General features: G+C 46.1%; 2 protein-coding genes across 2 annotated transcripts in view; both read right to left on the reverse strand.

Annotated features, from left to right (window-relative positions):
- The window catches only part of LOC141259026 (thiamine transporter 2-like), a 47849-nt gene extending 47781 nt beyond the window's left edge, over nucleotides 1-68 (reverse strand). Inside the window, exon 1 of the mRNA XM_073674428.1 lies at nucleotides 1-68. This exon is cut by the window's left edge and continues 166 nt beyond it. The gene's annotated coding sequence lies outside the window, so the exon portion shown is untranslated.
- Nucleotides 69-29139: 29071 nt separating this feature from the next.
- Nucleotides 29140-97117, reverse strand: LOC141258502 (thiamine transporter 2-like). Its single transcript, XM_073673493.1, has 5 exons — nucleotides 97103-97117; nucleotides 94520-95300; nucleotides 52209-52401; nucleotides 31264-31405; nucleotides 29140-29902 (listed from the first exon to the last, which is right to left on the reverse strand). Exons 1-5 carry the CDS (start codon nucleotides 97115-97117, stop codon nucleotides 29762-29764), a joined length of 1272 nt encoding a protein of 423 aa, XP_073529594.1. The 3' UTR covers nucleotides 29140-29761.
- Between the last annotated feature and the right edge of the window lie 47062 nt (nucleotides 97118-144179).

The raw sequence follows: 144179 nt of genomic DNA on the forward strand, positions 1-144179 counted from the left end.
ACAGTTGAGTTAAAGCTTCAGTTTCTCAGTAGTCAGTAATCTGCTCTCTGCTGGGGCTGAGGTTAAAGTACATTGTCATGCATCACGTGGGAGGAGTGAGGAAACACAATGGAGCGAGGATTAAGGATTTTCCCAGGAACGAAAGTTCATTTTAATCAATAGATCTTGGAATAAAAACAACTTCCACAATTGGATGTGTTTCAATAAAATGTTCCTGTGCTGAGATAATCTTATAAATGTGCCCCTGCTGTGTACTGTGTAATGGCTGTGTCTGACCGTACAGGAACATGGTCTGATCATACCACATCTCCTGTACAGGGGAGGATGGAAAAGAGTATACAGACATTACAGCACGAGAACACAGGTGATTCTTTTTGTGAGGTAAAATCTCTCTCTGCCTGTTTTTAAACAATGTTTTACTTAAAAGAAAGAATCATTTGTGACCCCCTGCTGTAATGTTCTCTTTTGCTCCCCCCCCCCCCTGCCCAGGAGATGTGATATGATCAGACCATGTTCCTGCACGGTCAGACACAGCCATTACACAGTACACAGCAGGGGCACATATATAAGATTATCTCAGCACAGAAACATTTTATTTAAATAAATTCAATTGAGGAATTTATTATTATTCCAAAATACTGTACTGTGCAAAAGTTCTAGGCAGGTGTGGAAAAAATGCTGCAAAGTAAGAATGCTTTCAAAAATAATAATGTTAATAGTTTATTTTTAATCCATTAACAAACTGCAAAGTGATTGAACAAAAGATAAATCTAAATAAAATTAATATTTGCTTTCAAAACAGCATCAATTCTTCAAGGTACACTTACACTTGCAGAAGTTTGTTGAAGAAAGTCAGCAGGGAGGTTGTTCCAAACATCTTGGAGTACTAACCACTGATCTGTGGATGTCGCTTGTACAAATCCTTCTGTCCCTTCATATAATCCCAGGCAGACTTGTTACTGTTAAAATCAGGGCTCTGTTGGGGCTATATAATTACTTCCAGGATTCCTTAATCTTCTTTGTGCTCCCGAATGGCTCCTGAAGGCCACGTTCACATGTTGAGTATTTGGTCAGTATTTTACCTCAGTATTTGTAAGCCAAAACCAGGAGTGGGTGAAAAATGCAGAACAGGCTCAGTCGTTAGCACTGTAGCCTTGCATCGCTGGGGTCCTGGGTTAAAATCCCACCAAAGACATCATCTACAAGGAGTTTGTATGTTCTCCCTGTGTTTATGTGGGTTTCCTCCCAAACACATTATAGAATGTTAGAGTTGGAAGGGACCTCCAGGGTCATCATGTCCAACCCACTGATTAATGCAGGATTCACTAAACCATCTCAGACAGATGTCTGTCCACCCTCTGTTTGAACACTTTCATTGAAGCAGAACTCACTAGTCACTACCTCTCGTGGCCGCCTGTTCCACTTATTGATCACCCAAGACATACTGATAGAGAATCTAGCTTACGGGCCCCAAAGGGGACAGTGATAATAATGTATGTACAGTGCTGTGGAATTAATGGCGCTATATGAGTAAGTAAAACAAACAAGTGTCTAATCTCCTCCTCCCACAATCGTATACAAGATTTCTCCCGTGCTTCCCCTCTACTCTGGAACTCTCTACCCCAACACATCAGACTCTCGTCGACCGTGGAAACCTTCAAAAAGAGCCTGAAGACCCACCTCGTCCGACAAGCCTACAACCTGCAGTAACCACCACTCCACAAATAATGCTGCACGACCAGCTCTACCCTCACCTATTGTATCCTCACCCACCCCTTGTAGACTGTGAGCTCTCGCGGGCAGGGTCCTCGCTCCTCCTGTACCAGTCGCCGTCACATTGTGTTCAAGATTATTGTAATTGTTCTTGTATGTATACCCCTTCTTCACATGTAAAGTGCCATGGAATAAATGGCGCTATAATAATAAATAATAATAATAATAAGTGGTGATGACGTGTTTCTATTATACTTTTCCTCTGATTGTTCCACTCCTGATTTTGACTTACAAATACTGATGTAAAATACTGACCAAATACTGAACATGTACATGTGGCCATGTACAAGTGTCATTATGTGCAAAGCTGTGGATAAAATTGAGACAGAGCTCCAAAGCGACTTCTGTCAATCAATGTGTGCCTGCTCAGGCACACAAATTAGAATGAACTGCACACGCCTGTGGGAAAACATTTCTCAGGACCTGGACACTGTTTGACAGATTTAAAAGTCTTAATACTGAAAGATCATTCTAAGGACAGAGAGTGGAAAATCTGGGAATTCAAAATGACTAGGATGTTCAACTATTTGACAATGGGACTCAATTTAACACCTGAATTTATGACCCACTACATGGACACAGTTCATAACTCCACCACACTGATTCTAGATCACAAAGCTATCACTACCAGCACCTCTCCATTTGTAACAAATAAACTTAATTTGATTTCCTTGGCTTATCTTTAGGAAGCATCACCCCATCCACCCTATGCCCAAATGTCCTATTGTAATATCTCTTAAATGTTGTGCTCTTGTCTCAGTAATTTATTTATAAACCTGCCTGAAGAAGGAGCCTCTGTGCTCTGAAATCTTGCACACATAATTATTCTGGTTAGCCAATATAGGTATCCCTCCTAGAACACTTTTGTCATTTTTGGGCATAAAATTATTTATATTGATTTTTCTGGCTAACACGGTACCATAACATTTTTTTATTGTTCATCAGAGATTTACATAGAAACCCCAATGTAAGTGCTCAGCACAGTGCGCAAGATAAGGCCTCCCTCCCACTTGCATATAAATACGCCAAGTGCGAAACAAGAAAAAAATCGTGTAGCACTCACACCAATGTTATTCAATGAGGCAGTGTTCATCTGTGAGTTTTTCCTCAACTGGAATCGGGCCGAGGAATAAATTGCAGCATGCTGCAAGTGGCCGCGTGTATTGGACAAGACTCACCAACGCAAGTCAGTGGGTGTGCGAGAAAAGAAAGGACAGCATACGAACCTTGAGTATGCCGTCCGTTTTTTTTCTAGCACACTTCTGAATCCAGCCCTGGCGACTTTGAGTAGCAGTAAGTAACGTTACTGTAATTCACAGGTGCTGGGTAGTGACGTTGCCGCTCAGAGTTGCTGGTGAACGCTGCTCTCCGCAAGACCAGTGGCTCTGAACACCGATGACGTCAGTAACTATACCGCTCATCAGAGTTGCAGAGTCAGGCAGTCCTACATGAGACCTGACGACTCTGTTAAGCGGTATAGTTACTGACGTCACCGCTATCCAAAGCCGCCGGGTTTCGTAGTGCGCAGCTGGTCCCAGAGTGGCTGCTGCTACAGCCTATGGAGTATCGATCTCTGAATGAGGGACCATAGCCTTTGGATGTCGGATTCAGGGATCGTCGTGGAAATGCCAAGAACTACGTCGGACCTGCGTGGGAACTTTTTGTTTTCTAATAAATTGGTGAACAAAGGACAGTGTCTTGTTTTTTCTCTCTTTTTTAGGTATCTATTTGTGGACTACGGCGTATTCGGTGGAGTACGTTGGATTTCCTGGACTACGTTAGACCTGCATGTTTTTTTTTAATACATTGTGGAACCAGGCAAAGAGGGAGTGGTTTTTCCAATAAAGTAATTTTCTCTAATCCCCTCCACAACAGCACTACCATTTTGGCGGGAAATTTGAATTTGAAATTGCAGAAAGCTGCCCATGTGACAGGACATGACGTCAGAAGATGTACAGTCGTACAGTCTGAATGGGGTGATAAAAGCAGAGAGTTTCTGTGCCTCAGGAGTCAGGGAAATCTGCCAATATCTCCGGCTCAGATCCATGATGGTCAGGTACTTGGGCCAACTGATCAAGCAGGTCATTGATGTGTGGCTGCTGCACTTCCAGGGAGACCCGATATGCTGAACGCCGGATTGGGGGGTGATCCCCGGTGTCCACATGATGGACAGCCAACTCTGTCCTTTCGGGCTTGTTGCTAAACAAATCCCGGAAGGGTTGCAGGGTTGCCCACAGCTGGGACCGTTGGTCTGACAACAGCTGGTGGCAAACCTCCACGTCCTCGATGGTCCCACCCGCCCTAGCCTGGGCAAGCATATGTGGAAGGGTCTCCGCCTCTCCCTACTCTGGCAGGTTGCACATAGGAAGGGCGCAGGCCTCCCGCTCATGATGTGCCTCCATCATGTTAACGTGGAAGGCCTTCCGCCTTCCCTGGGCATGTTCCTGGGTGACCAGTTACGTCACGGCATTGAGCTGCTGGTGCACGAAGTACGGTCCATCCCAGACCGCCTGAAGCTTGTCATGGAGTACGGGGACCAGTACCCACACCTTTTGACCCACCTGGTAGGTCCTCTCACAAGCATTCTGGTCGTACCATCTCTTCTGGTCGGCCTGGGCTTGCGTCATATTGTCGTGCAGCAGCTGCGTCAAGGCCTGCATTTTGTCACGAAAACGCACATTTTCGATGATCGACACTCCAGGGGTGGCTAAATCCCCTTCCCAGACCTCCTTCACCAGAGCCAGAGGGCCCCGAGCATGCTGGCCACTCAGGAGCTCAAAGGGGGAAAACCCTGTTGAGGCCCATGGAACCTCCCGGTAGGCAAATAACAGGTGTGGGAGGCACCGCTCCCAGTCGCGCTCGTGGAAGTCGACCAACATCTTAAGCATCTGCTTCAGGGTGACATTGAACCTTTCGCCCAGGCCGTTGGTCTGTGGGTGATACGGGCTGGTCACCAGATGTTGCACCTGACTCCATCAGCTGTGACATGACATGAACTGGGTCCCCCGGTCGGTGAGCATTTCCTGGGGAAAACCCACTCGGGAGAAAATCTCCAGTAAGGCGGTGGCCACCTTGTCGGCCCGAATGGACGACAAGGCTACCGCATCTGGGTACCGGGTGGCATAGTCTACTACTGTCAGTATGAAGCGCTTCCCGGAGCTGCTGGGAGTGGCCATCGGGCCAATCAAATCCACAGCCACCCTTATGAAAGGCTCTTCAATGATGGGCAGAGTTACCAGTGGGGCTATGAGGCGCCGCCCCGCCTTCCCTACCTTCTGACAGGTGTCACACGACCGGCAGTAGGCAGCCACCTCGGCTCCCATCCTTGGCCAGTAGAAATGCTGGGCTAACCTGGCCTTGGTCTTAGTGATCCCTAAATGTCCGGCCATCGGAATCTCGTGCGCCATCTGCAACAACTGCGCCCTGAATACATAGTGTACCTCCAACTGTCGGTCCCTGGGCCACACCTCCAGTGAATCTCGCTGGACCGTTACCTGGTACAGCCGTCCTTGGTCCCAGACCACTCGCTCGAGGACCGAGTCCAAAGGAGGCTGTGCTGACTGCTCCTTAAGAGCTTTCAGGCTGTCGTCAGTCTCTAACACCGCCTGAAACCCCTGACTGAACTTGGCCAGAATAGACAAAACTGCCATGTCTTCTGTCAGTTCTCCAGGACCTGGCCTCCGGCTGACCCGGCAGCCACTTGGTCGGTAGGGGAGAAGCCGTCGGACTCCCCTGGGGCCCAGGTGCCACCACTGCGCGTGACAGTGGCCACGGCCGCTGTGACCACGGTTAGCACCCGCTTCTCCTCCGCTTCTGACCAAGCCTCCGGTCTAAACAGACAACTCTGGCCCTCTGACATCCCGATTGTGGGGGAACTGTCAAGCCAGGTGTGGGAAAGACTAAGTGCAACACAGAGGGAAAAGGGAAAGGGAGCCCAGACACTAGGGAAAGGGGGAAGTGGAGACCTCCTGGTCTGATCTGGTGTCACCCTGTCTCAACTACCATCCCTATATTTCCTCTTCAGCAATCGCCGCAAGCGTACCTCGCCCTACTCTCCCTGACGTATGGCTATGGCTAGGGATGGGAGGAAATTAACACTAGTCAACCTCCACTAAACTCTATAGACAACAAGGGTAGACAAAACAGGGGGAAATGGCTTAGCTTTAGATGAACTCCAAATATGCACATGGCCTCAAGCTCCAGAGAGGACGATGTACTGCTCCTGCTAAGCTTCACAAGTAGAAATGATTATAGCCGGCGACTCCCTCTCAGACAAACCAGGTATATATACACCCAGGCCAGAAAGCTAATTAGCAAGAGAGAGGTAGCCGCTTGGTCCTAAAGACAGCCTCTTATCTAAGAAGCTGCCAAACGTAGAGATGTCGTGCAACCCACTGCAGGGCAACTGTCTGTCACTTCCAACACACCCGTGACAGTACCCCCCAACCTCTACGAGTGGCCTCCGGACACTCAGGACCGGGTTTCTCAGGAAAAGAGGTGTGGAATGAGCGAACCAATCTGGGAGCATTCACCTCTGCCGCTGAAACCCACATCCTCTCCTCTGGCCCATAGCCTTTCCAGTGCATCAAGTATTGTAGAGAACGACTTTGGAGACGAGAATCTACAATGCTCGAAATCTGGAACTCCAGATCAGGGCCGGCTCCAGGTTTTTGTGGGCCCTGGGCGAAAGAGTCTCAGTGGGCCCCTTTAACACATATCACGATTCATAATGCAGAGATATCGCAGAGAAATATACACCGCTCAAAAAAATAAAGGGAACACTTCTGTGAAATCAAACTGTCCACTTAGGAAGCAACACTGGTTGACAATCAATTTCACATGCTGTTGTGCAAATGGAATAGACAATAGATGGAAATTATTGGCAATTATCAAGACACCATCAATAAAGGAGTGGTTCTGCAGATGGGGACCACAGACCACATCTCAGTACCAATGCTTTCTGGCTGATGTTTTGGTAACTTTTGAATGTTGGTTGTGCTTTCACACTTGTGGTAGCATGATAAGGACTCTACAACCCACAGAAGTTGCTCAGGTAGTGCAGCTCATCCAGGATGGCACATCAATGCGAGCTGTGGGAAGAAGGTTTGCTGTGTCTGTCAGCGTAGTGTCCAGAGGCTGGAGGTGCTACCAAGAGATAGGCCAGTACACCAGGAGATGTGGAGGGGGCCGTAGGAGGGCAACAACCCAGCAGCAGGACTGCTACCTCCGCCTTTGTGCAAGGAGGAGCAGAGAGCACTGCCAGAGCCCTGCAAAATGACCTCCAGCAGGCCACAAATGTGCATGTGTCTGCACAAATGGTTAGAAACCGACTCCATGAGGGTGGTATGAGGGCCCGATGTCCACAGATGGGGGTTGTGCTCACAGCCCAACACCGAGCAGGACGCTTGGCATTTGCCACAGAACACCAGGATTGGCAAAGTCGCCACTGGCGCCCTGTGCTCTTCACAGATGAAAGCAGGTTCACACTGAGCACATGTGACAGACGTGACAGAGTCTGGAGACGCAGTGGAGAGCGATCTGCTGCCGGCAGCATCCTTCAGCATGACCGGTTTGGCAGTGGGTCAGTAATGGTGTGGGGTGACATTTCTTTGGAGCGTCGCACAACCCTCCATGTGCTCGCCAGAGGTAGCCTGACTGCCATTAGGTACCGAGATGAGATCCTCAGATCCCTTGTGAGACCATATGCTGGTGCGGTTGGCCCTGGATTCCTCCTAATGCAGGACAATGTCAGACCTCATGTGGCTGGAGTGTGTCAGCAGTTCCTGCAAGATGAAGGCATTGAAGCTATGGACTGGCTCGCCCGTTCCCCAGACCTGAATCTGATTGAGCACATCTGGGACATCATGTCTCGTTCCATCCACCAACTTCACGTTGCACCTCAGACTATCCAGGAGTTGGCGGATGCTTTAGTCCTGGTCTGGGAGGAGATCCCACAAGAGACCATCCGCAACCTCATCAGGAGCATGCCCAGGCATTGTAGGGAGGTCATACAGGCACGTGGAGGGCATACACAATACTGAGCCTCATTTTGACTTGTTTTAAGGACATTACATCAAAGTTGGATCAGCCTGCAGTGTGTTTTTCCACTTTAATTCTGGGGGTGACTCCAAATCCAGACCTCCATTGGTTAATAAATTTGATTTCCATTGATGATTTTTGTGTGATTTTGTTGTCAGCACATTCAACTTTGTACAGAACAACGTTTTCAATGAGAATATTTCATTCATTCTGATCTAGGATGTGTTATTTGAGTGTTCCCTTTATTTTTTTGAGCAGTGTATATATTGTACAATGCCAAAGATTTCACTTCTTACATTACATGAGCGATATCTATAGTAAATTCAACAATAGCTCAGAAACCGGCAAATCCTCGCAGCGCACAGTGCAGACCGGACAATATAGTCCTCCATACAGTATTATGGGCACCACATAGTCCTCCATACAGTATTATTGGTCCCATATAATGCTCCATACAGAATACTGGCCCTCATATAACGCTCCACACAGGATACTGGCCCCCATATAACGCTCCATACAGAATACTGGCCCCCATATAATGCCCCATGCAGGCTGTGCCCCCACGACATAATGCCCCATGCAGGCTGCCCCTCCCACACATAATGCTCCATGCAGGATGTCACTCCCCCCCATACATTGCCACATGCAGGATGTAACTCCCCCCATATAAAGCCCCATGCAGGATGTCACTTCCACCCCATATAATGACCCATGCAGGACGTCACTCCCTCCCCCATATAATGCCACATGCAGGATGTAATCCCCCCCATATAATGCCCCATGCAGGATGTCACCTTGCCCCCCCCATATAATGCCCCATGCAGGATGTCATCACCCCCCCATATAATGCCCCATGCAGGATGTCACTCACTCCCCCATATAATGCCCCATGCAGGATGTCACCCCCTCCCATATAATGCCCCATGCAGGATGTCACTTCCCCTCCATATAATGCCCCATGCAGGATGTCATCAACCCCCACCATAAAAAAAAAACAAATACTCACCTCACTTCTCACCTGCTGCCACTGCTCCGAACTCCTCACCCGTGCCAGCGTCTTCCCGCTCTGTGCTGCGCTGCCTGTGACGACTCAGGAGAGGGCGCGGTGGAAAGATGTCACCGCACCCTCTGACCTGAGACATCACAGTCAGAGGACGTGGAAGACACCGGAGCTGCTGCGGAGGCACAGGGAGGTGGGGGCAGGAGCTGGCACCAGCACCGCACCGCTCATGGGTCCCATAGCGCGGCGGGGTGCCCGTGAGCAGCAGGGCCCCGGTACTTGCCCGGGTGCGCCGGGTGCTGGCGCTGGCCTGCTCCAGATTGCCATCAACCATTACTGGGGGCGGTGGTAGAGGTGAGGACTCAAGAGGTTCCACATACCTTTTGAGTAAGGACATGTGGAACACATTGTGGACCTTAAGGGCCTGAGGAAGTTCAAGACGAAACGCTGCTGGGTTAATGACGGCAGTTATTTTATAGGGACCAATAAACCTAGGTCCCAGCTTCCAAGAAGGAACTTTCAATCTTATATTCCTGGTAGACAACCACACAAAGTCATTCACATTCAGGTCCAGACCTGGCAAGCGTTTATACCTGTCTCCCATACGTTTATACCAGTCTCCCATGGTCTTTAAATTACACAGAACACCCTGCCGAGGAGAGCGACGAAGCAAACCGTTCCTCCTCAGGAACGAACTCCTGAAGCTCCTCCCCCACTGAAGGTACCAAACTGTGGATGATAACTGTATGCAACAAAGAACAGTGACCTGCCAGTGGATTCATGACAATGATTATTGATGGCAAATTCTGCCAGCGGTAAGTAGGATGCCCAATCCTCCTGATTTTCGGAGACGAAACACCTGAGGTATGTCTCCAAGTTCTGATTGACACACTCGGTCTGATCACTCGACTGAGGGTGGAAGGCAGAGGAAAATGACAGCTGCTCCCCTAGTCGAGAACAGAATGCTTTCCAGAACTTAGAAACAAACTGAGTCCCCCGATCAGACACCACATCGGAGGGAACCCCGTGAAGCTTCACAATCTCATTTATGAACACCTGAGCAAGTGTCTTGGCATTGGGAAGTGCATGTAATGCGACAAAGTGAACCATTTTACTGAACCTATCTACTATGACCAAAACCACCGTTTTGCCTGCAGAATACCGGTAGATCAGTAATAAAACCCAAAGACAAGTGTGTCCATGGCCTACTAGGGATAGGTAGCGGAAGAAGAGTACCAGAAGGAAGGGTATGTGAAACCTTAGAATGCGCGCAAATACTACAACTAGCTATATGTTCAATTACATCCTGATGCAACTCCGGCCACCAAAAACACAACGGGACAAAGCATCAGCCTTGACATTTTTGACCCCTGGACGAAAAGTGACAACAAAATTGAACCTAGTAAAAAACGGACCATCTGGCTTGCCAAGGGTTGAGACATTTAGCTGACTGGAGATATGACATTTTCTTATGGTCAGTAATAACAGTAATAGGATGGACAGCCCCCTCCAACCAATGTCACCATTCCTTGAACTCCAATTGGATCGCCAAAAGTTCCCTATTATCCACTTCATAATTTCTCTGAGTCGAAGACAATTTTTTAGAAAAGAAGGCGCATGGACGCCATTTACCAGGGGACGAACCCTGAGACAACACAGCCCCAACCCCGACATCCGAAGCATCGACTTCCACAATAAAGGGTTGAGAAACATCGGGTTGACTGAGTGTAGGGGCAGTAGCAACATGATTCTTTAAGGAAGAAAAAGCCTGGAGGGAAGCATCCGACCATTTGGAGAAATCAGACCCCTTCTTAGTCATGTTAGTAAGGGGTTTCACTATAACAGAGTCATTTTGGATGAATTTCCTATAAAAATTAGTAAAGCCCAGAAAAAGTTGTAGAGCCTTCAGGTGCTTGGGACGTTCCCAGTCATGAACTGCACGGATCTTCTCCGTATCCATCCGAAAACCTGAAGATGACAAGTACCCAAAAACTGCACCTCCTGAACAGCGAAAACACATTTTTCTAGTTTGGCGTAAAGTTTATTATCCCTTAATATCTGGAGCACCTGCTTAACATGCCCCCGAAGAGTCTCAAAATCAGGTGAATAAACCAAAATATCGTCCAGATAGACCACCACCAACATCCCCACCAAATGATGGAAAACATTATTTCTGAAATGCTGGAATACCGCAGGTGCATTGGTCAAGCCAAAAGGCATAACCAGACTCTCGAAATGTCCTTCCGGGGTATTGAACACTGTTTTCCATTCGTCCCCTTCTCTGATTCTAACCAGAAATCAGGAATCAGAGGAAGAGGGTATGGATCACGGATGGTAATTTGATTTAATTCTCGGAAGTCTAAACTGGGACATAGACCGCCATCTTTTTTCTTCTCAAAGAAGAACCCTGCTGCCACAGGCGAAGATGAGGGTCTGATATGTTCCTTCTCCAGACTTTCCACAATGAAATCCTTCGTGGCTTATCTATCAGGGCCAGAGAGATTATACAGTCTGGACTTCGGTAGTTTAGCTCCGGGGGTCAGGTTAATAGGACAGTCATAAGCACGATGAGGAGGCAAATCCTGACACCATTTCTCAGAAAAAATGTCCTCAAAACCACACAGAAAAGCAGGTAATATTTCCATAGAGACAGTAGCAATGGAAATATCTAGACAGTTCTCATGACAGTAATCTCCCCGGCTTGCCAATTCACTAATGGATTATGTTTAACAAGCCAGGGTATACCCAAGACAATCGGAGTGGGAAGATTGTCCAGAACATAGCAAGGGATGATTTCACAATTAACTAACCCCACCCTTAGTTTTACATTATGTACAATCTGAGCAAATGCTTTCTGTGCAAGTGGCACCGAGTCAATGGCAAAGATGGGAATAGGTTCAGCTAAAGCACAGCAAGCAAGACCATGATTTTTCACAAACTCAGCATCAACCATGCTGACTCTGGCTCCACTGTCAAAAAAACCAGAATTTTTTTTTCGGTTTTGCTCTCTAGCGCTGTAAAGATGTGCGGTTGTGGATTTTAATAATCACCTAGGCAGGTTATCGATGCAATTAGTTTTATTCCTTCCGACCACGGTGAACAGCAATTCCAGGTAAATGTCCAACAGGCAATTCTCTTAGTCCTTGAGTTTCCAACCTGGGATCAGTAGTTCCACTGCCCCGTACCAGGTGAAACCCACTGTCCCCCAACTTTTGGTTGGCCCACAACTTTTTTGTATCTCCTGCCGGTATATTGGCAGTCACAGCATATGCTCCTTCAGATGATGGATATCACGACCGCAGCCCGTGATACCACCCAGCTCTCAGTCCGACTAGCAATGAATCTTCCCTTTCGCCTGCACAGGGTTCAGCCCCCTGAATCGGCAGAAGAGCTCACCCCTCCCTCCCCCAGCTAATTGTGCCTTAGTGGAGATATTTTCTCAGGTGGAACCCATCCCCTGGGTTTGCATGTGAGACTACCTGTGGTGACGGAGAGAACAATGGTTCAAGGTCTCGGAGATATGGTCACTGAATGGAATAGATACCTGAGGTTGAACTGATGAGCAAACAAATCACTAACAAAACACAGCAAGCAAATTTCTAACAAAACACAAAATTAAGATTGACGAAAAGGGGTGCTCAGTGCTGGAAAAGTATTTAGAAAGTGGCCAGGTCCTCACAAGCACCATCTCTGCTGTCAGGACAAAGAGGGAACTGCAGTTTTGCCGCAATTGCACCCCTTGTTTATCCAACTCCAGACTACCGAGTTAATCAAGTCTCCTTTTGTTTAGGAATTGAAGGACAGGTCTCAACAAAGTGTCCCTTTTTCCCACAAAAAAAACATATGCCTTTTTTCTTGCCAATCTCCGGGGAGATGTATGATGTAGAGACACCCCCTAACTGCATGGATTCCTCCACCTCCCCCAGTACTGGTTCACCCCCAGACCTCTCCCCTTGCAGAGGTACATGACCCGAACAAGAAGGCCGCAGAGAACGTGGTCGCACCCGTCTATCCCGAAGGTGTCTATCAAGACGTATGGTCAAAGACATGGCAGCCTCCAAGAACTGAGGGGTTTCATATACAGCCAAAGTGTCTTTTAACCTTTCAGTAAGCCCCTCACAAAATTGACTTCTAAGGGCTGAGTCATTCCATTTGGAATCCGTTGCCCATCTACGGAATTCCGAACTGTATGTTTCCACTGACCGAATCTCCTGCTAAAGGCGACGTAGCCTAGACTCAGCCAAGGCAACTCGGTCAGGGTCATCATAGATGAGGGCCAGAGCTCGTAAAAACCCCTCCACAGATTGGAGACAAACCGAGTCCTGCGGTAATGAAAATGCCCATGACTGAGGATCACCCTTTAATAGAGAGATCACAATACCAACCCGTTGCTCCTCATTCCCGGAGGAGTAGGGACGAAGTTTAAAATACAATTTGCATGCCTCCTTAAATACAAAAAACTTGTCCCTACCTCCTAAAAACCTGTCTGGGAGGGCAATCTTGGGAAAGGGGGAAGTGGAGACCTCCTAGTCTGATCTGGCGTCACCCTGTCTCAACTACCGTCCCTATATTGCCTCCTCAACAATCGCCACACGCGTGCCTCGCCCTACTCTTCCTGGCGTATGGCTACGGTTAGGGATGGGAGGAGATGAGCACTAGTCAACCTCCACTAAACTCTATAGACAACAAGGGTAGACAAAACAGGGGGAAATGGCTTAGCTTTAGATGAATAATAATAATAATAATAATTTTTATTTTTATAGCGCCAACATATTCCGCAGCACTTTACAATTTTAGGGGGGACTTATACAGACAATACAGAATAAGCATATCTCATATCGAAAGGAGTGAGGGCCCTGTTCGCAAGCTTACAGTCTATGAGGAAATGGGGGAGACACAAAAGGTAAAATGTACATATATTGTATAATGCAGCATTGATCAACTAAATTGGATAAATAATAATACATGGACTGGTCACCAGCCAGTATGTGTACAGTCCTGACTGAGGGTATTAAGTGCATGGATGGTATGAACCTGAAATTGAAGAAGATTTTAATATGGGCCAAAACTGGGACAGATAGTGTGTTGAGGCGATATACCAGTCTAAAGAAATTGGTTTTTAGGGTTTTCTTGAAACTGTGGGTATTGGGAATTAATCAAACTGTCCTGGGTAGTGCATACCAAAGAATTGGCGCAGCACGAGAGAATTCTTGGAGACGGGAGTGGGAAATTCGGATTATGGAGGATTTTAGTTTTAAGTCATTGGCAGAACGGAGGGCATGTGTAGGGTGGTAGACTGAGACAAGAGAGGAGATGTAAGGGGGTACTGAAGCATGGAGCGCTTTGTGGGTAAGCGTGATAAGTTTAAATTGAACTCTATATTGGATGGGCAACCAATGCAATGACTGGCACAGGGAAGAGGCATCGGTGTAGCGGTTGGCGAGGAATATGATCCTTGCTGCTGCGTTAAGGACGGATTGGAGAGGGGAGAGTTTAGTAAGAGGAAGACCGATTAGTAGAGCGTTGCAATAGTCAAGACGAGAATGAATAAGAGCGACAGTAAGAGTTTTTGCCGAGTCAAAGGTGAGAAAAGTCCTGATTCTTGAGATGTTTTTGAAGTGTAGATGACATGAACAAGCGAGTGATTTGATGTGAGGAATGAAAGAAAGATCTGAATCAAAAATGACCCCAAGACAGCGGGCTTGTTGCTGGGGAGTAATGGTTGAGCCACAAACAGAAATGGCAATATCGGGCACAGGTAGGTTAGTGGAGGGAGGAAATACGAGTAGTTCAGTTTTTGACAGATTCAGTTTTAGGCAGAGGGAGGACATAATGTTAGACACAGCAGAAAGACAATCACTGGTATTTTGTAATAATGCAGGGGTGATGTCTTGAGCAGAGGTGTATATGTATAATTGGGTGTCATCAGCATAGAGATGGTACTGAAAACCGAATCTGCTGATTGTTTGTCCAATAGGAGCGGTGTTTTACTACCTTTCTACAATATATACAACGTTTGGGAGGGAAAAAAAAAATCATTCTTGTGTCTACATATTCTAAAAAGCCATAAGTCTAATATTTTTCTGCCAACGTAGATTTGTGAGGGCTTATTTATGCTAAGTAGTTTCATTGTCATTTTGGTGTACACATGAGTGTTATCACTTTACATTAATCACACTTTTAGGGAGATTTAATGAACAAAAGCAAAAAAAGCATTTTTTTTTTATTTTAAACACCTCTCACTATTCGGTATAATTGGTACACTGACTTTATTTTATGGGTCAATAGGCTAATGAAGATACCAATATTGAATTTAGCTTTTTAAGTCTTACTACTATTGCACAAAGAAACTATTTTAAAACAAAATTATTTATTTTTTTCTTTTGGTTGAAGTATTCCGTTTCCCATAACTTTAATTTCCCTATAGACAGAGTGGTGTGGGCTTGTTTTCTTTTTTTCTGGACAACCTGGGGAACATTAGACTCTGATTGCTTTTTACTTTATTTTATTTTTTTGGTAAGCGGGATGTAAAAAAAAAAAAAAAACAATTGTAAATTTTATGAGGTTTACCGTATGGGATAAAAAATATATATATTCTAGTTTTATAGTATGGGTCGATACAATTATAGAAACATACAAGTTATATCTTTTTTATGCTTTACTACTTTTGCACAAAAAAACCCCCATCACTTTAAAAATTTTTTTTCCCATATTCTGTGAGCTATAACTTTTTCATTTTCTGCTTACAGAGCTATGTGAGGGTTTCTTTTAGTTGGTGCCATTTTAAGATTCATACAATGTTGTGATCACTTTTTATTAAAATATTTTTGATGTAGGTTGAACAAAAAAAAAAAAACAGCAGTTCTGGCATGCTTTTTAATAGTTTGTTGATGTTTTTTTAATTTGCAGTGTTCATCATGCGGGATAGATACTGACATAGCTTTATAGTACAGGTCATTATGGATGACCACATATCTAATATGTGTAATTGTAATAATGCAGGGGTGATGTCCGGAGCAGAGGTGTATAATTGGTTGTCATCAACATAAAGATGGTACTGAAAACCGAATCTGCTGATTGTTTGTCCAATAAGAGTGGTGTATAAGGAGAAAAGAAGGGCGCCTAGGACTGATCCTTGAGGAACCCCGACAGTAAGGGGAAGGAGAGAGGAGGAGGAGCCGGCAAAAGACACAGAGAAGCAGCGGTAGGAAAGATAGGAGGAGAACCAGGAGGGAACAGTGTCCTGGAGGCTAATAGTGCGGAGCATAGTGAGGAGAAGCTGGTGATCCACAGTGTCGAATGCTGCGGAGAGATCCAGGAGAATCAGCAGGGAGTAGTGACCATTACATTTAGCTGTTAGTAGATCATTAGAGACTTTAGTGACGGCAGTTTCAGTAGAATGTAAAGAGCGGAAACCAGATCGTAAAGGGTCAAGAAGAGAGTTGTCTGAGAGATAGCGGATTAGACGGGAATGGACCAGGCGTTCCAGGAGTTTAGAGATAAAGGGAAGATTGGAAACAGGTCTGCAGTTCTGGTCAAGGGATGTTTTTTTAAGTAATGGATGTATGCTGGCGTGATTAAAAGAAGAGGGAAAGATACCAGATGAGAGGGAGAGGTTGAAAATTTTAGTTAGGTGAATGGTGACAGCTGGAGAAAGGGACTGAAGGAGATGTGAGGGAATAGGGTCACTGGTGCAGGTGGTAGGGCGAGAAGATGCAAGGAGCCTGATCACTTCATCTTCCGTGACTGGTTCGAAGTCAGAACAAATATGCACACGGCCTCAAGCTCCAGAGAGGACTACGTACTGCACCTGCTAAGCTTCTTAAGTAGAATTGAATATAGCCGACGACTCCCTCTCAGACACACCAGGTATATATACACCCAGGCCAGAGAGCTAATTTCCAAGAGAGAGGTAGCCAAGCGTAGAGATCTCGTGCAACCCACTGCAGGGCGACTGTCTGTCACCTCCGACACACCTGTGACTGGAACCCTGCCATGCGTCCTTACCTGGGAGTCCTACCTCTCCTGGGACTGCCCCATCCTCCATGGCATGCTCCTTCTCCACAGCTGTTTGCCCCCTCTCTGTCCCCTCCGTGACAACCTCACAGGACAAACTGTTCCTGCCTGCCGGCTGGCCACACTCTGAGGCCTTATCACAGCTGACTTGATTAATGTCCTCTGCCCCGAGGGGAGAGGTACACAGTACATCACCCACCCCCACATCCCCATGAGTAGGCATGTTAATAATATTAGCAGCAATAGGGTTGGACATGACATTGTCTGGTGAGATAGCCCTTGGGGGTTCAGTGGCCACATAGTGGGACACTAGCCGCCCCAAGTCTCTCCCAAGTAAAACACTTGCGAGAATGTTCGGAGTTACCCCCACCTCCCGCACTCCCCTCCCGGCGCCCCAGTCCAAACACACCTTGGCGATGAGCAGAGCCAGCTCGACGCCTCCAATCCCTGAGATGGCAAGAGCCTTCCCAGGTATCAAATCCTGGGGTGACACCAGTTCAGGCCACACAAGAGTCATGGTCCTGGGGGCAGGGACAGCAGGCACCACGTTCGTCTTACTCCCTCTCCAGCCAGAAAGTTTCTTAGCCTCTGGAGTCCTGTTGTTGGAGTACCCGTCAGCAAGTGTCGCTGTTGCAGAGGCCCCCTTTGGCTTCCAGTCACGGAGGTGCTGTTTGAGGTCCTCCGGGCAGTTCCACAGAAACTGCTTAGTTGCGATGAGCTCCCTCAGCTGCAGGACGGTGGTGAGCTCCAGTCCTGTGGTTCATTGATCAACGACTCTCAGTAGGGCTTGCATGTGATCGACCCAGCTGTCTGCAGGACCCTGCTGCAGACTCTGGAGCTTCTTCCGGTAAGACTCAGGGGTCAGGTTGTACTGCCGGACCAGAGCCTGCTTGATGTCCTCATAGCTCAGGGTGGACTCACTGGGCAGGTACCCGAAGATTTCCAGGGCCTTACCCCTAAGGCGAGAGGTTAAGAACCGGACCCACTGGTTCTCAGGCAGATGGTACTGCTGGCTGTTTTTTTCAAATGCCAGCAAGAAAGTGTCCAAGTCCCCTCCTTTGTCCAGCAGGGGGAAGTTCTCTGCTCATAGCTTTGGGACGCGGATCTCAGGGAACATGCGACTGGCTGGGGTCTGCAGCTGGAGCTGGAGCTGAAGAATATATTTCTGGTGCTCATGATCCCGCTGACGTTCCTCCATGAGGGTGTCATAGGTGGCCCTGTCCCCAGCCTGGAGACTCGCAAATGCAACTTGCACGAGGGGGTCGGGTGGTGGGTGGTCCACTGCGGTACTGACCGCCGGCGACTCTCTCCTTGGGGTGCCTGGGCGGGACTCCCCTCCTTCTGGAGTGACATCGACTTCCACCTCCTCCTTACCATCTGGAGCATTGGTCATCTCATTTGTTTTGCTCCTTGTGCCACTGGCCATCCTTGTATGCTACGGTCACTGACACCGAACTGCAACCTGATGCACTCACACACCTTACAGTATTTGCACTCTGACTGTCTAGTGCTGAGCTGGTCCTAAGACTCCAGCAGCAGAAGCTACAACTGGCAGTATTTAGTGTCTGTGAGTATGCGTTCCACACTCACACACACTATTATCTTGATCCCACACCGCTTGCCACCAATGTGAAGAAACGGCAACAGGGAGACCCCGCAGAACCTCTCTGTTGCCACTACTTGTGATGGATCTACCCTTTGCACCAACGTGATGTTCCGCACCCCCTTCGAGGAAACGTAAGGTCAGATGGCTACGGTTCTACACAGTGCCCTCCTGTCCACGCGGGTACAGAGAGGCACCAGGGAGTGATCAAAGGTGGCCCACTCAGACACTGACGTGGCAGCACACTCACTCACACCCCCTGACAGCCTGAGAGGCTCTTTCACTGGCTCCAGTGAAGCAAAGCATTGTCGGCCTGGTAGAGCTGCCACAAGTTTCTTGTTTCGGACTTATATCGGGCTAGAAACCAGCCCAGTAGCGTGTTCGTTGGACCGAACACCAGACGTAAGGTTCGTGGATCGAGATAAAAGAACAGCCCAAGGTATAATTATATATTTAATCGCCTTAAGCGCACACTAAACAGTACGCTATGTACATAAGGGTTATACATATACAGTGGTCAGAGTTACAAATAAAAAAGTATGGTACAACAAGTATAAGCAGAACTTAAGAGTCAATTACCAGTGTAGATGGAAAGGCCTGGCTTTTGGGGAAGGGCTGCCACATGGGAAGCTGTGGGCCCTGGCTTGGTGGATGGACTTTTCCCATGCGTCTTGATGTCACGACATCCCCAGGAAAAAGACAATAGGCTCTAGCTACAGAGACCTTCAAACTCTCTGGGTCACTCCCTCTACTGCCCCCTGATCGAGCCCAAGTCTCCACCCCTGTTCTTTCCCAGCTAAAAGCTCCCAAAATTAAAATGGGCCATACGTCCTTACTGGACGGTCCTAGGGAGCCGGTTCTGATGTCATCGGACCCAGCCGGGCCCCTGCTACGCGTGGATACCAAACACCGGGATCCTAGGGGCCCCTGCAAGGCTGTGCTGGGTATCTCCTTTTCCTTACACGCTGGACTATGTTTAAAGCTAGGGTTACATTCCCCATCCCCTCAGGTTTCCAACAATTTATTTTGCGTATCACTGAGATGAATGGCTTTCCCATAACTCGCTGTGGAATTATAGTTTCTTAAACAAAGGGAGCACATGGCCGGGGGATGGGCCGCCCTGTGCCTCTCACAGCTGCTGTGCGGGATCTGACTCCATGCTTCTCAGCCCCCCTCCCTTCTGCTTGCTGCAGTGGTGTCAGATTTGCATACAGTGGTGGCCAAAAGTACTGGCACCCCTGCAATTCTGTCAGATAATACTCAGTTTCTTCCTGAAAATGATTGCAATCACAAATTCTTTGGTCTTATTATCTTCATTTAATTAGTTTGCAAGGAAAAAACACAAAAGAGAATGAAGCAAAAATCAAATCATTGATCATTTCACACAAAACTCCAAAAATGGGCCTGACAAAAGTATTGGCACCCTCAGCCTAATACTTGGTTGCACAACCTTTAGCCAAAATAACTGCAAACAACCGCTTCCGGTAACCATCAATGAGTTTATTACAATGCTCTGCTGGAATTGTAGACCATTCTTCTTTGGCAAACTGCTTCAGGTCCCTGATATTTGAAGGGTGCCTTCTCCAAACTGCCATTTTGAGATCTCTCCACAGGTGTTCTATGGTATTCAGGTCTGGACTCATTGCTGGCCACCTTAGAAGTCTCCAGTGCTTTCTCTCAAACCATGTTATAGTGCTTTTGGATGTGTGTTTTGGGTCATTGTCCTGCTGGAAGACCCATGACCTCTGAGGGAGACCCAGCTTTCTCACACTGGGCCCTACATTATGCTGCAAAATTTGTTGGTAGTCTTCAGACTTCATAATGCCATGCACACGGTCAAACAGTCCAGTGCCAGAGGCAGCAAAGCAACCCCAAAACATCAGGGAACCTCCGCCATGTTTGACTGTAGGGACCGTGTTCTTTTCTTTGAATGCCTCTTTTTTTTTCCTGTACACTCTATGTTGATGCTTTTTCCAAAAAAGCTCTACTTTTGTCTCATCTGACCAGAGAACATTCTTCCAAAACGTTTTAGGATTTCTCAGGTAAGTTTTGGCAAACTCCAGCCTGGCTTTTTTATGTCTCGGGGTAAGAAGTGGGGTCTTCCTGGGTATCCTACCATACAGTCCCTTTTCATTCAGACGCCGACGGATAGTACGGGTTGACACTGTTGTACCATCGGACTGCAGGGCAGCTTGAACTTGTTTGGATGTTAGTCGAGGTTCTTTATCCACCATCCGCACAATCTTGCGTTGAAATCTCTCGTCAATTTTTCTTTTCAGTCCACATCTAGGGAGGTTAGCCACAGTGCCATGGGCTTTAAACTTCTTGATGACACTGCGCATGGAAGACACAGGAACATTCAGGTCTTTGGAGATGGACTTGTAGCCTTGAGATTTCTCATGCTTCCTCACAATTTGGTTTCTCAAGTCCTCAGACAGTTCTTTGGTCTTCTTTCTTTTCTCCATGCTCAATGTGGTACACACAAGGACACAGGACAGAGGTTGAGTCAACTTTAATCCATGTTAACTGGCTGCAAGTGTGATTTAGTTATTGCCAACACCTGATAGGTGCCACAGGTAAGTTACAGGTGCTGTTAACTACACGAATTAGAGAAGCATCACATGATTTTTCAAACAGTGCCAATACTTTTGTCCACCCCCTTTTTAGGTTTGGTGTGGAATTATATCCAATTTGGTTTTAGGACAATTCTTTTTGTGTTTTTTCATTGAAGACAAATTAAATGAAGATAATAATACCAAAGAATTTGTGATTGCAATCATTTTCAGGAAGAAACTGAGTATTATCTGACAGAATTGCAGGGGTGCCAATACTTTTGTCCACCACTGTATGTAAAGCTCTGTAAAACCCATCTGTCAGTGAACAGTGATCGACAGGAGATTACCTTGAATATCTTCACAGGGGGTTTAAGATCAAGAAGGAAAATGGTGTTTCCCATCCATGACAACATTTGGAATTTAATTCTGGATGAATGGGAGTACCCAGAAAGGAAACTGAGCATCCCAGGTGATCTAAAGGACCGCTTCCCTCTGGATGAAGACATTGCTAAGTGATGGACAGAAATTGTTAAAGTTGATACTCAGGTGGCCAGGGTAGCAAAAAGACTACCTTACCCTTTGAGGACTCCTCCCAACTTAAGGAACCACTTGATCGCAAGATGGATAGTCTATTGAGGAAGTCTTGGGAGACATCTGCGGCCGCCTTATGAGCAAATGTAACATCCACATGCGTCATGAGAGCCATGTTTTGTTGGTTACAACAGGTGGAATATCATATCAAGGGAGGTACCCGTAGAGAAGATCTTCTGGCCTCGTTACCCCTGTTACAAAAAGCAGCAGGATTCCTAGCGGATGCCTCTGCGGAATCTGTCCGGATAGCAGCAAGAGCTTCGGTCCTTTCTAACTCCACAAGAAGAGCGCAGTGGTTAAAAATGTGGAGCGGGGACATCCTATCCAAATCAAAGTTATACTCCATACCTTTCGGAGGGGAATACGTGTTTGGTCAGCTCTAGACGATTTGCTGGAAAAAGTGGCCGATAAAAAGAAGTCTCTTCCCGAGCCTAAAACCATCAAAAGAAGGCCATTCCCTCCCCCCCCACAAGCACAAAATCCTCAATATAAAGGAAAAAGGTAAATCGGGAAGTTGGAGCTACCCCAAAGGGGAAAAAGAGAAGAGCATTTTTCAGAACCAACATTCTGAAAGGCAATGACGCCAAATAAGTAGGAGGCAGAATCTGAAGTTTCTTTTGACAGTGGCGGAAAATAACATCAGATCGCAAAATTCTGGACTCGGTAAGGACTGAAGTAAAAATCGAATTTTCCTCTTTTTCCCCACAGAGACTGGAAACAACATATCTTCCATCAATAACGTTACAAAACATCTTAGAATCAGAACTCCAGCAGATGCTAGCATCAGCACTAATCTCTCCTGTTACAGAAGCGGAACAGGGCAAAGGCCATTACTCCCAATTCTTTCTTATGAAAAAAACTGACGGGACCTACTGAGTCATTATCAACTTGAAGTGACTGAATCAGTACATAGCATACCAAAGATTCAAAATGCAGTCCGTAAAATTTACAGTCCCATTAATTTATTTTTTCTTTTTTAATTTTTGTCCTTTCTGTGAGCTGTTTTTAAGTTTAGCGTAGGGACTCGCAAGCATGGGGACCCATGACGTGGGTTGGGAGCTTGTGTATTTTGGACAAAATATCGACCAATATCTTATGTAATGTATTTATCTTATAATTATTTTTCATCTTTTTGCACATTTTCCATTTTTTGCAGGATGCGGCCAGCTACTTTTATTGTTGGGTGGGTGAATTGGGGCGTCTGTCCTGTGTGGTGCACGTATATAGTGCCGGGCAGCCCGCTCGATTTAAAATTATGGGCGTTATTTATAAGCTGAAAGCCAGACACAGTGCACCACACCTATCTGTGTGACTGGTGTCCTACATAAGCTGCATTTGTGTGCATTGTAGTACTACACAGGCACTCACATATCTGCCAATTCATGTAGAGGGTGGCTGTCGCATCAGTATTTCGCACCTGTGCAGCCCCCGCCCTTATCATGGGGGTCTGCCGAGTCCTGCTTGTGCTTTGGTAATCTGACCTGGTGTTGGTAAGGCTGTTTTTTTTCTGTGATTTTTTTTTGTCACAGTAATCGGAAAATACTTCGTCATGGCTACTATAGACCTCTAAGATGCATACTATCACGTACCTATTCATCCAGATTACCAGCGATATCTGAGATTTGCGGTCATACTAAATCAAAAAGTGTGCCACTTTCAATTCAAGGTCCTCCCCTTCAGCATCTCCTCAGCTCCTCGACCTTCACAAAGATCATGGTAGATGTGGTAGCGTTTATCAGGAAGGAAAACATTTGCATCGTTCCTTACATGGATGATTTCCTCATCATGGTTCCCTGTGTTCGTGGTCTCAAAAACCAACTCCAGTCAGTCCTACATACTCTAACATCCTTAGGCTGGAGTATAAATCTGAAAAAATCTGATCTGATCCCGTCAACCAAGAAGATCTTCTTAGGGATCCTCTTAGAGTCTCAAAATCAGAGATCCTCACTCCCAGTGACCAAACAGTTAAATGTAAGATCAAGGATCCGGATTTTAAAGAGCCAAAAGAAGGTGTCCATAAGATTTGCCATGTCAGTCTTGGGATCAATGACAGCATGCATTCAGGCAGTCCCCTGGGCCCAGGCTCATCTGAGGGTTCTCCAGAATTTTATTCTCTCTCGCTGGGTCAAAACTCCAGACGCGCTCATCACAAGAATCTCTCTTCCTCGCCATGTAAATATATTCCTCAACTGGTGGCTCAACCAAGAAAATCTGGCGAAGGGAATACTTTGGATTCAACACCCTGTCTCTACTGTAACAACAGATACCAGCAAAAGGGGTTGGGGAGGGGTTCCATCTTGGGCGGTCTTCCAGGGGGTCTGGCCCAAAAAGATGGACGAAAGGTCTTCAAACTTCAGGGAATTAAGAGCTGTAGAGGAAGCCCTAAGAGCAGCAAGTTCTATACTGGAAGGAACTCATGTCAGAATTTATTTGGACAATATGACCACAGTGGCCCACCTACGTCATCAGGCCAGCACAAGGTTCGGGTGCCTATGAGAAGTCCTGGCAAGAATTTTCTTTTGGGCAGAACGTTATCTCTTGTCCTTGTAGCCCCTTTATCTAACGGGATCCGACAATATTCAGGCACACTTCCTGAACAGGGCAGATGTAAACCTGGGGGAATGGAGCCTCAGAACAAAAGTGTTCCAATTAATAACCTGGGAATGGGGTTTGTGAGTTGACAAAACACAAAAGTGGAACGTTATTTTTCCATAGATCCAAGCGAGACTCAATCAAGGGTAGATGTTTTTTCTCACCTGTGTCTCACCTGTGGAACTTCAAGTTGGCCTACGGATTCCCTCCAATTCCTTTACTACCAGGGACATTGCAAAAGGTCAGAACGGACAGGGTCAAGACCATTTTAATTGCTCCTCTATGGCCAAACAGGAGATGTTTTGGGGCTCTGAACCTTCTGAACTCAGAGAAACCTCTTATCCTTCCTCCAGACCCCGACCTGATACATTACATCAAGGTCCAATTTTTCATCTGGCTCCCTACAGATTATGCTTGGTAGTCTGGCTTTTGAAGCCTCAATTCTGAAAGCCAAAGGTCTCTCAGATGACGTCATAAATACCTTACAAAAAAGAAAAAAACAGGTCACTAATGCCAGCTACATTAAGAAACGGAAGACCTTCTGTGTGTGGTATGGATCTACCCCCATCGATCTAATTTATCCTGATATTGCCGGATATTGGACTTCCTACAGGACGGCCTATCAAAAGGGTTAAGACCTAGTAACCTGAAAGTCCAGGTATCGGCCCTGAGTTCCTTCTTTGACCAGAAAATGGCAGACCACTGATGGATAAAGAGGTTCATGACAGCAGCCTCTAGAATTCGTCCAAGGAGCTCCAAGGTAATTCCATCCTGAAACCTGAATATAGTATTGAAGGGTCTAATTATCCTGTCCTTTGAACCTATGGCCCAAATTCAAATGGACAAATTATCCTGCAAAGCGGCCCTATAGGTAGCCATTACGACAGCAAGGAGAGTTGGCGAGATACAGGCCCTATCCATTAGGGAACTTCATCTAAAGATCCTGGACGACAGAGTAGTCTTTCACCTAAACCCTTCTTTCCTTCCAAATGTAACATCTGATTTTCAGATGTTCCAAGAAAAAATTCTTCCTTCATTTTGTCAGGACCCAAGGGATGATATAGAAACGGAATTCCATTCTCTAGATGTTCGGAGAACCATCCTCTATTACCTAAATCAGACTGAACTTTGGAGGAAAGATCAAAACCTTTTTGTCCAATACTGTGTACCAAATAAAGGGAAGAAAGCCTCCAAGAGCTCTCTAGCAAACTGGATTAAAAATGCAATCACAGAAACTTATAAAGATCAAGATTTGTCTCCTCCTGAATCATTAAGAGCTCGTTCCACTAGAACCATGTCTGTCTCTTTGGCCAAAAGGGCCAGTGCTTCCATCGAGAAAATCTGCAGAGCTGCTACCTGGTCCTCGGTCCATACCTTTACTAAGCATTACAGATTAGACCTAATGTCTATAAAAGATTTAATCTTTAGCTGGAAAGTCTTCCAGGCTATTGTCCTTCCCTAACGTTATTCTTTGGTATTTCTCCTGTGGTGCTGTCGTGGAGGGGATTAGAGAAAATAGAATTACACTTATCAGTAATTTGGTTTCTAAGACCCTCCACGACAGCACAAGTAATTCACCCCCTAAGAAACTTTATGTTCACTTGATTCCTTGGTGTTAATAAATAATTCAAGCATTCGTACTTTGTGGATCTTGAAAAAGCACTGAGGATGGAGGGAGAGGGCTAGTTAAACCTCTTGTGTTTCCTGTCCCTAATTAGCATGGGGAGGCACCCTCCTGTGGTGCTGTCGTGGAGGGTCTCAGAAACCGAATTACTGGTAAGTGTAATTCTATTTTTTGTGTGTGTGTTTTTATTTTTGAGTACTGGGTTAGTAATGGGGGTGTCTAACAGACACCTTTCCATTACTAACACCAAGGCTTGATGCCAGCTTTAATTTCTGACAACATCACAGCTGACATCAACCCCAATACTATTACCCTGATTGCCACCGCACCAAGGCAATCAGAAAGAGCCGTGCAAAGCTATTTTTAGGTTTGCAAGGACCCAATAACCAGGGACCTTCCCAGCCTAATAATATCAGTTCACAGCTGTCTGCTTTAACTTTGCTTGTTATCAAAAATAGGGGAGACTCCACATCATTTTTTTAATTATTTATTTATTAGGTTAAATAAGGCTAAACACCCTTTAGTGCCACATGAAAAGCACTAAAGGGTGCAAGTTTATTATATGTAGGGGACTTGTGACATTGAGTATATATCTACAGGACATCTATCTATTTTAGCTATTCTATCTATCTACTTATTCTATATACAGTTGAAACCAGATGTTTACGTACACTATATAAAAATATATATATATGTATGTTTTTCTCAATATCTGACATGAAATCAGAATAAACCTTTCCCTTTTTATGTCAATTAGGATTACCATAACTTTTAATATTTACCAAATTCCAGACTAATGAGAGACAGAGAATGTTTTAAGGCATTTTTATTACTTAATGCAAAGTCAAAAGTTTACATACACTAAGATTACTATGCCTTTAAACAATTCTGGAAAGCCCATGTGATGATGTCATATGTTTGGAAGCTTCTGCGTTAATTAAAGACACACCTGTGGATGTATTTTAATGCACACCTGAAACACACTGCTTCTTTGTGTAGCATCATGAGGAAGTCTAAAGAAATCAGTCAAAATATCAGGAAGAGAATTGTGGACTTGCACAAGTCAGGCTCATCCTTGGGTACAATTTCAAGATACCTGAAGGTGCCTCATTCATCTGTACAAACAATTATACGCAAGTGCAAACAAGATGGGAATGTTCTGTGTCCCAGAGATGAACGTGCTTTGGTTCGAAATGTGCATATCAACCCAAGGACAAAAGCAAAAGGCCTTGTGAAGATAATGGCGGAAGCTGGTAAGATTGTGTCAATATCCACAGTGAAACGAGTACTGTATCAACATGGGCTGAAAGGCCACTTTGACAGGAAGAAGCCATTACTCCAAAAGAAACATAAAAAGCCAGATGAATGTTTGCAAATGCACACAGGAACAAAGACCTTAATTTTTGGAGACATGTCCTGTGGTCTGATGAAACTAAAATTTAACTTTTTGGGCATAATGACCATCATTACTTTTGGAGGAAAAAGGGAGAAGCTTGGAAGCCTAAGAACACCATCCCAACTGTGAAACATGGGGGTGGCAGCATCATTTTGTGGGGTTGTTTTGCTGTAGGAAGGACTGGTGCACCTCGCAAAATAGTTGGCATCATGAGAAAAGAAGATCACCATATTTTTTGTACTATAAGACGCACTTTTTTCCTCCAAAATTTTGGAGGAAAGTGGGGGGTGCATCTTATAGTCCGAATATATACTATACTATATACTATGGCTGTTGATGGTGGGGATTGTGGGGGGGGGGAGCGTCAGCGGGGGATGAGCGGGGCAGAAGCCGCCTGCTGCAGCCTACTTTGCCCACTGCAAAAGAAAATGAATATTCACTGCTCCCCACGCCCATGGGCGTGGAGAGCAATGAATATTCATTTTCCTTAATAGCACGCACACTGTAGCCGCAGCGCGGCTCCTGCTGCGCTCGGTGGTCTGTGTGCCCGCTTTTAAAAACCATGAATATTCACTACAATCCACTCCCATGGGTTGTAGTGAATATTCATGGTCTTTAATAGCGGGCACACAGACCGCTATTAAGGAGAGTGAATGGTCACTGCTCCCCACGCACACAGTCCCGGCGTGGGGAGCAGCGACTATTCCTGCACAGCATCTCACTGTGTGAGTGTGCATGGCAGTGACGCCATGCGCTGCTCACACAGTGAGATCCATGTCGGCAGCAGAGCAGGACGCAGCGCTGGAGCAGAGAGGAGGTGAGTATAATTGTTTATTTTTTTGTGTGCAGCTTGATGGGGATCAGAGGGTGCCAAGCATACCAGGATGGAGGGGTGCCAAGCATACCAGGTTGAGGGAATATGGGTGCCATACATACCAGGATGAGGGATCAAGGGTGCCATGCATACCAGAAAGAGGAATGAAGGGTGCCATACATACCTGGATGAGAGATGAGGGTTGCCATGCATACCAGGAAGAGGGATGAGGGGGGTCATGCATACCACAATGAGGGGTGCCATGCATACTTGGATGAGGGATAAGGGGTACCATGCATACCAGGATGAGGGGTGCCATGCATACTAGGATGAGGGGTGCCATGCATACCAGAATGAGAGGTGCCATGCATACCAGGATTAGGGGTGTCATGCATACCAGAATGGGGGATTAGGGTGCCGTGCATACCAGGATGGGGATGAGGGGTGCCATGCATAAAAGGATGGGGATGAGGGCCACGTATAACAGGAAGGAGGGGGCCATATATACCTGGATGGGGGATATTAACAGAATTGGGGGACATTGCCCCTATAAAAGTGTCAGTAGCAGACCCCCTCCCCCTTAACAGTGCATCATGACCACATTTTTTGCTTACATTTTTTCTATTTTCCTCCTCTAAAACCTATGTGTGTCTTATGGTCCGGTGCGTCTTATAGTCCGAAAAATATGGTATGTAGCGATTCAAGACAGCAGCCAGGAAGTTAAAGCTTGGGCGGAAATGGGTCTTCCAAATGGACAATGAACCGAAGCATACTGCCAAAATGGTAACAAAGTGGCTTAGGCTATGTGCCCACGATGCAGAAATGAAGCAGAAAATTACTGCAGCATTTCTGCATCTCCCTGGCAGAAAAAACGCATGCAGATTGTACATGCAGATTGTGCATGCGTTTTTCCTGCAGAATACATGCGGAATACATGCGGATTCACATGCGTACCCACATGCGTTAACGCATGTGTTTCCGCATGCGGACTGACAAGCACTTTCCAAGCGATAGCATCACTTGGAAAGTGCTTGACAACTAGGTCACACTATATAAATCCATGCAAAAGGCATGGATTTATATAGTGTGACCGTAAAAATAAAAAAATAAAGCTATACTTACCCCCGATCCCCCGCCGTGTGTGATGTCGCGCTCGTCCTGGCTTCTTCCGGGTTGCCGGCATCTCGCGAGACAGCATGCGGTCACATGACCGCGACGACATCTCAGGTCCTGGAAGGAGAAGCGCTGCCGGCAAGCAGAGAGAAGCCGCCGGACAGGTGAATATAACTTTATTTATTATTTTATTCTTTTTTTGACAGGTACAATGGTACCCAGGTCTGGTTGAGAGTCTTCTCTCCTCCAGAACTGGGTACCATCCGCACATAGAGACGTATATTATCCGCTTGTACAAATGTACAGTCACGGATTCTAAGCGTCTCAATGCAAGTCAATGGTGGCGCTTCCGCAAAATTAATGAACATGCTGCGGATTTATTTGCGCTGCAGAAACGCTGCGGAAAAATCCGCAGCATGTGCATTGACATTGCGGAATGCCATTGGGGACCATGGGGTGCGGATTACCATGCGTTTTTGATGCGTTTCCGCTGCGGAAATTCCGCAACATAAACGCGTGAAAAACGCATCGTGTGCACGCAGCCTAAAGGAGAACAAAGTGAATGTTTTGGAGTGGCCATCACAAAGCCCTGATCTCAATCCTATTGAAAATGTATGGTGAAAGCTGAAAAGTCCTCCAAGTCCATTAAAGATGAGTCTCTGATTTAATTTCTTGGTCCGGGGTATTTTCTTTTTGTTTCTTTTTGTGATATGATATTAAAATATATAGACTCCTGATGAAGAATATTCCCGCAATGACTGCAAAGTAACTTGCATGCACCAGAAACTGAGGAAAGAAAGGGAAAGAGAATAATTGATGTGAGCTCATAGATACATTCTGGAACTTTATATTTCAAAGATTATAGGACTATTGTAGATATTACATTTAAGGCACTCTACTGGAATTTTAATAGCACTGATGGCTCATTAAAGGGGTACTCTGAAATAGAAATCAATCTTCATCCTAAATATTTAATGCGATGATCTAAACTATTTTCTAATATACTTGAATTAAGTCAGTGCGTGCCAGGAATTGTGACAATGTGCACTGACAGTGCGCTCTATTGACGGTTTATTACTGCTGATCTGAGCCGGGTAGAGAGTGCACTGTCATTGTGCATATAGGACTAGCCCAGCCCCTGAAAAAAGCATTACTGATGGCGCTTTGTTTTAGGGAGGGATCAGTGACTCCAGTGGTTGTCCCCTGATGATGCTTCGTTTGAGTATCCCAGCATGCACTGATATTCTCAAACGAAGCGTCATCCAAAAGGAAGTAGGGTGAAAAACAGATAAGCAGATAGTGTAGTCGGGAAAGGTAGAGAATTTTTAATTCAAGAGTATAAGAAAATAGTTTAGATTATGGCATTAAATAGAGATTTAGGATGAAAATGAATATCTTTTGCTGACCTCCCCTTTAATAGGATTCAGTAGGAGTCTAACTCTTGGCGCCCATGCTGATCAGCTCTTAAAAGGACTGCAGCGCCCTGATTCTATACATTCAGCATGTCATCCATTTAGTTGTGGCTGAACTGGGTATTGTAGTTTTGTATCATTCAATTGAATGGAACAAAGCTGCAACAACCCAACAAATACTAAATATATGACATGCTCAAAACTCGGAGCAGTGTAAACAAATGAAGATAGAGGGTGCCGAGAGTCACACTCCCACTGACCTAATATTCATTGCTTATCTTAAGAACAGAGCACACGTATTTATATATACAATATAATGCATTGTATTAAAGGGAACCTGACCACATGAGTGTGTTTTTCCTCTGCACCGCTGCGGCTAGTCAGAGGAAAAACTATTACGAGCCGGTCTGGGACTATGAATAAGATGGCTAGTCCAAGAGGCCGGCCCCTGGCAACTTTTCCCCACTCCTTTTAAGTGGCAGGTCTCTTCCTATGAACACAGGAAGAGACCTGTCAGCCTTGAGTAGTGGGCATGAAGAAGCCAGAGAGGACCTGCCTTAGATAAGTCATCCAAGATGAATGGTCCCCGGATGGCTTTTAATAGTATGTGGTCTCTGAAATGCCGCAGCATTGCAGAATAAGATATGCACAGCTGCAATAACACAGCTGCTAATTGATTTATGCTGCTCAGGTTCACTTTAATATGCCATTGTGAAAATAAGACATGGTAACAACCTGGGTGATGATGTCCAGTCCCAGGCCTCTGACGTCCACTACAATTATTGTCATGATGGTCTGAAGAGCAAGTGCAACAAATGTGTTCATTCCAAAAATCAGGGCGTAGCGCTCCATACTCAGGTTTACAGCAATCTGGAATCTGAGAGTTAACACATTCAGGCTACATAAATCTCACTTATGGTTTTTGTGTTTCCCCTAAATCCCATGGGTCACTGAACATGATAGGGTCAGAAACAGTAGCGTAGTTACCCGGAGGGCAAAGGGGGCGGTGGTCCTGGGCCCCGCGCTCTGAGGGGGCCCACCCAGAGCTACGCTAGTGTAACTGTATCAGGCGTGCGCAGCACTGCTCTGCCCGGCGGCCGCTATGCGGCCCTTGAGCAGGAGGGGGCCTGGTGCCAGCATCAGGCTTCCCTGCCCGTCACCGCTGCTCCCTCTCCCATCAGTCCCATCTCTGTGAATAATGTCATCACTTGGCGCCCGGCCCGCTGTGCTGAAGATGTGTGCAGGCCGGGCACTTGCAGCAGTGGGGGAATGAAGAGGAGAGGTGAGTACTGTGTTTATTTATTTTTTGCCAGGGGAGGGGGGCGGGCGGCATTATATTACAGACTCTGTCTATGGGGAGGGGGGGGGAGCATTATACTAAAGACTCTGCCTATGGGGAGGTGGGGAGCATTATACTAAAGACTCTGCCTATGGAGAGGGGGGAAGCATTATACTAAAGACTCTGCCTATGGGGAGGGGAGAAGCATTATACTAAAGACTCTGCCTATGGGGAGGGGAGAAGCATTATACTAAAGACTCTGCCTATGGGGAGGGGGGGATGCATAATACTAAAGACTCTGCCTATGGGGAGGGGGGAAGCATTATACCTAAGACTCTGCCTACGGGGAGGGGGGAGCATTACACTAAAGACTCTGTCTATGGGAGGGGGGAAGCATTACACTAAAGACTCTGCCTATGGGGTGGGGGGCATTATACTAAAGACTCTGCCTATGGGAAAGGGGGGCATTATACTAAAGACTCTGCCTATGGGGAGGGGGGGAACATTGTACTAAACACTCTGCCTATGGGGAGGGGGGGAGCATTATACTAAAGACTCTGCCTATGGGGAGGGGGCATTATACTAAAGACTCTGCCTATGGGGAAGAGGGGAAGCATTATACTAAAGACTCTGCCTATGGGTAGGGGGGGAAGAATTATACTAAAGAATCTGCCTATGTGGGGGCATTATACTAAAAACTCTGCCTATGGGGAGGGGGCATTATACTTAAGACTCTGCCAATGGGGAGGGGGGAACATTATACTAAAGACTCTCCCTATGGGGAGGGGGGGAAGAATTATACTAAAGAATCTGCCTATAGGGGGGCATTATACTAAAGACTCTGCCTATGGGGGGAACATTAAACTAAAGACTCTGCCTATGGGGAGGGGGGAGCATTATACTAAAGACTCTGCCTATGGGGAGGGGGGGAGCATTATACTACAGACTCTGCCTATGGGGGAGCATTATACTACATACTCTGCCTATGGGGGAAGCATTATACTACAGACTCTGCCTATGGGGGGAGCATTATACTACAGACTCTGCCTATGGGGGGAGCATTATACTGCAGACTCTGCCTAAGGGGGGAGCATTATACTACAGACTCTGCCTACGGGGAGGGGGGAGCATTATACTACAGACTCTGCCTATGGAGGGCATTATACTACAGACTCTGCCTATGAAGAGGGGGGAGCATTATACTACAGACTCTGCCTATGAGGAGGGGGGGGGAGCATTATACTACAGACTCTGCCTATGTGGAGGAGGAAGTGTAGCACCCTGAGGACTCGGCTGCTACAGGGGTATTACACCTCAAGCCAGAGGTGTGGTATTCCACTCCCGGGTAAGGATGGAGTGTGGGACTGAGCTCAGATAGCTGCATACACTACATACATCCCATTTCCGGGGGACAGATCGACGGTACTCCCACCAATATATGTGCAGGTACGATAGTGTCTGTCCCTGGCTGGAGTGGGAGGGGGGTGGAACATCCCAGTAGTGTAGGGGCAGATAGGGGGAGCAGTCTGGGTAATGCTAGGAGCTCATTGGGTGCTGGTCACCTGAGCTCACACATAGAGGGAGTATATAAGGTGGGCACCATCTTAGGACAGGGTCTTTTGTAGAGTGGGTCAGTCTGTCAGAGTTTAGCCTGAGGAGCAGAGCAGAGAAGCTCAGCCAGAAGGGCTGACAGGGAGTTGTGGTTCCGGCTGGGCCCAGCTCCAAGGCCAAGTCCGAGAGAGAGAGGAGTCAGAAGGACCCAGAGAGAAGAAGAAGGAACCCCAAGACCCCAGAATACAAACAGCAGGGTGAAGGGTTGGCACCCAGGGTACCGGATCCCAAGCTGGCAGAGAGAAAAGCACACCTTAGCCAGAGACCGGAGGTCGTGGGCAGGATCTGCCACGACCCTCACTAAATCCACTAGGAAGGCATACCAAGTATAGGGTCAGGGAACCCAGAAGAGGTGTACCCACCAAGAGACCCGAGGGAGCCGGACATAAGTGGATCCCTGGTGAGAACGGCCAGAAGAGAGGGAAAGTCAGACAGGAGCTCAGGACCACGCTCCAGAATTGCTTGGGGGTTGGCCGAGTCCAGGACCTGGTGGACGCAGCACGGCTCGGGTGGTCGCTTCAGGCCAGAGTGACCATAAGAACACCCGTAAGTAAAAACCCCTGAACTGCACAGCCCGACTCTGAGTCTTCTTGCTTAGCTCTCCTGCACCTTCACAACCACCATCCTCTACATCTGACCCCCTGAGGCTATACCCCTCCCGTTGGGGGTTATACTACCACAGCTGCACACATACCAACAGCCTCAGCGGACCCTGCTGCAGCGGCGGCCTTTTGACCGCAAATCAACGGGTGGCGTAGTCGACACTAAGAACATTTAACAACATCTGTAAAGACTGCCACACACTGAGTTTGACACCCTGGGCACGGACCGGGTCGCCGCCACTCGGAGACTACAACCCCCATCTGATCCGGCTCCGGGTAATCCCCAAACAGCACTGGCCCAGGGGGCGCGTCAACTTTGGCGTAGTCGGCAGGATTTCGTGCCCACAACCACCGGGTACTGCGTGCCTGAAGAGAAGTTCAAATTTACCTTAAGAAGAAGTCTCCCGCCGGTTCCAGAGGGTCCCCGCCATGGGACGCCATCACGGATCGTTTCCCGCCGGTTGCCCGCCATCTGCAGCTTTTTCCCGCCATCCACGGAGTTTCCCGCCACTGGGAGACGATTCCCGCCATTTCCAGAAGATTTCCCGCCTTGGAAGAGCGGACGCCATTATGGGCGTGCCAGAGGGTGGCAAGAGGTCACCTCCCATCATGGGCCAGGTCAAGGAATGGCGCCAAAAGCGGAAACCGCCCCCACCAACAGAGACTGTGATGCTGGAGATGTCCATCAGCGTGAGAGAACTGCCCCTGGAACTGACAATCACAAAGTTGCCCCGGGACCACCTTCAATGTGGGCGGAGACAGAACAAGAGAGAGAAGATGGGTGCAGCCTGGGGGAGTCTGGAGAGAGCGCACCCGGAGACAAGAAGTCTGGAGAGGACTCCGGAGGAGCCGTACCCGGAGATGGAGGGAGAGGCAGGCAGCACCGACCCAGTGGTCAGGAGCCTGTTGCAAGCGACAACCCCACTAGGCTTAGTGGAGATCCTGGCACAGCTCCCCCGAGACCGGGAGTGTGCGCAGACCGAGCTGGAGCGCCTCGCACGGAGGATGGCCCAGGTGCAGCGAGAGACGCTGACGGAGTGGAGCCGAGAGATGGCCCTGCAGGCAAGAACCCGCCAGCGAAGCACGCCACCCGAGACGAGGAGACAGACCGCCTCTGAGGATGGTGCAGGAGGAGTGAAGGCCGGAGACGGCGCCGAGAAGGGAGCTGGACAGATGGAGGCAGGTAAAGGGGACGTCACTACCCCAAGCCGAGAAACCGCGTGCCTGCCCCAGCTCCCCGTCGCAGAGCCCGAAATTCCCCCTGCCGTGCCCGTCGCTGCATCGTCACCGCTCCAGACAAGGCCTCAAGCAGAAGCCGCGGCCGCGACCCCTGTGACGTCACGCGCCTCAACCCTGAGCGCGGCAAAGCAGGAAACACCACCGGCCTGGTCGCAAGGTCTAGTACCCCCGGGCGCCGCAGTACCAACAGCGCCCTCTACCTCTGCTGAGTCACCGGCCTGGTCGCTGGGCCAAGTAACCCCGGGCGCCGCCGTCTTCACGGTGCCCTTTACCTTCAGGGTGCCCCAAGCCTGGTCGCAAGGCCTAGTGAACCCGGGCGCCGCTACCACCACCGCGCCCTCAACGTCCACCGTGCCGCACCTGGGTGAAGACTTGTTTGCCCAGCACACGTGCCCGGATGGGCAGCCCTTTGTGTGGCCACCGGAGTTCCACCATCCCCGACTCCAAAAAGCAAGGCCCCTGTGCGAGCCCCTGATTCCGGCTCCGAAGCCCGTTAAGAGGACCCCGCTCCCGCTGGAAGAAGCGCAGTTCGAGTGGGACCCCACCGGAGGAGACCTCATGGGGTTCACCCAAGAGACTCGGGCAGCCGCAGCTGAGCGTGCGGAGTGCTGCCGGCAGCAGTTAGAGGTCTTTGACCGCGAGCGAAGAGAGAGGCGGGTCCGAGAGCAGCGGCTGCAGGAACAGAGTGCAGAGCAGAAGAGCCGGACCAGGAGGAACCCCCGTGCAGCCCACGGTCCCCGTGCCACCGGGACTGTAATTAAATTCCAACTGCAGCACGGTTGGGGTTTCATCAGGGATCATCACACCCCCGGCGACGTCTTTGTCACCCGCAGAGACGTGGAGTCCCATCTGCCGGAGGGACACAGAGGTCGTGACCTATATGTAGGGGACGAGGTCACGTTCACCCGGCACAAGTGTGCCAAAGGACCCTACGCTCTCCATGTACACCGGCTGACGGAGGAGGAGCTACGGTGTGAAGAGGAGCAAGAGGATCCGGACGGGTCTGAAGGAGGAGCAGGAGTACGCCGTCATTAAAGTACGGTAAAGAGACTGTACATAGTTACCCGTCAGGGTATAAGAACTGTTACTGCTGCTAGTTAAAATATAGTCCCCGTTGGGACCAGCAAATTGAACTGAAACCCGTGTGTCCCTATTCCCACTGACCGAGGACTGAGAGCGGTCATTCCTTTCCTAATACCTGGCCGAGGACTGAGAGCGGCCATATTTCCCCTTGTATATAGTTGCGCTTTTTAAGGCGCCCCTTACCGGTTTTATAGGAAACTGTTGTTTTTACTACAAGAGACTGTCGCACTTTACCCGGTCACAAGTTGCACCGTGGCCGGAGGAACAAGAGTGTTATTTATGAAAAGCTTTATATGAAAAGTTTATGCTGATAATATCTAATGTTTTATATGTTTATGTTTTATGAAAAAAATTGTATGTTTATGGATGTTTATTCTCTTACAGCCCGAGGACGTGCTGTGATTTACCAGGGGGGAATGTAGCACCCTGAGGACTCGGCTGCTACAGGGGTATTACACCTCAAGCCAGAGGTGTGGTATTCCACTCCCGGGTAAGGATGGAGTGTGGGACTGAGCTCAGATAGCTGCATACACTACATACATCCCATTTCCGGGGGACAGATCGACGGTACTCCCACCAATATATGTGCAGGTACGATAGTGTCTGTCCCTGGCTGGAGTGGGAGGGGGGTGGAACATCCCAGTAGTGTAGGGGCAGATAGGGGGAGCAGTCTGGGTAATGCTAGGAGCTCATTGGGTGCTGGTCACCTGAGCTCACACATAGAGGGAGTATATAAGGTGGGCACCATCTTAGGACAGGGTCTTTTGTAGAGTGGGTCAGTCTGTCAGAGTTTAGCCTGAGGAGCAGAGCAGAGAAGCTCAGCCAGAAGGGCTGACAGGGAGTTGTGGTTCCGGCTGGGCCCAGCTCCAAGGCCAAGTCCGAGAGAGAGAGGAGTCAGAAGGACCCAGAGAGAAGAAGAAGGAACCCCAAGACCCCAGAATACAAACAGCAGGGTGAAGGGTTGGCACCCAGGGTACCGGATCCCAAGCTGGCAGAGAGAAAAGCACACCTTAGCCAGAGACCGGAGGTCGTGGGCAGGATCTGCCACGACCCTCACTAAATCCACTAGGAAGGCATACCAAGTATAGGGTCAGGGAACCCAGAAGAGGTGTACCCACCAAGAGACCCGAGGGAGCCGGACATAAATGGATCCCTGGTGAGAACGGCCAGAAGAGAGGGAAAGTCAGACAGGAGCTCAGGACCACGCTCCAGAATTGCTTGGCGGTTGGCCGAGTCCAGGACCTGGTGGACGCAGCACGGCTCGGGTGGTCGCTTCAGGCCAGAGTGACCATAAGAACACCCGTAAGTAAAAACCCCTGAACTGCACAGCCCGACTCTGAGTCTTCTTGCTTAGCTCTCCTGCACCTTCACAACCACCATCCTCTACATCTGACCCCCTGAGGCTATACCCCTCCCGTTGGGGGTTATACTACCACAGCTGCACACATACCAACAGCCTCAGCGGACCCTGCTGCAGCGGCGGCCTTTTGACCGCAAATCAACGGGTGGCGTAGTCGACACTAAGAACATTTAACAACATCTGTAAAGACTGCCACACACTGAGTTTGACACCCTGGGCACGGACCGGGTCGCCGCCACTCGGAGACTACAACCCCCATCTGATCCGGCTCCGGGTAATCCCCAAACAGCACTGGCCCAGGGGGCGCGTCAGAAGCATTATACTACAGACTCTGCCTATGGGGGGATCATTATACTACAGACTCTGCCTATATGGGGGGCATCATACTACAGACTCTGCCTATAAGGGGGGAGCATTATACTACAGACTCTGCTTATGGGGGAGAATTATACTACAGACTCTGCCTATGGGGGGAGCATTATATTACAGACTCTGCCTATGGGGGGGCATTATACTACAGACTCTGCCTATGGGGGGTGCATTTTACTGCAGACTCTGCCTATGGGGGGTGCATTATACTACAGACTCTGCCTATGGGGGGTGCATTATACTGCATTGAGGACTATCTGGTGCATTATACTATATGAAGGCTATTTATACAGTGTGGGAGATAATGTGGGTTTTTTGCACAGTGTGAGAGCCATCATACAGTGTGGGAGATAATGTGGGGTCTTTGTACAGTGTGGGGGCCATCATACAGTGTGGGAGATAATGTGGGGTCTTTGCGCAGTGTGGGGCCATCATACAGTGTTGGAGACATCAGTTTGGAGGCTACTAAGGGGTCAGTATACTGTGTGGGGGGTACTATACAGTGAGGGGGAATTATAATGTGTATAGGAGAACATCATACTGTGTAGAGGGGAGCTGTACATGGGGGGAGACCCAGGATATTATTAAATCTTAAGTGGGCACTTATCATTAGAGGGAACTTATTATGACTGTCAAAGGGGCACAACAGATGGCACTATTACTTTCTAGGGGGCAAAATGTGGATACTGTTTTCTAGGGCACTTGCACACGGCATTACTACAATGGGTACGGAAAGTATTCAGACCTCTTTAAATTTTTCACTCTTTGTTTCATTGCATCCATTTGGTAAATTCTAAAAAGTTCATTTTTTTTTCATTAACCCCTTTACAACCCAAGGTGGTTTGCACGTTAATGAACAGGCGAATTTTTACAATTCTGACCACTGTCACTTTATGAGGTAATTACTCTGGAACGCTTCAACGGATACTCCTGATTCTGAGATTGTTTTTCGTGACATATTGTACTTCATGATTGTGGTAAAATTTCTTCGATATCACTTGCGTTTATTTGTGAAAAAAATGGAAATTTGGCGAAAATTTTGCAATTTTCAAAATTTTCATTTTTATGCCCTTAAATCAGAGAGATATGTCACACAAAATAGTTAATAAATAACATTTCCCACATGTCTACTTTACATCATTACAATTTTGGAACCAAATTTTTTTTTTATTAAGGAGCTATAAGGGTTAAAAGTTGACCAGCAATTTCTCATTTTTCCAACAAAATTTACAAAACCATTTTTTTAGGGACCACATCACATTTGAAGTCACATTTTGAGGGGTCTTTATGACAGAAAATACCCAAAAGTGACACCATTCTAAAAACTGCACCCCTCAAGGTGCTCAAAACCACATTCAAGAAGTTTATTAACCCTTCAGGTGCTTCACAGGAATTTTTGGAATGTGGAAGAAAAAAATTAACGTTTATCTTTTTTCACAAAAATGTTACTTTAGACCCAATTTTTTTATTTTCGCAGGGGTAACAGGAAAAAATGGACCCCAAAATGTGTTGTGCAATTTCCCCTGAGCACGCCGATACCCCATACGTGGGGAAAAAACACTGTTTTGGCGCACGGCAGGGTTCGGAAGGGAAGGAGCGCCATTTAACTTTTTGATTGTAAAATTTGCTTGAATAATTAGCGGACGCCATGTTGCGTTTGGAGAGTCACTGATATGCCTAAACAGGGGAAACCCCCCACACGTGACACTATTTTGGAAAATAGACCCCTCAGGGAACTTATCTAGATGTGTGGTGAGCATCTTGAACCCCCAGGTGCTTCACAGAAGTTTAGAACATTGAGCCGTAAAAATAAAATTTTCACATTTTTGCAACAAAAATGTTTTTCAGCCTCCAATTTTGCACTTTCATGAGGGTAACAGGAGAAATTGCACCATGCAATTTGTTGTGCAATTACTCCTGAGCACGCCGATACCCCATACATGGGGAAAAAACACTGTTTGTGTGCACGGCAGGGCTCGGAAAGGAAGGAGCGCCATTTAACTTTTTGATTGTAAAATTTGCTTGAATAATTAGCGGACACCATGTTGCGTTTGGATAGCCCCTGATGTGCCTAAACAGTGGAAACCCCCCACAAGTGACACCATTTTGGAAACTAGACCCCTCAGGGAACTTATCTAGATGTGTGGTGAGCACCTTGAACCCCCAGGTGCTTCACAGAAGTTTAGAACATTGAGCCATAAAAATAAAATTTTCACATTTTTGCAACAAAAATGGTTTTCAGCCTCCAATTTTGCATTTTCATGAGGGTAACAGTAGAAATTGCACCATGCAATTTGTTGTGCAATTCCTCCTGAGCACGCTGATACCCCATATGTGAAGGAAAACCACTGTTTGGGCGCACAGCAGGGCTCGGAAGGGAAGGAGCGCCATTTGACTTTTTAAATGTAAAATTTGCTTGAATAATTAGCGGATGCCATGTTGCGTTTGGAGAGCCCCTGATGTACCTAAAAAGTGGAAACCCCCCACAAGTGACACCATTTTAGAAACTAGACCCCTCAGGGAACTTATCTAGATGTGTGGTGAGCACCCTGAACCCCCAAGTTCTTTACAGAAGTTTATAACGATGGAGCCGTGAAAATAAAAAAAACTAACTTTTTCCAGAAAAATAATGTTTTAGCCCCAATTTTTTTATTTTCACAAGAGTAAGAGGAAAAAATGGACCGCAAAAACTGTTGTGCAATTTCTCCTGAGTACTCCAATACCCCATATGTGGGGAAAATACAGTTTTTGAGCGCACGGCAGAGTTCAGAAGGGAAGGAGCATTGTGTGACTTTTTGAACGCAAAATTGGCTGGAATTGAGAGCGGTCGCCATGTCGCGTTTGGAGAGCCCCTGATGTGCCTAAATAGTGGAAAACCCTGACAAGTGACCCCATTTTGGAAACTACACTCCTCAAGGATTTTATCAAGGGGTATAGTGAGCATTTTGAACCCAGAGGTACGACACAGAATTTGATAACATTAGGTCATCATATTGAATAAGTTGTCATTAGTCTTGAACGCAAGTGCTCGCTACTTGAGTTTGCATCGGGTACTCGGGTATGCACCATGTATCTCGCGTGCTCGAGTGACATGCTCGAGTCCCCGTCCGCATGTTTCACAGTTATTAGACACCTCAAAATAACCATACGGGGATCGCTCGTGCATGGCAGGCAATCCCCGCAAGTTTTTTTTGGCCACGAAGCATATGGGGCGGAGACTCAAGCATGTCACTCGAGCACCCGCGATACTCAGTGCATACCAGAGCACTCGATGCAAACTCAAGTAGCGAGCATTTGCGCTCAACACTAGTCGCCATATCGTCATCTTTTTTTTTTTTACTTTTGAAAAAAATCCCAACCCCAACCCTAACCCCAACCCTAGCCCAACCCTAACCCTAGCCCAACCCTAACCTTAGCCCAACCCTAACCCCAACCCCAACCCTAGCCCAACCCTAACCCCAACCCCAACCCTAGCCCAACCCTAACCCTAGCATAAACCCTAACCCCAACCCTAACCCTAGCCCAACTCTAACCCCAACCCCAACCCTAACCCTAGCCCAACCCTAACCCCAACCCTAACCCTAGCCTAACCCTAACCCCAACCCTAACACAACCCTAGAGTTTATTTTTTACGCCGTTCCTCGTGTGGTATAAGTGATTAGACAAATTTATTCTTCGGGTCGGTGCGATTACAGTGATACCAGAATCATATCGGGTTTTTATGATTGACAGCTGTCACACCCTAAAAGACCCATTTTTTTGTAAAATCTAGTTTTTGGATCGCCATATTTTGGCCGACAGAGTCATGTGACGGCTTGTTTTTTGCGGGATGAGTTGTTGTTTTTATTGGTACCATTTTCAGGCACGTGACATTTTTTGATCGCTTTCTATTCCGATTTTTGGGAGGCAGAAAAAACAAAAAACAGCAATTCTGGAATTGTTTTTATGTTTTTTTTTTATGCTGTTCTGCGTGTGGTAAAATTGATAAGGTAGCTTTATTCTTCGGGTCAGTACGTTTACAGCGGTACCGCATTTATATTGTTTTTTTGTATTTTGGCGCTTTTAGGCTATGTGCCCACGATGCAGAAATGAAGCGGAAAATTTGCGCTTCATTTCTGCATGTCCCTGCTCGGAAAAACGCGTGCGGAATTTGACACGCGTTTTTCGTGCATTTTTGAAGCGTTTTGCACATGCGGAATTGCCTCGCCTTTTCTAATGCATTGAGAAGGCAATTCCGCATGCGTAAACGCACAAATAATGGACATGCTGCGGAATTTTTGGCATATCAAAAACACTGCGGAAAATTCCGCAGCATGGGCATTGATGTTGCGGATTGACATTGGGGACCATGGGGGAAGAATTACCAAGCGTTTTACAAGCGTTTACACTGCGCAAATTCCAAAAAACGCTTGAAAAACGCTATTTTATAGAAAAAAATATTTTTTGCATCGCTTTATTCTGAGAGCTATAACTTTTTTATTTTTTGGCTGATGGAGCTTTGTGACAGCTTGTTTTTTGCGGGACAAGATGACGTTTTCAGCGGTACCATTTTTATTTAGATTTGTCTTTTTGATCTCATGTTATTCCATTTTTTGTTTGGCGGTATGATGATAAAGCATTATTTTTTGCTTCGTTTTTTTTTTTTTTTTTTTTTTTACCATGTTCACTAAAGGGGCTAACTAGTGGGACAGTTTTATAGGTCAGGTCGTTCCAGACGCTGCGATACTAAATATGTGTACTTTTATTGTTTTTTTTTTCTCATAATAATATTTATTGATGGGTACATTATATTTTTATTTTTGGTGGATTATTATTATTATTATTTTTTTTATATATTTTTTACAATTTTTTTTTTCCATTTTTAACACTTTTTGGACTTTTATTCTTTGTCCCACTATGGGACTTTCACTTTTTATATTCTGATCACCTGTATAGCATAGGGATGGAGCAATACAGGCTGTCAGCGCTGCAGATGCAGAAGATACTTTGGCCATGCACTGCGCATGACCAAAGTATCTTCCTGCTGTCTGGTGACCCGGATGTTGTCATGACGACATCTGGTCGTCATGGCAACATCCGGGAAGCCGCGGCAGACAGCGCTGTAGGCCAGGAGAGGAGGTGAGTATTGCGATCACCTCCCTTTGGCCCCGCAATGCTGCAATCGACTTCGATCGCAGCATTGGGGGGTTAATGTGCCGGGAATGGTGCGGGACCGCTCCCAGCACATAGCATCGGGTATCAGCTGTGACAATTAGCTGACACCCGGCGGCGATCGCGCCTACACAGCCTGTGTGCGGGCGAAATCAACAGGGCGTACTAATACGTACCTGGCTCTAAAAGCCCAGGGCCCAGGTACGTATTAGTGTACGCCTTGGGCTGTAAAGGGGTTAAAGTACACTCTGCACCCCATCTTGACTGAAAAAAAAACAGAAATATAGAAATTTTTGCAAATTTATTAAAAAAGAAAAACTGAAATATCACATGGTCATAAGTATTCAGATCCTTTGCTCAGACACTCATATTTAAGTCACAAGTTGTCCATTTCCTTGTGATCCTCCTTGAGATGGTTCTACTCCTTCATTGGAGTCCAGCTGTGTTTAATTAAACTGATAGGACTTGATTTGGAAAGGCACACACCTGTCTATATAAGACCTCACAGCTCACAGTGCATGTCAGACCAAATGAGAATCATGAGCTCAAAGGAACTGCCCAAGGAGCTAAGAGACAGAATTGTGGCAAGGCACAGATCTGGCCAAGGTTACAAAAGAATTTCTGCAGTACTCAAGGTTCCTAAGAGCACAGTGGCCTCCATAATCCTTAAATTGAAGAAGTTTGGGACCACTAGAAGTCTTCCTAGACCTGGCTCTCCAGCCAAACTGAGCAATCGTGGGAGAAGAGCCTTGGTGAGAGAGGTAAAGAAGAAGAATCCCAAGATCACTGTGGCTGAGCTCCAGAGATGCAGTAGGGAGATGGGAGAAAGTTCCACAAAGTCAACTATCACTGCAGCCCTCCACCAGTCGGGCCTTTATGGCAGAGTGGCCCGACGGAAGCCTCTCCTCAGTGCAAGACATATGAAAGCCAGCATAGAATTTACTCAAAAACATATGGAGGACTCCCAGACTATGAGAAATAAGATTCTCTGGTATGATGAGACGAAGATAGAACTTTTTGGTGATAATTCTAAGCGGTATGTGTGGAGAAAACTAGTCGCTGCTCATCACCTGCCCAATACAATCCCAACAGTGAAACATGGTGGTTGCAGCATCATGCTATGGGAGTGTTTTTCAGCTGCAGGGACAGGACGACTGGTTGCAATTGAAGGAAACATAAATGCGGCCAAGTACAGAGATATCCTGGATGAAAACCTCTTCCAGAGTGCCCTGGACCTCAGACCTGGCCGAAGGTTCACCTTCCAACAAGACAATGACCCTAAGCACACAGCTAAAATAACAAAGGAGTGGCTTCAGAACAACTCTGTGACCATTTTTGACTGGCCCAGCCAGAGCCCTGACCTAAATCCAATAGAGCATCTCTGGAGAGACCTGAAAATGGCTGTTAACCAACATTCACCATCCAACCTGACGGAACTGGAGAGGATCTGTAAGGAAGAATGGCAGAGGATCCCCAAATCCAGGTGTGAAAAACTTGTTGCATCATTCCCAAGAAGACTCATGGCTGTACTAGCTCAAAAGGGTGCTTCTACTCAATAATGAGCAAAGGGTCTGAATACTTATGACCATGTGATATTTCAGGTTTTCTTTTTTAATAAATTTGCAAAAATTTCTACATTTCTGTTTTTTTTAGTCAAGATGGGGTGCAGAGTGTACTTTAATGTGAAAAAAATGAACTTTTTAGAATTTACCAAATGGCTGCAATGAAACAAAGAGAGAAAAATTTAAAGGGGTCTGAATACTTTCCGTACCCACTGTATATTCTAGAGGTTTGTTTTACCATCTAGAGGGCGCAGCACGTGCAGCAATAGGGTCACGTACAGCAGCAGCGGCTCAGTATTGGTTTATCAGCAGGAAGAGGCGTTTGTGCAGGTTGGGAATAGATCGGGATGGTGCCTGAAATGTAAGGAGTCAAATGTGTCTTTGTTGTGATCTCTGCAGACCTGAGACTCTGAGTCCTGGATGGAGAAGTTGTCATGTCGGTCTGGGCCAGATGGAAAAGACGGGAAAAGTGAACAATTTAATCAGAAAGAACATCAGCTGAAAGTTACTATATATAACTGTGCTGTGATCTCTTATATGTTCTGCAGGACTGGCATCTATTAATATATGTCACCATATGGCGGTAATATCAGTGCTGGTGTTTGTATAGAGATTATTTTTAGTAACAGCGCGGTGATCTGCTGAGGTTCTCCTACATCCTCTATCTGGGTGCGCCACTATAGTTGTAATCAGGGTTACCTGGTTAGGGGACCACTCGGAAGTTCCCCCCCCCCCCCCCTGAACCAAAACCCTAGCTACGCCTCTGGTCAGAAAACAACACATAGTTAATCAGAGCCACTGTTCTGTTATATTAGTATATAAATGTCCTGAAGCTGGCTCAGTATACATTGTCGTCAGAATAGGAGAACATCCAGGCTTGCTTCAGATGTTTATCACCATTGCAGTCACTACTGGGCCTTTTACCAAGCAAATGTCTCCACCTGGTGGAATAAAAGATGAACTGTTCCCTGAATCTTACATATTTGACCCTCGTAATACAGCTTTCCATATAGACATTTAGTGACTCTGGCTTTGTATTGTATGATATGTGTACTACAATTAAAATATAATAAACAGGACCCAAATTTCACTTCTCATGGATTCGAAGCACAATCTAAATATCCCAGAAACAGCTTTGAAAACATCACAGCATTCAGTGCAGTATATATACCCAAGAGTGGGTGATAAATGCAGAATTTGTAACTTATTTCTATTATACCTTTTCTCTGATTGTTCCTCACCTGGTTTTGGCTTCAACTCCTGAGAAAAAATACTGACCGAATACTGATAGTGGGGCCGTGGCCTTATAATAATAATAATCATTATTTTTATATAGGGCCAACATATTCTGCAGCACTTTACATACAAGATCATTGCTGTCATCATTGGGGCTCACAATCTAGATTCCCTATCAGTATGTCTTTGGAATGTGGGAGGAAACCAGAGAACCCAGAGGAAACCCACGCAAACACAGGTAGAACATACAAACTCCTTGCAGATGTTGTCCTTGGTGGGATTTGAACCCAGGACCCCAGTGCTGCAAGACCACTGAGCCACTGTGCTGGATCCAATAAGGACTCTTCATTGTTTATTAAAACTAACTGAAAGGGTAACTTCAAGTAACTTTTCATAATAAACTTGTGTATGTACATGAAGAAGAATGCTACCTCTGGTTATTCTTTTCTTGTATCTTGCATTTTCACCTCTGCAGCTTTTAATTTGCACTCGACTCTGAGCTGGTTAGGATGAGATTAGCTGCTATAATTTCTCCCATACACATCACAGCATATAGAAATGGATTCCTGCTCTTTAATTCTTTTTTTTTACACACAGAGAAGTAGCATCATGGAAGTCAATATACCACAGTACTGAGCAGTGTAGATGTGAATCCAGCTCTGGGGTGAAAGAGCAACAACTTTCTGCGTGTCCCTCAATCTGTTTCCCAGCTCGTCTCCTCATAGGGTATAATATTAGGTGTAATCTTGCAAAAAAGAAGACTGAGAGGAGACTTAATAGCTGTCTACAAATATGTCAAGGGCTGTCACATTGTAGAAGGATCATCTTTATTCTCATTTGCACAAGGAAAGACTAGAAGCAATGGGATGAAACTAAATGGGAGGAGACACAGATTAGATATTAGAAAAAACTTTTTGACAGTTAGGGTGATTAATGAGTGGAACAGGCTGCCACGAGAGGTGGTGAGTTCCCCTTCAATGGACGTCGTCAAACAGAGGCTGGACAGACATCTGTCTGAGATGATCTAGTGAATCCTGCTTTGAGCAGGGGGTTGGACCAGATGATCCAGGAGGTCCCTTCCAACTCTACCATTCTATGATTCTATGATTCTATGATTCTCATGGCATTGTCAGATAGTCCTGTCTGAGTGAGATGGATTTGAGCAGCTTTGTTAAGAGTGGGATAATAAGGTCAAGAGGTAAGGGGGAAGGAGATTTCTCTGATAAGATAAACTATTGATTTATGCAAAGTTTGCTGAAAGTATCCATTGACTGAATTACTGAATGGGAGGTGGATCTAGTGACAATAGTCAGGAGGTATAAGGATTTGTTTTTTTAAGACCTGCCTAGAATATACGACTTTCATTCATAGATCCGTCGCACTTCAAGCTAAAAAATTGACCACAGCCCTTTTCCTATTTTTTTTGAGTTTTGGCATAGGTACAAAAAGTGTTTTAAATGGGGTAAAAATGATACATGTGGCTCATGCATTTATAACAAGGAAATGTCACAAATTGACCACATTTTAAACTCAAATGCTATGATAAAGTCTACAAAGTAAAAAAAATGGCATGCAGACACATCCTGGCGAGTGTCAAAAGGACAGACCTGCATATGTCTGAGCAGTAATAGGACACTATATACATGTTTATCAAATGCGCTGTGTTGTGTCCGCCATGTCTGATATAAGTTATTAAGGCCGCTGATAATGGCAATATGGCGCAGCTGGGTTATTGTAGCCTGCAGCCTTTTCTGAAGAGTTGGATTTTTTTGGTTGCTTCTGAAGGTTTGGAGTAGAGAAGAGAACAGCTGGTTTGGTTAGAGAGTTCCAGAGTACAGGGAAGCACGGGAGAAATCTAGGAGCTGGTTGTGAGGAGCAGACAAGAGGAGCGCAAAGCAGGTCTTGTGAGGACTGGAGATTAAATGTGGAGATGTAGCCAGAGATTTATGGAGGAGGCAGGCTATGGACGGCCTTGCACGTCATTATTAGTGACCTCAATTTCCTGGGCAGTCGGTAGTATAGATGACCGGGTCGCAGGGTCGGTTCCAGGTTTTTGTGGGCCCTGGGCGAAAGAGTCTCAGTGGGCTACTTTAACACATACCACGATTCATGATGCACAGATACCGCAGATTATATATGTGTGTTATATATATATATAGTACAATGCCAAAGATTTCACTTCCTACATTACATGACCGATATCTATTGTAAATTCTACAATAGCTCAGAAACCAGCAAATCGTTCCATACAGGATACTGGCCCCCATATAACGCCACATGCAGGCTGCCCCCCCCCCCACATAATGCCCCATGCAGGATGTCACTCCCCCCCCCCTTTTAATGCCTCATGCAGGATGTCACTCCCCCCCCCCCTTTTAATGCCCCATGCCTCCATACATTAAAAAAGCAAAAATCAAATACTCACCTCACTTCTCACCTGTTACCGCTGCTCTGGACTCCAGCGTCGCCGGCATCTTCCTGCTGCCTGTGACGGCTCAGGAGAGAGCGCGGTGGAAAGACGTCACCACACCCTCTGACCTGAGACGTCAAAGTCAGAGGACGCGGAAGAGACCGGAGCTGCTGCGGCGGCACGGGAAGAGGTGAGTATTGTGCCGGCTGCCAGAGCCCTGAGCAAGCGGGGGGGAGCGGGCACTGACACCGCTCTCCTCCGCTCACTGGTCCCATAGCGCGGCGGGTGCCTGGCACTTGCCCAGGTGCGCTGGGTGCTGACGCCGGCCCTGCCGGGTCGGACCTAATTTGAATTTGCCAAATTATGCGGATTTAATAAGAAATTTGATTTACAGCAAAGTTATTCTCTGTAAATTGAATGTTCCTTATTATAAGTAGTTTGTGAAAAAAAAAAAGATTATGCTCACCTCACTGCTAATCTGTCCCTCAGTCCTGATGATCAGTATTCAGAGGCTCTTCTTTTCCCCTTTGGTTGTCGCCTGCATTCTCTACGATGACTTCACTCCTTGATGAGTCTTTCGGGTTAACTTGGCCTTGGAGTTCACCGCACGCCATGCCGTTGCAACATACATCATGACAATATGACATGCATTATCTGAAGGATAGCACAGCACAGGGACCTTTGAGGGCTTGTTCATTGGAAAACCCATCCTGGAGTGTAGGCACCGTAGAGAATGAACATGACTACCGAAGGGAAAAAGAAGAGGCTCTGAGGGTCAGGCTGCAGAGACGGGGGGACAGGTGAGCGGTGAGGTATTATTTCTTTTGTTTTTAAGGCTAAGTGCCCACGATGCAGAAATGCTGCAGATTTTTTCCGCTTCTCCCTGGCAGGAAATCGCATTCGGATTTTACATGCGTTTTTCCTGCCAGGTAGAAGCGTTTGTCAAGCGTTTTTGCATGCATTTTTGCATGCGGGTTATCAAGAGCTTTTCCAATCGATTTTAGCATCACTTGGAAAAGTGCTTGACAACTTGGTCACACTATATAAATCCATGCAACCGGCATGGATTTATATAGTGTGACCAAGTAATAGTTAAAAGAATGGTAAAAAATAAAGATTATACTTACCTTCCGATGGCCCCCGGTGTTTTCTCCACTCCGTCCGGTCTCCCCGGTGTCTCGCGGTTGTGTAAAAGGACCTGCCATGACGTAATTTAGCCATGTGACAGGTCACGCGACCGCCAACATCAGCGGTCGCGTGACCTGTCACATGACTAAATGACGTCATGGAAGGTCTTTTCACACCACCGCGAGCCGCCCAATACACCGGACGCATCGCTGAGGAGACTGGGGGCCATCAGTAGGTAAGTATAATCTTTATTTTTTACTTTAAATTCTTTTTTTTTACAGGTACTATGGTACCCGGGTCTGGAGGAGAGTCTCCTTCTCCAAACCTGGGTTCCATAAGCATATTGAAACGCTTCATATCCGCGTGTGCACATGTAGTGATGCGGATATCAAGCATTTCAATGCAAGTCAATGGCGGCAATTAAGCTGCATGTCTGCAAAATTAACCCCTTACTGGCCCAGGGCGTATTGGTACGCCCCAGGCCAGCACCCCCGGTTCAGTGAGGGCTCCGGCGCTGAGCCCGCACTGAACCAGGCACATGTCAGCTGATTATTACATTATTACTGTTGACATGTTAAATGCCGCTGTCAATCTCTGACAGCGGCATTTAACATCGCCGCGCCAGAAGCATGGCATTAGCCCCGCCCATCGGTGACCCCGTCACGTGATCGCGGGTCACCGATGGGTGGTCATGACAACCCTGGGTCTGCAGCAGACACCAGTGGTTGTCATGTAAAGATTACTATGAGAGCCACCTAGTGGTCGGCGCTCATAATACAGGAGCATTTCTGCTACATACAGGTGATCTGCTGATCATCTGTATGTAGCAGAGGCGATCGGACAGTTGCTGCTTCTAGTCTCCTATGGAGACTATAGAAGCAAGCAAAAAGTTTAAAAAAATGTTTTTAAAAATATTTAAAAAAATATAAAAGTTTAAATCACCCCCCTATTGCCCCATTCAAAATAAAATAATAAAAACTAAACGCCACATACACATATTTGGTATCGCCGCGTTCAGAATCGCCCGATATATCAATATAAAAAAAGAATTAATCCGATCGGTAAACGGCGTAAGGAGAAAAAAATTCTAAACGCCAGAATTACGTTTTGTTTAAGCCCTCACCCGGCCCCAGATCCTGAAAAATGGAGACACTACAGGTCTCGGAAAATGGCTCCATTTTTAAAAAAAAATTGTGAGCAAACTTTGGATTTTTTTTTCACCACTTAAATAAAAAAGAACCTATACATGTTTAGTGTCTACGAACTTGTAATGACCTGGAGAATAATAATGGCAGGTCAGTTTTAGCATTCAGTGAATGTGGTAAAAAAAATAAAAGAAAAACAACTGCGGTACTTTTTTGCAATTTCACTGCACTTGGAATTTCTTTCCCGTTTTCCAGTACATGATATGGTACAACTAGTAATGGGGTTTAAAAGTACAACTCGTCCCGCAAAAAATAAGCCCTCACATGGTTATATTGACCAAAAAATAAAAACGCTATGGCTCTGGGAACAAGGGGAGCAAAAAACGAAAATGCAAAAACGGAAAATCCCAAGGTCGCAAAGGGGTTAATTAACAGACATGCTGCATATTTTTCCGCAATGATAATCCGCAGCGGAAATTTCCGCAGCATGTGCACAGCACATGCGGATTATCATTAGGAGCCATGGGGCACGTATTACCAAGCGTTTTTTAAGCGTTTTCACTGCGGAAATTCCGCTGCAAAAATGCTTGAAAAATGCATAGTGGGCACTCAGCCTAACTGTTTGGCTCTTTATGGTTTAGCAACTTTGCAGAAAAAAATAAGTTTTCTGGAGAATAGAAATTTGTGTACAATTTCAGTAGATTTCAATTCCACTCAAAGTTTTAGTTGGTGGCCAGTGAAGGGATTGGTGGCAGAGAAGTAATGAGGGGAGAAATGGATGAAGTGTGAGTTGATGAATTGGAGGAGAGCAATAGTGATAGATTGGAGCAGATAGAATGACATAGTCGTCTACATGGAGATGATAAGAGCAAGTACTAATATTTTTGTTGGCTCATAGGTGAGGAAAAAGCAGATTTGAGAAATGTTTTTAGTTAGAGGTGGTAAATGCTTGGATGTGTGGTTTGAAAGGCAGTGCAGGGTGATAGATGGGTCTGGTGGGGGATGTTGAATAAGATGGTGGGAAGGAACTCCAGAAATTCAGTTGTCTCCACATGTGGTAAAGGTTCGCTGCCATGACAGCGTTAAGGGAGATAATTAGGCCTCATTCAAACCTCTGTGAAACACCGACCGAGTATGGACTATGATGTATAGATTGACTACGGGTTTCCTGACCTGAACTTGACAGCCTCACAGGCATATATAAGGTTGTTGAATTCGGGTTGGGAGTCTGTTCATCTAGGTGTACATGGACCGTGTTTCACAGACATATGAATTCAGTCTAAGGTCTAGGAGTTAAAGGGGTTGTCCAGGCATCTAACATTGATGACCTACAACTGTGCACAGAGTTGTGCTGTTTAGCTCCTTTTATATCCAGCTGCCCTTGGTGCTAAGAACTGCTGGTCGATGGGGGTGCTGGGTATCGGATCCCACTGATGTGATATTTATTTCTCATTCTCAGAGTAAACCATTTCCAACATAGGTTTTTATAGAACGTCTGTACTTACGTGGCAACAGTGATGAGTAGCATATAGGAGGATTTGAATATCAGGTAGCCGGCGTAGCACATCCAGATATTAATACTATAGTCCATGAGAAATAGGCTGCCAGCACTGACAGCTGAGAAGATGGCGAGGGCTAATTCTCCACTCAATTCCCAATTCACCTTTACATATCCAACTGAGAAAGAGGTGAGAGCACCTGATGGGAGACAATGTTATCTAAGTTAATCAGACATCATACAAGGACAGGACTGGCTGTGTTCTGAATCACCCCCATTATTTATTTATGATTGCCATACAATGTCCTATTGTAGACCGGATTTATTTCTCACTAATTACAGTAGGAGTTCTCCAGGATATCTGTGTAACTGAAGTCACTGTAGCACCGAACAGAAAAGAATATAGAACTTTTTGTGACAGTCTGTGCTCACAGGTTCCAGATTAGAGGTGAAATGCATATATGTGACAAGCTTCACTAAAAAGATGAATAAAAGATATACTGTGAAAACTCAACTTACAAGTGTTTCACAGTCTATACTCCATGCCAGAAGTGACCAAGTAGTACATCAACATGTACCAGTAGACTTCACAGTGGACCAATAGATCTCAGGCCACCAGGCTGGTGTCTTGTTGACTTCACACAATGCTGTAAAATGCCGCCACGTAGATTTGTGGATTTATGTTTCTGCCACCAGGAAAAATGCTCTTTGGAGAATCATACAGGCACTTGAGGATATTGGACAGATCTTGTTGCTAGTTATACTTAGACTTTAGCCCTGGCCAGATAAACCCCTTACCATTGCAGCCAATTTTCTTTTTTGCATTTTCATTCTTTCCTCAACTCTTACAAGAATTATAACTTTTTTTTATTCTTATGTTGACTGAGCCGTATGAGGACATGAGGGCTTGTTTTTTGTTTTGATTGATGTGCTATAGATTTGTATGACACCATTTATTTTATGTTATACTGTACTGACGACAAAAAGGGGAAAAAACTCCAGGTGTGGTGAAATAGTTAAACAAAAAAAAACACAATTCTGCAATTGTTTTTTATTTTTCCTTTTTTTTGGTGTTTTACATACAGGTTAGTTAAGTTTATATTTTGATAGATCAGACTTTTTCACCTTTGCAGACATGGCGATATGTTTCCTTTTTTATGTATACAGGGAAAATATATATTTTTGTACCGTGTTAGAATCACATAAATCAATTGTTCTTGGATGGTAGCCCTAATTCAAAAAGGTCTTTCTGAGACCACCAAGGTGTTTGTCTCTATCCATAGGGTTGGAACATATCCGATTGTATCTGATAGCTTGGCTGTAGACAATAAAGTTTTTTTATGTGTTTTAGATGGAAACTGTCCCATTTAAGGTATGTTGGAAAGGTTGATTGGCTTCTGGTACAAGGATGTCTCTATTTCATTGTTCTGTAGCTTGATGATGGTGTCCAAAAAGTTAATTTCAGTACAGGAGTAGTTGAGCGTTAGGTTGATGGTGGGATGAAATTGATTAAAGTGTTTATGGAACATCTTCAGCTGTTGCTCAGACCCTTTGACACCTTCGGAGCCGGAATGAATGTGTCGCATGGATTTATGTCATTCTACCTCAACTAAGGAATATGCCCATCAGACTTGTGGGGTCATCACAACACTGGACCTAGTCACAGGACAATAAAACCTTCACACTCCTTATCTATGAACTGCTAAAATATTTACAGCCAGAACTGTTTATCTCTCCCATAGTAATAGCTCTGCTTTTCATCACCTGTCTTATCTATTACACTATTTCTGTGTCCTATTGTGTATAAATATGTGACTCTTCAGATTTTGGGTTATACTATGCCTGATGAAGAGACCTGAGTAGTCTCGAAAGCTTGCAACTTGTTACCATCTTTTCAGTTAGCCATTAAAAGGTATCAACCACCGAGGACTCTCAAATCTAAATATTTTTCTTTTTTATTTATTGCATTTCTTTATTTCTGTATTGGGAAAAGGGTGGATGATTCAAACGTATATATACATTTATTTATTTTATCTTAATTACTGTTTAACTTTTAAAAAATTTTTTTTGGGGGAGGATGATTCAAATGTACTGTATATATACATTTATTTTAATTACTTAATTACTAGTGATGGGCGAGCACTAAAATGCTCGGGTGCTCGATGCTCAGGTCGAGCACATTGGAATACTCGGGTGCTCGACCCGAGCAACGAGCCCAAAGTAAGTCTATGGTAAACTCGAGCATTTTTCAGACCGCTCCCCCCGAAGGTCTGCAGAGGGCCTAAAAATTGCCCAAATCGATGAGAACAGTGCTCAGATGACATGGGGACAGCATGGGGAAGATCTTTGGAAGCATTTCTGACTCCCAGGTATTACACTACTTTTACGGACTCACAATAAAACATACAAAAACGAAACCAAAATGGATTTTCCTGGGAAATATGTCAAGGAACATCCTTTCCAGGGTAATGAATTGTATATAAAGCAAAATAAATAACCAAAAACAAAAATGCTCCTCCACACCTTGGACTATGTTTAGACATAGCGTTTTTGATGCGTTTTTTCACTTTTGCATTGCTTTCAACTGTGACAAATGCATTAACCAGAAATGTCATTTTAACATTTTACAACCTTATCTGGCCATGTGGTGTGTGAGATATCATCAGATACATCGTGTTTCAATTATGTAGGAGGGACTCTGAAAGCCACAAAGCCTATTTTTATAGGGCCATCAGGCGGCCTTTACTATTCTTAAAGGGCCAGCAGTCGGCCCTCACTATTCTTAGAGAGCCATCAGCCGGCTATGTTTTATTGTTCTCATTATTAAAGAGTGGGTCTCCTATTCTGTTATGGAGTATGCAGTGAGTGGCAGGGCTGCCCAACATTTGGACGCACCCCAATACCACTTTGAAAATTTGGACGCACCCCAATACCCCTTTGAAGAGACTTAGAGGAGGGCCTCCTGAAAACAATGTTGCCATTATTAGGAAGTAGGTCTCCCATTGTGTTTGCCAATGCAGTGAATGCAAGGGTTGCCAAAAATTTGGAGGCACTCCAATGCCCCTTGGAAGAGATGTGGAGGTCAGATGGCCTCCTGAAAACAATGTTCCCATTCTTAGGAAGTAGGTCTCCCATTGTGTTTGCCTATGCAGTGAATGCAAGGGTTGCCAAAAATTTGGAGGCACTCCAATGCCCCTTGGAAGAGACATGGAGGTCAGAGGGCCTCCTGAAAACAATGTTCCCATTATTAGGAAGTGGGTCTCTCATTGTGTTTGCCTATACAGTGAATGCAAGGGCTGCCAAAAATTAAGAGGCACTCCAATTCCCCTTGGAAGAGACGTGGAGGAGGGCCTCATAAAAAAAATGTTCCCATTTGAAAGGAGCGGGTCTCCTATACTTGTAATGCCATGCACTAAGTGTATGGGCTGACAAACATTTACCCCTGGGGGGTATACATGAACATACTGTATAAATTTTTTTTTTTACGGGCATCATAAACACCCTTTAAAAAAATTATGTGGGTGTCGCATCACGGACCACAGTCACCCTGGTGATAACGTGGTGGAGGATGAGGATGAAGAGAAGGAGGAGGACAAGAGCAAAAAAGCCAAATCAGGAAGCGTATACCCATGTGTGGGTGTGAAGAGGTGCATGGGAATGCACCTCCCAAAAAAAGACACTGGATTTGAGTTTATATTACTCTGCTATCATTCGGTGGTGTTGAGAAGTCAGGCCAAATCCAGCCCTTGTTCATTTTTATAAGAGTCATGCTGTCAGCATTTTCAATTGACAGGCGGACGTGCTTATCAGTTATAATTCCACCAGCGGCACTAAAAATCCTCTCTGATAAAACGCTGGTGGCAGGGCAGGTCAGGACCTCCATGGCATAGAGAGCCAGTACATTCCATGTATCCAGCTTGGATACCCAATAATTATAAGGCACAGAGGAATCACGGAGGACATTGGTACGGTCGGCAAGGTACTCCCTCAGCATCTTCCCAAACTTTTCACTCCTTTTGAGAGTACCCCGCGCCTCAGGGCTTGTGCGATGGGAGGGGCTGAGAAAACTCTTCCAGAACTTTGACAGTGTTCCCCTGCCTGTGCTGGATTGAAGTTGTGCCTGTCTCGCCTGTACTCCTTGGTTGTCCAACGAAGTGTGCCCTTTGCCGCCAGCGTTTTCAGATGGGAATATTTTTAATAGTTCCGCAACAAGGGCCTTCTGGTACAGCCCCATTTTTATAGACCTGTCCGCCTCAGGAATAAAAGATATAAAGTTCTCCTTGTAGCGTGGGTCTAGAAGTATCACCAACCAGTAATGTTGTCTATAATAGGATGAAGTTGGTGCCAGGAATGAAAACCGCGCTCCTCCGTGGTGAAGAAATTTGACGAGAGATTGTATATTGACGAGAGATTGTCCTTCTGACCTACCTGTAGGCACACATACTGAAAGGAAACATGACACTGATCTAAACAGGTAGGGCAGAAGGACAGTCTCTCGTCAATATACAACCTATTAGAGACAACTTTACAAGATCCCTAGGGATTCTGTGCTGGCTGCAGCCCTTCGCTACAAATTCTTACATGAGTTGTGCATTACACAACTCATAAAGGTGAGCACATTTTCTTTTACCTACTTGGTTGTTGTTGGATAACAGCGCTATTGCGCCCGTATCTCTCTACTTATTACCAACCAGTAATGACTGTCACCCAAAATTTTGAGAATGTGAGGGTCATGGGAAAGGCAGCGTAACATAAACTCAGTCATTCGTGCCAGACTGCTAACAGGCAAGACTTCCGTGTCCTCACCAAGAGGATGACTGACCATGCTCTCCTCCTCCTCCTCTCTGTCCTCTGGCCATCCACGCTGAACAGACGGTATGACAGCTGTGCAGGTAGTACAGTCTATAGCGCATGAAACTAGCTCCTGTTCTTCCTCCTCCTCCTCCTCCTCTTCCTCATTGTCACCCAATCCACGTTGGGATGAGATGAGGCTGGGCTCTGTGTAATCACCCTGTATGGTTCCTTGCTCCATCTCATCGTGCTCCACCTGCAATGTATCCTCTTTGATTGTGAGCAGAGAGCATTTCAGAAGACAGAGAAGCGGGATGGTGATGCTAATTATGGCGTCATCGCAGCTCACCATCTTGGTGGAGTCCTCAAACTTTTGGAGGATGGTACATATGTCTGACATCCATGTCCACTCCTGAGGTCTTATGTATGGAGTCTGAACTGAATATCGACGGCCTTGTTGATGCTGGTACTCAACAACTGCCCTCTTCTGCTCACAAATCCTTCCCAACATCTGCAGTGTAGCGTTCCAACGCGTGGGGATATCCCACACCAGTCTGTGAGCCAGAAGCAGCAAACGCTGCTGAAACACAGCAAGGGCGGCAGAAGCTGTAGATGACTTTCTAAAATGGACACACAGGCGGCGTACTTTAACAAGCAGATCCGGCAGCTCCGGGTAGGATTTGAGAAACCCCTAAACCACGAGGTTAAGCACATGGGCCAGGTATGGTACGTGTGTGAGCTCGCCTCGCCTCAGAGCCGCCACCAGGTTCCGGCCATTGTCACACATGACTATGCCTGGCTGTAGGTTTAGCGGTGTCAGACACAGATCTGCCTGCTCTTTCAGAGCTGTCCACAACTCTTCAGCATTGTGCTGTTTGTCACCTAAGCATATTAGCTTCAGCACAGCCTGTTGCCCCTTGGCCGAGGCAGTGCTGCAGTGCTTCCAGCTTGTGATTGACGTGGTCATTTCGGAGATGGAGGCTGAAGAGGAGGAGGAGGCTGAGGAGGATGAGGTGCAGGAGCTGTAGACTGTGGGGGCAACCCTGATTGACCTAGTGCCCGCATTCCTTGGCGTTGGGAGGACATGTTCCGTCCCAAGGTCCGACTGGGTCCCGGCTTCCACTATGTTAACCTAGTGTGCCGTCAGCGAGATGTACCGTCCCTGCCCACAAGCACTTGTCCACGTGTCCGTGGTTAGGTGGACTTTCCCGGTAACTGCATTGTTGAGGACACGGCTAATGTTTTGGGACACGTGCTTGTGTAATGTGGGGACGGCACACCGGGAGAAATAGTGGCGGCTGGGGACCAAGTACTGAGGGATGGCCGTCAACATCAGGTTTTGGAATGCTTCCATCTCCACGAGCCTAAAAGGCAACATTTCGAGCGCAAGCAGTTGTGAAATGTGGGAATTTAGTAGTGAGGCCTGTGGGGCGTTGGCTGTGTATTTGCGCTTGTATTCCAAGGACTGGGGTATGGACAACTGAACGCTGCGCTGGGACAAGGACATGGACGTGCTTCCTGATGCTGCTACTTGAGAGTGTGCAACGACAGGTGCAGGGCAGGAGGTATCTTCGCATGCACCATGGACAGGGGACTGGCTTGCATGCACAACAGCGGAAGAAGCAATGGTGCCAACCGAAGACACTGTTCCTGGACCCTGGGGTTCGAGCCACAAAGTCGGGTGCTTTGCTGCCATGTGCCTGATCATGCTGGTTGTGGTCAGGCTGCTAGTTTTGCCACCCCTGCTGACGCTGGCTTGGCAGGTGGTGCAAATGGCCTTTTTGGGGTTATCGGCAGAGTCTTTAAAAAACAACCAGACTCGGGAAGACCTAACAGTTGTACTGGCAACTTCCTTCGTGTTGGTGTTATGGGGAATGGTTGCCTGCCTTCTGGCTGCGGCCACCACACTGCTTCTTCCTGCCTGTTGGGGTGCTCTGTCACCCTCCCTCTGTGTGCTGCTCTACTCGCTCTGCATGTCCTCCTGCCAGGTTGGGCAGTTACTATATCATCCACCACCTCGTCTTCCACTTCTGCACCCTGGTCCTCCTCCTGACTTTCTGGCAATTGTGTCTCATCATCGTCCACCACTTGTGACACTTTCCCACAGTCGCCTTTGTGTGACCGTGGCAGCTCAAATATTTGGGCATCGCTACATGCGATCTCCTCTTGTCCCGCTTCAATTGGACCGGGCGAGAGGCACGAATCTATAAATGGAAAAGTGAACAGCTCTTCAGAGTGTCCAAGTGTGGGATCAGTTGTCTCCGGGCACTCGGCATGGTGGGAGGAAGGAGGATCAGGGTGAGGAATATGCGGTCCAGACTCACGGCTACTGAGACTTGACCTTGTGGAAGACAGGGTGGTGATGGTGGTGGTGGCTAAGTCACTGGAAGCATTATCCGCTATCCAACCAACAACCTTTTGACACTGCTCTGGGTTCAATAGTGGAGTGCTGCGATCCCCTAAGAATTGGGACAGGAAGGTCGTGCGAGAAGATGTGGGTGTTTGTTGTGGCACAATTTCAGCTTGCCCACGGCCTCGGCCTCTGCATGCACCATCACCACCACGTCCAGTTCCCCGTCCCTTGCCATGTGCCTTGCCCATTTTAAATGGAGGACAATATCTTCCATGCTCACTACAAATGGCTGAATTTGGAGCAAAGTTACAGTTATGAAAAAGTTTGGGCACCCCTATTAATCTTAAGCTTAATGTTTTCTTAAAATTGGTGTTTTTGCAACAGCTATTTCAGTTTGATATATGTAATAACTGTTGGACACAGTAATGTTTCTGCCTTGAAATGAGGTTTGTTGTACTAACAGAAAATGTGCAATCTGCATTCAAACAAAATTTGACAGCTGCATAAGTATGGGCACCCTTATCATTTTCTTGTTTTAAATACTCCTACCTACTTTTTATTGACTTACTAAAGCACTTTTTTTGGTTTTGTAACCTCATTGAGCTTTGAACTTCATAGCCAGGTGTATGCAATCATGAGAAAAGCTACTTAAAGTGGCCACTTGCAAGTTGTTCTCCTGTTTGAATCTCCTCTGAAGAGTGGCATCATGGGCTCCTCAAAACAACTGTCAAATGATCTGAAAACAAAGATTATTCAACATAGTTGTTCAGGGGAAGGATACAAAAAGCTGTCTCAGAGATTTAACCTGTCAGTTTCCACTGTGAGGAACATAGTAAGGAAATGGAAGAACACAGGGACAGTTCTTGTTAAGGCCAGAAGTGGCAGGCCAAGAAAAACATCAGAAAGGCAGAGAAGAAGAATGGTGAGATCAGTCAAGGACAATCCTCAGACCACCTCCAGAGAGCTGCAGCATCAACTTGCTGCAGATGGTGTCACTGTGCATCGGTCAACTATACAACACACTTTGCACAAGGAGAAGCTGTATGGGAGAGTGATGCGAAAGAAGCCGTTTCGGCAAGCACGCCACAAACAGAGTCGGCTGAGGTATGCAAAAGCACATTTGGAGAAGCCAATTTCTTTTTGGAAGAAGGTCCTGTGGACTGATGAAACCAAGATTGAGTTGTTTGGTCATACAAAAAGGCGTTATGCATGGCGTCAAAAAACACAGCATTCCAAGAAAAACACTTGCTACCCACAGTAAAATTTGGTGGAGGTTCCATCATGCTTTGGGGCTGTGTGGCCAATGCCGGCATCGGGAATCTTGTTAAAGTTGAGGGACTCATGGATTCCACTCAGTATGAGCAGATTCTTGACAATAATGTTCAAGAATCAGTGATAAAGTTGAAGTTAGGCAGGGGATGGATCTTTCAGCAAGACAATGATCCAAAACACTGCTCCAAATCTACTCAGGCATTCATGCAGAGGAACAATTACAATGTTCTGGAATGGCCATCCCAGTCCCCAGACCTGAATATCATTGAACATCTGTGGGATCATTTGAAGAGGGCTGTCCATGCTCGGCGACCATCAAACTTAACTGAACTGGAATTGTTTTGTAAAGAGGAATGGTCAAAAATACCTTCATCCAGGATCCAGGAACTCATTAAAAGCTACAGGAAGCGACTAGAGGCTGTTATTTTTGCAAAAGGAGGATCTACTAAATATTAATGTCACTTTTCTGGTGAGGTGCCCATACTTATGCACCTGTCAAATTTTGTTTGAATGCAGATTGCACATTTTCTGTTAGTACAATAAACCTCATTTCAATGCAGAAACATTACTGTGTCCAACAGTTATTGCATATATCAAACTGAAATAGCTGTTGTAAAAACACCAATTTTAAGAAAACATTAAGCTTAAGATTAATAGGGGTGCCCAAACTTTTTCATATAACTGTATATGTAATCCATGTGATGGAGAAACCACAGTTTTAAATACCTGGCCTGTAGGTAACTATTTTGAACAGCAAACCGGTGCCAAAAACTTTGCTGACACACTGAAAAAAAATTAGAATGGAGGCCAAAAATGGCAGTATTTTCAGCGCAATTATATGTGAATGTGATCCGTGTGACGGAGTAACCACAGTTTTAAATACCTGGCCTGTAGGTAACTATTTTTAACGGAAAACTGGTGCCAAAAACTTTGCTGACACACTGAAAAAAAAAATGAATGGAGGCCAAAAATGACAGTATTTTCAGTGCAACTATATGTCAATGTGATCCGTGTGATGGAGAAACCACAGTTTTAAATACCTGGCCTGTAGATAACTATTGTGAACAGCAAACCGGTGTCAAAAACTTTGCTGACACACTGAAAAAAATTATGTATGTGATCCGTGTGACGGACAAACCACAGTTTTAAATAGCTGGATTTTTAGCGCTGTAATATGGAAAGGACCTGGCTGTATTCTGCAGTGCCAATAAGCAAATGACACAGAAAAACGGTGTTCTCTGTATTGCTTTTTAAGCAAATAATGAGGATTAAGATCCAAAAAAATATTCCTGGCCCCTGAGACCTGGGCCTTTGTCTAGAAATATCTAACAGCAGCAGAAGGCAGAACTGGAATGGAGCCTCTTGTGCTATATGCACTGCAGTCTGCTATATACACTGCCTGCCTAATATCTCTGCAGATGGATTAGTCCTCAGAAGGGCTGTTTGTTGAGATGGATATGTGTAATGTACTTGTTTTCTCCCTACACTACCTAATACACAACTAAGTCTCTCCCTAGCTCAGCAGCACCTCTCCCTACACTGCCTGACTGCGGAGTAGACTGACGAGCACAGCGGCGCCAGGTCTGATATAGACCTGATGATGAGGTGCGGCCAGCCAATCACTGTAATGCCACAACCAACATGGCTGCGGCATTACAGTGAGTGGCAGGCAATCCCTGCATGTTGATTGGCGATCTAAAGAGCGCCAAACATGCAGGGAGGGGACCCGAGCATCCTCCTGAGCATCTTCCTTTCCTGGGGCGGTCCTCATGTGAGCCAGTTTCTTTGTAGCGCTTGATGGTTTTTGCAACTGCACTTGGGGACACATTCAAAGTTTGCCCAATTTTTCGGACTGACTGACCTTCATTTCTTAAAGTAATGATGGCCACTCGTTTTTCTTTACTTAGCTGTTTTTTTCTTTCCATAATACAAATTCTAACAGTCTATTCAGTAGGACCATCAGCTGTGTATCCACCTGACTTCCGCACAACACAACTGATGGTCCCAACCCCATTTATAAGGCAAGAAATCCCACTTATTAAACCTGACAGGGCACACCTGTGAAGTGAAAACCATTTCCGGTGACTACCTCTTGAAGCTCATCAAGAGAATGCCAAGAGTGTTCAAAGAAGTCATCAAAGCAAAAGGTGGCTACTTTGAAGAACCTAGAATATAAGACATATTTTCAGTTGTTTCACACTTTTTTGTTAAGTATATAATTCCACATGTGTTAATTCATAGTTTTGATGCCTTCAGTGTGAATGTACAATTTTCAAAGTCATGAAAATACAGAAAAATCTTTAAATGAGAAGGTGTCTCCAAACTTTTGGTCTGTACTGTATATATATTTTGTTCTTTTCTCTTAAGTCTCCCTAGGAGACTCCAACCTGCGATTGTTTCATCACTTGTCTTATATACTCCATTATATCAGTATTTCAGTTCACAATAAAATTACCAATCCCCTATAGAACAAAGATGGTAGAGACTGGTGCCTTCAGTAGGCACCGAGCTTCAATTGAAACAATTCAAAACCTAGCAATAGCATCAATAGTGGTGGTGAAGGGTGCAGCTGGCATTTACGTGGTTGAACAGTAGAGATCGAAGCTTACTCTGTTAGACGCTCACTGCTGTTAGAAGCATGTGCTGGCTGTATTACACAGCTGGCACCTGCGGGGTCTGGTACGGGCACATCTCCTCAGCCCACTCCATACACTCAAACGCGACATGTACTATACATGTATGTAAGGATGGTGGACGAGGCTGTCACATTCCTACCCCTGAAGACACCAATCGTGTTGTGTTGTATTGTGTCATGCGTCTTCTGTATATATTGTGTAGTGTGATAAGTAATGTACAGTGTAGGACATAGTATAAGATAGGTAGCATTGGGATAGATAGTTGACAGTAGTGACATTAGGGTAAGGTATAGTTAATGTTTGGGACTAGCCCATAGTGGGAGGGGATTAAATTCCTGTTAGTTAGGCAGATATGGTTTGAAGAGCAGTGCTGTTGTTAGGTTGATCCACAAAAGTAAAGGAGACTTAAAGGGGTTTTCCCATGAACGAAAGTTCATTTTAATCAATAGATCTTGGCATAATAACGTCCACAATTGGAAGCGTTTAAATAAAATGTTCCTGTGCTGAGATAATCTTATAAATGTTCCCCTGTGTAATGGCTGTGTCTGACCATGTACAGAACACGATCTGATCATACCACAGCTCCTGGGCAGGGGAGGAAGCAAAAGAGAATACAGACATTACAGCCAGGGATCACAGCTGATTCTTTTTCTGAGGTAAAATATTTGCCTGCCTGTTTTTAAACAATGTTTTACTTCAAAGAAAGAATCATTTGTAATCCCGTGCTGTAATGTCTGTATATTGTTTTGCATCCTCCTGTGCCCAGGAGATGTGGTATGATCAGACCATGTCCGTGTACGGTCAGACACAGCCATTACTCAGTAAACAGCAGGGGCACATTTATAAGATTAGCTCAGCACAGGAATATTTTATTTAAATACATTCAATTGTGGAACTTATTATCATTTCAAGATCTATTGATTAAAATTAACTTTTGTTCATGGGAAACCCCCTTTAAAGACAGAGATAGCGAGATCCTGAAGTCAACAAAAAGACTGAGTGGCATTCTGGAAAGGGGTCTTTGAAAAGAACGACTAGTCACCTGAAACCCTGAGCTTGCAAATGCTGAATATAACGGGCCTAAATAGGACTGAGTTTGTGGGAAAGGACTGGTTTCATGTTAGTTAGGCAGATAGGGTTTAGAGAGTGAAGACAGCAGTACTTCAGTTGGGGTGATCCACAAAAGGAAAGGAGACTTAAGGACAGGGATAGCGAGATCCTGAAGTAGCAATGAGACAGAATGTCATTCCGGAAAGGGGTCCCGGAATAGGATAATGAGTCACGAGAAACCCTGAGCTTGCAAACACCAAAAGTAACGGGCCTAAAAAGGACTGATTTCGTGAGACTAGTGGAAGTCCTGAGCAGTAGATCCAGAGTGCCAGTAGTGGAAGAAATAGGACAGGGAACCGCTGAGCGAGTAGAGAGACTTGAGACGAAGTAGGATGAAACAGCGTGCTTCACCGACTCGGGAGTAGACTATATTGGAAGGGTACTGGGTGAGTGAAAATGCTCTGTACTGAAAAGGAAATGTCCATAAGACTTTGTACCCGCTATCCTGTTGCACAGCTTCTGGATACCCACAGTTGCAGTAGAAAACTTCACAGAGCAGATCACATGGGATAACAAGCTTTTACTTCTCAGAACATGAGGTAAAGGAAAAAAACGCACAGTCACACAGTACTGCACCAGGAAGTAAAAACAAAACAAAGTACAAGAGACACTTTTTCTTTTACAATGCAGTAAACAAGGAAACTTTACACAACATCGCCATCTACTGTCAGATCAGCTTAAAGTTCTCCTTCACACAAACAAAGAAGTCCACAACTGTTGTATATACCAACACCCTTTCTCAACAGTAAGGACTTATTCAGTCAAACCTAATTTCTTCATTAGTCTCTGATGTTTTTCAGCATTCAATGCCTTTGTGAAAATGTCTGCTGTCATATCTTCAGTTGGACAATATTCTAATTTCCGGATTCCTTGTTCCTGATGGTCCGTCAAGAAATGATACTTCACACCAATGTGCTTGGTTCTTGGGTTAACTCTTTACATCTGAGCAAGAACAAGAAATCCCTGATTGTCCTCATTAATTTGTGTTGGTTCCAACTGTGCTTATCTTAGGTCTGTTAGCAATTGTCTTAACCATAGAACTTCTTGACTCGCATGTGCTGCTGCAACATATTCTGCTTCTGTTGACGACAGCATTACTATCGATTGTTTTTTACTAGTCCAACTAATTGGTCCACCTGAGAGAAAGAAAAGATACCCACTAGTAGATTTTCTGTCAGTTGGATCTCCAGCCCAATCTGCATCAACATATCCAGTTAAAATGCATTTATCACTTGTAGGCAGTTTCAGTTTAACATTGCTGGTTCCTTTTAAATAATGTATTACTCTCTTCACAGCATTTCATACGATTTATTTGGCTTGGACACTTTTCTACTCAGAATTCCTACTGCTGCTGCAATGTCTGGCCTTGTAACAGTCGATAGATACAGTAATTTTCCTATCGCCATTCTGTACTCTTCATTATTTGGTAACACATTTTTCTCACTACTCATCTCTTTAAGATAATTAGTTTCCATTGGAGACTTTGCTGGTTTTTCATCCCTCAATCCAAATGTTTTGGTTATGTCTTAAATCATGTGATTTTGATTAAGTGGGAAACTTCCATCTTCTTCTCTTTCTATCTGTATTCCTAAGTACTGTTTCACATTTCCCAAGTCTTTGATCTCGAAATGTTGATTCAGGATTTTTAGTATGTCCTCTTTATCCCTTTCTTTTTCAAAACAAACTAAAATGTCATCAACATATATGAGTACATAGATCCAACTGCCCATTAGTCTTTTTGTGCACAGGCAAGGATCAGATTTGCTTCTTTTAAATTTTTCATTTGTGAGCACCTCCGTGTTTTTATCATTCCACGCTTTAGCAGCTCGTTTTAAACCGTATATACTTTTCTGTAATTTGCAAACCATGTTTAGGTTACCTTCATCTTTGAATCCTGGAGGTTGTTCCATGTAAATATCTTCTGTTAAACTTCCATTCAAAAATGCTGTTTTTACATCCCGATGTTTCAGTTCCATTTGTTTCATTGCTGCAACTGCAAACAAAGTTCTTATTGTAGTATGTTTGACAACTGGAGCAAATGTTTCATCATAGTCGTCTCCATATTTTTGAGAATAACCTTTAGCTACGAGTATTGCTCGGTATCGTTCAGCTGTGCCATCTGTTCGGTACTTTACTTTAAAAACCCATTTACATCCTATAGCTTTTCTTCCTTTTAGTAATTCTGTTAGTGTCCATGTTTTTGAGTCATGTATGGATTTTATTTCTATTTCTGTTGACTCTATCTATTTATTGGCTTCTTCTTCAGGAAGTTGAGATATGTCTTCCCAAGAGGTAGGCTCATAAATTTTACTTGTACTTGCCTTGTATGAAAGGTGTATTGGTGGTTTTCCTTTGTTTTCCTTGGTTCTGTGTCTGTTTTTAGTTGTAGCTCTTCACTTTCAGTATTCTGTTTTTTATTAATTTCAACTTCTTTTTCATCAGATATTCCTTCAGCTATATCATTGCTGTTTTTCTCATTTTTTGTTTCCAGTGAAATCATAGTGTCTTCATTTAGATCCTCAATGAATGTCACACTGTTACTCACCATAGCTCTGTCTGTTTTGGGATCTAGGATTCTATATCCTTTGCAATTTTCACTATATTCAACAAATATTCCTTCCATGGACCTATTTTGAAGTTTGGAACGTTTTTCTGTTGGAATGAATACAAAAACTTTACAACCAAAAACTCTTTAATGATTTACACTTGGTTTCATACCTTGCCACAGTTCATTTGGGGTTCTTTTCAGTTTTCTAGAAAAAAGTCGGTTCTGTAGATAAGTAGCTGTCATTGCTGCTTCACCCCAATATTTCTCTGATAGTTTGGAATCTGTCAGCATACACCTTATCATTTCAGTCAGAGTTCTGTTTTTCCTTTCTGTTACTCCATTTTGTTCAGGTGTGTATGGAACAGTCTTTTGATGCTCTATACCATTTTTTCTTAAGTAGTTTTCTATTTGGTGTCCTGTGAATTCACCTCCATTATCACTTCTAATGACAATTGGCTTCCTCTGAAACGTGTTATTCGACTTTGTCACGTAGTCTACTAGTTTATTGAAAACTTCGCTTTTGTTCTTGATCAAGTATGTGACTGTGTATCTTGAGTAGTCATCTATAAAAGTCACCATATATCTATTGCCTCCTGATGTAGTCACTTTCATGGGTCCACATATGTCAGTATGTACCAAATCAAGTGGTCTTGTGCTTTTCGTTTCACTTTATTTAGGAATAGATATCCTTGTGGCTTTGGATTTTATACAACATTCACATCTTACGGTAATTGAGCAATCAGATATCAACAGATCCTTTGTCAAGTTTTTCCTTTGTAGCTTCATTATACTTTCAGGATGTCTGTGTCCTAGATGTCTATGCCACATGTGAATTCAATTCTTGCGATCATGTGTACACAACTTCATCTGTTCCTTTAATGTGTCTAGATGATATAATTGTTCATCTGCCTTGACATTGGTTATTACCTTGTTTCCTGCTAGGATTGTACACTCATCATCTTTGAATTTTACAGTAAGTCCTTTAGCTGTTAGACGTTTTACAGATAACAATCCTCCTTCTAATCCTGGAGCATATAACACATCCTGTACAAGTATTTTTGAATCATGCCCAAACTTGTTAGAACAGTTTAGCATTCCTTGTCCAACCTTGCACCTTCTGCAGTTGTTTTGCTTCCAACTGCAAGATAAATGGCTTACTTCTTATTTAAATTAAGATCAGTAAAGACATTTTTATTACTTGTCATGTGACTTGTTGCTCCTGAGTCAATAAACCAACCCAACGATGATTTCTTATCAGTCACATTAAATGTGCCATTCCAATTATTTTCACATGAATCAGAAATTGTGTTTTTCACTTTCTGTGTATTGTCTTAATGATGTCATTTCTGTAGTTCTGCATTCCATATAGTACAGTCTTTCTTTAAATGTCTTTTTTTCTTACATGTGAAACATTCTCTTGTCTCTTTATTATAGGGTCTTTTTGATTCTGTAGCTTTAAGAGCATTTCCATTATCTTTTTCAGTAGAAGAATCATTTGTTTGTTCTTTCCTTCTTTGATATTCATCTATGAGTCTGGTCTTCACAAACTCTAATGTAATGTCTGTTTCAGGTCTTGTCTCTAGTGCATTTATCAAAGCAGTATATGAATCCGGTAAACTGCACAATAATATTACTGCTACATGGCTTTCCTTAATATCTTCACCAATTGATCTCAGCTGTGATATCACTTCCATAATAGAGAATATATGCTTCTGCATGTCATTGTCTGTACTTAGTCTCATACTGTAAAGCTTTCTTTGCAGAAATAACTTGTGATTTAAGCTGGGTCTTTCATGTAGCTTTCTTAGTGCTTCCCACATTCCCTTTGCTGTATCCTCATTCCTTATGTGGATTAATTGAGCATCATCCACTAATAGGCTGATGGTAGCTCTTGCTTGTCTATTTTTCTTATTCCATGTCTGATTATCCTCATCAGGTCTATCTGAAGTGATTACTTCCCATAAATCATCTTTAGACAATAACATTTCTACTTTGAACTTCCATAACTGATAATTCTCATTATTCAGCTTAGCTATTGTGAGTTTTAGCTCTGTGCTACTTGTCATCTTTAACTTGTCTTACTTGTTTAGAGAGAATTGTACTGAAGAATTCTTCTGCATTCACCAGGGTCTTGCTGAGAGTTCCGGTGTCCTGGGTGTCTGGGGTCCTTGGTACCTGGGCCCATAACCTGTTGCACAGCTTCTGGATACCCACAGTTGCAGTAGAAAACTACACAGAGCAGATTACATGGGATAACAAGCTTTTACTTCTCAGAACATGAGATAAAGGAAAAAAATGAACAATCACACAGTACTGCACCAGGAAGTAAGAACAAAACAGAAAGTACAATGCAGTAAACAAGGAAACTTTACACAACATCACCATCTACTGTCAGATCAGCATAAAGTCCTCCTTCACACAAACAAAGAAGTCCACAACTGTTGCATATACCAACATATCCCTTGTACATAAACCTTACCAATTTTCAGTAAAGACTGTATTTTTGAACGGAAATCTCCTTTATTGAACCTACGGTCCTGGCGGTGTAGTGAAATTCTTTGTGAAAGCCCCCAGACACATTTTTCAGCAGCACACTTGTGGATAAAGGAGTACGGGTTAAGCAATAACATTCTTTCAGCTGCCATTAGGGGAGCTCATTGCATATGGAGTTTTACCGCTTATTGCAATATGATGTCTAGGTACATCATTGTGGGGATGATGGAGTGTGGAGGGAGTTCAGCTCCCTCTATATGTGTCTGATACTCATTATGTTACATAGACGGCATGTGTGTCCAACAGCTGCGGCCAGTGCCAAGCCTGGTGAAGATCCCAGATCACAGAGCTTCACAGGACACTGAGATCACTAATGAACTACTGTGCAATCAAAGGTTCAAGTCCCCAAAGGAGACTAATTTTCCCTTAATAAATATAAAGAAATAAAAAAAAAGTAAAACCTATTTGGTATCACCATGTCTGTAAAAGTCTGGTGTACCAGAAAAAAAATTCAATTAACCCTTATGAAAAAAAAACAAATTAGAATTGCAATTTTTAAAATATAGAAAAAAATATATATACATGTATATACAGAGCACTGCCAAATTTTGGACCAATAATTTGTCTCAATAATTCAATGTGAACTGTTATTCTTGAGGTGTTCAAAATTCCTAAAACTGGGGGAAAAGACAATCTCAGAATCAGTGGGATCCATAGAAGCATTCCAGAGTTATTATCTCATAAAGTGACAGTGGTCAGAATTGTACAAATTGGCCTGGTCATTAACGTGCAAACAACCTTCGGGGGTAAAGGGGTTAAAGGGAATCTGTCACCAAGTTTTTGCTACCCCATTTGAGAGCAGCATGATGTAGGGGCAAAGACCTTGATTCTAGCGATGCATCACTTACTGGGCTGCTTGCTGCAGATTTGATAAAGCATTGTTTTTATCAGCAGGAGATTATCACTACAGGAGTTATAAACCTGCTGCCATGAAGTTCTCCTTATTCATGAGCTCTGTGTAACTATGTTCCCTTCCGTCCCCACCACGGATTGGCATCATTCTGCCTAAATTATATATATATGTATATATGCCCTCCATCCTGGTATATACAGTATGTCCCTCATCTTGGTATATATGTCCCTCATGCTGGTATAGACAGTGGGTACGGAAAGTATTTAGACCCCTTTAAATTTTTCACACTTTGCTTCATTGCAGCCATTTGGTAAATTCTAAAAACTTCATTTTTTTTTCTCATTAAAGTACACTCTGCACCCCATCTTGACTGAAAAAAAACAGAAATGTAGAAATTTTTGCAAATTTATTAAAAAAGAAAAACTGAAATATCACATGGTCATAAGTATTCAGACCCTTTGCTCAGACACTCATATTTAAGTCACATGCTGTCCATTTCCTTATGATCCTCCTTGAGATGGTTCTACTCCATGATTGGAGTCCAGCTGAGTTTAATTAAACTGATAGGACTTGACTTGAAAAGGCACACACCTGTCTATATAAGACCTCACAGCTCACAGTGCATGTCAGACCAAATAAGAATCATGAGCTCAAAGGAACTGCCCAAGGAGCTCAGAGACAGAATTGTGGCAAGGCACAGATCTGGCCAAGGTTACAAAAGAATTTCTGCAGTACTCAAGGTTCCTAAGAGCACAGTGGCCTCCATGATCCTTAAATGGAAGAAGTTTGAGACCACCAGAAGTATTGCTAGACCTGGCCGTCCAGCCAAACTGAGCAATCGTGGGAGAAGAGCCTTGGTGAGAGAAGTAAAGAAGAACTCCAAGTTCACTGTGGCTGAGCTCCAGAGATGCAATAGGGAGATGGGAGAAAGTTCCACAAAGTAAACTATCACTGCAGCCCTCCACCAGTCGGGCCTTTATGGCTGAGTGGCCCAATGGAAGCCTCTCCTCAGTGCAAGACATATGAAAGTCCGCATAGAGTTTGCTCAAAAACACATGAAGGACTTTCAGACTATGAGAAATAAGATTCTCTGGTCTGATGAGATGTGTTATGCACACGCCCGGACTGACTGGCGTGTGCGGGTGTTGTGGTTCCACTGGACCATGGACCGGAGAGTGCCTGGAGGGGCGTGACTAAGTATCTGGCCGATCCGACCAAGGTGGCACGACGGCATACGACGCCAGTGCACCAGGGAGAAACCGGGCAGAGGGACCAGGTGCTACTCCAGGTCAAACTCCGGACACGGGGGTTGACCCACACTGGAATTACTGGAACAGGCAGGTTAGGCTGGCACAGACTGGTGGATGTAAGCAAACACGGCAGGTATGCAGAGGGGTGGATACAGGCGAGTATGCAGGCAGGGAGGTACTGGCCGAAAGGACGGGCTGGAGCACAGAAAGGTTAAGACCCAGTACAGACTGGGTCACAGAACCGCAGATGCGGTAGACAACCACAGCAGAGAGGGAACGCCCAAAGCGGTGGGCAAGAACAGAGCAGGACGGGGCTGCAGGAGCAGCGAGCACAAGCAGGGCAGGACAGGACTGCCGGAGCAGCGGGCAGAAGCAGGGCAGGACAGGACTGCCGGAGCAGCGGGCAGAAGCAGGGCAGGACAGGACTGCCGGAGCAGCGGGCAGAAGCAGGGCAGGACAGGACTGCCGGAGCAGCGGGCAGAAGCAGGGCAGGACAGGACTGCCGGAGCAGCGGGCAGAAGCAGGGCAGGACAGGACTGCCGGAGCAGCGGGCAGAAGCAGGGCAGGACAGGACTGCCGGAGCAGCGGGCAGAAGCAGGGCAGGACAGGACTGCCGGAGCAGCGGGCAGAAGCAGGGCAGGACAGGACTGCCGGAGCAGCGGGCAGAAGCAGGGCAGGACAGGACTGCCGGAGCAGCGGGCAGAAGCAGGGCAGGACAGGACTGCCGGAGCAGCAGGCAGAAGCAGGGCAGGACAGGACAGGACTGCCGGAGCAGCGGGCAGAAGCAGGGCAGGACAGGACTGCCGGAGCAGCGGGCAGAAGCAGGGCAGGACAGGACTGCCGGAGCAGCGGGCAGAAGCAGGGCAGGACAGGACTGCCGGAGCAGCGGGCAGAAGCAGGGCAGGACAGGACTGCCGGAGCAGTGAGCAAGGAGTCAGAGCAGGACGGACAGGGCTCTGTTCACACGGAACAGACAGGAAGGGAAAGGCAGAGCCAGATACCCACAGGGTACTTGCAGTGAAGTAGCGAGGGGACCACAAACTCACAAACGGGAGTACAGAGACAACAAGCAGGAGTTAGGTACGAGTTCAGACTCTGCAGAAAAAGGAAAGGAACAGACATAGAGGCAAAACAGGTAAAGGATAGGAGAGAGTTCAGACTGGAACTGAGTGTACGGAAGAGACCGACACTGCAGCGGGATACAGAAGCGGGTCTGGGAATACGGCCCCCAGAGAGGCGGGACGAACAGGCAAGGAGCGTGTTCAGACAGGACAGACAAGATACAGGAACGGATCTAGGTAATCGGCCCCTAGAAGGCGGGAGGAACAGGCTAGGAGCGTGTTCAGACAGGCCTGGAAATACAGCCTCCAGGAAAGGCAGCAGGCAAGAGTACACAGACAGGACTCAGTTCAGACACGGGAACTGATACCACAAGGCAGGAGACATAGACAGGACTCAGTTCAGACACGGGAACAGATACTGCAAGACAGGAGAAATAGACAGGACTCAGTTCAGACAGGAACAGATACCACAAGGCAGGGACACAAACAGGACTCTGTTCAGACGGGAACAGATACCGCAAGGCACAGACAGGCAGATCTAGGAATACGGCCCCTAGAAGGCGAAAGAACAGGCAAGAAGCGTGTTCACAAGAACAGACCACAGTTCAGACACAGAACTGGAAAACAGGCAGGAAAACAGGATAGGACCTGGCATGTCAGAGACAAAAAGCCGACTGACAGGACACAATGCTCAGGCGCCATCTTGAGGAAGAAGGTGGTATAAATACCCAAAGATGGACAGCAATAGGCTGAAGGTGCAACAGGGGCGTGTCCGCAGCAGGTACAAGAAACAGGAAGTTCAGCGGGCGTCGCCCTATGCAGCCAAAACAGACAAACAGACAGCAAGGAGGGAAGCCAGAGAGACATTCTGGACTGGAGATCAAGTGCGCGCTCTTGCACAGTGGGAGATGGACCACCATGCAAGGACGCCGCCAGGTATGTTACAGTACCCCCCCCCTTACGCCCCCTCTTCTTCAGGCCTGCCAGAATCTTCCGCAGGGAATTCGAGGACCAGTCGTTCACTTCAAGGAGATCACTTCCACTGTCCACAGGAAAAATTGATCTCATCTGGTTAGCTAGGATGCTACCTCCTATCCAGCCATCCCTAGCAACAGACGAAACGGGTGGAGTACCAGGAACAGCACACAAGGAAGTCTCTCTCCACATATTTTCAGGTGGCACCCCAGAGGGTACAGGAGACGACTGGAAGTCCTTCACCGGGTTGGAGGGGGACAGAGACTTGGGGGTAATCTCTGCTTCGAGGTACATCTTGTCAAGCTCACAGGAAGAAATAGACGGGTTATCAGGTACATAATGAGGAAAAGTCACTGTCTCTTTGTTATCTGGTGGTACCCCGGAGAATTCAGGAAACAACTGGAGGTCCTCCGCCGGGTCAGAAGAGTGCAGAGGCTCAGAGAAAACATCTGCTTCAGAGTACACTAGGTCGGACTCACTGGAGGAAGCAGGCGAGGTATCGGGTACCGAGTATAGGAAAGTCTCTGTCCATTCACCACCAGGTGGCACCCCGAAGGGTTCTGGAGACAACTGGAGGTCCTCCGCCTGGTCAGAGGGGTGTAGAGACTCAAGGGTAACCTCTGCTTCAGAGTACACAAGGTCGGACTCACTGGACGAAGCAAGCGAGGTATCAGATCCAGGATATAGGAAAGTCTCTGTCCATTCACCACCAGGTGGCACCCCGAAGGGTTCTGGAGACAACTGGAGGTCCTCCGCCTGGTCGGAGGGGTGTAGAGACTCGGGAGTAACCTCTGCTTCGGAGTACACTAGGTTGGACTCACTGGACGAAGCGAGCGAGGTATCAGGTACAGAGTATAGGAGAGTCTCTGTCCTTTCGCTACCAGGTAGCACCCCGAAGGGTTCTGGAGACAACTGGAGGTCCTCCGCCTGGTCGGAGGGGTGTAGAGACTCGGGGGTAACTACCACTTTGGGGTACCCATTGTCAGGCTCACAGGACGAAGCGGACAAAGTATCGAGTACCGAGTGTAGAGAAGTCTCTCTCCATTTGTCATCGAGTGGTATCCCGGAGGATTCAGGAGGCAACAGGGGGTCCTCCGCCAGGTAGTAGAGGTGCACAGACTCTGAGGTAACCACAGCTTTGGAGCATCCTTGGACATGCACACCGGTTAAAGTGGGTGAAGCATCTGATGCTGGGTGCAGGAAGTTCTCCTGTGTGGAGTCTGGATGGGCAGAAGTCTCTTCGGGCAGGAGAACCGGAGCACTACCCACGCACATTACCCGTTGGGGCTTCTCCGGGATACAGGGAGATGAAGCTTCAGTAGGGACTTCAAGGTTGGGGTCAGGAGGTCTCAGGGAGGACAGACCCTGGCGTGACGGCTTGCCTCTACGTCTAGCACGTCTGGACTGCCTCTTGAGGTTGGGAGAAGTATTCCGGAAAGCGTAGTCACCCTGTGAGGATTCTGGGTGGGCAGTAGTCTCATTGGGCTGGAGGACTATTGCGCTACCCACACACATTACCCATCGGGGCTGCTCCGGGATATTGGGAGGTGAAGCTTCAGCAGGAGCCTCCGGGTTAGGATCATCGAAGACCATTAGAAAGGCCACCAGGAAGGCCATTAGGTCCAGGAGGATCGGATCCCGTGTTTCATATAGGGGGTTGATCCATTCCAAGGCATCACCCGCCAGGTAAGACATAATGAATGCCACCTTAACCCGATCGGTGGGAAAACATAGAGGGTAGAACTTGAAGTGTAGCATGCATTGCTCCACAAATGCACGACTTTGTCTTGGATCCCCATAGTAACGTGGCGGATCCGCAGGAACGAGAGCAGATAGATCCATCTGGACGGGTGCGTAATTCGCCTGGAACTCAGCTGAGAAAAAAAAAAAAAATTTATTTATTTATTTTTAATGCATGTATTCGCTGGAAAACTTCTCAGAGAGCGAAGGCCGTGGGGCTCAACGGGAACCATGGCCTGAGCATGCTGTTATGCACACGCCCGGACTGACTGGCGTGTGCGGGTGTTGTGGTTCCACTGGACCATGGACCGGAGAGTGCCTGGAGGGGCGTGACTAAGTATCTGGCCGATCCGACCAAGGTGGCACGACGGCATACGACGCCAGTGCACCAGGGAGAAACCGGGCAGAGGGACCAGGTGCTACTCCAGGTCAAACTCCGGACACGGGGGTTGACCCACACTGGAATTACTGGAACAGGCAGGTTAGGCTGGCACAGACTGGTGGATGTAAGCAAACACGGCAGGTATGCAGAGGGGTGGATACAGGCGAGTATGCAGGCAGGGAGGTACTGGCCGAAAGGACGGGCTGGAGCACAGAAAGGTTAAGACCCAGTACAGACTGGGTCACAGAACCGCAGATGCGGTAGACAACCACAGCAGAGAGGGAACGCCCAAAGCGGTGGGCAAGAACAGAGCAGGACGGGGCTGCAGGAGCAGCGAGCACAAGCAGGGCAGGACAGGACTGCCGGAGCAGCGGGCAGAAGCAGGGCAGGACAGGACTGCCGGAGCAGCGGGCAGAAGCAGGGCAGGACAGGACTGCCGGAGCAGCGGGCAGAAGCAGGGCAGGACAGGACTGCCGGAGCAGCGGGCAGAAGCAGGGCAGGACAGGACTGCCGGAGCAGCGGGCAGAAGCAGGGCAGGACAGGACTGCCGGAGCAGCGGGCAGAAGCAGGGCAGGACAGGACTGCCGGAGCAGCGGGCAGAAGCAGGGCAGGACAGGACTGCCGTAGCAGCGGGCAGAAGCAGGGCAGGACAGGACTGCCGGAGCAGCGGGCAGAAGCAGGGCAGGACAGGACTGCCGGAGCAGCGGGCAGAAGCAGGGCAGGACAGGACTGCAGGAGCAGCGGGCAGAAGCAGGGCAGGACAGGACAGGACTGCCGGAGCAGCGGGCAGAAGCAGGGCAGGACAGGACTGCCGGAGCAGCGGGCAGAAGCAGGGCAGGACAGGACTGCCGGAGCAGCGGGCAGAAGCAGGGCAGGACAGGACTGCCGGAGCAGCGGGCAGAAGCAGGGCAGGACAGGACTGCCGGAGCAGTGAGCAAGGAGTCAGAGCAGGACGGACAGGGCTCTGTTCACACGGAACAGACAGGAAGGGAAAGGCAGAGCCAGATACCCACAGGGTACTTGCAGTGAAGTAGCGAGGGGACCACAAACTCACAAACGGGAGTACAGAGACAACAAGCAGGAGTTAGGTACGAGTTCAGACTCTGCAGAAAAAGGAAAGGAACAGACATAGAGGCAAAATAGGTAAAGGATAGGAGAGAGTTCAGACTGGAACTGAGTGTACGGAAGAGACCGACACTGCAGCGGGATACAGGAGCGGGTCTGGGAATACGGCCCCCAGAGAGGCGGGACGAACAGGCAAGGAGCGTGTTCAGACAGGACAGACAAGATACAGGAACGGATCTAGGTAATCGGCCCCTAGAAGGCGGGAGGAACAGGCTAGGAGCGTGTTCAGACAGGCCTGGAAATACAGCCTCCAGGAAAGGCAGCAGGCAAGAGTACACAGACAGGACTCAGTTCAGACACGGGAACTGATACCACAAGGCAGGAGACATAGACAGGACTCAGTTCAGACACGGGAACAGATACCGCAAGACAGGAGAAATAGACAGGACTCAGTTCAGACAGGAACAGATACCACAAGGCAGGGACACAAACAGGACTCTGTTCAGACGGGAACAGATACCGCAAGGCACAGACAGGCAGATCTAGGAATACGGCCCCTAGAAGGCGAAAGAACAGGCAAGAAGCGTGTTCACAAGAACAGACCACAGTTCAGACACAGAACTGGAAAACAGGCAGGAAAACAGGATAGGACCTGGCATGTCAGAGACAAAAAGCCGACTGACAGGACACAATGCTCAGGCGCCATCTTGAGGAAGAAGGTGGTATAAATACCCAAAGATGGACAGCAATAGGCTGAAGGTGCAACAGGGGCGTGTCCGCAGCAGGTACAAGAAACAGGAAGTTCAGCGGGCGTCGCCCTATGCAGCCAAAACAGACAAACAGACAGCAAGGAGGGAAGCCAGAGAGACATTCTGGACTGGAGATCAAGTGCGCGCTCTTGCACAGTGGGAGATGGACCACCATGCAAGGACGCCGCCAGGTATGTTACAAGATGAAGATAGAACTTTTTGGTGATAATTCTAAGCGGTATGTGTGGAGAAAACCAGTCACTGCTCATCACCTGCCCAATACAATCCCAACAGTGAAACATGGTGGTGGCAGCATGGGGGTGTTTTTCAGCTGCAGGGACATGACGACTGGTTGCAATTGAAGGAACCATGAATGCGGCCAAGTACAGAGATATCCTGGATGAAAACCTATTCCAGAGTGCTCAAGACCTCAGACTTGGCCGAAGATTCACCTTCCAACAAGACAATGACCCTAAACACACAGCTAAAATAACAAAGGAGTGGCTTCAGAACATCTCTGTGACCATTCTTGACTGGCCCAGCCAGAGGCCTGACTTAAGTCCAATTGGGCATCTCTGGAGAGACCTGAAAATGGCTGTCCACTAACATTCACCATCCAACCTGATGGAACTGGAGAGGATCTGCAAGGAAGAATGGCAGAGGATCCCCAAATCCAGGTGTGAAAAACTTGTTGCATCATTCCCAAGAAGACTCATGGCTGTACTAGCTCAAAAGTGTGCTTCTACTCAATACTGAGCAAAGGGTCTGAATACTTATGACCATATGATATCTCAGTTTTCTTTTTTAATATATTTGCAAAAATTTCTACATTTCTGTTTTTTTTCCAGTCAAGATGGGGTACAGAGTGCACTTTAATGAGAAAAAAATTTGCTTTTTAGAATTTACCAAATGGCTGCAATGAAAGAAAGAATGAAAAATTTAAAGTGGTCTGAATACTTCCCATACCCACTGTATGTCCCTTATTCTGGGCCCCATCCTAGTATATATCCTCCATCTACAATGCACCCCATAATCATCCATAAAGTATAATGCATAGCCCATAGTCATTCATAAAGTGTAACGCACAGCCCATAGTCATCCTTAAAATATAATACACCCCCATAGTCACCCATAAAGTATAATGCACAGCCCATAGTCATCCATAAAGTATAATGCACAGCCCATAGCCATCCATAAAGTATAATACATCCCCATAGTCATCCATAAAGTATAATGCACCCCATAGTCCTCCATAAAGTATAATATACCTCATAGTCATCCATAAAGTATAATGCACCCCAATAGTGATCCTATGACTAAGGGTGCTTGGATGCCAGAAACGCGTTAGGTTTTGATATATTTTTGGACTCCATGATTTCAATGAATCTTTAATAAAGCATGAAATAGATTTTATAAATCGTTGGACAGATGTGCCGCTTATTTTCTTCTCTTCAAATCTTTGGCTGAAGTTCACCAGCAGGATCGGCACCCGACACACAGATTTAAAGTTTCAGCAATAGACGACATGGCATGGTGAGCTCATAACCCTCCCTCTCTCCAATGCACCCTGTAGTCATCCATAAAGTATAATGCACAGTCGATAGTCATCTATAAAGTATAATGCACCGCATAGTCATCCATAAACTATGATGTACAACCCATAGTCCTCCATAAAGGGTAAAGCACCCCATAGTCATCCATAAAGTATAATGCACCCCCATAGTAATCCATGTACTAGTATGGTAGTCCTCTTGTGAAGCTGGCAGCTGACTTCGGCGTGCGATGGGAGAGTATGACGACACTGCCATGTGCCCCATCATGTGCACACTGACGTCAGCTGCTGGCCTCTGATTGGCCGGCAGCATGTATTGTCGCAAACATATACTCGATACACTCGAATACACTTCAGCTAGATGTGTGTCTGAGGACGCACATTCAAATGAAGTTTCTGTTGGCGTTGGCTTGCCCCTGATCCGCCAGGCCTGGTCTCAGCAGCGACAGCTGCGACTGTGGTCGTTACTCCTTTGGCTGTCAGTAGAACTATTGTTCAGCCAGCAGCCATCTCTCCGGTCTCTTCCATACACACCCAAGCAATCCTGTGAACACTTTGAGACACGCAACTAGAAACATCTAATAGCGGCTTATCTCTGCCCTGAAAAAATAAGATTGACAGTTGAAATTCCAATGGTTGGAACTAGAGATGAGCGTTGTTCTACTCGAACTGTTCGCCAATCTCAAATTCGAGCTGTTTTGGGCGGTGTTCGAGCCGTTCGGCGAACACGAACAATTTGAGAAAAATTCGGCTGTTCGAGGTTATGTTCGATAACTGTTCGTGCACCAAAATCATAACTGGATTTTTTCTCAGTAATGATGAAAATTAATGTTAATACGCAGTTTGAGTGTACAGCGGGGTGGGGGGAGGGGCAGGGGATGGATCTCTGCAGGAACAATGAAGATCTCCATTTTTTTTTCTCTTTCCCGCATTTGCAGTGGGGAGGTGCAATCTGTCAGCCTATCAGCAGCGCACATGTGGCACCCCAGGGGTCTGGTTTCCACAGTAACAAGCAATGTTATGTCTGAGAGCAGGTGGGAGGTCTCTTGGTCAGGGATCCTGTGCATGCCACACCTCCTGCCCAGTCCTGGGAGGGGAAGAACTTCCCCTATATAAACCTAGGGCTGAGGCAGGGTTAGTGAGTAGAGAAGAAGTAGAGACAGAGAAGCAGATATAGGAAAAGAACATCAGGAGCTCTGTGGGAGCAGTGCTACAAGGAGTCAGGGGCTGGCAGCAGCAGAGCTCGCCCTGACTGGAAAGTTATCACCGGACCCGGAGTCCGAGGCTGTGGGGACTAACTCCTATCCAGCAGCAGAAACCGACCGGCAGGGGATTGCAGGTCCTCTGGCCCAGAAACCCGAAGGCACGGTCACACGCGTGGGACCAGCACCGCCGTCGTGGAGCGGAAGCTACTAGAAGGCCCCGAGTCACCGGCCATACGGGTGAGCACCACACGGTACACTCAGGGACGTGGGCTACTTATACCCGCCTCTAGCAAGGTAGCCGGAAGAGTATCGTTAGTTTGGGAGGCCTACAACTCCACCTGGCCAGGGGAGATCCCATCTGCTCAAGGACTGACCAGGCCCCAATCGCTAGCCAGTACTCCGGGAGGGTCTATCTTTGTCACCAGTAAAGACCCTGAACTACACCGTACCGTCTCCGAGTGGTTCCTGCTACCCCCATCATCCACGTCGGCTGCCCTGAGGCCATACCCCTCCCGTTGGGGGTTATACTATCACGCTGCACAATCCTACCACCGGCCTCAGCGGTCTGCCCTGCAGCGGCAGCTCCTTAGCTGTACTCAACGGGTGGCGTAGTCGTCCAACATCTACCGCTAATACAGCGCCACTTAGTCTGACTCCCTGGGCACGGACCGGATCACCGCCACGAGACTACAACCCTCAAGAGATCCGGCTCCGGGTAAGCTCCCGCGTGCGCAACGCAGCGCGACACAGGCCCAGGGGCGCGTCACACACACGGAGCGAAGTGCTTTTTTTCACACAAGCAAGGGCATGTGTCATTGGCAGTGTATGTCACATGTCCTTGCCCTATAAGACCAAGCCATTTTCCCCGTCGCCACCATTTTCTCACTGCTGCAGCTGCGTGTTAGACGGCACCGCTGTTGCTGTGTGCGCTATACCTTGTTAATTTCAAGCCAATTTTCGCACAAATATACAGATAGCTTGGGAGTAGGGAATAGTTGTGATTGCAGTCCTTTTAAGGACTAGGTTACAGCATTTCCTACGACTTTTATCAGGGAGGTCTGTGCTCTTAAATAGATAGGTTGTGGGAGTAAAGACTAATTGTAATTGGAGTCCTTTTCAGGACTAGGTTACATCAGTTCCTATCAGTTTTTGCCAGGCAGGTCTGTGCCAGTGCTGTGCAAGTTTTTTTCACAGCATTTGGCTGAATCTAGCAAAGCTAATCCTTTTTGGCCTATTGCAGAGTGTGTTAGTCAGTGGAGTAGCCTATCTGTGTTGCAAGATATACCACCTGTGTATAGAATACCAATTTTTTTACTGCACCTAGTGAAGTAAAATCTTTTGGGCATAGCATCATTCTATTAGTCCATCTATACTGACCTCCATCAGGTTGCAAATTAAAACAAATTTTTATCTGCATCTACAGTACCTCTGAAAAAATATTTGGGCTTCTACCTGTGTGTGGGACTTGTTGTATTAGTCCATCTATACTGACCTCCATCAGGTTGCAAACTGAATATATTTTTTTCCTGCATCTACCTCTGAAAAAATACTGGGCTTCTAGCTGTGTGTGGGTCTTGTTCTATTAATCCATCTATACTGACCTCCATCAGGTTGCAAACTGAATATAATTTTTTTCTGCATCTAGCTCTGAAAAAATATTTGGCCTTCTAGTAGTGTGTCGGACTTTCTCTATTAGTCCATCTATACTGACCTCCATCAGGTTGCAAACTGAATATAATTTTTTTCTGCATCTAGCTCTGAAAAAATATTTGGCCTTCTAGTAGTGTGTCGGACTTTCTCTATTAGTCCATCTATACTGACCTCCATCAGGTTGCAAATTAAAACTAATTTTTATCTGCATCTACAGTACCTCTGAAAAAATATTTGGGCTTCTAGCTGTGTGTGGGACTTGTTGTATTAGTCCATCTATACTGACCTCCATCAGGTTGCAAACTGAATATATTTTTTTCTGCATCTACCTCTGAAAAAATATTGGGCTTCTAGCTGTGTGTGGGACTTGTTGTATTAGTCCATCTATACTGACCTCCATCAGGTTGCAAACTGAATATATTTTTTTCTGCATCTACCTCTGAAAAAATATTGGGCTTCTAGCTGTGTGTGGGTCTTGTTCTATTAAACCACTATACTGACCTCCATCAGGTTGCAAACTGAATATAATTTTTTTCTGCATCTAGCTCTGAAAAAATATTTGGCCTTCTAGTAGTGTGTCGGACTTTCTCTATTAGTCCATCTATACTGACCTCCATCAGGTTGCAAACTGAATATATTTTTTTCTGCATCTACCTCTGAAAAAATATTTGGCCTTCTAGTAGTGTGTCGGACTTTCTCTATTAGTCCATCTATACTGACCTCCATCAGGTTGCAAATTAAAACTAATTTTTATCTGCATCTACAGTACCTCTGAAAAAATATTTGGGCTTCTAGCTGTGTGTGGGACTTGTTGTATTAGTCCATCTATACTGACCTCCATCAGGTTGCAAACTGAATATATTTTTTTCCTGCATCTACCTCTGAAAAAATATTGGGCTTCTAGCTGTGTGTGGGTCTTGTTCTATTAATCCATCTATACTGACCTCCATCAGGTTGCAAATTCAAAATAATTTTTTTCTGCATCTAACCCAGCCAATAGTTTTGGCCTAATACCACAGTTTGGCCACTCAGCTCTGCTCGGTTACCATCCATTGTTTTTTTGTGCAAACAACTCCAGAGTTGTGAATTAGTTAACCACCAAAATGAGTGGAAAAAGGCCTGCTGCTGGTGGAAAGGGGAATAGGCGTGTTGGGAAGGGGAAAAAAGGTTGTGTCCGTGGGGTAGGTGTTAAAGCAACAGTAACATCTGCAGAAGAAAGACCATCTTCCAGCCAAACTAAAATGTCTACTTCTTTTAGCGGACAATGTGATAAGATCCCTTTCTTACGGCCACGCCAATCGCTACAAATTCCAGATGAGGCACAAAAACAGCAGGTGCTTCAACGGATATCAAGTGCTCCTTTAAGTGGGCTCTCCTCCACATCAACTTCAACATCACAAATACTCCAGTCCTCAAAGGTGTCACCCAAATCGCACTTGCTTCCTCACAGCTCCCAAATCTCCAGCTGCCCGTCTGAGTATGAGGTAGAACAGATGGTTGAGTCTGCAGAGCTGTTTACTCATACTATAGCCTGGGAATCAGAGGTCGACTCCAGCGCTTCTGTGAATCCAGACGAGGAAATGATCTGCACTGATGCCCAGAATCTTTATGAGTCGGATCCAGGACCAGACGCAGAAGGTTCTGACCATAATGTAGACCCTCATTCCCAAACTGTAACTCCTGTTGGTGGAGACAATGAGGAAGACGATGATAAGACTCAAATACCTGATTGGAGCGACAACTTTAGTTTTTTGTCAGGGCAGGAACAGGTTGGCTCTGAGGACGACGGGTGTGATAACGCACAGGGTGATGATGATGAGGTCGGAGATCCCACTTACTGTCAACCCACAGTCAGCCAAGAGATGAGGTCAGCAGAGGAGGTGGAGGAAGATGCTAGTGACGACGAGGTCAGGTTGCGCCTTCCTGGACAGAGACGTAGTACTGGAAGCACGTCAACAACTGCATCCTCAAACACAACTCTGCCTCTCACCACAAGTCGTGGTGGCTCTTCAGGTCGCATGGGTGCTAAGCCTTGCATAGCCTGGGCATTTTTTCAGATCGATAAAGATGACCCAACTCGTGTTATCTGTAACATTTGTCAGCAAAAGCTAAGTAGAGGCCAAAAAATACATAGTTTGAGTACTTCATGCATGAACCGGCACATGGACATGAAGCATAAGTTGCAGTGGGAAGCTCAGTGTGCTACAATGCGGCCTAGCCGGCCGGGCCAACCACCGTCTGCCATATCTTGTGCATCCGCGGCCTCTTCATCCTCTGTGACTGGGGGGACAGCAGTCACACCTGTTTTGGGGCGCAGACCTGCCACCTCTTTACCCGCAACAGCCAGCGTGATTGGCAGGTCATCATTTTCTTTGGAGGTGGTAACACCAGCTGGTGTTGAGCGCTGTCCGACATCGATAGCACCACCTTTGGATCAAGGCAACCTAACATGTCCGCCTGCATCTTCCTCACAGACCGGCAGTTTGCCGGGGACACCCTTATCAACCCCGTCTAAGCACAATAGCCAGCCCTCGGTCCCTCAGATGTGGACAAGTAAAAGACCATTTCCTCCTAGCCATGAGAAAGCTAAGAGGTTGAATTTCACCATCTGCAAGCTCTTGGCTACAGAAATGCTGCCTTTCCGCCTGGTGGACACAGAGGATTTTCGAGACCTTATGTCCGTCGCAGTGCCCCAGTACCAGATGCCCAGTCGGCACTACTTCTCAAAGAAAGGTGTGCCTGCGCTCCACCAGCATGTCGCACATAAAATCACCGCTTCTTTGAGAAACTCTGTGTGTGACAGGGTGCATTTCACCACAGACACTTGGACGAGTAGGCATGGACAGGGGCGTTACATGTCGCTGACTGGGCACTGGGTAACTATGGTGACAGCAGGACAAGGGGCTGCTGTCCAAGTCTTGCCGTCCCCACGAGTTGTGCGTCAATCCTCTTTATGTCAAAGTTCCTCCACTGCTTCTGCCTCCTCAACCTCCTCTCGGTCTTCCACCTGCACCCAAAGCCTGTCCGGTCATGCCACAAGCTTTCTAACTGCGCAGAAGGGATCCTGCACACCTCCTTACTATGCTGGCAGTAGGGCTCAACGTCATCAGGCGGTTTTTACATTGAAATGTCTGGAAATGTGAGTCACACAGCTGAGGAGTTGTGGTCAGCTCTGGAGAACCAATTTCATGAATGGTTGTCTCCACTGGACTTGAAACCAGGGAAGGCCGTGTGCGACAATGCTGCAAACCTGGGTGCGGCCCTTCGCCGGGGCAATGTCACACACGTGCCTTGTATGGCTCACGTGTTGAACCTGGCTGTCCAGCAATTTTTAGCCCACTATCCCAGACTAGATGGCCTTCTGCAGAGGGCACGGTCGCTGTGTGCTCACTTCCGCCGTTCGCATCCCGCAGCTCAGCGACTTACATCTCTACAGAAGTCGTTGGGCCTGCCACTTCACCGGCTAAAATGCGATGTGCCTACCCGGTGGAATTCAACTCTGCACATGTTGCAGCGACTGTGGCAGCACCGACAAGCCCTGGTGCAATACGTTCTGACGTATAGCCTGGGCCAACGAGATTCAGAGGTGGGGCAAATCACGCTGGAGGAGTGGTCTCAGATCAGGGACCTATGCACCCTTCTGCACAGTTTTGAAATGGCGACGAAGATGTTTAGTGCTGACGATGCCATTATCAGCATGACTATTCCGGTGATTTACATGCTGGAGCACATGTTAAACAGAATTCGGAGTCAGGTGGTGGCACAAGAGGAGGTGGAGGAAGTAGAGGAGGAGGAGTTGTATGCGGAAGGGCTAACATCTGCAAGGTCCAGACGGTCGGCAGCACCAAGGCAGCAGGCATGTGAGGGTGGGGGAGATGGTTTTACCAGGGCGCATGGTAGCAGCCAAACTAGTGAGGAAGGTGCAGGAGCCCAGGAAGAAGTGGAGGACGAACTGATGGAAGACTCATCAGATGAGGGAGACCTTGATCACATTTCTGTTGTGCGAGGTTGGGGGGAGAGGACAGAGGAAGGAAGCATGATTGTTACCTCGCCACCAACACAACAGGGACTTGGTGCTCCTGGATGCGCAACACACATGAGTGCCTTCTTGCTGCACTACCTGCAACATGACCCTCGAATTGTGAGAATTAGAAATAATCCTGACTACTGGGTTGCCACACTGTTAGATCCCCGGTACAAAAGTAAATTTGCAGAAATTATTCCTGCCATAGAAAGGGATGCACGCATGCAGGAGTATCAGCAGAGACTGTTGCAGAATCTTACATGTGCTTTTCCACAAAATACCAGTGGTGCACGTAGTGAATCTCACAGTTCCAACTTGCCAACCGTGGGACCGTCAAGTGTTCAGCACTCAAACCGTAACAGAACCACAGTATCTGCTGGTAACATCAATTTTGCGGAATCATTTCACCACTTTTTTAGCCCATCCTTTGCAAGGCCACAGGAGACAAGAAGTCTGACACATAGTCAACACCTAGAGACGATGGTACAGGAGTATCTCCAAGTAAACATTGAAGCCACGACTGTGTCACTGGACCCTTGCTCTTTTTGGGCTTCCAATCTGGATAAATGGCCGGAGCTAGCCACTTACGCCTTGGAGATCTTGTCATGCCCCGCAGCCAGCGTTCTGTCTGAACGTGTGTTCAGCGCTGCTGGTGGTGTGCTGACAGATAAGCGCACGCGGCTCTCCACTGATAATGTAGACAGACTCACGTTCATAAAGATGAACAAATCATGGATCCGAAACGACTTTTCTACCCCTGTGTCATCCTGGGGAGAGTAAAAGCTTGATGATTGGTTAAAATCACCCTACCAACCGTTTTAAGCTTTCAAATTACTAATCATGTTTATCTGTATCTTGACTGGAAAATGATTTGGGCTTTGTAGCAGTGTGCAGCACTGATCCTATTAGGCCATCTATACTAAAGCTTCACCAGATTTAAAATTTAAAATAATTTTTAGCTGCATCTAGCCCGGAAAATAATTTTGGGGCTCCGAGATGCGCAAGACACATAAGTGCCTTCTTGCTGCACTACCTGCAGCATGACCCTCATATTGTCAGAATTCGAAGTAATCATGACTACTGGGTTGCCACACTCTTAGATCCCCCAAACTTTTCGATCAACCTTTTCATTTTAATAAAGACCAAAAAAATGGTCATTTTTGAAATTATAAGCATTAGCAGGTTGTTAGAAACTGAAATCAAACAGTTTTCAACTCAAAACTTTATTCTAGGTGATGTTACATTTTCACATAGGACCCCTTGTTCGAAAGGAGCTTCTGAACTCTCTCGTCCATTGAATTTGTCAGGTTTTGGATGGTTTCAGCTTCAATTGTTTTGCATGAGGACAGAATACCCTCCCAGAGCTGTTGCTTAGATGTGAACTGCCTCCCGCCATCATAGACACTCCTTTTAATGATGCTCCAAAGGTTCTGAATGGGGTAGAGGTCAGGGGAGCATGGGGGTCACACCATAAGTTTGTCCCCTTTTATGCCCATATCAGCCAGAGATGCAGATGTTTTATGTGCAGCATGAGATGGTGCATTATCATGCAGAAAAATGATCTTGCTGTGAAATACACGGTTCTTCTTCTTGAACCATGGCAGGAAGTGCTGTTTGAGAAAATCCACATACATTATGGAGTTCATCTTTAGCGCCTTCAGGGATCCTAAAGGGGCCGACAATCTCTCTCCCCATGATTCCAGCCCAAAACATTACTCCACCTCCTCCTTGTTGGCGCTGTAGCCGTGTTTGCGTGGGGTGTCCATCAACCAGCCATCCTCCACTCCATCCATCTGGACCATCGAGCGCTGCACGGCACTCATCCGTGAACAAAACAGTTTTGAAATCAGTCTTCATGTAATGTTTGGCCCACTGGAGCCGTTTCTGCTTGTGTGAAGTGGATAGAGGAGGTCGACAGGATGGCGCATGCACAGCTACAAACCTCTGAAGGACCCTGCATCTTGTTGTTCGGGGGACGTTGGAGGCACAAGCAGCTTCAAAAACTTGTCTGCTGCTATGACAAGGCTTTTTTGCCGCTGCTCTTTCAACCTGACGTAATTGCCTGTAGGAAAGAGTCCTCAATTTGCCCTTATCAGCACGCACACGTGTGTACTGTGAATCAGCTACATACTTCTTGATTGCCAAGACACTTCATCCTGATCATCGCACAATGTTGATTGTAGTCATGCCTTGACCTAAACACTCCACAATTTGTTGCTTCTCAGCAGCCGACACATCCTTTTTCTTTCCCATTTTGGCAGAAAATGTAGGCTGCTTAATAATGTGAGAGAGCCTTCTTAAGTAGTCTTGCCTTTCATTGGACACACCTGCCAAACTAATTAGCACAGGTGTCTGCAATTGCTTACAGTGATATAAAGAGCCCTGACACACATCACCATCAATGAGTTTAACTGACAAACAAACAAATTCTTCCCTTATCACTCCTAAACACTTTTTGCATAATAATTTGGAACGCAGTGTACATGTGCTTTTCCACAAAACACCAGTGGTTCACGTAGTGAATCTTACAGTTCTAACTTGCCAACCGTGGTCTGTATGGAGTTGTTCAATAAAGGGCCCAAAATTAAGATAACATAGAAGGGAGAGGTCTCTATGAATAGGAATTCCTAAGTATTTGATACCCTGTGAGGGCCAGGCAAAGGGAAAGTTGGACTGGATGGAATCCTATATGGATTTGGGGAGGGAGACATCGAGGGCCTCAGACTTCGCTGCATTGATTTTAAAATTTTACCATGTAACAAAGTGATCTATTTCAGCCATAACAGCATGGATGGATATATGTGATTGAGTGATATATACTAGGACATCATCAGCAAATAGAGAGCACTTGTACTCGGTGCCTCCCACCTCAATCCACCTAATATTGGGGTTATGGCGAATTGATGAGAGCAGGTGCTCCGTCACTAGGATGTATAAGAGAGGGGACAGAGGACATCACTGCCTTGTCCCATTGGTGATTGTGAAAGGTGATGAAAATGTTCTGACGCACCCCCTGGGCCTTGGGACACCCGGAGCCGGACCCTTTTTGGTGGATGCTGGTGGTTGTAGTCTTCGTGGCGGCGACCCGGTTCCGTGGCTCAGGGCGGTCAAACCAGTGGCGGAACTATTTATGTGGTTTTGATGTTTAAATGTCCGACTACGCCACCCGTGGATTGCGGTCAGAGTGAACCGCCGCTACAGGGCAGACCGCTGAGGCTGGTGTTGTGGGTGCAGCAGAGCGTAGCATAACTCCCCACGGGAGGAGTATAGCCTCAGGGCAGTGTATGCGGAGGATGGGAGTGATGGTGCAGGGCAGCAGCAGTAACGACACGGAGTCAGTGATGCAGTTCAGGGCCTTTACTCACAGTTCTTATTATCCAGACCACGTCTGCAGGTAACGGCTGCCCACGTCGTACTGTGCTCACCAGGTGAGGGGCTCAGACAGCTCCCAGATAACTTTGGAGCACTTCACAGGACCCCCTTTGTGTGTCCTTTGTCTGGCCTTTCTTACCAACACTTCTGTCCGGCTGCCTCGGGCCTCCTCTTGGTAAACTTGGCGCCAGTTTCCCTGACCCTATGTGGTGCCTTCCTAGCGGGTGTAGCGAGGGGCTGCGCCACATAAAATGTCAGAGCCTCCGGTTTCTAGCTGAGGGTCGTTTCCTGCCTCCACTAGTTCGGGGACCGGTCTCCCCCTTTGGCCTGACCCCTCCACGCAGGTGGATTCGGGCGTGCGGTGGCGACTCGCCCGTCCGCACCCCTGGGATCCCTTCATTCCTCGTTCCTGGAGCCTTCTCCGCTCCTCTTCCTTCCTTCTCCCTCTTCCAGGCCTGGGCCTCTGTTACTAGGCCCGCCTCCGGAGCAGAGCTCATGCAGAGCCCCTGCTCCCTGCCACTTCTGCTCAGACTTCTCTGCACTGAACTAAGATGGTGCCCACCTTTTATACTCCCTTCTCAATGCACCCAGGAACTACTTCCTCCCTGCTCCTGCACTACAGGGTTCCCCTTCCTCAGTGTTCCCTCCCCCCACTCCAGCCAGGGACAGGGACTGTCGTGCCCATCTCAGGGGCATATTGGTCGCCCTGCCCCACGGCAATGTGGTGTAATGCATGCAGGTGTCGGGTCCTGATCCACACTCCATCCTTACCTGAGAGTGAGATATCACACCTCTGGGTGAGGTGCAATACGTCTGTAGCAACCGAGCCCTCAGGGTGCTACAGTTCCATTTATCTTCAGCCTAGGTGACGTATTGCGATACAGGGCCGTGATTTTGGCTATAAAAGGGTCCCCTAGACCCCTACCCCAAGCTTTTTAAGAGAATCATATATGGCGTGCCAGGAGACTCTATGGAATGCTTTCTCAGCATCCAACGAGAGTATCTAATTACAAATTTTTAACTGCATCTAGCCCAGGAAATACTTTGTGCCTAGTAGCAGTGTCTGCTAGTCAGCGGATTATCCCGGCTGTTAAGCAAGCTGCACCACCTGTAGTTTAGACACTTAATTTTTTCAAAGGAAATGCTTCGGGACCATGGGATACTTAGTGAAGAGCATCAGGAGGCACCCCAAGGCATAGGGGCTGGGACTGGCAGTAGGATGCCTTGCGGTGGACAGCCGAGCTCGATCCTTATAAAAGCTTTTTAACTGCAGCAGCTTTAGTGGACGCTACTGGAGCTGGAATTACCGCGGCTGCTGGCATGAGACTTGCCCTCCAATAGATCCTTGTAAATGGATTTAAAGTGTATTCATTCAAATTAGAGAGACAATTTAAATTAAAAAGCTTAGAGCTGCCTCCACCACAGGGGGGCTCGCTCGACCCACCAGCGGACAGGCACCAGTATTGGGAGAGGGGGGCTGGCCGTCAGGGTTCACCGCGGCTCTGGCACAAACCCGGCGACACGGAGGTGGCACGGGCAGGAGCGGACTGGCCGTGTCGGCTTCTCACTTTTTGGATTTTAGAAGGGCATGACATGCCTATATCTGTGTCTCCCCCTCCTTTTACTCCTCCACCTCTTTTATTTTCGCATGACTATATGTACTTGTCACTTTTCCATGTGTTAGTTATGTCTTCTGAGCAGTTTGTCAGCTTTTGGACACCTTTGAAGGTGTTTTCTATGTGTTTCTATGTGTTTTTGTTTGCCTGCCATTGGTTTTAACGGTGTTCGAAGGTGTTCGACGAACAGTTCGACGAACAGTTCGGCGAACACACGGGTGTTCGACGAACCGAACCGAACTCGAACACTACGGGGGTGGCTCAACACTAGTTGGAACCTTCTCTTCCCTGACATCTTCTGTCCATCTGTAAGGGGGAATGTTGGGAGGATCCCATACACATTAGATAGGCAGCTTAGGCTGCTAAAATATGTGGGTTCAGACAACTTTTATCTAATTTCTATGAGGGCCTAAAAAGTTACGTTATTCTTATCCACAGAAATATCTTCATGAAGTTTTATGTCTGTTTTTAGATTTTTTGGATGTGCTCGTTTTGGAGAAAGGAGGCATTCATTGTGCTTTTTTTTTACTTTGTGTACACTATTCCTTAATAATTGATCAATGGTGAACAGATCTACAGACACAGCCCATAGTCAAGTGGTGACAGATGTAGGTATAGAAGTCCATTGTCCAAAGTATAAAGATGAGCCGAGCAGATAAAGATCATGATTAAATCTTATTTGGGAGGTAATTGCACAACTATAGTTGTGCTAAAAAGTTTACATACCCCGGCAGAATTTTTGCTTTCTTTGCCTTGTTTCAGAGAATATGAATGATGACAAAAAAACTTTTTCTCCACTCATGGTTATTGGTTGGGTGAAGACATTTGTGGCGCCCCTGAGGGTTCGGTCGCCACAGGGTTGCTGCACCTCTTCAATGGGGTGTGGTATCCCTCCTTCGAGGTAAGAACGATGCAATGGTCAGGACCCCACCTTCACATCCAACACCACACTTCTCCCACCAGAGGGGGCTAGTAGGCACTAGTGTGCTGCCTCTACTGGAAAATGGGAGACTGGGGAACCAAGAGATAGGGGGAACCATGTAGTGGGTGAGGGTGGAGGACACACATTTAGTTACACTTAATATTTCATATTTAATAAACAGCCATCTTGCGCACATGGTTCTTTGATTGTGATCTCCATCCCTGAACGTGGCTTCTGGGTGAACCTGCAGCAGATGGAGACACGGCCCTCGTACTCTGGCCTTGAGTCGAGGGGCAGGTTGGAGTTAACGTATGTCTCGACCCGGTCAAGGACCATACCCAAGAAGGCCTGGAGCTTAGGAGTGTAGCTCCACCGCAAAAGGATCCCAGGGGATGCAGACGGAGCGATATACGCCACCTGTCCTCGCTATTCTGGCCTAGTCTGAGGAATTCCGGCTGCAAGAGGGGTACCGGCCCCCGACACCTGACTTTGTTACTCTACGTCCTAGTCAGGGAAGCCGGGCAGGCCCAGAGGATCCCACCGGGTAACGGAAGGAGCGGAGCTGCCACTCGTACCCTTTTTCTGAGCATAGTCCAGAGGGAGACCCGGCCTATCTACACACACAGACAGGAGAGGACTCAGTCTGAAGTCTAGGAACACTCTGGTGCGGGGTCCTGATTAAGCACTTGAATTACTCGGAGGTTGTCGGACCCCCGCCCCTGGTGACCGCAGAACTCCGTGAGGAGCAGGGAGTTCACCGTGAGTAAAAATCCTGGAAGTCAACCCCTATGGCCTCCGGACTCTTTATTTCTGCACCGCACCGCGCAGCACCAGACCTCCTACACTACAAATCCCTCCATCCTCGTCTCTGCCCTGAGGCCCTGCTCTGCCTGTGGGGAGTAGTGTCAACGACGGCTGCCATAACATCACGCCTCAGAGGACTGCAGCAGCGCTGGTGGCCTTCACCAGGTACCACAGGTGGCGTAGTCGATAACAACCACTCAACCCTGATAGCCCGTACCACCCTTTTTTTTAATGTGACGGCCCTGGGCACGGACCGGGTCCAGGCCATGGCTGCGACCCCACAAAACATCTGACCCGGCTCCGAGTGATCCCCCCTCATCTTCCCAGGGTAGGGCTGCGAGTGTCACACACATTTATTGTCAAACTACTGTGTTTTCTCTTTTTAAATCTTAATGACGACCGAAAACATCCAAATGACCCTGATCAAAAGTTCACATACCCCAGTTCTTAATACTGTGTATTGCCCCCTCTAACATCAATGGCAGCTTGAAGTCTTTTGTGGTAGCTGGGGATGAGGTTCTTTATTTTCTCAGATGGTAAAGCTGCCCATTCTTCTTGACAAAAAGCCTCCAGTTCCTGTAAATTCCTGGGCTGTTATTGGCTACAGCAGAACAAAGTGAAGGTTCTGGAGTGGCCATCTCAGTCTCCTGACCTCAATATCATTGAGCCAATCTGGGGAGATCTCAAGCGCACAGTTCATGCTAGATAGCCCAGGAATTTACCGGAACTGGAGGCTTTTTGCCAAGAAGAATGGGCAGCTTTACAATTTGAGAAAATAAAGAACCTCATCCACAACTAGCACAAAGTCTTCAAGCTGTCATTGATGTTAGAGGGGGCAATACATAGTATTAAGAACTGGGGTATGTGAACTTTTGATCAGGGTCATTTGGATGTTTTTGGTTGTCATTAAGATTTAAAAAGAGAAAACACAGTAGTTTGACAATAAATGGCTTCACCCATCCAATAACCATGAGTGGAGAAAAAGTTTTTTTGTTATCATTCATATTCTCTGAAACAAGGCCAAGAAAGGAAAAATTCTGCCGGGGTATGTAAACTTTTTAGCACAACTGTACTTATGTGCTATGTGCAAATGGCAGTAAAGAGGACGAGTCTATTCTCGTTGCAGGAACATACCCAACTGACAAGGGGAACAGTAATAGCCAAGTGTCAATATATTTATCAATTCCCAGGAAGAATAACAGAGGAACGGTACAATATAGTTAAAAACTAAGATGCCCCAGCATTATTTCATAGAAAATAGACATGCTTACCCAAACTGGCATATACTAAAACATTGTCAGGACAAGTGACAGGTGGGCTTTTTAGAGTAAACATTTAAAGAGTAACCTTTGTTTTACATTTTTTATATCATGAAACAATAGTACACTTGAAGATAAGCAACTTTTCCATATATCTTATCAGAGAAATCTTCTTTCTCCTCCTGTACTGATCATTCATTCTCAATTCTTGGGTAAAATCTGTATCTCCTGAGAAAGGAGATGGCAGTTGGTGCTTGTAAAATTCTATGGAGAGGGAGCAGCTGGAGGCAGACACAGACATTCTGCTGCAAGTTCTCCTGAAACCACAGTTACAGTCCTACATAGAACTTTATCTGCACCAACTTTTATCTCCTATCTCCGTAATGGGAAAATCTGTGTTTTACCCGTAAAATTAGAATTTTGAGAATGAATTATCAGCCCCAGAGAAGAAAAAAGCAGATTTCCCTGATAAGTTATATTACAAAGTGTCTTCTTTTTGCGTGTATTATTGATTTATAAAAACAGAAATTACTCTGTCATTTCTTTCATAACGAATAAAAAATCCTCTCTACTCACACAGAAATGTGGAGATGGCCTCTACTCCTCCATTATAGATAGTTGAGTTCTGCGCAGGTTCCACATGTTCCCAGAGAACCCTCACATTCTTAATCACTTGGTTGTATCCTGCTGTAGCCAGTGCCCACCACAGAGACCAATATAGGAGCTGCATTGAGGAGTAGCAGGCCTTCAAGTCCTTGCACAGGAGCCAGAGAACTTTGCAGAAGTTTGGGCCAGAACTTTTGTTTGAGTCTTTTGTCTCCGATTCTGCACTTGGCACATCTGGGTTATTATTAGTTACTGTTGGATCTTCAGATGTTCCACCAACAGCATCTCCCATTGTTTTTTTATGGAAAAACATACTCTTTTTTGGCATGGGAAGAACCAAGGATGATATAAAAGCTATTGAGACGCTTATTATAGAAATAACATTCAGATAGAAGTAAGACACTCCAGCGAAGGAGACCAAAAGCTGCCCCAGTACAGAGGCAATAGTATAGCCCACCAATGTGATACTGCGACAATAGCTGGTCACCTTCTGGTAATGTTCTGTATCCACTACACTGTAGATGTAGGAGAAGTAGGCCACCTCAGTGGCCGTGACCATGCCATACATAAATTCTAGGCCTTGCATGGCAGGAACTCCACGGGCAAAGAGCAAAAGGATCCAACAGATGACGTAACTCAGGCCCTGCAGGATTATGACTGGTTTGTATCTTAAATAGTCTGTGAGCAGGAACACTGGGAATAATATCACCAAGTAGCTGTAGGTCCATACTGGGAAGACGGAGTTTGTTAACTGTGATATAGGAATATAGAGTGTTAGCGATACAATGGCAACTATAATATACAGTCAATGCCCAACATATTTTTTACAATAAGAATCATATAAAGAGATACATATAATAATAGCCATGTAAGAGAAAAAAGAAAGAGGGCAAGGCAAGACATATGTCAGATGCCTTAACCATATCCTTAATCAATCTTTAATATGCATATATGCATAGTTATATGCATAGTTAAAGGGAATCTGTCACCAGGTTTTTGCCACCGAATCTGAGAGTAGCATGATATAGAGACAGAAACCCTGATTACACTGATGTGTCACTTACTGGGCTGCTTGCAGTAATTTAGATAAAATCCCTGTTTTACCAGTAGGAGAAAATCACTAGTAGTCCTCCATATTCTTGAGCTCTGTGTAACCCCGCCCCCACTACTGATTGGCAGCTTTCTGCCTATGCACAGAGTACACAGAAAGCTGCTAATCGGTGGTGTGGGCGGGGTTATACACAGCTCAGCATTCAGAGAACTGGTAGTGCTGCAGTAGATAAAACAGTGAGTTTATCAAAACTGCAGCAAGCAGCCCAGTAAGTGATACATCGCTGGCTCTACATCATGCTGCTCTGAGATGATGTAGGAAAAACAATGACAAATTCCCTTTAAAGGGATTGACTAGAACTTAGATATTGATGGCCTATCTATTTCAATTAAATTCAATCAATTGGGGGTCCGACCCCCAGCATTCCCACTGATCAGCTGTTTGTTGGTCCTGAGGTGGCTGGATTTACAATGTATGGAATCGGAATACCACAGCTCCATACACTGTGCAATCGCTTTTCTTGGGTGCTGCAGTTCTACAGGAGCTGAGCTGTAGAACGCATGAGAGGCCACTACACATAGTACATACTGTGGTGTTCTAAGTCCCTAAGTCTGTATACTGTGTTTCTGGCTGCAGGATCTGCTAACAACTGATTGCTGGGGGGTGCCAAGTGTTGAACCCCCACTGATCTGATATTGGTGACCCATTATCAATATCTAGTAGCCTTGCATCTAAAATGTAAAAAAAATTAACCTACTTTGATAATAGTCTTGATTATAAATACACACCCCTGTTAAAATACCAGGTTTTTGCCATTTAAAAATAATTCTTACCAAAAAGAATCATTTTAGAACTTTTTCCACCTTTAATGTCACCCATGAACTGTACAAAACCATTGAGAAACATACTGAAATCATTTTGAAAGGGAAAATAAAAATAACAAAGCTAAAATAATGCGGTTGCATAAGTGTGAACACGCTATTACAATTGGGGATGTGGTTGTGTTCAGAATTAGCCGATCACATTTAAATTTATGTTAGATAGTGGTCAGTACCCCGCTGCCATCATTTACAGTGATTCCAATCAACCCCATGTAACATTTAGCTGTTCTATTAGGATTTAACTTACATTTCTTAGTTGCATTTTACAGCAAAAGCTTATAAGACAGCTAAAGGATGAAAGTGATTAGTCAGGAGAAGGGTAGACATTTTGTTCCAAGGCATTAGATTTTCTATGTAACACTGTGAACACTGTGGCTTAAATTTGCCACTATTGAGACATTGCCTATGATTAGACATCCCTCAAAATTGATGAAAACAGAAGAAAATTCATCTAGGATGCTGCCAAGAGGCCTATAGCAACATTAGCCCCTTCACGCAAATGGCCATTTTCCATTTTTTGGTTTTCGTTTTTTCCCTTCCCTTCTTCCCAGAGCTCTAACTTTTTTTTTTTCCGTCAATATAGCTGTATGAGGGCTTGTTTTTTTTCTGGAAGAGTTGTACCTTTGATTTTACCATATAGTGTACTGGAAAATGGGGGCAAAAAATCCAAATGCGGTGAAATTAAAAAAAAAAAAGTGCAATTCCACAATAGTTTTATTTTTTATTAATCATGTTATGATATGCAAATTGCCTCTTCAGAATGAAAGAGGACTTGTACGCTATAGCGCCACCTATTGGAAGCAGCAATCCTACAAGTCACAATCAACCCTTTAACGAGTCGTGCAATATGACTTAGGATAAAAGCCAAATCAGAATCTCAATTTGCAGACACGGTGTTTCGGGCTGTTGGCCCTCGTCAGTGCAAAGTATGAGAACTGATTTGGCTTGGTGAGAGGCTCTGGACTGAGGTCTAAGGGGTAGCGTTTCTCCTTATGGAGAGTGACACACCAGCAAACTAACCCGTTAACATGATTCCCCAGGTCATTACAAGTACACAGATACCAAACACGTATAATTTATTTTTTATTTAAGTGGTGAAACAAAATTCAGAAATGTTTATGATATCAAGTTTTTGCATTTATTGCCATTTTTCGAGACCCATATCATTTTCATTTTTCAAGATCTGGGGCTGGGTTACAGCTTATATGTTTTGCACCCTGACCCCCGGTTGTCATGGGTGGGATTTGTGACGCGCTTCCATCTGGCACATGTTAAATTCCGCCGTCAGTGGTTGACAGCGAGATTTAACTGGTTAACAGCCGCAGGTGGAGATTCGATCCACCCACGGCTGTTAAAGGCAAATGATAGATGGGCTGTCATGTGCAGAGAAAGATGAGGACTCAGCACTGAAGCCCATAACAAAGTCGGAGACAGGATATATGTCATAAATATACGTCATATGTTGTGGAGGGTGTTAAAGGAGCTGCAGGAATTTCTGGCAAGGAATTTCTGTGTACTACATGTGAACAATCTCCCGTATTCTTCATATGTCTGGCCTGTGGAGTAGGGTGTCAAGACTGAATCCTTTTTTTTACCAAGAAAAACATCCAACATCAGCTATGTTTTGCCAAAACCTATATCAAGTCTGACAAAAGCATGTGGGAAAATGTGTTTTGGTCAGATGAGACCAAGCTTGAACCTTTTTTTTATATAATTGCAGAAAGTATATTTGGTGCAAAGCCAACACTGCTCATTGCCAAAAGAACACCGTACCCCCAGTTAAGCATTGGTGGAGACAGCATTATGCTTCAGGGTTGATTTTTGCAGCGAAACTGAGACTTCCGTCACACTGAAGGGAATAATAAACAGTTCCAAATAGTCAATTTTTCATCAAACCTTCAAGGACAATTTCACCTTGTAGCAATGCAACGATGCTAAGGCTATGTGCCCACGTTGCATTTATGAAGCAGAAAATTTCTGCTGCATAAATGCAAGTTCTCTCCCGGAAAAACGCATGCGGAATTCCGCACGCGTTTATCGTGCATTTTTTGCGCGTTTATCACGCGTTTTCCACATGCGGAATTGCCTTGCGTTTTTTATGCATTGGACAAAGGCAATTCCGCTTGCGGAAACGCAAAATTAAATGACATGCTGCGGATTTTTGAACGCGGCATAAACGCTGCGGAAAAATCCGCAGCATGTGCATAGAACTTGCGGAATCCCATTGGGGACCATGGGGTGCGGATATACATGCGTTTTTCAAGCGTTTACGCTGCGGAAATTCCGCAGCATATACGCTTGAAAAATGCTATGTGGGCACACAGCCTTAGTATACCTCAAAATCAAGAAAATAATGGATTTGCCAAATGAAGACCAAAGTTTTGGAATAGCCCAGCCAGCTCCTAGACCTGAATCCAATAGAAAATCTGTGGGTGACCTGATGAGAGCGCTGTACACAGAAGATGCCCTCACAGGTATTAGTTTAAGGGTGAGGATATTTATGCAGCAAAATTATTTTAGTTCGTTAATTTTCTTTTTCCACTCAAAAAGATTTAATTGAATTAAATTGAATTATACAGATTATGGGTGACATTAAAGATGGAAAAAAGGCGGAAGAAATTCTGAACTGATTCTACTTGGTATGAACACACACACTGGATATCGCAGATGCTTTATTGAATTTCCACTTGCTGATGTATTGGATCCAGACATGTTTATTTACTTTACTTTAGTTAAATGTTTCCTGCATTGAGTAATAATTAATGAGTTATTCATTAGAGCCTATTATGAAGCATAATTAGCCCTGTTCCTTTCCTCACTCTTATTCTAATACATACTTAGGAAGAAGAAAAAACATCATGTACTGAAGTTGAAAACCAATACAAGGTAAAGTATATATAGATATAAGAAGTATAATTTTCATCCATTCTAAATCCACTTCTGGCTTTTGTTTCTGCAAATGCCAAGATGTCAACATAAAAGGAGCCATGATATGTCATCATGTGAGCAAGGTCTGTTAGTAAAGGCATTTCCATTGCTTCTCTTTTTGTTTTTTTCTTTCACCATCTAATCATTTCTTTCAACTATCCAATCATGTGCACAGATGTTCTTATTTGGTCCAAGATGTTTCCTACCAATTTTGATTGGTTTAACAATTAATAAAGTAAATCACGTTTGGCCAGTAGCAGTATGCCATGTATTAGCAACCAATATTAAATAGGTCCCCTCTGATGCTATCTTGATATCATTTGACATTAAAAATCTGTACACATCTATACCCTATGATCAAGGCATCAATGCAGTACAGCAGTTACTGACACATTCACAAGTGGATCCGAGAATCACAGACCTCTGCATCGAACGTCTCACACTGGTACTCTTCAAAAATGTTTTCCTCTTTCAGGACACTTATTACCTACAGATCAAGGGGACAGCCATGGGGTCCAATGTAGCCCCCCTGTATGCAAATTGCTATATGGCAGCTTTCGAATGCCAAATTGTTTACCCAAATCCATTGTTTCAGAGACATTCTTTAGTCTGGAAGAGATTTATAGACAACATTTTATGCATATGGGGGGGCCCCACAGAATCTCTGGAGGAATTCATTTTAATGTTGAACTCATCATGGCCAGACTTAGATTTTACCATGACTAAAGATCAACATTGTGTTAGTTTCATGGACACCATGGTGATCAAAGATGAGTTGGGTGTCCTGAACACAGACCTTTTTTCCAAACCTACAGACTGCAATAGTTTATTGCATTTTTGTAGCAATCATCCCAGGGCCATGAAATGCTCAATCCCCAAGTCACAGTTCAAGAGGGTCAATAGAATAGTCACTAGTGAACCGCTGCGAAAATTAAGAACTCGGGAGATGAAAGATACATTTCTGGAGAGAGGATACCCCCCAGCTACAACAACAATTAACTGACTCACCATCTGACCGCACCACCACTACAGACCATATTCCATTTGTCCACATTTTCCACCTGTACGCTTATATCCTCCATAAGGCCATACGTAAGCATTGGAACATATTGAGGACCGGCTACACCACAATTTCCGCTTTTCAGAAGCCTTTCTTACCATGTTTTAAGAGAGAAGCAAACCTGAAGGACTAATTATCATGATCCGACATAGGCACAACACGACAGGGACCACACCAAAGGTTCTTACAAAACCCCAAAATGGGAACTTTCCCATGCCTCCAGTGCAGACAATGTAACAATGTCTTGAGAGACATTGACCTTAGGACAGATTCCCGAAACAGCGGTGGACACCGCGTTCTACTTCCTCTATATCCATACTTTGATGTCACAGGTACATAACAGGTCTTTCCTGATCTACACCTTTCTTTATAGTGCTATCTCTAATGGGCATTTTACTGTACACTTTTAGATCTGTGACGCTCACCACTTGGGACATTGCGACTCTTCTCCCCCTCCACACTTGTTTCATCTAGCAGTCGGGTAGGTTCCCCATTACATGCTGATATACTGGCCTGGCTTCTTATACATTGTTTAAAGGTTTTTTCTATGCATTTGACACTGTATTGAATATTTATGTAAATACTTTATTTTGTTTCATTCATTTTTTTGTTTCGTTTCATTTGTTTAGACTGCACTGATGAAGGCCCGTGATTTGGGCCAAAATGTTTGTTATGATTTATTTTGGGCTACATAAAAATTCGCTGCAAATACATTCCTTTGAGTGCCGAGGTTGTTTCACATGTATTAGTAAAGATGAGTATTTTAACTGGTTCATGCTATTTTCACCTTTTTTTCCAATAATGGAAAGTTGCCAGCATGTGTTTTAGAGATACTGTATCATACAGGACACTAGTAATTCCTGCTCTGTTACCAGTGCCACTCTTCATTTAGGCCAACACATTACGGTGCTTTCTGAAAAGTTATCCAGCCTTGTTTGAGTTTAGCTCCAGCTTCTCGGTCATTTGGTAGACAGCACCATTTATTTAGAAGGTTTCTTGTTGACATTCTAAAAATACCATATGCATTTTTTCATATACTAACTATAGAATATTTTGGGAATCAAAGTTGATGGTCCTTTTATAGATAAATTGGTTTTCATATCTGTCTTCAGAAACAATATTGAGTTTACACATGAATGAGTATTTGATTTTAGAATATTGGAGTCAGCGGGTGTTACTTTGATGATATTCTAAAATTAACTCAGATAATGAACACCATCTAGGTTCACTTTCCAACAATAAATTTTTATTGAAAAATATAACCATAACAATTTCGGAATGCAATTGAAACTTTGAAGTAAATTTTTGTAAAGGAGTACAATAATAAAGGTTAACATTTAAAGAACAAAAGGGTGTAGGGAAGGCAAGAAGTAGAGGGGTGAGGAGAGGAAGGGGAAGGTGAGGAGTGGGGGCCCGAGAGTAAATAGTGAAATAGGTCTAATACCGGTGTAATAATTCACGAAGAGTCAGGGGAGTCGGGAGTGTGTAGACGAAAAGAAGGAGCAGCAAAAGTTGTATGGTTGGCGCAATCAGCCCAAAGGAGCCAGACTCTCTTGAACTTTGAGACTTTGTCTTGTAGTATGGCTGATAGTTTTTCGTTAATCATATAGCAGGTTTTGCACCTCTAAACTTCAAATATTTCTAGACCAGATTTTTTCCAGGCCATAGCTATGGTCTGTTTAGCAGCTAGGAATATAAAGAAAATCAGAGCTTGTAAATATTTAGGAATATTCGGTATTTGTTTATTGAGAAGGGCCTCCCAAGGGTGTTTCATAAGGATAATATTTGTGACTGAGAAAATAAATCGGCATACTCTAATCCAGAATCTACGTGCTGTTGGGCAAAGCCACCAGATATGGTACATATCACCTGAGGAACTGCAACCCCTAAAGCATTTGGAACGATAGTTAGGAACTGCCCTAGCCACTTTGGCCGGAGTCAGGTACCATCTGCTGAATACTTTATAGTTAGTTTCCAGCATTAGAGTATTTAGCAGACCTCCTGTGGAGAAGGACCAAAATCTGGGACCAATCTGAGTCGGATAGGGTAGAACCGATATCAGATTCCCAGTGAGAAGTTTAAGTTAGGTGACTTCTATGAGAGGCATAATTGATATGTGAGTAGAGAAGGGAAATTGTACCTGAGGCGTGCGGATTTTGGCGACACCTTTGTTCAAAAGGAGTGAAGGTATATGGTGAGGTAGAGTTTCTTAGTAGGGACGCAACAAAGTTTTTAAGTTGTAGGTAGCGAAAAATTTCTTTGTCTTGAAGGACTGAGAAAGGGATCAATCCATTTACATTAAATAAATGGTGGATTCTTGTGACACCAGCTGTAATCCAGGGTTTAAAGTGTTTGAGGGACTTCATGCTAGGGGGAAACTGTGGGTGGCCCCAAAGTAGGGCTAGTGGTAGGAAGGGGTAAATTAAATTGGAGGAGTATTTTAGGGAGTCCCAAACCTTGAGAGAGTGTAAGATGATCAGGTTTGTGATGTGTGTGCGTTGGTTTAGGAGAGACCAAAACAGAGAATCTAAAGTTAAATGGTGGGTTTCGGGTGTTTCAAGAGAAAGGCATAGTGGAGGTTCAGAGTAGGCGTGATACAGAGTTAGTTGAGCTAGCTGGGCTGTATGGTAATTTTTTAAGAGATTAGGGACTCCCAGCCCTCCTTTCAAACGGTGAGGATAGAAGGTAGCTTTGTTAACTCTAGGAAGGCCTCCCTTCCTAACAAGGGTGTTAACAAGCCGCTGCATTTGTTTGAGGTAGTGTGATGGGACGGAAATAGGTAAAACGCGGAAGAGGTATAGTATGTTAGGAAGAAAGGTCATTTTAAGCACTTGAATGTGACCTAGCCAGGAACGGTGTAATTTCTCCCAGGATTGAAGAAGTGAGTGAAGTTTTCGATGAATTTGGGGGTAATTTGCTGAAAAAAGGGAATCTAGATTGGATGTTAATTTTACCCCTAAATAGTCAAGATGGTCAGGGGTTTTTTGAAATGGAAAGTTCAGCTTAAATTGTGAGACTATAACGTCGGGGAGGGAGATATTCAAAACATACGATTTAGACTGATTTATTTGTAGAGCAGAAATTTTCTCAAATTCATGGAAAGAATGAAGTAAAGCAGATAATGAAGAATGAGGAGCAGATTAAAGAAGCAGGATGTCATCTGCGAACATAAAAAGTTTATGGATGGGTAACTGATGCTATCTCTATCCCTTGTATGTCCGGATGGGAGCGAAGATGAATAAGGTAATGGTTCAATCGTGAGGAGGAATAATAGTGGAGATAAAGAGAAACCCTGGTGGTGGTAATACCTCTATTAATAGGAAAAAATTTAGAAGAGAAGCCATTATAACGGACACAAGACAACGGGGAACTATATAGGGCGTAGAGCCAGGAGAGAAATTGGTCAGGAAACTTCCATTTCCGCAAAACAGCAAACAAATATGGCCATGATATAGAATCAAAGGCTTTCTTAATGTCAAGTGAAAGTAGCATACTACCTATCTTATGCTGTTTGCAGTGATACAGAAGATGGGCTATTCTACATATGTTGTCTGAAGCTTGTTTATGGGGTACAAAACCAACTTGATCTTTCTGTATTAAGGAACCGAGCCCAGAATTTAGGCGTTGGGGCAATATTTTTGCTAAGAGCTTAAGGTCTACACTGTGTGCAGAATTATTACGCAAGTTGTATTTTAGAGGATTATTTTCATTATTGATCAACAACTATGTTCTCAATCAACCCAAAAGACACATAAATATCCAAGCTTAATATTTTTGGAAGTTGGAGTGGGCTTTTTTTCGATTTGGCTATCTTAGGAGGATATCTGTTTGTGCAGGTAACTATTACTGTGCAGAATTATTAGGCAACTTAATAAAAACCAAATATAATCCCATCTCACTTGTTTATTTTCACCAGGTAAACCAATATCAGTGCACAAAATTTAGAAATAAACATTTCTGACATACAAAAACAAAAACAAAAAAAATTAGTGATGAATATAGCCACCTTTCTTTACGATGACACTCAACAGCCTTCCATCCATAGATTCTGTCAGTTGCTTGATCTGTTTTCAATCAACATTGCGTGCAGCAGCCACCACAGCCTCCCAGACACTGTTCCGAGAGGTGTACTGTTTTCCCTCCCTGTAGATCTCACATTTTATGATGGACCACAGGTTCTCTATGGGGTTAAGATCAGGTGAACAAGGGGGCCATGTCATTATTTTTTCTTCTTTTAGACCTTTACTGGCCAGCCACGCTGTGGAGTAGTTGGATGCATGTGATGGAGCATTGTCCTGCATGAAAATAATCTTTTTCTTGAACGATACCGACTTCTTCCTGTACCACTGCTTGAAGAAGTGGTCTTCCAGAAACTGGCAGTAGGTCTGGGAGTTGAGCTTCACTCCATCCTCAACCCGAAAAGGTCCCACAAGTTCATCTTTGATGATACCAGCCCATACCAGTACCCCACCTCCACCTTGCTGGTGTCTGAGTCGGAGTGGAGCTCTCTGCCCTTTACTGATCCAGCCTCTGGCCCATCCATCTGGCCCATCAAGAGTCACTCTCATTTCATCAGTCCATAAAACCTTTGAAAAATCAGTCTTAAGATATTTCTTGTCCCATTCTTGACGTTTTATCTTATGTTTCTTATTCAAAGGTGATCGTTTTTCAGCCTTCCTTACCTTGGCCATGTCCCTGAGTATCGCACACCTTGTGCTTTTTGATACTCCAGTAACGTTGCAGGTCTGAAATATGGCAAAACTTGTGGCGAATGGCATCTTGGCAACTTCACGCTTGATTTTCCTCAATTTATGGGCAGTTATTTTGCGCCTTTTTTGGCCAACACGCTTCTTGCGACCCTGTTGGCTATTTGTCATGAAACGCTTGATTGTTCAGTGATCACGCTTCAAAAGTTTGGAAATTTCAAGACTGCTGCATCCCTCTGCAAGACATCTCACAATTTTGGACTTTTCAGAGCCCGTCAAATCTCTCTTCTGACCCATTTTGCCAAAGGAAAGGAAGTTGCCTAATAATTAAGCACACCTTATATAGGGTGTTGATGTCATTAGTCAACACCCCTCCTCATTACAGAGATGCTCATCACCAGATTTACTTAATTGGTAGTTGGTTCTCAAGCCTATGCAGCTTGGAGTAGGACAACATGTATAAAACATATCATGTGATCAAAATACTCATTTGCCTAATAATTCTGCATGCGGTGTATATTAATTAGAGATATATGTCTATAATTAGACTATAATGTATGATCTGAGTTTGGTTTTGGGATCATAGAAATTGCTGCGAATAAGGAAGACGTCCCTGGCAGGTATCCATCTCTCATAGAGTTGAAGTAATTGGTAAGATGGGGAATTAGAGTAGAGGGGTATTTTTTGTAGTAAAAGACTGAAAATCCATCTGGGCCGGGTTTCTTGTGAACTTTAAGTTGCTGAATAGCTTTTTCTATATCTGAGGGGGTGATAGGTTGGTTGAGAAGGTCAATTAAGCTGGGACCAAGGGGTGGGAGAGGAATAGATTCCAGGAAAGCTTCAATTTTATCTGTGTTGTTGGAAGTAGTGTTGTTATATAACCTTTCAAGCTTCTGTTGGAACAAATCAGTAATATGCTGTGGATTGGACGTTAAACCTGAGGATGTATGTAAACGTATAGGGGTGCGAGTTAAGGGAAGGCACTTCACATGTTGAGCTCGATTAGAATTATTTTTATTAATGAGGGTATAAAAACGTTGTTGGGACCAGCCGATAGTACAGTCTGCTTTTTCAGAGAGGCAGAGATCTATTTCTGCACGGGCATAGGTGAGAGCTTTGTATGTTACAGGGGCGGGTGAGCTCTTCAATTGAGACTCTAAAGCTGACACCTTCTTCTCAAGAGCAGATATATTAGCGCATCTTTCTCTCTTTTTACGAGAGGCTTCTTGTATGCAAATTCCCCTTAGCACTACCTTATGAGCCTCCCAAAGAGAGATAGGAGAAAAAGCTGACTGAGTATTGATAGAGAAATATTCGTCAAACTGAGTTTTTAAGCTTTGAGCGATCTCAGAATATGAGAGTAAGGAGTCGTATAAGGTCTAATTGAAAGAGCAAGGACGTGGGCATAGGGAGGAGCAGGAGAACGTAACTGGGGAATGATCTGACAAAGGAGTGGAAAGGATAGAGGCGCTTGTGACATTGGGTGTGAACGGTGGATGGACAAGGATATGGTTTATTCTGGTATAAGCTAAATGGCATGGGGAGAAGTATGTAAAATCTTTAACAGTGGAGTGCTGTTCTCTCTAGGAATCTATCAAATTGAACTGTGAGAGAAGCTTGTTGACAGCTGCCGAATCAGAAGGGAAAGTGTCAAGGGGGCAGGGATTTGGGGGTCTATTGATTTATCAAGAGTAACATTTAATATACAGTTTGAGTCTCCGCAGAGTAAAGTAGTGCCTTGAACGTGTTCAGAAACTAGGCTTAAAAGATGTGAGAAAAAGGCAGATTGATGGGTGTTGGGAGCATAATAAGAAACTATTGTAACCATCTAATCAGAGATAGTACCATTGACCAGTAGGTAGCGACCCTCTTTGTCAGCAACTAGAGACTTAAAAATAAATGGGACTGACTTTTTAAAACAAAAAGCTACCCCCTTAGTTTTGTTAGAGGCATTGGCCGTGTAGAAAAGTGGGTAAGAAGGGAAAGGAACTTCGGGCTTAATGTAGTGGAGAAATGTGTTTCCTGAAGGCAGATCAAGTCAACCCAGGGGCGGACCTACCGCCCGTGCCGCCGGTTCATTGAACGGGGGCCCCTCCAGCCTCCAGCGGGGCCGCCATCAGGGCATGACTGCCCTGACTCCAACATAGGGCCCGGCCGGTCGATTTCCCCTCGGGGCCCCCCTCTTGTGCGTCTCCTCATGGGGCCCCCCCGCAGGACCCCCCGCCATCACATGACCGGAGATGTCCCTGCGCTCAGCATGGGCCCCCGGCCCCATGCTGAGTGCAGGGACATCTCCGGTCATGTGACTGTGCCGGCACAATCCTTACCCCTCCCCGTGTCTCCGCAGAGTCTTCCGCGTCCTCTGACTGTGACGTCTCAGGTCAGAGGGCGCGGTGATGTCTTTACACCGCGCGCGCTCTCTCCTGACCTGTCACAGTGCAGAGCGGGAAGACGCGGGCGACGCTGGAGTCCGGAGCAGCGACAGCAGCAGGTAAGAAGTATGGGGGCATGGGGCATTATATGGTGGGGGGAGAGTGAGTGTGACATCCTGCATGGGGCATTATATGGGGGGGTGACATCCTGCATGGGGCATTATAAGGGAGGGGGGTGTGACATCCTGCATGGGGCATTATATGAGGGGGGGTGACATACTGCATGGGGCATTATAAGGGAGGGGGTGTGACATCCTGCATGGGGCATTATAATAGGGGGAGGGGGAAATTGACATCCTGCATGGGGCATTATATGGGGGAGGAGGGAATTGACATCCTGCATGGGGCATTATATGGGGGAGGGGGAGGGGGGAATTGACATCCTGCATGGGGGCATTATATGGGGGTGGGGGGGTGACATCCTGCATGGGGCATTATAAGAGGGGAAGGGGGGAAGTGACATCCTGCATGGGGCATTATAAGAGGGGAAGGGAGAAAGCGACATCCTGCACGGGGCATTATAAGGGAGGGGGGGTGTGACATCCTGCATGGGGCATTATAAGAGGGGGAGGGGGGAATTGACATCCTGCATGGGGCATTATATGGGGGTGTGGGGGTGTGTGACATCCTGCATGGGGCATTATATGGGGGTGGGGGGAGTGTGACATCCTGCATGGGGCATTATAAGAAGGGAAGGGGGGGAAGTGACATCCTACATGGGGCATTATAAGAGGGGAAGGGGGGAAGTGACATCCTGCATGGGGCATTACAAGGGAGGGGGTGTGTGACATCCTGCATGGGGCATTATAAGAGGGGGAGGGGAGAATTGACATCCTGCATGGGGCATTATAAGGAGGGTGGGTGTGTGACATACTGAATGGGGCATTATAAGGAGGGGGGGGGGTGTGACCTCCTGCATGGGGCATTATGAGGGCGGGGGTGGTCTGACATACTGCATGGGGCATTGAAAAGGGGGGAAGTGACATCCTGCAAGGGGCATTATATGGGGGGGAGAGGTGACATCCTGCATGGGGCATTTTATGGGGGGTAGAGGTAACATCCTGCATAGGGCATTAAAAGGGGGGTGTCATCCTGCATGGAGCATTATAAGGGGGGAACAGCCTGCATGGAGCATTACATGGAGGCCAATATTCTGTATGGAGCGTTATATGGGGGTCAGTATTCTGTATGGAGCGTTATATGGGGGACAGTATTCTGTATGGAGCGTTATATGGGGGTCAGTATTCTGTATGGAGCGTTATATGGGGGCCAGTATTCTGTATGGAGCGTTATATGGGGGCCAGTATTCTGTATGGAGCGTTATATGGGGGCCAGTATTCTGTATGGAGCGTTATATGGGGGCCAGTATTCTGTATGGAGCGTTACATGGGGGTCAGTATTCTGTATGGAGCATTATATGGGGGTCAGTATTCTGTATGGGGCATTTTATGGGGGCCAGTATCCTGTATGCAGTGTTATATGGGGACCAGTATCCTGTATTGAGCGTTATATGGGGACCAGTATCCTGTATGGAGCATTATATGGGGACCAGTATCCTGTATGGAGCATTATAAGGGGGTCAGTATCCTGTATGGAGCATTATATGGTGCCCATAATACTGTATGGAGGACTATACTGTCCGGTCTGCACTGTGCGCTGAGGATATCGCTCATGTAATGTAGTAAGTGAAATCCTTGGCCTTGTACTATATGTATATATTTCTCTGTGGTATCTGTGCATCATGAATCATGGTATGTGTTAAAGGGGCCAACTGAAACTCTGTCGCCCAGGGCCCACAAAAACCTGGAGCCGGCCCTGGGGGTAAGTATAACAAGTTTTATTTTTTTTAAATACAATTAATTAACTAGGAGTGGGGGGAATACGAGATGCATGGGGGGGGGGCCTTCATGCCCCCTATGAAGGGCAGGGGGGGGGGGCAAAAAATTCTTGCACAGGGGCCCACTACAGTCTGTGTCTGCCCCTGCGTCAACCTGTTGTGATTTATAATATCGGAAGGCTTTAAATCATTTGTGCTGGGAATTAAGACCGCGTACGTTACGTGATGAGATCTTTAAAGGCATAATGTAGTAATTGATAGGAATGCTCCGTGTATGACCTGTGAGTGGGGAAAAGAGAGCATCACACTGGTATTGATAGGGCGGTATGCTTGGACTCGGGTGTATGGAGGGGATAGGTAATGGGGAGGTTGGAAAAACTGACGCAACATGGGTGAGAATAGAAAGGTTGGGGGGGAGGAAAGGAAGAATGGGAAGGGGAAGGAGGGAGGCGCGGCGAGTTGTGGAAATGGCTATGCACAAAGCGCATAGCAGCAGCGCGTGATAACACTGAGGGATCATTACTAGTGTTGAGCGAGTATGTTCTATTAACCCTTTCGCGGAGTATGCTCGGGCCGAGCTCCGAGTATTTATAGCTGCTCGGTGATATGGTTGAATCGCTCCCGTGTGCATGATTTGCAACTGTTTGACAGTTTTATTACATGTGAGGAATGTGTAAGAAATAGACATTCCTCACATGTAATAAAACTGTCAAACAGTCGTAAATCATGCACACGGGAGCGATTCAACCATATGACCGAGCAGCTATATATACTCGGAGCTCGGCCTGAGCATACTCGGACAGAACATACTCGTTCAACACTAATCATTACATAAGGAATGACAAGGGCAACGCGTGTAATATTTAATATAAATTGGAAGTATAGATGTAGGGGACTGGGGTGAGCTGGAGGTGAATAATATGCTGGTAGGCCAGAGTTGTGAAATCCAGGTTAGTTTAGAATGTAAAGTAATGAGGGTCTTTTGACTTAAGGGACCAATGAGTCATCAAAGTTCAGAAAAAAATAAAATAAAAAAAAGGGGGGACACTAGTGTTATAGCTGTGTTGGAGAGCAGAGGGAATTGGCCAGAAGGTGCCATGGATAGCAGCAGTAGAAACCATACTTTAGACTAAGGATTAACAATCGTTAAACAGGTACATAATGCCTTTAGAAATGTCTCATAACTTAACAATAGGCAGGTTGAGAGTACCGTAACAATCTAAATAAAATCATAAGTATAATCCTTTAAGGGCATAGTGTACTATTGCCACTATTAAATGTCAATTATACTTCTGGATTGCAGGACGAGAATGTGGAGATAAACTGAGCTCATAATACCAATAAGAACGGTCCTCCATTCTCTGGTGTTTAACGTCTTGACTCGTAGATTTGACAGGTATCTAGAAACCAAAAAGAACTATACAACAATACATGGGTAAATAATAGGTAGCATCGTTTATGCATTTGGTAAGTAAGAAACCTAAGAGAACAATTAACAAGAATAAACGAGTTAGACTAGTGTAGTAGCGGGGGCCCAAGTAATTAGGGCAAAATTAACCAACGAGGGCCATCTTTTGTAATTGACCAAATACTTATTTTCCACCAAAATTTGAAAAACAATTCTTTCCAAATCAGACAATGTGATTTTCAGGATTAGTTTTCCCATTTTGTCTCTCATAGTTGAGGTCTACCTAAGATGTCAATTACAGGCCTCTCTCATCTTTTTAAGTGGGAGAACTTGCACAATTGGTGGCTGACTAAATACTTTTTTGCCCCACTGTAAATGAGTAATAAGCTATATAGCTGGAAGGTGTCCCTTGGATTACAGTATATGAAAGGCTAGGGCCTGTTAATATTGTGACCCTATGCAAATAATAATCACGTAGACAATTCATATGTGAAGTGTGAGCTTCATATCTGTATCTGTTTCTGACACGTAATGGTGCAGAACAGATAGACTGCAAATTGGGTACGGTGGATATTGGGTATTTTAATCATTAGAAATAAAAGTTCAATTTTTATTGGGGATTTCATCGCAGTCAGTGAAAGTGTTGTTTGATTAGTGGAGTCTTTTGAGTTCAAAGGTCCTCGATAAGTGATATCTATTGTACAGGGAGCAATATCTGGGAAAAGTTCGTAAGAGTGACCTTGAAATTTCAGGGGTGAGGAGATTCTTGCAGCTTGTAATTTTTGTACTTTAGTTTTAAAGTAGTGCATTTTAAGGATGACATCGCAAGGCGGGCCGTTTGGTCTGATTCTGGTAAGGGCTCTATAAATACGATCCATTTCTAAGCGTTCTATGGACATACCAGGCAATAGTTCTTGAAAGAGGACTGCGGCTGTACATTGAAGATCCATGATACTTTCTAGCAGACCTCTGATACGAATGTTGCTTCTGCGAGCACTGTGTCATGGGTGTGTCAGATGTGACAGACAGTCGCCCTGCAGTTGGTTGCAGAATATCTCTTCTTTTGGCATTACAGACACCTTCTTAGCTGTCTCTCTCTAGGATCCGGCGGCTACTTTCCTCCGGTTAATTGACACCCAGGCTGTGTGTTTAAATACTGTCTGTTGCTATAGGGAGGTGCCAGTAATATTCACATGTTTCCTTGTGAAAGCTTGGAGCGAGTGCAGTCTGTTTACTTCCTCTCTGGCGCTAAGAGGACGTATTTGTTATCTCTCTGAAGTCGGCTCAAGCTAAGTTATTTTTCCCCCATGTCTGTCTACCTTGTTGTCTTTAGTTGTCAGTGGGGATCCACTAGTGCTCATCTTCCCCCTTCCCTATCCAGGGCCAAGCTCTAGGGAAATACAGGGGTAGGTTCCTGTGCGGCGATTGGTGAAGAACCAATATAGTGACGGTAGGGGAGTCAGGGTGATATCAGATCAGCCTAGGAGATCTCCACTCCCCCCTTTCCCTAGAGTCTGGACTCCCTTCCCCTCTTCCCTTTGTGTTGCAATTAGTCTTTCCCACACATTGCGTGACATTATCACCGGCTGTGCACATTTAGAGATAAAACAATAAAAAAAAACCTGACACTTTGGTTTAATTGTGTGTTTTTTTCGGGTGCGTTTTTTTTCCCTTTCTCCCTTGGTATGGGTTCAGTTGCAGAGCTCGCAGAGCGGCTGCGCTGTTTGTCTCTGGAGGTGAATGACCTCCGCAGTGAGGTCCAGCAACAGCATCAGCAGCTACAGGTCGCTAATGTGGTAGTCTCTGCTGGTAGGCCTGTCCAGCCTGAACCCAAGGTTGCCCTCCCGGACAGATTTTCAGGAGGTAGGGACAAGTTTTTTTGTTTTCAAGGAGGCCTGCAAACTGTATTTTAAACTTCATCCCTACTCCTCTGGAAGTAAGGAGCAACGAGTAGGAACTGTGATCTCACTCTTGCAGGGAGATCCACAATCCTGGCCTTTTTCTGTACTGCAAGATTCAGTTTTGTCTCCAGTCTGCAGAGTTTTTTTTTGGGGCACTGGTCCTCATTTATGATTACCCTGACCGAGTCCCCCTGGCTGAGTCTAGGCTACGTCGCTTTCAGCAGGGGAATCGGTCAGTGGAGACGTACAGTTCTGAATTCCGTATATGGGCAATGGATTCTAAATGGAATAACTAAGTCCTTAGAAGCCAATTTTGTGAGGGTCTTACTGAAAGGTTGAAAGATGCTTTGGCAGTATATGAAAGTCTGCAATGTCATTGGCTACACGTCTTGATAGACGCCTTCAGGATAGACGGGTGAGACCACCTTCTCCGCGGCCTTCTTGTCGGGGCTATGAACCTCTGCCGGGAGAGCGGTCTGGCAGTGAAGCAGTACTGGGAGAGGTAGAGGAACCCATGCAGTTAGGGAGTGCCTTTGCATCATACATTTCCCCAGAGATTCGCAAGAAAAAAGGCTTTTTTTTTGTGGGAAAAAGGGATATTTTATTGGGACCTGTCCTTCAATTCCTAAACAAGAGGAGACTCTATTAACTCTTGGTAGTCTGGAGTTGGATAAGTAAGGAGTGCATTTGTCACCAACCTGCAGTTCCCGCTTTGTCCTCACAGCAGAGGTGGTGCTAGAGAGCAAAACCGAGAAAATTTCTGTGTTTGTTGACAGTGGAGCCGGAGTTAGCATGGTTGATGCTGAGTTAGTGAAAACTCATGGTCTTGCTTGCTGTGCTTTAGCGAGGCCTATTCTCATCTTCGCCATCGACTCTGCGCCACTTGCACAGAAAGCATTTACTCAAATTGTACATAATGTAAAACTGAGGGTGGGGTTGGTTCATTGTGAAATAATTCCTTGCTATGTCCTGGACAGTCTTCTCACCCCAATTGCTTTGAGTCATCCCTGGCTGGTGAAACAAAATCCGTTGGTGGATTGACAAACCGGGAGATTATTGAATGGGGAGATTACAGCCATGAAAACTGTTTAGATATTTCCCTTGCTACAGTCTCTACGGAAATATTACCTGCTTTTCTGTCTGGCTTTGAGGACGTTTTTTCTGAGAAGGGAGGAGTTGCCTCCTCATCGTGCATATGACTGTCCTATTAACCTGACCCCTGGAGCTAAACTACCAAAGTCCAGACTGTATAATCTTTCTGGCCCTGAGAGACAAGCCATGAAGGATTTCACTGCGGAAAGTCTGGAGAAGGGACACATTAGGCCCTGTGGCGGCAGAGTTCTTCTTCGTGAAGAAAAAAGATGGCGGTCTACATTCCTGTTTACATTTCCGGGAATTAAATCAAATTACCATCCAAGATCCATACCTTCTTCCTCTGATTCCAGATTTTTTCAGCCAGGTTGTAGGAGCTAAGGTATTCTCCAAGTTGGATTTAAGGGAAGCATACAATCTGGTTAGAATCAGAGAAGGGGATGAATGGAAAACAGCATTCAATACCCCTGAAGGGCATTTTGAGAGTCTGGTTATGCCTTTCGGTTTGACCAATGCACCTGCGGTGTTCCAGCATTTCATAAATGATATTTTCCATCATTTGGTGGGGAGGTTTGTGGTGGTCTATCTGGACGATATTTTGGTTTACTCACCTGATTTTGAGACATACCGGGGGCATGTTAAACAGGTGCTCCAGATATTAAGGGATAACAAACTATATGCCAAACTAGAAAAATTTGTTTTCGTAATTCAGGAGGTGCAGTTTTTGGGGTACTTGTCATCTTCGGGTGTTCGGATGGATCTGGAGAAGATCCATGCGGTCCTTGATTGGGACCGTCCCGAGAACCTGAAGGCTCTACGTTTTCTGGGCTTTACTAATTTTTACCGGAAATTCATCTAAAATGACTCAGTAATTGTGAAACCCCTTACTGACATGAATAAGAAGGGGTCTGATTTTTCCAAATGGTCGGATGCCTCCCTTCAGGCTTTTTCTTCCTTAAAGAATTATTTTGCTACTGCTCCTATACTCAGTCAACGCGATGTTTCCCAACCATTTATTGTGGAAGTTGATGCGTCGGATGTGGGGATTGGGGCTGTGTTGTCTCAGGTTCCATTGCCTGGTAAATGGCGTCCATGCGCCTTCTTTTCTAAAAAATTGTTTTCGGCTGAGAGAAATTATGACGTGGGTGATTGGGAACTTTTGGCGATCAAATTGGCATTCGAAGAATGGCGACATTGGTTGGAGGGGGCTGTCCATCCTATTACTGTTATTACTGACCATAAGAACCTGTCATTTCTCCAGTCAGCTAAACGTCTCAATCCTAGGCAAGCCAGATGGTCCCTATTTTTTACTAGGTTAAATTTTTTGTCACTTTTCGTCCATGGGTCAAAAATGTCAAGGCAAATGCTTTGTCCCGGAGCTTCCCTGGTGGCGGTGACCATGGAAACTCTGCCCCGACATTACAGAAGGGGGTAGTCATTTCGGCATTATATCCTGAACTGGAGGGTGAGTTGTTGGAGGTGGTAAAGCAACCGTGGACCTCCTCTCGTCATTTTTGGCGGCCGGGGTTACATCGGAATGTGATTGAACACGTATCTGCTTGTAGTATTTGCGCGCGTTGTAAGGTTTCTCATACCCGTCTGGTATTCTTCTTCCGTTACCTATTCCCAGTAGGCCCCATGGACACACTTATCCATGGATTTTATTACTGACCTACCGGTTTCTGCAGGAAAAATGGTGGTTTTGGTGGTTGTAGAGAGGTTCAGTAAAATGGTTCACTTCGTCGCATTACCTGCACTTCCAAATGCCAAGACTGTTACTCAGGTGTTTATAAATGAGATCGCGAAGCTTCACGGGGTTCCCTCCGATGTGGTGTCAGATTGGGGGACCCAGTTTGTTTCCAAGTTCTGGAAAGCATTCTGTTCTCGACTGTTAGTGCAGCTCTTTTCCTCTGCCTTCCACCCTCAGTCGAATGGACAGACCAAGGGTGTCAATCAGAATCTGGAGACCTACCTCAGGTATTTTGTCTCCGAAAATCAGGAGGATTGGGAATCCTACTTACTGCAGGTAGAATTTGCCATTAATAATCATCGTCAAGAATCCACTGGCAGGTCACCGTTCTTTGGTGCACACGGTTATCATCCACAGTTTGGTACCTTTAGTGGGGGAGGAGCTTTGGGAGTTCCTGAGGAGCAAAGTTTTGCTTTGTCACTCTCCTCGGTGTGGCGGGGGGTGCTGAATAATTTAAAGATCATGGGAGACAGGTATAAACGCATGGCTGACAGAAAACACTTGCCAGGTCTGGACCTGAATGTGAATGACTGTGTGGTAGTCTACCAGGAATATTAAGTTGAAAGTCCCTTTCTGGAAGCTGGGACCTAGGTTTATTGGTCCCTATAAAATAACCACCGCCAATAACCCAGCAGCACTTCGTCTTGAGCTTCCTCAGGCCCTTAAGGTCCACAATGTCTTCCACAGGTCCTTAGTCAAGAAATATGTGGAAGCTCTTGAGTTGTCACCTCTGCCACTGCCCTCATTAATGGTTGATGGTAATCTGGAGTTTCAGATTTTGAGGATTGTAGATTCTCATCTCTAACGTTGTTCTCTACAATACTTAGTGCACTGGAAGGGTTATGGTCCAGAGGAGAGGATGTGGGTTTCAGCATCAAAGGGGAACGCTCCCTAGTTGGTTCGTTCATTCCACACCTCTTATCCTGAGAAACATGGTCCTGAGTGCCCGGAGGCCACTCGTAGATGGGGGGTACTGTCACCGGTGAGTCAGATATAACAGACAGTCGACCTGCAGTTGGTTGCAGAAGATCTCTTTGTTTGGCATTACAGACACCTTCTTAGCAATCTCACTCTAGGACCCAGCGTCTACCTTCCTCCGACCAATTTAACACCCAGGCTGGGTGTTTAAATACTGGCTGTTTTTAGAGGGAGGTGCCAGTGATATTCACATGTTTCCTTGTGAAAGCTTGGAGCGTGTGCAGTCTGTTTACTTCCTCTCTGGTGCTAAGAGGACATGTTTGTTATCTCTCTGAATTCGGCTTGTGCTAAGTTATTTCCCCCCCGTGTCTGTCTACCTTGTTGTCTTTAGTTGTCAGTGGGGATCGACTAGTGCTCACCCCCCTTCCCTATCCAGGGTCAAGCACTAGGGAGATACAGGGGTAGGTTCCTGTACGGCGATTGGTGAAGAACCAATATAGGGACGGTAGGGGAGTCAGGGTGATATCAGATCAGACTAGGAGGTCTCCATTCCCCCTTTCCCTAAAGTCTGGGCTCCCTTCCCCTCTTCCCTTTGTGTTGCACTTAGTCTTTCCCACACATTGCGTGACACGCGGTTTTTGTAGTCTTCCAACTTATTGTTAAGAGAATACATTTCTTCAAGGAGCAGTTCTAGTTCTTTTTCATGGGTAGCTAGACTGGTGGAGTTGGAGTCCATCCTGTCCTCCAGGTCGGAAGTTCTAGAACCCAGCTCTCTTATCTCTTTAGAAAGTTCCTTAGTCAGTTTGTCGGACATTTTAGAAAGTTATGAGTGGTGAATTGACTGGAATCAGGGGTGTACTGTACATAGAGGCAGCCCACGCAGCTGCTATGGGGCCCCGTGAGACAGGGGGGCCCAATGTGAAACTACATCAGACCCTTCCATCCAGCATCACAATCTCAACAGTATCTGCATCCTAAGGATGCAGATACTGTTGAAAACAAACAGGCTTGTTCAGAACCTCCAGCTGTTTGGTGGGCCGGAGTCAGGACCCACCTCTTCACCTCTGGCTGCACTGTCCTGTCCTGCCGCGCAGACGATGCCTCAGTGTCTCTGAAAGTGGAGATGAGGCTCCGCCCACCAGCTCTGGCCTGTAGTTCCAGCATAGGGGCTGCTCCCAGCATGACCCCTGCTCTTCCTGCCTCCCCTGCTATGTAGGTATCTTACTGCTCCACTCTCCCACTCCTGCCTTCAGCCCTGCAAATTGCAAGAACACTCTGCAGTCGGCCCTGGGAGATGGGAGGCTGCGCCAGAAAAATGCATCATGTGGAATCATCTGCAGAGAGGGTAAGTCCATGTGTAATGTGTGTGTGTGCATATGTATATGTGTGTGTATATATGTGTGTGCATATATGTGTGTGTATACATATATGTGTATATATGTGTGTGTGTGCATATGTGTGTGTATATATATGTGTGTGTGCATATGTGTGTATGCATACAGTACAGACCTAAAGTTTGGACACACCTTCTCATTTAAAGATTTTTCTGTATTTTCATGACTATGAAAATTGTACATTCACACTGAAGGAATCAAAACTATGAATTAACACATGTGGGATTATATACTTTACAAAAAAGCGTAAAAACAGCTGAAAATATGTCTTATATTCTAGGTTCTTCAAAGTAGCCACCTTTTGCTTTGATGACTGCTTTGCACACTCTTGGCATTCTCTTGATGAGCTTCAAGAGGTAGTCACCGGAAATGGTCTTCCAACAATCTTGAAGGAGCTCCCAGAGATGCTTAGCACTTGTTGGCTCTTTTGCCTTCCCTCTGCGGTCCAGCTCACCCCAAACCATCTCGATTGGGTTCAGGTCTGGTGACTGTGGAGGCCAGGTCATCTGGCGTAGCACCCCATCACTCTCCCTCTTGGTCAAATAGCCCCTACACAGCCTGGAGGTGTGTTTGGGGTCATTGTCCTGTTGAAAAATAAATGATGGTCCAACTAAACGCAAACCGGATGGAATAGCATGCCGCTGCAAGATGCTATGGTAGCCATGCTGGTTCAGTATGTCTTCAATTTTGAATAAATCCCCAACAGTGTCACCAGCAAAGCACCCCCACACCATCACACCTTCTCCTCCATGCTTCACGGTGGGAACCAGGCATGTAGAGTCCATCCTCACCTTTCCTGCGTCGCACAAAGACACGGTGGTTGGAACCAAAGATCTCAAATTTGGACTCATCAGACCAAAGCACAGATTTCCACTGGTCTAATGTCCATTCCTTGTGTTCTTTAGCCCAAACAAGTCTCTTCTGTTTGATGCCTGTCCTTAGCAGTGGTTTCCTAGCAGCTATTTTACCATGAAGACCTGCTGCACAAAGTCTCCTCTTAACAGTTGTTGAAGAGATGTGTCTGCTGCTAGAACTCTGTGGCATTGACCTGGTCTCTAATCTGAGCTGCTGTTAACCTGCGATTTCTGAGGCTGGTGACTCGGATAAACTTATCCTCAGAAGCAGAGTAGACTCTTGGTCTTCCTTTCCTGGGGCGGTCCTCATGTGAGCCAGTTTCTTTGTAGCGCTTGATGGTTTTTGCAACTGCACTTGGGGACACTTTCAAAGTTTGCCCAATTTTTCGGACTGACTGACCTTCATTTCTTAAAGTAATAATGGCCACTCGTTTTTCTTTACTTAGAATAAGTATTATGGCAAGAAAAAAGCAGCTAACAGTCTATTCAGTAGGACTATCAGCTGTGTATCCACCTGACTTCTGCACAACACAACTGATGGTCCCAACCCCATTTATAGGGCAAGAAATCCCACTTATTAAACCTGACAGGGCACACCTGTGAAGTGACAACCATTTCCGGTGACTACCTCTTGAAGCTCATCAACAGAATGCCAAGAGTGTGCAAAGCAGTCATCAAAGCAAATGGTGGCTACTTTGAAGAACCTAGAATATAAGACTTTTTTTCAGTTGTTTCACACGTTTTTGTTAAGTATATAATTCCACATGTGTTAAATCATAGTTTTGATGCCTTCAGTGTGAATATACAATTTTCAAAGTCATGAAAATACAGAAAAATCTTTAAATGAGAAGGTGTGTCCAAACTTTTGGTCTGTACTGTATGTGTGTATATATGTCTGTGTCTGCATACACTGTGTGCATAATTATTAGGCAAGTTGTATTTTAGAGGATTATTTTTATTATTGATCAACAACTATGTTCTCAATCAACCCAAAAGACTCATAAATATCCAAGCTTAATATTTTTGGAAGTTGGAGTGGTTTTTTTTAGATTTGGCTATCTTAGGAGGATATCTGTTTGTGCAAGTAACTATTACTGTGCAGAATTATTAGGCAACTTAATAAAAACCAAATATAATCCCATCTCACTTGTTTATTTTCACCAGGTAAACCAATATCAGTGCACAAAATTTAGAAATAAACATTTCTGACATGCAAAAACAAAAAACAAAAAAATGAGTGTTCAATATAGCCACCTTTCTTTATGACACTCAACAGCCTTCCATCCATAGATTCTGTCAGTTGCTTGATCTGTTTTCGATCAACATTGCGTGCAGCAGCCACCACAGCCTCCCAGACACTGTTCCGAGAGGTGTACTGTTTTCCCTCCCTGTAGATCTCACATTTTATGATGGACCACAGGTTCTCTATGGGGTTCAGATCAGGTGAACAAGGGGGCCATGTCATTATTTTTTCTTCTTTTAGACCTTTACTGGCCAGCCACGCTGTGGAGTAGTTGGATGCATGTGATGGAGCATTGTCCTGCATGAAAATAATCTTTTTCTTGAACGATACTGACTTCTTCCTGTATCACTGCTTGAAGAAGTTGTCTTCCAGAAACTGGCAGTAGGTCTGGGAGTTGAGCTTCACTCCATCCTCAACCCGAAAAGGTCCCACAAGTTCATCTTTGATGATACCAGCCCATACCAGTACCCCACCTCCACCTTGCTGGCTTCTGAGTTGGAGTGGAGCTCTCAGCCCTTTACTGATCCAGCCTCTGGCCCATCCATCTAGCCCATCAAGAGTCACTCTCATTTCATCAGTCCATAAAACCTTTGAAAAATCAGTCTTAAGATATTTCTTGGCCCATTCTTGAAGTTTTATCTCATGCTTCCTGTTCAAAGGTGGTCGTTTTTCAGCCTTCCTTACCTTGGCCATGTCCCTGAGTGTCGCACACCTTGTGCTTTTTGATACTCCAGTAACGTTGCAGCTCTGAAATATGGCAAAACTGGTGGCGAATGGCATCTTGGCAGCTTCTCGCTTGATTTTCCTCAATTCATGAGCAGTTATTTTGCGCCTTTTTTGGCCAACACGCTTCTTGCGACCCTGTTGGCTATTCTCCATGAAACACTTGATTGTTCGGTGATCACGCCTCAAAAGTTTGGAAATTTCAAGACTGCTGCATCCCTCTGCAAGACATCTCACAATTTTGGACTTTTCAGAGCCCGTCAAATCTCTCTTCTGACCCATTTTGCCAAAGAAAAGGAAGTTGCCTAATAATTAAGCACACCTTATATAGGATGTTGATGTCATTAGTCAACACCCCTCCTCATTACAGAGATGCACATCACCAGATTTACTTAATTGGTAGTTGGCTCTCAAGCCTATGCAGCTTGGAGTAGGACAACATGTATAAAAAGTATCATGTGATCAAAATACTCATTTGCCTAATAATTCTGAACACAGTGTATATGTGTGTATGCATTTATGTGTATGCATGTGTGTGTATATATGTGTGTGTGGATATGTGTGTGTGTGTGTGTGCATGTATGTGTATGCATATGTGTGTATATATATATATGTGTGTGTGAATATATGGAGTGGTATACCGCCAATAGCTGCAGGCCACGCCACTGCTATAGGAACCATGAGCCGCACCGCACTAGGCCCCGCTTCCACCCGGTTAGAACCCGCACTGCCCAGCCGCTTGCCCGCATAGAATGATGGGAATGGAAACGTCTTCTGATGCTCCCTCCTCCATCATCATTGCTCACGCTGACTGCCAGAGGGGGGCCCAGTGCGAGCAATGATCATGGAGGAGGGAGCGTCAGAAGACATTTCCACTCCCATCATTCTTACTCAACCTATGATGTCATTACAGGGTGCTCGCTGCTCTGAGATGTCCAGCACTTCACACTGCATGCTGAGGGGACTGGAGCATCGGCTGAAACCAGGAGAGGTGGGTACTGTATTTATTTTTTTTTAAATCAGTGACCAGTGGCCATAATACAGTATGAGGAGTGCATTATACTGCATGGAGGACCATGGGGAGTGCAGTATACTGTATGGAGGACTATGGGGAGTGCATTATACTGCATGGAGGACCATGGGGGTGCATTATACTGCATGGAGCACAATGGGAGTGCATTATACTGCATGGAGAACTATTTGGAGTGCAGTATACTGTATGGAGGACTAAGGGGAGTGCAGTATACTGTATGGAGGACTATGGGGAGTGCAGTATACTGTATGGAGGACTATGGGGAGTGCAGTATACTGTATGGAGGACTATGGGGAGTGCAGCATACTGAATGGAGGACTATGGGGAGTACATTATACTGTATGGAGGACCATTGGGGTGCATTATACTGCATGGAGGACCACGGGCGTGCATTATACTGTATACAGGACCACGGGGTGAATTATACTGTATGGAGCACCATGGGGGTGCATTATACTGTATGGAGGACCATAGTGGGCACATTATACTGTGTGGAGGACCATGGGGGTGCATTATTCTGTATGAAGGATCATAGTGCACGCATTATATTGCGTGGAGAACCATGGGGAGTGCATTATATTCTATGGAGGAAAATGGGGTGTGCATTATACTATATGGAGGATTATGGGGGGGTGCATTATACTATATGGATGATTATGAGGAGTGCATTATACTATATGGAAGATTATGGGGGGTTGCATTATACTATATGGAATGCTATGTGGGGCCATTATAATATGTGGGAGTCCATTGTACTTTATGCAAGCAATTATACAGTGTAAAGGTTTGTGTGGGGTTCTTCATACTGTGTGGGCGTAATTATACTGTTTGAAGGGCTGTGTGGGGGCCATTATACTGTTTGGAGGGATAGTGTGGGCCATTATACTGTATGGTGAGGTGTGGCGGCCATACATATACTGTATGTAGGTCCATTATACTGCATGGGGGGCTGTGTGGGGGGACACAGTTGGGTTATCATACTGTGTTTGTGGGGCATTTTTGTTTGCATAATACTTAATGGGGGCAATGAAGGAGGAATCTAGGATTTCAGCAGGAGGAAAATTACTATGTAAAGGCTGGAATATTGTGAGATCTGCTCTTCTGTGACCCCGACAATTATTTAATTTTTTTGTTGGGGGGGGCAATTAGAACTTCTGCTATGGGGCCCCATGATTTCCATGGACACCCCTGACTGGAATTATAAAAGGAGTGACGCATGGTCCATGGTCTGGATGTGGATGCTGGTGTAACAGGCCAGATTAACCCCCCGCCCAGAATATACCCGGGGTTAAAGTGGCCTGTTATATGTTTATACCCCGGGGTATAAATTGGCCTAGGCCAGATTATACCCCTCTGGGCCAGAATATGCCCCGGGTATATTATGGCGTAGGCCAAACTATACCCTGAGGTATAAATTGGCCTAGGCCAGATTATACCCCTCTGGGTCAGAATATACCCCAGTTGCTGTAGATCTGATTTTTCAGGCTTTTGAGAACCATCGAGTGTTATACTCAATAACGGGGCGCCAGGCAGCACACGGGGGGGGGGGGGGGGGCAGAGACAGCGCACGGGGCCCCAGACAGCGCACAGGGCGGCAGAGACAGCGCGCAGGGGGGCAGAGACAGCGCGCAGAGGGGGAAAGAGTCAGCGCGCAAGGGGGGTAGGGAGAGTACGCTGTCTCTTCCCCCCTGTGCGCTGTCTGGGACCCCCTATGCACTGTTTGGGACCCCCTGTGCGATGTCTGGGGCCCCGTTCTTGAGTATATCACTCAATCCTGTGCGATGTCTGGGGACCATGTGCAATGTCTGGGGCCCCTGTGCAATGTCTGGGGCCCCTGTGCGATGTCTGGGACCCCTGTGTGATGTCTGGAGTCCCTGTGCGCTGTCTGTTAAAAGTGTATTAAAGATCAGATTTTTCACGTTTATGAGCACCATTCAGTGATATATTCAAAAATTAGATAATTTTTCAACATTTTATTGTTTCAAACTCTTAACGCACAGACTTTTTTACTTCAACCAGAAAACCTTGACGGTTCATAAAAAACTTGACTGTTCGGGATATAATAAAAGTCATAACATTCTGAAACTTCAACTTATAAGGCTATGTGCCCACGATGCAGAAATGAAGCAGAAAATTTCTGCAGCATTTCTGCATCTCCCTGGCAGAAAAAACGCATGCAGATTGTGCATGTTTTTTTCCTGCTGAATACATGCGGATCCACATGCGGATTCACGTGCGTTTCCGCATGCAGATTGACAAGCGCTTTCCAGGCGATAGCATCACTTGGAAAGTGCTTGACAACTAGGTCACACTGTATAAATCCATGCAAACAGCATGGATTTATACAGTGTGAACCGTAAAAATTAAAACAAATAAAGCTATACTCACCCCCGAGGCCCCGGCGTGGCTGCAGCGCTGCTTCCTCTCTGCTTCCTGGATGCCGGCATATCGCGAGACAGAGCGGTGAAGGGCCTGCGGTCACATGACTGTGACGTCACCGCAGGTCCTCAAGCGATGCCGGCATTCACAGAGAAGCCTTCGGAAAGGTGAGTATAAACTTTATTTGTTATTTTATTCTTTTTTTACAGGTAGAATGGTACCCAGGTCTGGATGAGAGTCTTCTCTCCTCCAGAACTGGGTACCATCCGCACATAGAGACGCATAGAAGCCGCTTGTACAAATCTACAGTCGCGGTTTCTATGCGTCTCAATGCAAGTCAATGGCGGGAGTTCCGCTGCGCTTCCGCAAAATTAAATGACATGCTGCGGATTTTTGTACGCAGCATAAACGCTGCGGAAAAATCCGCAGCATGTGCATAGAACATGCGGAATCCCCTTGGGGACCATGGGGTGCGGATTACCTAGCGTTTCACAAGCGTTTATGCTGCGGAAATTCCGCAGCATAAACGCTTGAAAAACGCTACGTGGGCACCCAGCCTAAAGGTACCTTTACATAGGGCGATTATTGGTTCCAGAGAGGCTTTCGGTCGATAATCGTACACAAGGCTGGTGACAGGACACTACAATATAAACGTTCAAAGGTAAACACTGATAACATTAAAATGATTAGTAAACACTGATAACAACATTAAAATGATCATGCTTGTTTTCAAGATAAAGTGCATGTTCTGTTGTTGACTGCAGATTGAACTTGTGGGATAGGCCAACCAATCCATGGTGTCACCGATTTTTGTGTGGATGACGATGTCACAACTCAACAGATTTGCTGTGGCCATGATTTCTGCATTAGTTGCCCAAACTCCATCACGAGAGATTCAAGAGGTGTTCACATATTCATTCACATCTTGATTAAAGTAGCCCTGTAGTTTTTTGGACAAATCAGTTTTCATGTGGTGGATAACTTTAGTTCTGAGAAGGGAGTAGTTGTCCTCTGTTCCTGTCAGGATATAGCTGATGGCCCGAAAGTAGCATTTCCCATCACCTTTGGTTTTATATGTACTCCGTGGTTGTTCAAGATCTCTTGTGCTTCCAAAGTACACAACCATACTAAATGTAAGGCCAAGAGTGGTGGTAAGATACTTCCTTCCTGAACTTGGTAGTGGGTTGAAAGTCTTGCTGTGCTTGTGTTTCTGTGTGGCGGAGTCACTGGGACAGTCATCAGGGGCCTGGGGTGGTAGAGAAGCCTCTTCATCCTGGTAAATCTTAAGGTTGCTGGCATGGTAGGTGTTGCTTAGTATCTTGCAAGTCTTATTGTTCTTAAGTTTTACTCGTCCCTTGGTTAAGGATTCCACAGCTAAATAGGGTCCAACCCAGCATGGTTCCATCTTTGAACCCATTGATTCTTGATATAAACAATGGTGCCAGCAGTGATTTCTTTGTTGCTGTTGTGTCTGCGATCAAAGGCACACTTTTGGTGTTCCTGAGCAGAATGAATGTTGGTACTTACAGTTGAGTGGATCCTGTTATGAATGGTTGTGAGTGTATTTAGCACATCATGATTGGCATCATCTGAAAGACATGACATCCATAGTGTCATTTGCAGATGGATTGAGGTCAATAGGGTTAGTCTTTCGTTCAAACATTACCTCAAATGGAGTGCACTTGGTTGAGGCATGCACAGATGTGTGATAGACAAATAAAACACCAGGAATGAACTGGTTCCAGTTGGTTCCTTGGTCATTGACAAGCTTGCTAAGAGATTCTTTGAGTGTTCGATTGTCACGTTCCCGCTGGCCATTTGTTTGTGGGTGGTAGGCAGATGAAATGCGGTGATCTGTTTGAAAATGATCCATCAGGTTGTCGATGATCGAGTTCACAAACTCTCTTCCCTGGTCGCTAATCAAAGTGTCCATACAGCCTAAGCGGCAATAATGGTGTACAAAAATTTTGCTACTGAAATGGCACTCTTGTCTGGACCAGCTGTTTCTTCAGTCCACTTGGAGAAATGATCAGTGACAGCAACTACATATTTGTTGTCGTTTGATGTTTCCTGAAGAGGACCGATCATATCAATCCCAACTAAGCTCCATACTTTTCCAGGCACTGGTATACTGTTGAGTGGTGGAGCTTCTTTGCTGATTTTGGGACTTGTGACAAAATATTTTTGACAGGCTTTGACATGTTGGTGAGCATCGTTCTTCATTCCCTTCCAGTAATAACGGTCAGAAATTTTGGCAAATGTTTTATTTCTGCCAAAATGGCCACCAGAAGTTGGGTTGTCGTGACAGGCCTTCAGGATATTTGGCACTCGGCTTTTAGTGAGAACCTCCTTTTTTCCATAGTAAATAATCCCTTTCTCTGCTCGATATGGCTTAGATATTTGTCTAAACTGGGAATTGGCATTTGAACGTTTCTCTGGAGGTAGATCGTAGATCCACTGGGGGTACTTTTGTTCTGTTGCAGTGTAGAATCTCAAAAGCTGATCACACAGTTGGTCTTCCATTGTTGTCAAAATTGGAAAACTTATTTTTTTGTTGGAGGTGTTCCAGGTTCACTTTATATACCTTATCAGGATAGAGTAGAAACTCATACTGGAGAACTTAAAGTGCATATCATAGAGAGCAGGGAGAAACATACATAACAAGTTACAACATATAACATTAACTATGCACTGATGGAACTGCACCATCTACTGTCAGTTCAATGTAATGCCTCCAACACATGCTGTAAGTCTAGTCCACCTATTCCCATGCACTAGATTTGCTGCTGATTTTCCACAGGGAAAAAATCAGCACCCAATCTGCATCAAAATCCGCATCCCAATGATGTGGATTTTTGGTGCAGAATCACAGCAGATTTCTCCGTGTCACGTGGAAGAGAGAAATCTGCTGCAGACCGCATCAAAATCTGACAAAAGCCGCAAGAAATGGTATATGGTTTGTGTATGTGCATCTATATATACTGTAGCACTACAGCAGCAAAAACACACTAATATTCTACCCTAGAGGAGTAAAGACCATGGGTATATTATAGCCTAGGCCAAACTATACCCCGGGGTATAAATTGGCCTAGGCCAGATTATACTCCTCCGGACTAGAATATACCCCTGCTGCTGTAGATCAGATTTTTCACACTTATGAGAACCATTGAGTGATATGCTCAAGAACGGGGCCTCAGACGTTGCACAGGGGCCCCAGACATTGCACAGGGGCCCCAAACGTCACACAAGGGCCCCAGACATCGCACAGGGGCCCCAGACATCGCACAGGATTGAGTGATATACTCAAGAATGGGGCCCCAGACATCGCGCAGGGGGTCCCAGACAGCGCACAGTGGGTCCCAGATAGCGCACAGGGAAGCAGAGACAGTGCACAGGGGGGACAGAGAAAGCTCACAGGGGCCCTGCGCTTTGTCTCTCCCCCCCCCTTGTGCGTTGTCTCTTTCCCCCCCTTGTGCGCTGTCTCTGACCCCCTGTGCGCTGTCTTGGGCCCCTGTGCCCTGCCTGGGGCCCCTGTGTGCTGCCTGGGGCCCCTGTGCACAGTGGGGCCCCGTTATTGAATATATCACTCAATGGTCCTCAAAAGCATGAAAAATCTGATCTACTGGGGTATATTCTGACCCGGAGGGGTATAATCTGGCCTAGGCCAATTTATACCCCGGGGTATAGTTTGGCCTAGGCCACAATATACCCGGGGTATAATCTGGCCTAGGCCATAATATACCCGGGGTATAATCTGGCCTAGGCCACTTTAACCCAGGGTATATTCTGGGCGGGGGTAATCTGGCCTGTTACACGTGTCCTCCGGTAGGGAGGAACAAAGGGACTCGGCAGGAGAGGCTGAACCGGGAGACATTTCACCCAAGACAGGTGGAGGGGGGTTTTTGTGGTTAGAGTGCGTTGTAGTATTTCTGTGTGGTTTCGGCATATGGGTGTCTGAAAAGTATAGCGTAACCTGGGAGGTTATGTCCAGCTCAGAGCAAGTTGAATCGGGGGGGGGGAGGGGGGGGGACGACACATAATGTGCACTGAGCCCTTCAGGGGTGAGATGGTGGGGATTAAGTCATCACGAAAGTCACAAATTGTAGCTTGCTAGAAACTATGTAGTTGGGAAAATATAGCTCTAGCACAAAAAGAAGGGTCCAGTTGCACGGTCAGAATATTTATCAATAGTAACTAGTTATCCTGACTGTATATCCAGTTTCATAAAATAGCCACAATATGGCACTAGAATAGTGTTGGTTTGGATGATGAGACTTGAAAGAATACTAAAAATGTAAAGTTGAAAACCAGAGTCTCTAGGGCAGGCATGTCCAAAGTCCGGCCCGCGGGCCATTTGCGGCCCGCGGTCCGGACTAATAAGGCCCCCAGGTATCCAGCAGCATGTACCTTGCGGCCGCTGCCGCTCTCGTCGCCACCGCCGCTCTCGTCGCCACCGCCGCTCAGTACTCCGGCGCAGGGAGAAGAGCCGAAATCTCGGACATCGCGAGATTTCGGCTTTCCTTCTCCCTGCGCCGGAGTACTGAGCGGCGGCAACCGGCCAGCCAAGATCTCGCGACGTGCGAGATCTCCAGCCCCCAGGGGTTGTAAGACGTTCAGAGGTCAGATAGGCTGAAGACCTCAGCTTAGTTGTGTAAAATTATATAAATAATATATATATTAAGTTATATATAAGTCCCTGCGCCACCTTACACCTCCAGAAAGGTTAGGCCAGCAGGGCTCTCACACAAGCTTGTGGTAGCAAGCTGTCATACCCTTCATTAACCCCTGACTGCCTGTCACTGTGCTATAATTCCATTATCTGATGTGCGACTGTTGCACAGCTTGCTATTCTCTGCCTGTGTTATAAAGCATATAGCAGTATCTTATTTTTGCTGTTCCACCCTCTGCGCCTTTTAATCTCTCCCCTTCTGGCCAATTTTTATAATGGCAACTACAAATAAGAAACGAAAAGTTGACAGTGAGGGCCGCCGCTTCCAGGACAAGTGGAAAGTAGAATATTTTTTCACTGAAATAAAGAATCACTGTGTTTGTCTGATATGCCAAGAGACCGTTGCTGTTTATAAAGAATTTAATGTCAAGCGACACTATCAGACGAGACATAGCACATACGACAAGCTAACAGGGCACGACCGAAGTGAAAAGTATAAGCAACTTGAAGCTGTTTTATTGTCACAACAGCGATTTTTTACAAGAGCCCGTGAGTCAAATGAAAATGCCACAAAGGCGAGCTATGAGGTGGCAGCGTTAATTGCTAAAAATTGCAAATCTTTTGCAGAGGGTGACTTTATCAAAGAATGTGTTATGAAAATGGTAGAGAATGTCTGTCCCGAGAAGAAGCAAGAGTTTTCCAACATTTGCCTGGCTCGTAACACTGTAGCACGGAGAATTGAAGAAATTTCATCGGATATTAAGAGACAGTTAATGTCAAAAGGAGCTGATTTTGACTTCTTTTCAATAGCCTGTGATGAAAGCACGGACCTATCTGACACGGCTCAGTTGCTGATTTTTTTAAGAGGGGTGGACGATGAAATGAATGTGACTGAAGAGCTACTTGACCTCCAGAGCCTCAAGGATCAAACAAGAGGGAAAGATTTATTTGATTCTGTTAGTTCTGCCATAGATGACATGAAACTGCCTTGGAACAAAGTTACTGGGATTATTACTGATGGGGCACCTGCCATGACTGGTGAACGAAGTGGATTATCAACCCTAATCTGTAACAAGGTGAGCGAAGAAGGAGGCAAAGCTATTAAACTTCATTGCATCATTCATCAACAAGTTCTCTGTGCTAAACATCTCCAATATGATCATGTTATGAAACCGGTACTAAAGACCATTAATTTTATCCGCTCTAAAGCCCTGTGCCACCGCCAGTTTAAACAGTTTCTACTGGATATCCAGGCTGAATATGAAGATGTTTCATATCATAACGATGTAAGATGGCTCAGTCGGGGGTCTGCACTGCAACGTTTCTACTCTCTCAGAAAGGAAATAGGAGAATTCTTGGAAACAAAGGGACAAACGATGCGAGAACTATCTGATCCAATTTGGCTGGCTGATTTGGGGTTTCTAGTCGACCTAACAAAGCATCTGAATGTACTGAACATGAATCTTCAGGGCAAAGATGCAGCGGTGAACCAACTTTATTCACACCTCAAAGCCTTTGGAACAAAGCTGCAACTTTTCCTAAGGCAGTTGTCACAAACACCGCCCAATACCATCCATTTTTCAGCGCTACAGGAAATAATTAACAGTTTTCCACAGGATGATATCCATGCGCAAATAAGCAGGTATGCAGCAGACATCACATCTCTGGCTGGGGAGTTTCAACGGCGCTTTCAAGATTTTGCAGCTATTGAAAAGGAGATCAGCATTTTCTCCTCTCCATTCTCTGTTGACCCCGACAATGCTCCTGATCAGTTGCAGCTCGAGCTCATTGAGCTACATTGTGACAGCGAGTTACGCAGTCGTCATCAACAGCTCTCTCTTGTTAACTTTTACCGCCAACTGGATAAGAGCCGGTTTCAAGAGATTCGAACATTGGCTAAGAAAACCCTGAGCTTGTTTGGCTCAACATATTTGTGTGAGAAGACATTCTCTGTTATGAACTTTAACAAGAACCGCGTGAGGACAAGACTAAGTGACTCTCACCTGCGTGACATTTTGCGCATCAAAACCACGGCCATTGAACCAGACCTAGTCTATGTGCTGCAGTCCAGATCCCAGTTTCACCCTTCACATTAGTGCAGGCTAGTTTCTTTTTTTTAATTGAGATTAATATGTTGTAAAATCTCAATTAATGTCAGTTGGATAGACAGTTATATATTTGAACACATGTATACTTGCTGTTATGTTCCTGTTCACATTTTTTGAACTTATAAGTTGACAGACAACCTTACATTACTTTGTGTAATGTACTTTAAAATGTTCCTGAGATATCTCAGTTTCCTGTTTTTATTATATTAAAGGGGTTGTCCAAGTTCAGAACCCAGACATACCCCCTTTTTCACCCAGGCAGCCCCCCTGCCATGGGCATCAAAGCATCTCATGCTCCGATGTGCTCCCTTGCCCTGTGCTATTTACAATGACACACTGCCGGTAGGAGGCTTCACCGGCTCTAATGTGCAGGCTTTAGCGCTGCTCTAGCTGGTTTACTGGTGATAAAGCCCGCCCATCAGTGCCGGTGACGTCACTGGGCTTTCTGCCAGCCCCGTGGAGAGCCGGGTATGTCACTAGAACTCCAGAAAATGCCTTTCCTCTGCGCAATTTAGTGCAGGGCAAAAGTAGGACATTGGAGCATAAACTGCTTCGATGCTCAAGTCGGGGAGGGGCTTCCTGGGTGAGAATGGGGGTATGTCTGGGTTAACCCTTTAAGGCAGATTGATTAAACACCTGTTTAGATTTGTCATCCAAGTCACAAAATAAAAAGTATGCCGTTTTCAATAAACTTTGCAAAAAAAGTTTATTTGCATTCATTTTAATGGTCCAAAGAATGTCAAGCAAAATGATCGGCCCTCGCACATGTTCACTTCATCAAATTTGGCACTCTTAGAAAAAAGTTTGGACACCCCTGCTCTAGGGTAATCGAAAAGTACCAGGGGCAACCTGGATTGCTCTGAAAAGGGGGTCAAACAGTTAGACAGTCAGAGAACCCCTGAGACCACCGTACTAGGGGCTTATTGATTTAATTTAGGTAGAGGTGGCCAAAGTTCAAAGTTGGGCCCTGCGACCGGAGTAGGGAATATGCTTCAGGGGCCCTGCAGGGACGTCTCGCGCACGCAGCCCTCTGTCCACAGGACCCGCAGATAGCGCTGCTGGGGTGAGGGGTGTACTCGCTGTGGTGTGTGCTCACCTCTCTATAGAAGCCAGTCCAGGCCCACACCTGCGTAGTCAAGCATCCGATTCACCGCACCGCAGGCCCCAGGGGAAGAACCGATGGTAGGGTCCCCTTTTCCACCGGGTCTCCCGCCAGAAGAGCCGGCACGCTCGACCACAGGACAAGTCCCCAACGGCAGAGAGCCAGGCGAATCCACCCAGGGAGGATCACAGCCACGGACTAGCCGCTGCACGCACCAGAACATGCCCTCCCTTCCTCACCGGAGCCAGTCCCATGCCCAGCAGGGACCAGGGGACGTCACGTGGGGATCTCTCTTCCACCACGGGGTTATCACCTCAGGATCCGGGTCCCGTCGTCAGCAGGGTAAGTCAGCTTCGTCCGGGGGGTGGGCAGAGGGCTGCATGGAGGGACGCAGGAATGGCCGCGGAGGCAAGACTGTGGTAGGCCTCAGGCCTAAACTCCATCGTGGTTGGGGAGATTTGGCCAAAATAGGGCTCAGTAGAGGGCTAAAGACTGGGATATCAACAGGGGGATAATGGGAGATCTGTGTGATGAAAGATCAGAAAGAATGGCTAAGATTAAAAAACCTGAGGTGCAGAGCTCAGACATATGTATCCAGCTACCAGAACTTCCGGCCACTCCCCCCATCTAGGTTCACTTTCAAAAAATAAATAACTCAAAGGGTGTATCCCTTATCATTCCATAAATAATTTATCGTTGTTTTTGGTTGGAATTTAGGGTGGTTCTAAATAGGAAGACATTTTGATATTCTTAAAGGTAAATTTGTCAGAGAGATCCACCCTCTTAAGCTGTCTATATGGGCATGGAGGTCATAGAAAGTTGAATAATGTGATACATTAGTATCTGTGATCCAATATCTTTCTCCAGAGAAATCCACGTTATTCTCAATATGTAAATAAGCTGTTAAGATCTATGGGCCAGACCCTGATCTATGTGAGAGTTTGCCTTCAGAGCTTATTTTAAATGAAAGGGATGATATCAGTGTGAGACACGTAATGACTGACAGTCTGTTCTCCTGATCTCACTGCAGAGCTGTGTGTGATTACAACTAACACAGTACAGCAGAGCTGAACTTTGTATCATTCCAAACACATCTGCAGTTGTAGCTCTTCACTCTCCAAAGAGTAACTTTTTTTCACTCAATTATTGATCAGCCTGTTACTCACCTGTCTCCATTGGATTACTGTTGTAACCCGACAACCACTTTTACATCATGACTGAAGGTCTTTAAAGGCAGAGTCAAACAGCCATGTGCTGTTTAAGAATTCAGTTAGCTTTGTATTGAGTTTCCTGTGCTTTTGGAGTTTGCCTCACCATCCATTTCTCTCACCTAGCCAATCATCTCTTCAGTAAACTCCTGTTTGTTTATCAACTATCTGCATTTACTTTCTAGCTCACACCTGCAGCTAACCTTTCATCTGTTGCGAAAAAAACAAACTCTTCTCTTGTGCTGTTCACATTACTACACTTTTTTTTATCTTCTCTGCAAGCAAGTATGCAGTATGTCAGTTCATCACTGCTGCCTGAGGTTAACTGCTGATTGCCTACGTCCCTGCCAAAGACCATCTGTCTACTGAGAGCATATAACTCTGTATTTAACCAAGCAATTTTTTGCTGCAAGTCCTGTACTGGCTATACATCTACAATTCTTATGAATATCCACACTCCTGGCTTTGTGTCTTCTGGTGTTTCCTGCTCGACTTTTATGCCCATCTTGCAGCATTCTCTACTGTCTTGGTCCTCGCTAATTCTCATGCCATCCAGCAAGTCCTGTGTGATGCGATATTGTCTTCGGATCGTGTAGCGCATATGTGACACCCCAGGGGTCTGGTTGCCACAGTGATAGAGATATTATGTCTGAGAGCAGGTGGGAGGTCCTTTGGTCAGGGATCCTGTGCATGCCACACCTCCTGCCCAGTCTTGGGAGGGGAAGAACTTCCCCTATATAAACCCGGGGCTGAAGCAGGGTTAGCAGTCAAGGAGAGTAGAGACAAGAAACAGCCGAAGCAATACTACTACGAGTCAGGGGCTGGCAGCTGCAGAGCTCGCCCTGACTGAGAAGCTTTCTTACCAGACCCGGCGTCCGAGGCTGTGGGGACTAACTCTTACCCAGCAGCAGAAGCCGACCGGCAGGGGATTTCAGGTCCTCAGGCCCAGAAACCCGAAGGCACGGTCACACGCGTGGGACCAGCACCGCCATCGTGGAGCGGAAGCCATTAGAAGGCCCCGAGTCACCGGCCATACGGGTGAGCACCACACGGTACACTCAGGGACGTGGGCTACTTATATCCGCTTCTAGCAAGGTAGCCAGAAGAGTACAGTCAGTTTGGGAGGCCTACAACTCCGCCTGGCCAGGGGAGATCCCATCTGCTCAAGGACTGACCAGGCCCCGTTCACTAGCAAGTACTCCGGGAGGGTCTATCGTTGTTACCAGTAAAGACCCTGAATTACACCGCACCGTCTCTGAGTGGTTCCTGCTACCCCCATCATCCACATCTGCTGCCCTGAGGCCATACCCCTCCCGTTGGGGGTTATACCATCTACGCTGCACCATCCATCCACCGGCCTCAGCGGACTGTCCTGCAGCGGCAGCTCCATAGCTGCATTCAACGGGTGGCGTAGTCGTCCTGCATCTACCGCTGTTACATCGCCGCTCAGTTTGACTCCCTGGGCACGGACCGGGTCACCGCCACGAGACTACAACCCTCAAGAGATCCGGCTCCGGGTAAGCTCCCGCGTGCGCAACGCAGCGCGACACAGGCCCAGGGGCGCGTCAACTTTGGCGTAGTCGGCAGGATTTCGTGCCCGCAACCACCGGGTACTGCGTGCCTGAAAAAGAGACTTTTCAAACTTACCTGTGGTGAAGATTCCCGCCATCCGGCGCCATCTTCAGCCTTCTTCCCGCCATCGGTGAAGTTTCCCGCCATCCGGCGCCATCTTCTGCCTTCTTCCCGCCATCCGTGGAGTTTTCCCGCCATTGGACGCCATCTTGAGGACGCCGCGCGAGAAGAAGAGGGGCGTGGACTCCGAAAGCGCGCGAGAACTGAAGCCCCGCCTCACGTCCGGACGTTGCGTAAGGTCCTGGAAGGAGCCCAGCAGACGCCGACGTCACAGGAGCGCGACGGAAGGTCCTCAACCCTGACGATCCACTGCGGAGCCGCGGCCTACGGAAGAGGATCATCGCAAGGTAGGCCACGGTCCACTAGGGGGGAGGAAGATGTCGGATACGGAGGAGAGCTTCACTGCCTCAACCCCCGCCAGCGCTACCACTGCTGCAGTTATGCCCTTCACCATGCCCTATATCCCGGGAGCAGCTTGGCTACCCCAGTACTCAGGGGAGTCACATACCCTGCATGACTTTAGAGAAAAGCTGGATAGCCTCTTCCAGGTGTACCCCCTCACAGAAGAGCAAAAAGTGAGCATCCTGGTGGCCCAACTAACCGGGGCAGCCAAAAGGGAAGTAAAATCCTGGCCACCTGGGAGGAAGACTGTCGCAGGGATACTAACCCGGCTGAAGGACACCTTTGATACCCGCACCTCAGCCGAGATTAAGCTTAGATTCTACGGGTGCAAGCAGCGAGCGCATGAGAGTATAAGGGACTATGCACTAAACCTACAAGAGGCCCTGAGGGCCATTAAGCAGACCGACCCTGATGGAGTGGGAAACGAGGACAGGCTGTTGACCGAACAGTTTATAGAGGGACTGTATTGTAATACCCACCGAACCCAGTTGCGGGCAATGGCCTTACAGGATCCCCATCTGGGCTTTGCACAGTTCAAGGACAGAGCCATCCGGGTGCTCCGAGAACCGGCACCGGGTGGCGTTGTGACCCACAAGCGCCCTGCGATCACTTACCACCAGGAGGCGGCGCCCTTGTCGGCAGGGCCTGTGGGAGCTGATGCGCAGGCTTTGGACAATGACCCGGCTCCAGACCTACACCATCAGGTCCAAGAGCTAGCTAAGAGCGTTGCTGCGCTAACCCGAACTGTGCAGTCTTTACAGGCTTCCACCCCAGGGAAGATCCAGCTGGCATCCGGACCGGAGGACATCCCGTGGCGTCGACCAAGGAGGACCCCACCGGCCAGAGGAAGACCCAGTGACCGATACAGCGAGGACGGACGACCCATCTGCCGCCGCTGCAATCAACCTGGACATATGGCAAGGTACTGTTCTTTAAACGGCCACAACCTGGGGTAGAGGGCCAACCCCCAGGAAAAAGATCACCAGGCCCATCGAACTGGCGCGACAGATATGTGGGAGGACGCCCAGTCTTGCCTGTGGTATTGGATGGCATTCCCATGAGTGCCCTACTGGACACCGGGTCACAGGTCACCACCATCCCGTACGTGCTCTTTAAGCAGTACTGGAATGACTCGGATATTACCCGCTACCCTGACGACGACTTGAGTATCATCGCCAGCAATGGCCAGCCCGTGCCACAGATCGGATTTAAAGAGGTGACCATCAAAATCGGTAGAGTCGAACTGGCAGCACAGGGACTGATCATTGTAGATATTGACAAACATGAGAGTCACCCAAAAATAACTCTAGGAACTAATGTAATTGAAAATTGTCTTGCAGAGGTGATTTTCCTTTTACAGCAGGTTGCCAAGAACGCCAGCTCCGTCGAGCAGCGGGTGCTCCAGAAAGAGATCCGGGCACTGATGCGACGGCAACAGGTGGAACTCTCCGGCGGTGAGATTGGTAGCGTAAGAATGTGTGACCCTTTTCCTATTGCCATGCCCCCAAAAAGTGAAATGATGATTTGGTGCCGGGCAGCTATTGGTCTGAGAGGTAGAGATTACCAGGCAATGGTAGAACCAGTTTACTCAGACAGTAGGCCCACCATCTTGACAGCACGGGGGGTGGTTAATGTACGCCATGGGAGGGTGCCCGTTCGCATAATCAATATCGGGAAGAGGGAAGTGTACCTGCCCCGGTATGCCACGCTAGCCAAATTATATACCATTAACCAAAATGCTATACAATCTGTGGAACCCTTGCCTCCATCTCACCCGGAGGAAGGTAACGGCTCTAAGAAAACAATGGAGGACTGGTATCAGCAACTACATTTGGGTACTGACTCCACTCCCTCACATCAGAAACAGGGAGTCTATCGGGTGGTTCAAGAGTACGAGAGAGTGTTTAGTAAACACCCGTTAGACTTCGGGCGAGTCAAGGGGGTAGAACACCACATCCCCACGGGAGACCATCCTCCCATAAAAGAGAGGTATCGACCCGTACCCCCTGCACACTACCAACACGCCAAGGGGATGCTTAGAGACATGAAGGAGGCTGGGGTGATCAGGGATAGCTGTAGCCCCTGGGCAGCTCCACTAGTCTTAGTCAGAAAAAAAGACAACACCATGAGGATGTGTGTAGATTACCGGAAAATCAACCGTATCACACACAAGGATGCGTACCCCTTACCAAGGATAGAGGAGTCATTGGCTGCTTTAAGATCTGCTAACTTCTTCTCTACCTTGGATCTCACTAGCGGGTACTGGCAGGTTCCTGTAGCAGAGGCGGACCGGGAGAAGACCGCATTCACCACCCCGATGGGACTTAGCGAGTTCACCTGCATGCCGTTCGGACTCTGCAACGCACCGGGAACCTTCTAACGACTAATGGAGTGTTGTCTGGGCCACAGAAACTTCGAGACGGTCCTGTTGTACCTGGACGATGTCATCGTATATTCTAAGACGTATGAGGACCACCTGAAACACCTGGCGGAAGTGTTCGAAGCTCTGGCAAGTTACGGCCTAAAGGTGAAACCCTCCAAGTGTCACCTCCTGAAACCAAAGGTGCAGTACCTGGGACATGTGGTGAGCGCTGACGGAGTGGCTCCCGACCCTGATAAGATCACCGCAATTAAGGAATGGCCAAGCCCCTCCAGCGTAAAAGAAGTGCGGCAGTTCCTCGGGTTGGTAGGCTACTACCGAAGGTTTATTCCCGGTTTCACCAAAAAGGCAGCACCTATGCAGGACCTCCTGATAGGCCAGTCCCGGAAGGCCAAGAACCAGAAGCCGCCCTTCAAATGGGAGGAGCTGGAAGAAGAGTCCTTCCGCCAGCTGAAGATGGCCCTCACGGGGGACGAAATCCTGGCGTACCCGGATTATAGCCAGCCCTTTATCCTCTACACCGACGCCAGTAACATCGGGCTAGGAGCCGTACTGTCCCAGATCCAGCAGGGGAAGGAACGAGTAATCGCCTACGCCAGCCGAAAACTGCGACCCACCGAAAGGAACCCCGAGAATTACAGCTCATTTAAGCTAGAGTTCCTGGCCGTAGTATGGGCAGTCACCGAGCGCTTTAAGCATTACCTCGCTTCTTCCCGGTTCACCGTGTACACGGATAACAACCCGTTGACACACCTGGACACGGCAAGACTCGGTGCCCTGGAGCAGAGGTGGATGGCCCGTCTGTCCAACTACGAGTTCACAATCAAATACCGGGCAGGACGCTCCAATACCAACGCGGACGCCCTGTCCAGGATGCCCAACCTGCCGGACGGAGGAGAAGATCCGGAGGGACTGGAAGAAGTTGAACTCCCTGCGTTCCACCGTCATGGGACTATCCAGTATTCCCACCGGGTAAGGAGTAAGCAGGCTGCTACGTTGAACCCCTTACCCCACTACAACTGGGCGGAAATGCAAGACAGCGACCCTGCCGTCCGACTGGTGAAGGAGATGCTGACTCGGCCGGAGGCTCGCCTTGAACCAGACGCTCCGGAGGAAGCCAAACAACTATGGGCAGAGAAGAGTCGACTGTTCCTTTACAAAGGGAAGTTGTGCCGCAGAATGGTTAACTCCCGGACGCATGAATTACTCTGGCAAGTAGTGGTGCCACGAAGAGACGCAGCCATGGTGATGGAGGCATACCACGACGGAGCTGGACACTTCGGGTGGAAGAAGCTGGAGTTCCTGCTGCGCGAGCGGTTCCACTGGGTAGGCATGAGGGGAACCATCGAGAAGTGGTGCAGAGACTGTGGCCCGTGCAACCTGAGAAGGAAGGACCGTGCCAGCCAGAAGACTCCCCTGCAGTCCATCGTCACCCGGCAACCGTTGGAACTGGTAGCCTTGGATCATGTAAAACTGACCCCAAGCAGAAGTGGCTACGTCTACGCGTTAACCATCGTGGATCATTACTCCCGGTTTCTGGTTGTCGTCCCCGTCAAGGACTTAACGGCTCAAACAGCAGCTAGAGCCTTCCAGCAGCACTTTTGCCGTCCACACGGGTACCCGGACCAAGTGCTGACGGACCAGGGACCTGCCTTTGAAGCGGAGGTCTTCCAGGAATTCTGCAATCTGTATGGCTGCCGGAAGATAAGGACGACACCCTACCATCCGCAAACTAATGGACTTTGTGAGAAAATGAACCAGGTGGTAATGGATCTTCTAAAAACGTTGCCCCTGGAAGAACGCAGTCTGTGGCCTGAGAAGTTGCCCGATCTGGTGGACCTATACAACCACATCCCGGTAGGTTCCACCAACTGTACCCCGGCTTACCTAATGAGGGCAAGACCTGGTAAGTTACCTGTTGACCTGGAAATGGGAGTCCTGACACCCGAGGACACTTCACCAGAAACAGACTGGGACACAGAGAGGCAGCAGCAGTACCGGAGAGTACAGGAGAGCGTGGAGCGAAGTCTCTGTCAGGCTAGGGAAAGACAAGAGAAAACTTACAACCAGTATGCTCCCGCTGTTCCCCTGGTACCCGGAGAGCAGGTCTTGAAGAGGAAGAGACGGCTCCACAAGTTGGATGACCAGTGGGAGAAGGACCCGTACACCGTACTGCCCTCAAGCCACGAGAACCCGAAGGTTTGTACCATCAGTAAAGACGGAGGGGAAACCACAGCCATTGTATCCCGGGACCACCTGAAGAAGTGTCCCGAACAACTGAGGAACCCTGAAGAGGAACAAGAAGACCATCGACCCGTAGAGGAAAGGGAAGATATGGTTAGTACTGTGCTTGGGGACTTCCCTCGGTCTTGGACTCAAGTCAATGGTGCAGTTGTGGTACCCGTACTCACCTTCCTCCAACCAGCATCCCAAGCACCTACGGAGCAACAGGTAGAGCTGGAAGAACAGCCGGTCCAGGAGGCAGAAGACTCCACACAAGCAGAACAGGAGGATCAACCCTCTGCTTATAGTGAGCCTGCCGTACCCCTAGTGAGACAAAGAGCCGGTAGACAGCTGCCCAGTTTACCCTTGACAGCTCCTACACCCTGTAGTTCAGGGCCAGACAGTCAGCTCCGTAGGTCCACTAGGGCCACTAGAGGCCAGTTACCCGCACGCTGGAGGATTTGAAGTGTATAAATTATTTTATTTATGTTTATCTGTGTATTGTTGCTTGTGTATAATTTTGTGTTTCCAGTTATTTTTAGGAATCCTTGGTGGATTTACCGGGAATCCTTGTACATAGTTGGAGCGTAACCCAGGATGGACTAGAGACTGTTAAGGACTCGGGGTAGGACAGACCCCTACCTGGTTACGTCTCCCTGTTTTGGTGAAATGGACACCTTGCTTTCTTCAAAGACTGCACCCGGTTACGGACATGCCGTGACCACCTTTATGTGTTTCTTATTGTATTGTTATTGTTATATCTTGTTATGTTTTTCTAAAATATGTTTAGTCCCGGAGTACTAAATTTCACTAGGGGGGAATGTGACACCCCAGGGGTCTGGTTGCCACAGTGATAGAGATATTATGTCTGAGAGCAGGTGGGAGGTCCTTTGGTCAGGGATCCTGTGCATGCCACACCTCCTGCCCAGTCTTGGGAGGGGAAGAACTTCCCCTATATAAACCCGGGGCTGAAGCAGGGTTAGCAGTCAAGGAGAGTAGAGACAAGAAACAGCCGAAGCAATACTACTACGAGTCAGGGGCTGGCAGCTGCAGAGCTCGCCCTGACTGAGAAGCTTTCTTACCAGACCCGGCGTCCGAGGCTGTGGGGACTAACTCTTACCCAGCAGCAGAAGCCGACCGGCAGGGGATTTCAGGTCCTCAGGCCCAGAAACCAGAAGGCACGGTCACACGCGTGGGACCAGCACCGCCATCGTGGAGCGGAAGCCATTAGAAGGCCCCGAGTCACCGGCCATACGGGTGAGCACCACACGGTACACTCAGGGACGTGGGCTACTTATATCCGCTTCTAGCAAGGTAGCCAGAAGAGTACAGTCAGTTTGGGAGGCCTACAACTCCGCCTGGCCAGGGGAGATCCCATCTGCTCAAGGACTGACCAGGCCCCGTTCACTAGCAAGTACTCCGGGAGGGTCTATCGTTGTTACCAGTAAAGACCCTGAATTACACCGCACCGTCTCTGAGTGGTTCCTGCTACCCCCATCATCCACATCTGCTGCCCTGAGGCCATACCCCTCCCGTTGGGGGTTATACCATCTACGCTGCACCATCCATCCACCGGCCTCAGCGGACTGTCCTGCAGCGGCAGCTCCATAGCTGCATTCAACGGGTGGCGTAGTCGTCCTGCATCTACCGCTGTTACATAGCCGCTCAGTTTGACTCCCTGGGCACGGACCGGGTCACCGCCACGAGACTACAACCCTCAAGAGATCCGGCTCCGGGTAAGCTCCCGCGTGCGCAACGCAGCGCGACACAGGCCCAGGGGCGCGTCACATACAGATTAGAAAACTAGATGAGCCCATAATACAGCCTTTGTAACATTTTGAACCTGTGTAATATACTTTATTTTGCTTCTTTCCAGCTTTAGTGCCATTCTGAAAGTGTTGACTTATCTATGAAGATCATGCTATTTTAGTAGCTTACTATGCAAATTGCCTCTTCAGAGAGGAAGCGGTCTTGAACTTTAGGGCCACTGATTGGAAGTAGCAATCCTAAAAGTCAATATCAATTCTTTAACGAGCCTTGCCACAAGACTTAGGCTAAAAGACAAACCAGAATCTCAATTTGTGGACACGTGTTTAGGTGTGTAGCCTATAAGTCTCCTTACACGGGCATGTCCCTCTATACAACGAGAGACATTACTCCTTAGTAGCTGACTTGAAATGTAGATCTAGCAAAATCTTTATATCTGTCTGAACTTCTGTGCACACTTCCTCCATGATCCGAGAGTGAGAGTGTTTTTGTAATTAGTGTCTCAACATGGGAGAGCGGAAAAGAGAAGCTCACATAGGAGTATGAATTTAGCTAGATCTGCAGTTCAAATCAGCTACTAAGACAGTATGAGCTAGGCAGATATACCAGTACTTTCAGCAGCATATTTTTAAAAATAGAAGGCAGCAAAAAACATAATGGAGCACCTCTCCAAGATTCCTAACTCTACAAAGACTCATCAATAAATAAAAAAAAATGTAGTTACTATTTAATGACAACCTGTTTTTTTCCTATCACATTCTAGTCCATAATGATATTCCTTAATACTGCTGAAAATCTAATATGTGTCAGGCTGTTTATAAATTTGAGTGTGAAGCAAAGTAATTGGATCCCAGACTGAGCTGAAATCAGTTGTAAAGTTTAGGCTAATAATGGCTAATTTTATATATGCAATCTACACAATATTTGCTGAGACTGGTAGTTGTAACCTCTTATATTGCGTAACTTAATTCTTCTTTCTAGTTTGGTAGCCATTAGAGTTTTTTTCCTTTTCCAAATAAAATAAGACATGGTGTTTTTGAGGGTAGGTTGTCATCAGAAATTTTCTGGCTACATAGGAGCACTAACATTCCCCCAGTTAACCACGCCCTCTGAGGTAGTATTGAATACAAAACGTGCGTTGGGGTGGAGGGACATCAGACATCACATGTTCTCCTTTGGTCACAGTCCTTTATTAAGGTAAATATCTCCACAATATGACTTGTTGGGGATTATTTCTCACATCTTTCACAGTATACTATATGTTAGAGATAAGTATTCCAGCAACGGATACATTTAAATATATACATAATGGTGGGGATTTCTTAAAGGAGCTGTGTTCCATTTAGCACATCTATATATTTGTATGTTGAACCATGAGGTTTATACACACTTTATGGAAATTGTTTCCAAATATATGAAAAACTTTGTTGTTGTTAATGAATTTTCATGTCTTGATGTCCCTCACAGTGTGAGGTTCTGTTTTTAGCATTTTTTGTTGAGTTTTGTACACTGCCATTTGTACAATAAAGGCCATTTTTATGTATATTGTGCTGTGATCGGTTGGTTTGTGGGGGCCTTTACCTCTAGTCTAAACCTACCCTATTGATCTCTATATTACTACAGAGTAGAGGCAGAGATGATTAGTGAGGAAAAGGAGTGCATGTTCTTTTCTCCACTGCATGATGCTGGCTGCTTATGATTAGTCAACCTCATGCAGGGGAAGAAGTACATGCCCCCATGTACAAATCTCTTGTAACACCCAGCTGAACTAAAACATAAGTTATAACCTAAACTTTAGAAGTTCATATCTCCACAACGCAGCGGAGAAATAAAATAAAAACTATGTTTTACTTAGTTCTGCAGTCACTATTCCATGATGTGGTCAGTTTATCATGCTCAAATTCATGAAAAGTCCTCTTTAAGCTAGATTCACACATTCGCGGTCCGTACATTGACTACAATGCATAGACTGGCTGCGGATCTCTTGACCGTAATTTGACAGTTTCATAGACATGTACAAGGCTGTTAAATTCAGGTCAGGAGATCCACAGCCAGTCCTTACATCTTTTCTGTGTAAGGGGCATGAGAAACACGGATGTGCAAAATCGGCATAAGGATTATGGCGTTAGCTACACTCGCCAGTCCTTCAGACCCAATGGTCCCGGTTATGAAGTAATTAAACAAAAAATATATTGTAGTTTTACCCAGGCAAAGATTAACACCAGCGAATGTATAAAACAAATTACAATTTCAGCAATATGTGAATAATTATCTAATATTGTTGAGTAATAGCAGCTATGTTCTTAGTTTAAGGTCCTTTATCTATGAAGACATTTTTATTTTATTTCCAAGTGTTATCTGTTGAACAAAAATTTCCTAAAGTTTACAACCTGCAATAATTAACTGAGCTCATCAGAAAGTATGCAATGTGGTAAGTTACATTGGGTGGGAAATAATGAATGTTTATAATTAGGTCAAGTGCAGCATTAAAAACATGTTATACTAGGCCGTTATTTACATATATGTAGTAGGAGGACAGTGTGACTCTA

This window comes from Phyllobates terribilis, unplaced genomic scaffold (genome assembly GCF_046119375.1).
Source record: "Phyllobates terribilis strain yellow unplaced genomic scaffold, ASM4611937v1 Scaffold_3__8_contigs__length_932513732, whole genome shotgun sequence".
In the NCBI taxonomy this organism is placed as follows: Eukaryota; Metazoa; Chordata; class Amphibia; order Anura; family Dendrobatidae; genus Phyllobates; species Phyllobates terribilis.

Excerpts from the sequence above, each read along its gene's own strand:
- LOC141258502 (XM_073673493.1), bottom strand. Across the intron at positions 52,402-94,519 it reads GGCCATCTCCACATTTCTGT|GTGCTCTCACCTCTTTCTCA; the intron begins GTGAGTAGAGAG and ends GTCTCCCATCAG. Across the intron at positions 29,903-31,263 it reads GACTGGACATCATCACCCAG|TTTCTGGTGCATGCAAGTTA; the intron begins GTTGTTACCATG and ends TTCTTTCCTCAG.